The 144,179-nt window shown below is 42.0% G+C and overlaps 1 protein-coding gene across 1 annotated transcript; it reads right to left on the reverse strand.

The window, feature by feature from the left end:
* Positions 1–14,517: 14,517 nt before the first annotated feature.
* On the reverse strand, positions 14,518–105,993 carry NIPAL2 (NIPA like domain containing 2). Its single transcript, XM_036264152.1, has 11 exons — positions 105,868–105,993; positions 74,954–75,022; positions 71,210–71,381; positions 56,383–56,442; positions 39,354–39,475; positions 31,099–31,195; positions 25,261–25,396; positions 22,936–23,024; positions 17,939–18,002; positions 16,544–16,638; positions 14,518–15,181 (listed from the first exon to the last, which is right to left on the reverse strand). The coding sequence occupies exons 1-11, from the start codon at positions 105,961–105,963 to the stop codon at positions 15,069–15,071; spliced, it is 1,113 nt and encodes a 370-aa protein (XP_036120045.1). The 5' UTR covers positions 105,964–105,993; the 3' UTR covers positions 14,518–15,068.
* Positions 105,994–144,179: the final 38,186 nt, after the last annotated feature.

Below are 144,179 nucleotides of genomic sequence, written 5' to 3' on the forward strand. Positions count from 1 at the left end.
TGGACAGGTCGGGAGGGAGGCTGGAGCCAGGCCATGGCCACTCTGCATGCTGCGACATTTGACTTCCTTGGCCATCAGAAGCCCCATGTCAGCACTGGTTTAGGAAGCGTTGCAGCTGGGCCGTGGCCACGGGGAGTGGGGAAGGATGAGGCGAGTCAGCAGCTGAGCGAGGTGGGCGTGGCCTCAGGGGGGGGGGCGTCCTGTGGGGTCTGCCAGGGGCAGCGGCCAGAAATGCCCTTCACTGAGTATCTACTTTGCACCAGGAATCATGCCGGGTGCTTCCACGTGGAGCCTGGAGTCGGAGCCTGATCCAGGCCCAGCTCACCCCTCTGGCAAGTTTCTTGACTTCTTTAGCCTCAGTTTCCTTTTCTGTAAAGTGGAGCAGGTCATGGCGAATACTGGCCAAGCACTCAGTGTATGTCAGGCAGCTGGTTCCTGAGACTGCTGTAAGCCACACAGCTGTCTGCACACGCCACCTGCAGGGGTGTGATGCGGGCAGAGTGAGGTAAGGAGGTATATAAATTAGCATCTGGCCCTGGCCGGTTTGGCTCAGCGGTTAGAGCGTCGGCCCGCGGACCAGAGAGTCCCGGGTTCGGTTTCCACTAAGGGCATGTACCTCGGTTGCAGTTTGCCCCAGGCCCCGGTTGGGGTCGTGTGGGTGGCAACCACTCGATGTGTACCTTTCACATCAATGTTTCTCTCTCATCCTCCTTCTCTCCCTCCTGCTCTATGTGAAGATAAATGCGAAAATGTCCTCGGGTGAGGATAAAAAAATAAAATAAATTAGCGTCTGGCACACAGGGACTCCTTAGTTACTGTTATGAACTGAATGTTGGTGCCCCCCAACCCCAAATTTCTATGTCAAAGCCCTAACACCCAATGTGATGGTGTCTGGAGGTGCAGCCTTTGGGAGTACATAAGGGTCAGATGAGGTCATGAGGGTGGGGCCTTCATGACGGGGTTAGTGTCCTTCAGAGGAGAGACCAGAAGGCTTGCTGGCACTGCTCACGCTCACACAGCGAGGTCAAGTGAGCATGCAGAGGGATGGTGGCCACCTACAAGCTAAGAGAATCACCTCGGAGTAACCCCTGCATCACTGGCACCTCGGTCTTGGACTTCGCAGCCCCCAGCACTGAGAGGAACGAGTGTCTGTTGTGCAGGCCGCCCAGTGCGTGGTGTTCCCTGATGGCGGCTCAGCAGACGAGGCTGGGGCCGAACCTAACCCTGGAACTCCCAGGCGAGCGTCACGAGAGGCAGAGGGGGTCCAGGGGAGGAGCTCTGGAAGACACAGCGACACAAGCCTCACTCCCGGCCCAGGCTGGGACCCAGGGGCCCTCGCGCGCACCCAGGAAAGACATGGTGGTAGCTGGCTTCCAAGAGAGCTCCCCGTGAGCCTCTGCTCTGTGTTTGCACGTGGGTGGCCCCCTCTACATGGACTCAGGGCTGGCCCGGATGAATAGACTGCAGTGCAAGTGATGGTGGGGGACTCCCGAGGGTGGGTGACAGGGGCAGGCCGCCTCTGCGTTGGTCCTTGGATCACGTGCCGTGGAGAACACCAGCTGCCGGGCCTGGAGCCGACTCTGGTGCTGTGGAGGGGCCCCTGTGGGGAGGAATAGAGGCCCCGGCCACAGGCAACACCGCTTTTCCAGTCAGGTGTGGGAGCCACTTTGGGAGTGGATGCTCCAGGCCCAGCCACGCCGTGGGACGCTGCTGCCTTACCGTCACCCAGCCATGACGTCACATGGACTTTGCGCAGGAGCTGCCCGGCCACACCACTCCTGAACTCCTGACCCTCAGGAATGGTGAGAGAATCAATGATTATTTGCGTTTATGTCTCTAAGCTTTAGAGTGCTTTGTTTCCCAGCATTAGCTAATGAACACAGACAGGATTCAAATGGTAGAATTTCAGACATCAAGGCCCGTCCTTGAATTGAGCTGCTCAGTCCTGAAGTAAGGCCAGTGCTGTGTGGCCTGGGAGCATTTGAAAGTCACCTTGCTGCCTTCTCTGCCCTTGGATTCGCTCCGCATCCCCACGCCTGGCACTGCCAGCACCCCCCAGGGCCCGCCCGCCACTCGCCAGCTCTCGGCATCGTGCCTCGGCCCCTAGCCCCGCGGTTGGGTAAGGACCTCAAAGCAACCAATGATTTTCCTCCTGAGTCCTTTTAGAGTCTCGGCCATGGGCCATGGCTGTTGTAGAATAAAGGACATAGATAGATGAGATTGTCTGCTTGGGATCGGAGGGCAGGCCTCCAACGCTGCAACATTTTAACACATCTTACACCAGAGATGAGCTTGTGTTGCTCCTACATTGTTCTGAGCGGTAGGACCTACTCAGCCAGAGGACAAGGGCCTTGGAGGCAGGGACTGTGTGACTTCTCCCTTTCTCTCATTTGTTTGTTCGTTCATTCATTTGTTTGTTCGTTCACTCACTCACTCCCTCCCTCACTCACAAAACGATGCACATGTAAGGACCAGCTTCCAGGCATGGTGAGCACTGGAGACACAGCAGGGATAGAACAGACAATAATCCTACCTTCAGAGAGCTCACTTTCTCCTTGGGGACGTAGACAATAACCACAATAAGTGAAATCTGCTCAACTGGACAGCAAGCTTTACAGAGAGGAGAAAGAAGTGGGAGACCACGTGTCAGGACGCGGCTGCGGTTTTCGTTCGTGATCGGAAGGGCCACGCTGAGCAGGCCACATCTGGGCGAAGGCCTGAGGGAGGGCGGGCTGAGTCCTGGGGCTCCTGGGGGAGGAGGGTTCTAGGCAGAGGAGCAGTCAGAGGCCTGGAGGTGGCAGCACCCAGGAGTTTTCATGAGACAAAGCCGGTGTGTGGAGCGGTTTGAGCAGCACCAGGTAGGGGACCGTGGTCCTGGGCGAGAGGCAGCAGGAAGGGCTCTGCCTTGACTGTGGTGAGCTGAGGAGCAGTGGCATCCTCAGCACCAGAGCCTTTATTGCAGGGTACAGTACCCCTGCCTGTGTCTCCTGCTCCCTCGAGTCCCCTCGCAGATGGGGGCAGGAATCTGAAATCCCAGTCCCCGTCTGCTGACGCAGGCTCTTCAGCCTTTTCTCCCCCAGGGCCTCAGGCTCGGCAGGGCTGCAGGCGGACGGGGCTCTCCAGCTCCAGTCCCAGACGTGCACCGTGAGGAGCCACTTGGAGCTCCCATTGCTTTGCTGCTGGAGCCCCCGTGAGCACTACTGTGGGCCTCCTAGGTCCCCGGTTTTGGGAGCTGGGCAAGTACAGGTGCTGGGCAGGCCCAGGAAGGAGGCCATGTCCCCTGCCCATAAAAATTCTATGCAAGCCACACTGAATGGGACCCAGGTAGCCTGGTCTCTCCACCAAGCAGCACCCCTGGGCTCGGTTCGCACCTGTCTGAGTGCTCACTCAGGACCCTCCTCTGCTCATCTTGTCCTTTTGCCCAGCATGCACTGGTGGGGCTGGGAGGCGATGGAGGGGTGGCAACACCAGCCATGTCTGAGGGCCCGGGCCAGCTGGCACGATGCTCTGGGAGGCTTGCGTGTGGTTCCCGGCATTACTGCCCCTGAGAGCCTGTCCACTCCTCTCTCCTCCTGTCACGTTTTGTGTCCACATGACTGGCTGCAGCTCCTGGACGGTGGGTACTGGGTCCCATTGTCCTCTGTGGGCCCATCTGTTTATTCAGCTTCTACCAGAGTTTTCGCCCGTGGTAGGCCTTCAGTTTAATGTCTGAGTCATGGCAGGAGACAGCCCGAGACAATTCTGTCTGACAATCCTTAGTGTTCTCTGTGCGCCTGTGGTCTGCACATGTACATACGGTGTGCATGCTGACGACAAGTGTCTCCATGGCCTTTCCCGAGCGGTTTGCAAGCTGGGCTGTTATCCTTGCGGCTCTGACATGTCTCCTGGACATTTCTTTATTCTGGGGACCTCATCTGACACACATCTTCAAGCCCTCTGCCCCTCCCGGAGCCAGTCTGTGACTCCCGAAGCCCCAAGCTCAGGAAGGAGCTGGCGGGCCCTCTCCCACCTCCGCCCTCCGTGGCCAGTGCTCTCTCCAGTGATGCCGGATCTTCACTGCGGTGACGGGTCGGGCTAGCCCTGGGCTGGCGACGTTATTAAAAACAGATTTAGTAATGCTCCGAGCAGTGAGCCCACTGTCCAGTAATGGTTCATCGTGGTCATAGAGCTAACCGGGACCATCAGGGGTCAGCTAATCTCTGCTTTTAGCCAGGACCGCACTTACGTCATTCCAGAGAGAGGGAATTTTCTTTGCTCTGTGGTTATATTTTAAAGACCTCCGGAGAGAGCTCAGCCTCCTGGGGAAGCCGGTCTGGTGACGCACCGTTTCCTCGGGAAACCCGCTCTGGTGACGCACTGTTTCCTAAGCCCGTGGGCTGTGTGCACCGCCTGGGCGTGTTGCAGGGTTCCAGGATGGTTCCTGCCCCTGCCCCCCTTCTGCAGACACAGGTCTGAGACCGTCCAGTGGAGTGCAGACGGGGTGGGCAGGGCGGGGTGGAAAGGCTGCACATTTGGTGCCTGGATTCAAGCCCACTGACCACCGGCTTGCTCTGTGAACTGAGGCTGATCTGTCGTCCCGAGCCTCAGCTCCCTCAGCTATGAGAGAGGGAACAACCGTGATTACTTTGCACGTTGTGAGGCTTGGCGATAATGTGTTAAGTGCCTTGTCCATAGTAAGTGCTTCATAAATGCCTGCTGTTATTGGAGACAGAGAAAAAACGATGCCTGGGAAGGCAATGGGAACATTTGGAATTGAGAATCTCCTGAGAACAGAAGTGGTCTGCGTGGGAACAGTCAGTGAGAGGTAAACCCTCCTGGGAGTCTCCCACGCCCTGCAGGAGGTGCCCAGGGCTGCCTGAGTGTGGGGGGTGCTGGTCCCAGGGCCACTGGCAACCTGGATACTTTCAGCTGACTGGCCACTGTATCGGTCCCCAGGCTGTGGAGGGCAGGGGCAATGTCCCTGTGTTCTGTGGGCGAGAATACACATTGCCTGACTAGCTGAGAAGCAACCTGTCCCTGGGTTGTCAGTTTCCATAGCAACGCAGGGAAGAGCAGCTAAGCAACCGAGCCATTATATTAAAAAAAAAAAAAAAAAAAAAGTAGCATGATTTGGGAACTTAGTGATTGTCATAGCTCTGTGTATGCAGAACATAGAATTCACTTAAGTAACAAATACTTACGGATCATCAACCGTGCACCAGGCACAGGGAATACATCAGTGAGCATAACAGACAGATCCCTGTTCTTGAGGAGCTCACATTGTGGTGATTGGGGGTGAAGAGGCAGACAATGAACAATAAGCATCATAAATATGTACATGACACAGCATTTTAGGTGGTGAGCCATCATGGTATGGGGAGAAAGAGGTAGTGGGGACTAAGAGTGCTGGGTGGAGAACAGGTGGGTTGCAATATTAAGTAAAGTGGTGACATTTGAGCAAAGACTTAGAGAAATTTCAGAAATTAGCTTGGCAGAGAGAACAGCATGTGCAAAGGCCCTGAGGCAGGAGTGTGCCTGGTGTGTTTAAAGAACAAGGAGGAGGCAGTGAGGTCTGAAGGGAGTAAGAGAAGGAGGGAGGAGGGGGCCTTCAGGACAGAGAGGTTGTGGAGATCAGATCACATCAGGTCCTTTGACTTGGGCTTTTCTACAGAACCATTGGTTAGAAGGCTACAGGAATAATCCAATGAGAGATGATGTTGGTAGCAGAGGAGATGGAGACAGGTCCAGGGCAAATTCTGTCCAACAAAGTATTGCAGGTGGATACCAGGCATCAGATAAGCATGCAAGTGACTGAAACTCAAGGAGCAATAACCTAAGAGCTGCTCTAAAAAAGAAGTAGAAGGGATTCCAAGGAAGAAGGAACTTGTCTGGCTGATTAAATCACTTAATTTTCAAATATTAGCAATGGGCTTCATTGGAGGATGGATGCCACTTGGGAGCAGTGTTGGGAGGGTGGTTAGGGCAGGAGTTGAAGCCTGGGCAAAGCATGAAGGTGGGAAAGGAGCAAAGTCAGGCCTTTCTCTCTCTATCCTGGCCCTTCAGCCTCCGCCCATGGTGCACATGAGAACCCGAGGGGCAGAGACAATTGGGCAAAGTAGTGAGGAAGCTGGAATAGCATTTCAGGGGGGAGGTGAGGACCTAAAACAAAGGCAGTGGCTCTGGGTCTGGGATGAAGGGAAAGTGTGGGTGAGATGCCAGGGAGACGGGTCATAGCCAGGGGAGGAGTTGGAGATGCCCCAAGGCCCATCCTGGGCACAGGGAGCACAGAGGTGCCACTACCAGCAGTTTGGGGGCAGGGGTGGAGGAGAGGGAGAACAGAGAGGGAGTCAGGAGTCAGGAGAAAGGGAGTGCCTATGGACACACTGACAGGGCGATGTCCGAGGGGCAGTGGTCAAGCCGGGGTTGGGAATGCTGATCAAGGGGTAGTGGCCGTGCTCAGCTCTCTGTGGATCGTACCCATTCGTTTGTTGGGGGGTTCACAGAGCCGGTGGGAAGATGCAGGATTAGGCTTGGAAAAGGGACAGGAACCAAGTGAAACCAGATGGCTGGCCCTATGGCCAAGGTCAGGCATTTGGCGAGAACTGGGTGGTGTCACCGGAGCTGTTAGAACTGGATATTAAATGCTACTATTGCTGGTGGCAAAAGAATAGACTTTAAACTGCCCCCTGCTCCAGGCTCCGTGTTCTGGGAGGGAGCATCCGTTTTCAGGGGTTGGGGACAGGGAGTCTCACCTTTCTGCTTTCCCAGCACAAGTATGGGGAGGGGTTCTGCTTCCCAGCACGGTCTGCACCATGAGGGCTCCCCAACACAGCAGGGGGGCCCCTGCTGGGAGCCTTAAGAGACAAAAGTTCCTTTAGTTTGCTAAGGATGCTGCAAGGAAGTATCACAAACCAGGGGGCAGAAAACCAGAAATGTGTGGTCTCCCAGTTTTGGTGTCGAGTCTGACATCAGGTATGAGCAGAGCTGGCTGCTTCTGAGGCTAGAAGGAGCATCTCCTCCGGCCTCTGCTGGCTTCTGGGAGCCTCCGGCGTTCCTTGGCTGCACCCGGCTGTCCGCTCCCCGTGTCTTCGCCTCGCCTTCCTCTCGTGTGTGTCTCTTCACGTCCAAATTTCCCATTTTTATTACAGCCCCTGTCATATTGCATCAGGGCTCACCCTAGTGACCTCCTTTTTAACTTGACTACCTCTGTAAAGACCCTATTTCCAAATAAAGTCCCATTCGTGGGGGGTAGGACTCCAACCCATCTTCGGGGGACACAACTCGGCCCCTTGCCGTCCTGACAGCAGTGTGTTGGTTTGGCTCTAACTTCGCCCCGTTTCTCTTCCTTTCAACAGTAGAACGGTTTTCATCCTGCTGGTTTTAAAACTGTATTTACAAAATTGTCAATTTTTTAAATATGGAAATTAAATAAATCTGCTTTGCTGTTTCAATTATTCATATAAATCAGTTAACAAGCTTCAGTCTCTCTCAGCGATTTCTGTTGATAGATGGTAGATCCAAGGCCCTGCCTGTGCAGTGTCCCTGGCCACGGGCTAAATGTTTTTTTCATTATTAACTTTATTGTTGTGGTGCAAAAACCAGTCAGGAAAGCGAGGCTGTTCTCGTTGCTCTTGGACGGAGAGAACATGTTCGGCACGTGGACTGTGACGGGGCCAAATACCAATTTGTAGCAAAGACCTGAGCCCCCGGCCCACCCAGGAAGGGCTGGTTCCCCAGTCAGACCTTCCTCCACACGTCCTGCCGTCCCCGGGCTCTCAGACAGGATGGAATCGCTCCTGTGCTGTCTGGCACATCTCAGCTTGCTGGGACGAGCCTTTTCTGTCTTGTCACCTTGGGCCTTTGCCGTGGACCTGTCATGTTCCGAGAGGAGGAGGGTTGGAGGTCTCGGGGCATCTCGGCGCAGTCAGTCGCCTTCCGTCGCCCCCTGCTCTCGCACCTTCCTCTGAGCGCCAGCAGGCCAGACATCACCGGCACAGGCGTCCGCTCCTTCGTCTGTCTCTAGACAGGGCTGGAAAGAGGGGATTCGGAAACGAACCCAGCAGACTCGCTGCAGTCAACCTACACGCGACAAAAGGAAAGGAGGGAGAAGCACGGAGGAAACAGCCGTCCCTTTCCAGGGTCCTCTGGAGGCAGCGCCTGTCCAGGTGTCCGGGGAGCCCCGCCGGCGCGAGAGCAGGGGGCTGCGGAAACGGGAGACGCCAGGCGTCTATTTTTATTTGGTACTGTCCTTCCTTTCCCTGGTTGCGGTGGAAAATGAGTCTGGATTCCACGAAACCGCTTAGTGAACAAGGAACAGGAGCGAGGTGGGGCCAGGGCCGCCGCTCCTCTGCCGGGCTGGGACCTGGTCTGCCCGGCAGGGACCTTGGAAGGCTGGGGCGGCGGGGCAGGAAGCAGGTGGTTTGCTTTAGAGAAAAGCCCCCGGAGGGCCAGGGAGGGAGCGCCGTGCCCAGGGACGATGTCTCTCCTTCGCCACCGCTTTCCCAACGGCAGCTGAGAACTTGGGAGGGGGCGTCTCTACTAATATGCTGAAGACCTCCCGCCAACGGGCAAGGTCGCCATGCGCACGTGGGCTGTAAGGATGCCGCAACCCTCCTGAAGGCAGAGCAAACTTGCTCTAGGATTCCTCGTTTGGCTTGGGGGTGTGGAGAGAGCCTGGGGGGGCACTGCTAGGAGACATTTACCTTCACCCCAGGTCATTTCTCTGGTGTTGCCTGCAGGCCCACCTGCTCAGGTCTGCAGTCCCTGGTGGGCGCACAGCAGAGGGCTGAGGTGCTGAACCGGCTCTGTTGCTCTTGAGCCCCCTGCTTTTCCCCTGCGTGGCTGGGGCGACTGATCTTTCTGTCCACAGTGGGAACGGTTCACATGGTGTCTCCTGTCCCCCTTGGCACCTCTTTCTCGGTCTCCTTTCTCACTCAGCCTTGGCTATCCTTAAATGACCACTTATCAGGATGACTGCACTTCTGAAAAAGAACAAGGTGAGGATGTTCATTAAGATTGAGCTTAGGATCAACCGGTGACTTCCGGTCATTTCCTTGGGCCCACCTTCTCCCGTCTCTGATCTAAAGACTGCCCCCTATCGGTCTGAACAGTTCCGCACTGTAATGTGAATACTCGAAAGAACATTCCTCATCCCCGTTTTCATGAAGCATTTCTCACATGGGCTCATGCTTCCCCTTATGTGCTAGCAGCCCCATCTGATGTCTTTGGAAACGCAATGTCTGTGAAAATGAGGCCCTTTCGGGGACTGGCAACAGACAGTCTCTGCAGCAGCGGGGGGGGGGGGGGGGGGGGGAAGGGGTTTGCTGTTACTGTCGACATGGCCCTGAGCGGAGGGAGCCCAGCGCCCGGCGGTGCTGCCACAGCTCCTGGGCGGCCCTCTGGAGCCCTTGCTTCACGGTGTCTGCCCACTTCCCCTCCTTCAGCCCGAGGCCCTGAGCTTTTTCACTCTCACGATCCCTTCTCCTTTATAACTTCCATTCACTGCTCACGCGGCTTGCGTGTGGCCCTCAGCCGTGCCCTGCTACCTCGGGCGGCCAGCGGCGTTTCCACTCCGGCCCGGCTCTGCGTCTCCCAGTCAGGTTTGGACAGCGTGGCTGAGGCTGGCCCAGCACGGCCTCTGTGCTGGTATTGTTTCCTCTTGTCTCTCATCAGGACACTTGTTGAATCTAAGGGGTCACTCAGATAATCTGAGATACTATCAATCTCAAGACCCTTAACTCAATGACATCTGTAAAGACCCTTTTTTCAAATAAAGTCACATTTATAGGTTCTGGGAGTTAAGCGGTATCTTTGGAGAGGGGCAACAATTAATACACTATATCCCCAATTCCCTCGAAGAAGTCCCTAGCCAAAGGTGCCCTCTCTCCTCTGTGGGCTCCCATGTCCTTTATTCGAGTCTCTTAAGGCCCCTTTGTTGTTCTGTTGTGCAGTGTAGACATGTTGGTACTAGTAGTAAGAGTGTGGGTTGCAGAAGTAGAAGTCCTGGGTTCAAATCCCAGCTCTGCCACTTGTCAGCTGAATGGCACTGGCCAAGTCACTTAACCACGTGCCAGGGGGCCAGGATGCAGGGAGGTGCCACGGAATTTAATTGCAGCTGCAGGACCGGCCTTCTCACCACTGACGCTGAGATTTTTGCAAGCTTCCTGACAGTTTGTGCCCTTCTTACCTGCCCCTAGTCCCCACCCTGCCTCTGCCCTGGGTTTTAAATCTGTAAGGTAGGGCTAGTGACCTCCCTGATGGAGAAATTGTCTGGATTCAGTGAGCAGACGAAGAAACGACTCGGCACGATGCCTGGCACAGAGCTGAGGCCCAGTAAATGAAGCTGCCATTTCTCTGAGCAGACAGTGAGTTCCCGAAGAGCCGGCCTTCATGTCTAATTCATTTTTATATTCCTAATAACTTTAAGCACATTACATTGAAAATAGTATGTGATCAATTATGTTTGAGTGAATTAATGAACATGTGCTAAGTTCGAGGCATATGGTGATGGGGTTAGTGGTCTATAGTCAGGCAAACCACTCAAGCTGCAAGCCCCAAGATCAAGAGTTCTTGAGCTGATTCATTTCCTTGTTCGTGTTTCGTGTTTAGAGGGTTTAGGTGAGGTGCTTTGGATGGAAGGAGTAGAGCCCAAGCCTCAGTAAATTTCTGAGGTTGGTTTTCAAATTAGAAGCATGAAGGAAAATGCTCCCAAAGAGGGATGCGTGCACGCCGGGAGGATTAGCTCGCATCTGGACAGCAGCAGCTCAAATGTGCAAAGTGGCTTTGGTCCACGCACGCTGGTCCCGTCAGGAACAGCTGGGCTCCCTCTCGGTTACGCACTTGCCAGCGCCCTGGGAAGGAGACTCTTTCCCAGAACTCGGAGGCTATCTTACATCTTTCTGGAACTCCACGAAGCTCTTGGCAGCATCTGGCCCAGGTGGGTTGCACCCTGAAACACATTTCTTTGATACTGGGATTGATATTCCTCTTTTACATTGTGGTTGGGTTTCATTAACTCCCAATAAAGATCAACATTGCAGGAGGAGTTTCCTCCCTTTCTAGCAAAAAAAAAAAAAAAAAAAGTTTCCTTGGATGGGCCGCAGATCCTGTAATTGACTTGCTGTCCTGGCATAGGACAGCCTGTTGTGTGGTACCCGAGGCTCGTGAGACAGGGGGCAGACCAAAAACTCCTGGACGGGAAGGCTTCGCCCTGCATTTAGCACAACTGCTAAAACTGTGTTTAATAGCCCAAGGCAGGTCTATATTTGCATGGAAACTGTTAATGTATGGAATTTTATTTTATTTTTTACTTCAAGAGGACCATCATAGCCAGACTATTGATGACTGTAACAATTAGAAGCAGCTTCTAAATTCCCCATACCATCATGTTAGGTTCAGTTTGGAGATCTTGGTTCTGAAAGTTCAAAATGTGTGTTTATCTAGCAACTTCACCGAAGCGATCCTTTCTGCTGGTGCCAGACACATGTACGAGGGCTGCAGCTTGCTGCCCAGTTCAGGGACTGCCTCTATAACCAACCACAGGATTTAAGCAAAGCAGTCTGGAAGGGTGTTGGAAAGTTGAATTTAGTAATGGCTATATTTATGTCCATAATATCACTATTACATTGGCAAGCGTGGAGCGGCTTTTGGCGTGGCTGAGCGTGTATAGTCACCATTCCTGGATGAGCTGTGTGCTTGGAAGCAAGAAGCATAAAGAGGGTTCTTGGCTTCAGGAATTTGGCTCCTTGTTTCCATCCATTGAGTCATGTCCACTGTTGCACCTGCTTCTTTTGGAGCAAAACTTACACATTATCACTATTATTCTTCAATAGCACTAAATTGCACTAATCTATGAAATCTGTTTCTTTCCCTTTCTTTCTCTGCCATGAAATAGGATCTGCAGGAGCTTGTGGGGGGTGGGGAGTGGGGGCTGAAAAATACCTTCTGAGTCACTGCTTGAGAAGCTTTTCTATTGTTGTTTTTTTTCCCCAAGTGATTCAAGGTAGCGAAAGTATTCCTGGGCAAGAAAATGTTTAAACAGAAAACAGTCAGATAGTGAAGACTTCTGCTTTGATCTACCACAGGAGAGGTAACTACTAGTCATTTCTGAAGCTATTACCGAGTTGGAGTGTGGGCTCGGACAGACTCTTCCAGTATAGGTAGCAGTACACACAAAGAACCACAGCCTTTAAGAGACAAGCTTCAGCACCAATAATGAACTCATGGCTACCATTTGTATCTTATATAAGCAAGAAGATCCTGCTGAAATAGCAAGAATATTTAGTTTGTCATGAACCATGAACCGTTGCTGTTTAAGCTGCTGAGTGCCCAAGGAACTAGAAAGAAGCTGAAGGGCACGGGCAGAGGAATCTAGACCAGGTTGGCTGACAACAGCCCAAGGACGGGCCTGCTGCTTTTGTAAATAAGGTCTCACTGGCACACAGCCATGCCTGATTGTTCACGTACTGTCTATGGCTGCTTTCATGTTCCCACAGCAGAGTGGAGCAGTTTCAACACTGTATGGCCAACGAACCCCAAACATTTTCTCTCTGGGTCTTTAAAGGAAAAATTTGCAGACCCTTGGTCTAGACAAATAGTCAGATGAGTCAAGTGTTGGCTAAATGTCCCCAACTCATGATGCCAAAAGAAGGGCTGGGTTGGCTTTGGATGTTGTCATGCACTGTGTAATTTTAAAAAGTCTTTACAAGGCAGCGCAACTGAAATTCCTAGTCATCTTATCTTGGAGCAGCAATATGGAAAGTAAAATTAGGTCTGGATATAGTGTGTATGTTACCTGGACTTCTAAAGGATTGCTAGATTGCTTAAAGTCAATGTCATTTCTCAAAACTTTTAAAAAGATGCAAATGTTGGTGATCCCTAAAGTATTGGTGTTGTTCTTGTCTTCTGTCTGTGCAAAATTCTACAATGCTCAAAACCATGTGCTATAGCTATAAATATCGTCCTACTTCAAGTAAAACTCTTTGGTCTAATTATTTTCCAAATCTTTGAACCAGTTCTGAGAGTCACAGAAATCTGTAGTTTAAGACACCAGACACATTTCTTAGCCGAGCCTTCCAGTGCCAACATGCTGGACCAATTCAGGAAAACATGCCATAAATTATGACTGTGTTATTTGAATTAATGGAACACTTTCCACAGTCACAGGAATTCTTACCCAGAGTTCAAAAAACCAGACATGGGCTCTAGGTTATTATTCATACATTTGGAGATGAATTCGAATCTTGCCTCTGTGGCTAGGTTTGGTTGGTCTGGTCAGGAGTGCAGGATATGATAAAGAACAAAGCTAAAAGACCTGCGACAATGAAGACTGCAGTCTCAATAAGTCTGATTTAAGCAACCTCAGCAACTGCAAGACAATTGGCTGAAACCTCATTGTCCTGACATGTCACAGGTGATCTGAAGGTTTTGCGGTGGTCCTTAAGGATAGGGATTATTATTTGATGTTGGTTACAATGAAGGCTAAGTCTTTTCTCCTCATTTAAATATTAGGTAGATTATAAGTAACACATGATTATGGACTCTACCTGCAAATGTTATCTTAGTAGATTTGTGACTAGTTGCAACAGAAAAGCCATTCAGAGTACAGGGGCCCTGGGTTTCTTCTCTAGACTCAGGTGGCCCACTTGGCTGTGTGCTTTGTCTAATATTTAAATGGCTGGTGTCCACTTCTCTAAACTTATACTAGACAAATTTATAAAGCTTGAAATAATGACTTAGGGGAAAAATGGTGTGTTAGTGAAAATATAACTAAGAATCCAAATATGGTTTTTGAGATGTGTTAAGAGTTACAACATATAAACCCACTTGATAAATTATAACATCTCAACAAATGTAGGCATAGAATATGACTTTTTTTTTCTTCAGTTTCCATTAAAATATAAAAGGATCTCACAGCTGAAGAAAATGTCACCACTCTATATTTTTATTTTAAAAACTGGTCCTAGTTCTTACATTTTTTCTTGCTTAAAAAGTCCACCAGCCAATGTCTTTTAGTTTTGGTATGTCCCACCACAGAATACCACTTATACATTCTAATTTCAAAGACACCCTTAATTTTTTTTTCTTAATCCTCACCCAAAGATATTTTTTTCCATTGATTTTTTTTTTAGCGAGGGTGCAAGAGAGGGCAAGGGGAGAGAGAGACTGGTTGATGTGAGAGACACAGCAATTGGTTGCCTTCCCCACACACCCAATAGGGGCCAGGGATTGACCTGCAACTCAGGTACCTGGCCTTGACCAGGAATCAAACCTGTGACCCTTTGGTGTGTGGGCCGATGCTCTAATCACTAAGCAACATCAGCCAAGGCAGACACCCTTAATTTTTAAACATGTTTTTATTGATTTAGAGAGAGAGGAAGGGAGAGATAAAAACATTGATGTGAGAGAGAACAATTGATTGGCTGCCTCCTGCACGCCCCTTACTGGGGATCAAACCCACAACCCAGGCATGTGCCCTGACCGTGAATTGAACTGGGACCTCTCAGTCCATGAGACGATGCTCAATCCACTGAACCACACCAGCCGGGCCACCCTTAATTTTTAAAGGAGGGTTATAGTAGGACTAGTTTTCAGAAAAGATGACTCACCGTTCTCATTTAGGAACAGAAAAGTGAGTTCTTTATGGGCCGATTAAGAAAATACTTTGAATAAATGAATGCGCTCAAGCCTTTGCTTCAGGAGTAAGGCTGGGAGGTCAAGTGTCTCTAAAGCAGAGTGACGGACATACTGACATCTGGGCGGCCGGAGAAGCAGCGTGCGTACAGCCGGGTGTCTGGGCGTGTTCTCTGCGACATCCCTGCGCGGGCAGCCAGGCTCGGGGAAGACCCAGCTGGCCAGCTGATCACCAGCGAGAGGTCCACGGTGTGGGGGGCACTTCAAGCTACATTCCACGAGAACATTCGACGGCCACAGCTTAGGGAGGCCTGCGCGTCCCCAGGAGCGGGGCGGGGAAGAACTGGCATGAGCGCTCGCACATGTCAGCGACAAATAGCTGCTGACACAAATTGAACATGTGCAGTTTCTAAGAGGCGGTATCGAATAACAGGCCGGCAGCCATCCCTCCGGGCACTTCAGACCTCTTTCTTCCCTCCACTCGGGCTCTTTGTTGGGTCACTTCCATCAGGCAGAGTTCCATAGGATAAGCCGTTTGAATCTGGTTGTATTTTATCCAGCTTTCGTTCCCCTGCGGAGATAATCATCACACACACACACACTCTTTGGAGCTCTCGTAGAAGAATAAGTCCTAACAAGTTCTCCTCTATCTAGGCCACATTTTACTCTCTTTTTTGATACTATGTGGCCAACCTCTAAACAGAAGAGAAAAATGTCAAGGGGGAAAAGGCCCTGGCAACTCCAGGTCCCTGCGTAAGTGACCAGCCCTGCCCAGGTGAGAGGGCGTCTCCCCGCCACGCCGCCGCGCTGTGCGTGGAAATCAGGCGGGGCAGCCGGCAGGTTAACACGAAGCATTCGCTCATCTCCAAAGCTTTCTCCCCAGTGTCCTGTCTCCTTTTCCATGTTGAGTCTAACACACGTAACAACATGGAAAAACAGCTTTTCATAGTGGCTTCTAAGCTGTTCTTAATCCCAGATATGGGGCTTTGTGAAATGAGAAAGAGGGTTAAAAATAAGTACACTTCATTTCCTACCAAAGAACTAACCACACAGGTCACCTATACCGCGTACCCTTGCCACGGATGCCGATTCTGACCCTGGATGCTCTTGGCCTCTCAGCAGCCTCAAACGGGAAAGAGGACACAATTCACACGGCCATATCCTCTCCGTCTAGGGCGCAGGCTTTCATGGTTTTTGCTTCAAAGGCCTGGTCCTAACAGAATGGTGGAGGAACCTGTGAGAACGTCACTACTCCTGTCTAGACACCTATAGGTCACCTCCAATCCCTAGCAAAGCTGGAGACTGTTGAGGGTGGTGGGCGGGGGAGGACACATCGGGGTGTTTCCTGTGTTCTGGACGTTGCCTCCGTTGTCTACATGACCACAGCGAGCGAGAGTGGAGAACCGACTGGAGAGATGATGCGTGTTAAACCGACCAGGATGAGTGAGAGAAGGGGGAGGGAAGAAGCTACTCATGCTCTGGTGTCTGGGAAGAATGTCACTCTTGGCCACAGCGCACAGGCCACCGCAGCCTTCCCAGGAACACTGTTCCTTGGCAGCCTGGCCTCTGTCTGTAGATATTTCCTCAAAGGCTCCCTGAGCATCGGGGCTGCTGCTGGAAGCCCTTCCTGTTCCTTTCTGACTCTTTGCCAATTTAAGGAAACTCACAGAGGAAGTTTGCAACATCACCCAAATCGAGAGAACAGGGCCAGTTCTCTTACATCTCCAGTCCTCTGGGCAAACTCGACATCCAAATAAATGATTATTGACATTTACGGTTAACACATCACCTCTGGTATTATCACTGAGTGTATATTTTTTGGAGATAAGAAGAAGTATGTTTTATATTAATTTAACACCCAAAACAATACCAGCAACTATCAATTTATGAGGATAACATTTTCTATTATAAATGAAAGAATACACAGTTTTACCAGGAATATTTCCAAAATCAATGTAAGACTGTGGCAGATGTTCCTTTTCTCGATTTCTTGTGACCAAAAACACACCAAGGAATGACAGAAAACACCTGTAGAATAATATTAACACAGAATGCTGAAACAACTCACAGTATTAAGTAACTGAGCTCCACATTCTACACGATGGCATAAATTCCACAGGTTTTGTTCTCTCTGTTTCTCATGGTAAGCTGCCTAAAACTTGTCTTAATTGCTGCAGCCAATAATATTTGTCCTCAGAACCAAGCCCTGGAGAGCTTCCAATAAATCTCTGCCCCAGGTTTTTACCATCTGGAGACTAATTCAGGCTCTAAACCCTTTGGGTAGACATTAGGTCTCATTTTCTATCCATGCAGGCCCAGACCCATTACTGGCATGCAACACAAGCAAAAAAATAATTTATTTTTTAATTTTCTAAGAAATTTAGTTGTCCTTGGCCATAAGAATAGTCACAGTTTCCAGATCCCAAAAGTTTAGCCTTGCCCAAATATCTTATGAAATTGAATTTCCAAGATAGATGGTTTTCTATGCTGAAAGTAGTCTGGGCTCAAGTTCGCATAACAACGATCATGCAGAATACCAGATCAACAATCAGCTAAGCATTAATGGACTGCCATTTGGAACCAGCGGAAGATCCTATACAGTGGTGATACTCTGTCCAAGTTCTGTTCTCTGCAAGGAGTCAGCAATGATGCCCAGCAATCAAGGGTTAAAGCTAAGCACCCAGACCCAGAAAAGGGATGTTACCACTCTGGTGTCATTAAGTCCAAAATGAGATCTGCCCATCTTGGTCTTTTATTCTAGGTGACCCTAGAGGTATCCATGGTTCCCTGAATGATCTTTAACCTAGGGGTTCCCAAGGGCAAGGCAGGTCTGATATAGTATGAAAAGGCCATGAAACAGCTTTAGGAGCCAGTGGGTTTATCTTGACTTTGGCTGGAACTGAAAATTCCCAGTGTTTCAGAACCCTCAGATACCTAAGTAACAAAGTCAAAGACACAGCCTTGGGTAGGGAGTTAAATTGGAAAATGTTCCCTTTAGGAGCTCAGGAAATGGTTGTTTCTTATATTATTTTCCAGTTTTCTATGCCCCAGGTACAATGCCAAAAATCCTACATAAAAGTAATAAAATTTTGGCCTTGGCTGGTTCAGCGCAGCAGTTAGAGTGCCAGTCCACAGACCACAGAGTTGCAGGTTCGATTCCTGGTCAAGGGCACATACCTTGGTTGCAGGTTCAATCCCCGAACCTGGTTGGGTCTCCCTCCCTCCCTCCCACTCTATCTGTAAATCAATAGAAAAATATCCTTGGATGAGGATTAAAAAAAAAAAAAAGTAATAGAATTTTGTATACCTTACCACCGCTGAGACTCACCCAAAAAAATATATAAATGTTGTGAGAAAAGCTGCACCAAAGAATTCCTTATAAAACGTGATACCTATAACAGGAACGGAAGACAAAAGTAATTTTAGGGTAAGAATATTTACAATAGCTACACACTGTTTTGCGAATTATGTTAATATAGGAGACCCCCTTTATCCTCGGTTTCACGTTCTGTGGTTTCAGTTACCCACAGTCAACTTTGGTCCAAAAATATTAAATGAAAAATTCCAGAAATAAGCAATTCATAAGTTTTAAATTGCATGCTGTCCTGAGTCGCGTGATGAAACCCCACACCCTCAGGACATGAGTTATCCCTCTGTCCAGAATGTCCATGCGGTATATACTCCCCGCCTGTTACTTAGCAGCTGTTTGGCTATCAGACTGACTATTGTGGTAGTGCCATGCCTGTGTTCAAGTCACCCTTATTTTACTTAATAATGGCCCCAAAGAGCATGAGTTGTAATGCTGGCAATTCAAAAATGCAAAAGAGAAGCCACAAAATGCTTCCTTCTAATTGAAAAGGTATGTATGTATAGGAAAAAATGGTGTATATAGGGTTTGCTACTATCTTCGATTTCAGGCATCCAATAGGGGTCTTGGAAGGTAGCCCTGTGGATAAGGGGGGACTACTGTATACATATTTTTCTAATATAGGTAGCCTTAAAATGCACATTCAGTAGCTTAGTTTAAAAATCTTTGCATACCATAGTTACATTTTCAATGATTTCAAAAAGAACATAGGTTTGTAGACTTTATATAATGTGAGCATCATTATTATAAAATCAACACAATTGAAATAACTTTTGCAAATAGAAATTTCTTACCCAGTCCAGGATATGTCTGAGTGGCATGTGCATGAAAACAAAACTCTAGTGACATTTCCCACCTGCAGTTTTAGGCCAGGGGTCAGCAAGCCTAACCTGACAGTCTGGGAAGACTCGGGGGCCTTGGACATAGCACTCACCTTGGAGGGCAGCTGCTGCCCATTCCGTCACTTTTGGCAGTGTCCCGTGGTCTGTTGGTCTGCACATGCTCACTGAGGCACTGGAGAATACTAGAGCATCGGACATGCTACCCCAACCCCATTGCCCACTGCCAACCCCCTGTCCCATATCCTTTTCCGATATTCCCTTTGGGTAAAGGAACACATCAATGTGTCATTTACTCTAAGGAGCTTTTTTTCTCTCCTTGTTGGTCTCAATGATTTCTTCTTGGTCTAAGATCCCAAAGCCTTCATAGAATTTTTATTAAATAAGACATCTCTAAATTATACATTACCTGAAATTAAATCTTTGTGGTGTGATGTCAGCCTTGCTAGCTGGCTGACAAATATTTATTGAGAGTCTTATGTGCCAGCCACTGTTCTCAGTGCTGCAGACACCATGGAGAACAAGCCAAAGTCCTATACGCAAGGACGCTCAGTCTGAAGCCGGTCCCCTCACCTAGAGAACACACTGCTTACAGGAAGAGACCATGTCCAAGTCTAATGAATATTTTCTGAACAGTTCGACTTCCTTGTAACCATTTTAATGATTTCATGTTATTTAATAAGCTGATGAACAATACTCATTTCTCTAAGGATATTTTAAGTTGTTTCAATTTTTTTTTTCTTTAGTAAAGTATCAATAAACTACTTTGTACACATTTTCCCCCAGAATTTTAGGATTTTTTTTGTTGCTTGAAGTGGAATTTCTGTTTTAAAGAGTGGAGCATTTTCTTTTTTTAGAATTGTAGTAAAATTCACATAACATAGAATTTAGTGTCCTAACCAGTTTTGTTGTTGCTAATCCTTACCCGGGGATATTTTTTCTATTAATTTTTAGATGGAGTGGAAGGGAGGGGGGGGGGGGAGAGAGAGACACACACATCTATTGGTTGCCTCCTGCATGACCCCAATCGGGGCCGGGGATCGAACCTGCAACCCAGATACGTGCCCTTGACCAGGAATCAAACCCTTGATCCCTCAGTCCTTGGGCCAGTGCTCTAACCGCAGAGCCAAACTGGCCAGGGCCATCCTAACCATTTTTAAATTTGCAGTTCAGTTGTGTTAAGTATATTCACATTGCTGTGTAACCAACCTCCAGGATTTCGTCATCATGCAAAACTGAAGTTCTACACGTGTTAAACAATAATAGCTCCCCATTTCCTCTGCCCCCAGCTCCTGGCACTCACCATTCCATTTCCCATTATTATCAGTTTGACTATTCCAGATACCTCGTATAAATGCAATCATATAGGAATCTTTTTATGCTGCCTTATTTCCCTAAGCATAATGTCCTCAAGGTTTATCTATGTTGTAGCATGTGTCAGACTTTCCTTCATTTCTGAGGCTGGTATATACATATTTCTTATCTCATTGTATGTACAGACCGCATTTTCTTTATCCATTCATCTGTAGACAGACACCTGGGTTGCTCCCACCCTTTGGCTACTGTGACTCATGCTGCTATGAACTAGGCATACAAATATCTGTTGGAGTCCCTGCTTTCAGTTCTTTTAAACATACACCCAAATTGCCAGAGGGCTACTCCACTTACATTCCCACCAGCAGCGCACTAGAGTTACAATTTTTCTACATCCTCATCAACACTTGTTATTTTCTGTGTTACGGTTTTTACTAGTAGCCATCTTTTTTTTTTTTTTTTTTTATCCTCACCCGAGGACATTTTTCCATTTTTTGTACAGATAGAGTGGGAGGGAGAGAGAGGAAGAGAGAGAGAGGGAAACATCGATGTGAAAGGGACACATCGAGTGGCTGCCACCAGCACGACCAACCAGGGCCGGGGACAAACTGCAACCGAGGTACATGCCCTTAGCGGGAACCGAACCCGGGTCTCTCCGGACCGCAGGCGGACGCTCCAACCGCTGAGCCAAACCAGCCAGGGCTAGTAGCCATCTTAATGGATATAAATAGATAGTATCTCCTCATGATTTTGATTTGCATTTCTCTAGTGATTAGTGATGTTGAGTATCTTTGCATGTGCTTGTTGTCCATCTGTACATCTTTGGAGAGATGTCTATTCAAGTCCTATGCCCATTTTTTAAATTGGGTTGTTTGCTGTTGTAGAGTAGTAAGAACAAGGAATAGAAACATTTTTAAAGGTTTTTTTGATAAAAACTATGCAACTCGCCCTGGCCAGTTTGGCTCAGCGGTTAGAGCATCGGCCTGCGGTCCGGAGAGACCCGGGTTCGGTTCCCGCTAAGGGCACGTACTTCGGTTGCAGTTTGTCCCCGGCCCTGGTTGGTCGTGCGGGTGGCAGCCACTCGATGTGTCCCTTCACGTCGATGTTTCTCTCTCTCTCTCTCCCTTCCTCTCTCTCCCTCCCACTCTATCTGTACAAAAAAATGGAAAATATATCCTCGGGTGAGGCTTAAAAAAAAAACTATGCAACTCGGTTCTAGGACGGTGGTAGTATGCTCCCCAAAACTCCAGGAAGGTGCCTGTGATACTGCAGCCTTGTCAGCCTGGTTATTGCACACAAAAAACTCTACTAAGTTAGTAGGCAAAATATGGTATCATAATTATATACTTTTCAATGGGGACAAAGAGGAGAAGTTAGTCAAGAAGCTTCACCTCCATTCATCACTTCAGTGACATCAAATAGTTACTCTGTGTGCTCAATATTGAGGTCCACGCCTGTGGGTCCTCCTACAAAAACTTCTTTTGAAGGGAACTACATTTAAAAAAATATATCTTTAGCACATTCATATTAACCATTAGGCTGTGTGTCATATCTATAACTCTTTTTGACCTCGTTTCTTTTTAAATAATTCTAGGGCACACAAATGTGCAAATTTCTCTTCTTTTGTCAATAGGCATGAAATGCTAAAAATAGATGTCCTTGGATATAATATTTCTCTTTAAAAATATGGCTCAATTTTGAAAAACAGAAAATGTATTAGTTACTTTTAAAAGTTGCCCACTGGCAGTCACATTGTTTGCCATGAAACAAAATGATGAGCCAATTAGGAAACAGATAATCCCTAATTACCTCCAAAATACATACATTTTGCAATAGGAAATGAAGTCTCACTATGAGAAGGTGGTGCATTTGTCCAATAAACCAAAGAACTAGGGCACACCAGTACCAAACTTAGGAGTGATACACCTGAATCTACTGTATTTTGGTTTGAAAGAAGTTTCAATTTCATACTCTTTAAAAAAACACTATTGTGTCTGACATATTTAAAAAATTACCCAGAAAATGCCTGGCCATTGTAGCTCAGTGGCTGAGCATCGACTCATGCACCAGGAGGTCACTGGTTTGATTCTTGGTCAGGGCACATGCCTGGGTTGTGGGTCGGATCCCCAGTGGGGGGCATGCAGGAGGCGGCCAATTGATGTTCTCTCTCATTGATGTTTCCATCTCTCTCTCCCCCTCTTCTTTCCTCTCTCAAATCAATAAAGAAAAAAATTAAGAAAATAAAAAATTAAAAAAATTAAAATTGCCCATAAAAATAAAAGAATGTAACAGTAGAAAAATAGAGGCCAGAACAGCAAACGTAGTAGTTTCTGTTCTCCTCTGTCTGGCCTTCCCTGGACCACTGGATTCAGTTTGGGACCCCACTCCCTGGCAAGGTGGTAAAGGCCAGAGAGGGGAGAGCATGGGACTGGGGATGTTTGGCCCAAAGACAAGAGGACCCTTCCGCTGCTCTGACTACCAGAAGGGCTGGCAGGAGAAGACTCCAGAAAGCAGAACTGAGATGAGTGTCTTGAATTCACAGGGAGGCTAATTTCAGTCCAATATAAGGAAACATTTTCTAATAACTAGAACTCTAAATAATTACAGTAATCTAAAATGGGGCTGAGCTGTCTTTCACACAAAGTGGAAAAACCTGTCCTCGAGGATGTGATGGAGGAAATTCAGACACGGGGTGGAGGCTGGCAGGATATGGGCTACACAGATCCCACAACCCAAGGATTCCTTGATTTGCTCCCATGTTAGTGGTGGGGGTAGAACACCTATGCACAGAAAGCCAAGACTCACCTGCAATGATAGCACTGGTTGTAAAGAAAACGTGGTTGACTGGCACCACCACGGCTGTATTGTAGAGTTTCGTGGCTTGATGCAGGAACCTAGAGCAGAAGGCACTTCCTGAAGCCCTGGCTCTAAGAGATGCTCAGCAACAAGTTAACAGTAACATCGAGAAATGCATGTTCTTTAGCTACGACTACAAAGGGAGAGGAAGTGCAGTGAAAGGGCATTTCCAATCAGCAGTCATAGCTTATATGCATCTGATGTATGAGATCAGATGTCAGGTTTTATGGTCTGTTTAAACCAACAACAGTAACAATGAAAAGCAATTAATCATATTCTGAGGCCACAGAAGTTTGAGTTGGAAGCAATTCAAGCTGCTGGACCGGTATCACACTGCGGCTGATTCATTACGGTAGACCCTCGAATCTGTTAAATATCATATCTAGGGAATAGTATAGCTATGCATTGACATGCCACGTGCCAAGAAAGAAGATGGAGAAGTAAAGGAATGTTTAATGTTTCAAAAACAATGCTTAGGACCCCAGCTGCAGAGCACATGTGGGAACTCAGCCTCTCACTTTGGCCACCAACGTAATTCAGGTTCCCACACTGCCGCCTGGCCAGGGACGAGACCGCTTTCTAAAGCATCGCCTTGCGCTGACATCGCCTGGCTGCTTCCAAAGAGCACTAGTGCTGAGGTCCTATTCTCGAGCAACTAAAAAACAATTTTGTGTGGGCAGAGCCCAGGTGTGTCTGTGCATGCATGCATACGTGTATACATATACAGAGTGTGGCAAATAAGGGTTACAGTTGTTTGTATGGAAAATACAATAATTGATAAAGAATAATACAAGAACAAACTGTTTCGTGTACTCACAACTGTAGACTTAGTTTCGCCCCACCCTGTAGGCACATATACATGCATACTCAAACCTCTCCAGGTAGTTGTAATGGCAGCCAGGGCTCAAAGCCACATAGTTCTAGTGTGAGAGATGCAAGGATTGAGACAAGGTGATAAGAAAGCAGTTCACCTTCGATTGTATCTGTCTCTTAAAAGCATAATGCATAGCCCTGGCCAGTTTGGCTCAGCGGTTAGAGCGTCGGCCTGCGGTCCGGAGAGACCCGGGTTCGGTTCCCGCTAAGGGCACGTACTTCGGTTGCAGTTTGTCCCCAGCCCTGGTTGGTTGTGCGGGTGGCAGCCACTCGATGTGTCCCTTCACGTCGATGTTTCTCTCTCTCTCCTTCCTCTCTCTCCCTCCCACTCTATCTGTACAAAAAATGGAAAATATCCTCGGGTGAGGATAAAAAAAAAAAAAAAAAAAGCATAAAGCATAGTTTAAAGAGAATGACTTCTAAAGGGTAGTAGAGCAGCAGTGATTGATTCAGAAGAAGAAAGAGATGAGACAAAAACAGCAAGATTCAAGTATTAGAAACACACTCTGTCTTATAAGGAAATGACTAGTGAAACAGTGACAAAACACTGGGCTTCTCCAGTAACTGTCCACACTCCTTGTTACAGGGCCTGCAGCCAAACCAGGACAATGAAGACTTTACTACTAGGACCTAAGGAAGGAACCAGGCTCTTCCCGTGTTTGAGCTCTGACTTCCTTTCTGGCACTGGGATGGTGGCTCTGCATAGCATTTGGGGGTAAACAGAAAACTTTCTGGTTCACTCAAGAGAGTCTCGCAGGCAAAGGCATATTCAATGTGAAATGGCGAGGAAGCGATCGGAGCAGATGGTGGGGGTGGGTAGAGAAGAGCAGAAATTAAAAATGTTCCATGTCACCACTATTAGGCCCCAAGAGAAACATAAAACAATCACTCCTCAGTCCCTAGGGTATGAAGCAAATTCTGGCCAAAGATGCAAAGTTCTGGGGAAAGGATTTCCCTCCCGGCCAAACGTCTGGTTTTGTCCATCTCTGGGCAATTAATGAGCATGAGCTAAGAAGTGAAGGTGAAGGGTTCATGTATTTCCTATACTTAGAATGAAATCCTGGATGTGGACCTGCCCCTTTGATTTATTGCTAATGACAACCTGTGTACGATGGATATTAATTACAAGCAGAACAGCATCAGGAAAGTATCAAAGTGCACTTAGCTGGATTATGGCTGCACTTTAGAAATCACTAGATGTGAAGGCAATGCTCAGTAAAAACTTCTTATTGGATGTGAAGGCTATTGCAAGGCATGTTAGCTGAGGATAAGCTGTAGACCCTTCACCCTTCCGAATCAGTTGCACCTAATTTTAATTATCATCTGAAGCCAATAAAGATTGATGCCCGGAGAAGCACAAGGGATGTTGAAAGACGGGTGAGGGTATAGAAGCTAACTTACTTGACTTGGAAAACACAAGATGCTATCATGATGATAAACATTATGTAGAAAATGGGATAAGTTAGTTGCATTTTATCCGTCACAGAAAAAGCGATCATGCCTGAGACAGCTTTTACTGAAATAACAGTCAATGAGGCTGAAAAACAAAAAAAAGGAACACAAATAAAATACATACCTGAGGTAGAATTACAAATAAATATCTTATGTTTACATGGTACAGTAGTAAATACCCCAATTATGCTTTAAGCAGGAAGATTCTGAGCAGTAGCCCTGCTGTTCAAGCTGGACTGGACTTCAGAGCTGCTTCTACCAGCTACAGGTCTGCTGTGTGATGTGCTTTTTATCTTTGGAGCAACATGCTTATTTTCCAGCCGTAACTGCTGAAAGGATGCTACCGAGGTCATAATTACTAATAAATGGGAAAGTAGAAAACAATGAAGGGAGGAGATAACAAAAATGAGATTTCCTTGTGACATTAATGGGAAAATAACTGTTAAGCTATATTGAAAAGGTTAAAGCCAAATAGATGAGAAGACTGGGAAGAGAAAAGCAACTCGCTCTGTGAGTATACTAAGAGTTGTACTTAGTTTATGTATGAACCCTTCATTAATACATGCCTAGAAGTTTCATTAAAGATATTTTTTAAAGAAGACACTAATAGGAAGTGGGACCAGAGCTGAGTATTCATTCCCAGAGTCAATCATAAATCTAAGATTTAATGAGCCTGTCTACTCATTTTCTGTGCGAAAGAGGAACCTGCCACATGGGAACATGTTGTTCTTAGGTTCCAAATAGCACTGAAGAAAAAGTGACTTGACAAGGTTATAATAATATGAAAGCATTTTCTGGAAACACCATGTTTCTGTGGGAAGATGACAATGTTCTCTTTTTGTCCTAAGTCCCTTGAAATTGCTGTTACCTATGATTCCATAAATTAGCTGAAACCAGAAACATTAAAAAATAAGGTTTACATAAAACCAAATATAAGTCAAAGGCAACGTGAAGGAGAAAAACTGTTTTTGTTGCTGTTGATATCTCATCAATATATCTGAACTTTATGCCTTTTGGCTTTGAAAAGGTGATTTTATACATATATATTATGTGTTTAAAATAGCAGGTGACGTGTTCCAACCAGGAAACGTGTTCCATAATCTCCTTTTCCAAAAACTGAAAATATACTTTAACTCGAAGGGTACTAGGACACCCTTTCAAATTAGGCATTTTCTTTGTGTTAGAAGTCATAGCTACCAGGGGAGACCCGGTGATAAATTCTAAGAACAAACACCCAATCGGAACAAAGAGGCCCTTACAACTGAGCACTTCTTCATTTTAAAATGTCTTTTGTCCTGATCCTTTTATATATTATCTACAGATTATGACAATAGTCATATCTCAGCAAATCTAAGAATAGTAAGTGTCCATTGAGAGGTGTATCACTTGATGGGTGAAGTTTGTCAGGTTAGTTGTTGAGGGATCTTGATTTCCTCCCAAAGACTTTGCTTGTAATCAGGGCACAGTGTGGGGACGGTCCACAGCCTGGCTTCCCAAAGGGATCACTGACGCAGAAGCAGCTGGACACACTTCCATTAGCCCCAGAACCTCGGGATTGCAAAGGCCCTTCAGGGTCATCTGATTTTACAAATCTTCTAATTCAACCGCCATCTGATGTTAAATGATACTTACACACAAAATAAGAACAAAATTGGAATTCTTTGTTAAACAGCTAAACCAACTATTAGTTGCTAAAATTAATCATGATATTTTCAAACCAGGCACAATCACCAACTGATTAATCACTATTTATTATAACTCTGAAAGTTATGTCTAGACTGGTATCAAGTTCTAAGATTTTTTTGGTGGTGGGGAGGGTGGTTGATGAGGACAGGTGGAAATACAGAATTGCAATGCAGTCTCATTCTAATATATATATATAAATAGTACTTATGTATACACAGAAAAAAGGCTAGGAAAAACTACATCAAGATTTTATCAGTGGTTATTTCTAGGCACTGGGATTATGAATAATTTTTAAAATAGAAAAGTATACATGTTCATTTAAGAAAATTTGGAAAATGCAGAAAAGCCTGGAAAGAAAAATGAAAATCACTTGTAATTTCAACACTCATTTCCAAATTATTTCTAACATTTGGGAAATTTTTTTGTAGTTATTTTTCTATCTCTGACTATGAATATATATTGTAATATGTGAACCATACAGTATGTACAAATTAGGAACATTTTTTCCATTGCCATTAAGTATTTTCTATACCATTAAGTAGAATATGTAAGCAAACATTATTGCAAGTGTTACAAAGGAAAGAACTGGTTTCATTAACACCACTGGTCATGAAGTGTTATTTGCCTGGATCCTACTTGTAAGTTTTTATTTGAGATTTTTACATCAATATTCAGTAGGGACATTAGTTCACAGTATTCTTTATTTGTGATAGTTGGGATCTGTATTTATGTTAAAAAAGAAAGTGAAAGCTTTCTTCTCATGTCCCCAAATCGTTTGAACAACATTAGAATAATATGTTCTTGCTCAGCCGGTGTGGCTCAGTGGTTGAGCATTGACCCCTGCACCAAGAGGTCGCCAGTTTGATTCCCAGGTTGTGGGCCAAATCCCCAGTGGGGGGCCTGCAGGAGGCGGTCAATCGATGTTCTCTCTCATCCATGTTTCTATATATCTCTCTCTCCTTTCCTCGCTCTCTAAAAAAATCAAGAAAAAAAAATATCCTTAAAAATTATATGTTCTTAAAGATTTACAGACATTACCTTCTAAGATGAAAGTCAAAGAAAGTCTAGCTAGGCTTAGTTCTTTTTAGGATATAGCTTTCTTAAAACTCCTCTGTTTCCCCTCCATAGTTATTTTCACTTAAAAATAAAGTTTATTCAAGTTTTTCTATTTATCTTCCACATATATATATATGATTTCTAATCTTAGGTATTTGAGATTTCCCCCTTTTTTTCTTATGGTAGATCTATTTTATTATCTTTTAAGGACTGATTCTTGGATTTATCAACCCGTTCCATTTCTGTTTTCTTCCCTTTATCTTTATTCATCGTTCCTTTCTGCTTGTCTCGGCTTTATTTTAATAAAATAAGTTTGTGAACAGAAACCTGATTTAAAATAAAGTAGGGAGGCCGAGGTGGGAGCTGTCATGGTCATGAAGCATGGAGAACTCTCCGTAAAAGTGGAACATCCTTCCACCTCCTCTTCCCTCCGGAAAAGAGTTTCCTCTCCGCTTTTTTATGGGACTTGAACGTGGCTGCCTGTTCCAGGTTGCAATTCTTTGTTGTTCCTGAATAAACCCATTTTGTTGGGAAAATATTTGGCCGACTTGGTGTTTAAGATTTTCAGTGTTTTCCCCTTCTTAGGTTGAGTGACTGATCGACTTACATTTAAAACAATAAATTTTCTTCTGAATACAGTTTTAGTTATAAACTATAGGTTTAATATTAAATGTTTTCACAATAACTTAAAAAATATACACTGCCATGAAATCTTGGTTTCTACTTTGGCTCAGCTGCAGTTTAATAGTGTTAACATCTCCAGGTCGTATGCTTTTACTGCTTTCTATTTTTGTTATTATTTTCTGTTTTTACTTTGCCGTGATCTGAGAATGTGGTCTGTATTATTTCAATTTCCTGGAATTCATCAAGGATTTCTTTGTGGCCAGTTATATGATCAAATTTGGTATTTCTTGTTTTCAGGATTTAGAGTTCAATATTAGAGCTGCCAGATCAAACTTAGGTATTCAGTTTCTCTATCTTTACATATTTTTCTGTCTACGTATCTCCCACGAGCTAAGCGAAGTCTCCTACGCTTACATTTCTGTTAACACCGTTTTAGAAACAGCTGCTGCCCGGCTCCTGAGCATGTCAGCTGGTGCCTCCTCCTCCCAATCCCCATCCTGCCATGATGAGCAACCAAAGGTGAACGGAAACCTCCGGGATCCTTTGTTGCACGTAAGGCTTCTGCCTTGATTTTACCTTAGATAGTAATATGGTGATCTCCTGCTTTTACTTTCAATCTGAATTATCTTCTTTTAGATGACATGTATGAATGAAGTCGAAATATTTTACCACTAACAAGGGCCCGCCAGAAGAGGTGCTATTTGCTAACTCTCATGGAACCGAACCACAGCGAACTGGATGGACACCGTTTCAGAATCTTTTTAAAAATCCATTTGGGAAATTTTATGAAGTCCATTTGGGGATCTTTCTTTTTTACTGGGTAAACTAACCCCATTCTCATGTATACTCATAACTGATATGTATGCTCTTAATCTGTTATCTTTCCTATTTAGATTTCTCTTTTCCTTCAATATTTTCCTATATAATGTACATCTTTATCTCTTAGTTGTTTGCTTTTGTTTCTCCCTATCTGGTAATTTAGAAGAAAACAAACATAAAGTTCCCTTTCTATTCTTCTGACCAACAGCATACTGAACTATGGTAGAGAGTAAATTTGTTTCTATAAGTATCTATCATAAATACAAATCTTTCTGTTCAAAGGACAGAACTAGCTGGTGAAATGGAAAAACGAAAACTCCAGAACCACAATGACATGGTGGCTGCAACCTGCCCCTGTGATACTGTTACAGAGGATACATGAAATTTTATTCTAGCCGACAAAATAAACTTCTTAATTAAATAACATATAATGAACAATGCTTCTCTCCAAATCAGGGAACAGGATGTAGGCCTTCAAACAAAGGCCTGGTTTGTCATGCCTGCCATAAATCGCTAAGAGCCTTTTGAGCATATTACAGGAACTAGCTTCGGGGAAGGAGGCTGACTCCAGCAACCGGACATTCTGGCTCCGGGAGACTTGCTGATTCGCAACCATAAAAACCAGACCTCCGCTTGACCAGTTTCGAGATAATCATCGAAGTGGATTGTGCTGACTTACATGTAGAGAACTTTCAAATCCCCTCCCCCTGATTTCTTTGTTTTGCTTTCCCTCTCCCTCCCAGTAAAAACCTCTGCCTGCACTGAGATGTTGAAGTGGTTTTTGAGAACAGGAGTCCGCCATCTTCTCAGGTCACAGCACCTGAATAAACTGCTTTCCTTCTCTCTAGCACCCATCTCACAAGTTTGGCTTTTGTTGCATCAGTTACAGTATAAGTACAAGGTACAAAGTCAGCAAATACCACATAATGTATAGTTCATCTTATTGGCAAAGAAGAGGCAAAGACAGAATTGTAAATAAATTTTTTTAAAAAAGGAATTTTCCAAATGATTAGTAAGATTTTCTAGTGTTGAGATATATGAAAGTATGTGTGTGTGTGTGTGTGTGTGTGTGTGTGTGTGTGTGTGAGAGAGAGAGAGAGAGAGAGAGAGAGAGAAATATATAGTGGACTTATCTAAGCATCAGTTTTTAATCTTATAGGGTGCCAGGTGCCTCTGGGGGGAAAAAAAGAAATGAGTAGGTAAACAATGAATGAAAGAAATGTATATAAGAAAACCATATGCTTACATTTATTTTTCATATTAGCCATATTTAAAAGTCTAACAATGTAAACAGGATAGGTCTTGAGAATTTATTTTTATACTTCTCAATTATTAACTAAGAAAAAAATTCTTTGGGTTGTCAGAAAGCAAATAAAATGACCCCAAAGCAAAAATTGCTAAATATATTTTTTACAGAATTGAGTATAAATCAATTGTAGTAACAGACATACAAAGTATAGTTTGCATAATTGAGACTTGGTTGCTTTCTATAGATCAGAGTTGAAAAGTAAAAACAATGAGAAAGGAATAGAATGCTCAAGTATTTTCCTTCAAATCTTTTATGACTGGATTAGAAAATTAGGAAACAAAGTATATCCTTACCTAGAAGTGCCACCAGGGTTAGTAGAATCATAATGTGCTTAATTCCTTTTCTTTTATAGAAATATAGGAGAATGCAGAAAATGAATATTTCTAAAATCTAGAAACAAAAAAAGATAAAAAGAATAAAGTGTAAGTTATTCTATACAGTCTTCAGAATATCACACGTCTTTGATTTTGCAAGTTCTCATATGAGAGTTGAGGGTGAGGTGACGAGAGTTCCTAACGACAATTATAAATACATGGGAACAATATAAGAAACCTCAGCTGCCCAGACCCAAAGCTTTAACATTACCCACATGCCAATGTTGCCAGAATTCAGATCTCCAGACCTGACCTCCCTGCAACTCCAGTCTCATTTACCCAGCTCTCTACTAGACATTTCCACATGCATGTTTGATAGCCACATCACACGGTATTTACCTTCCCTACCTGTTCTTCCTGGAGTCTTCACCTCCTCAGAAGGTGACATCACCACACTCCTTCCTTTCCCTCACTTTCTGCCACGCCCTGACCACTGCAATAGCTTCCCATTCATCTCTGATCTTACTCTTGCCTCTCTACAATCCAGCCATTCAGTAGCCAGAGGAATCATTTAAAAACACAGTCTGGATAATAAAGTATTTTATTCATAGAGAATACATATGATATACATATCAGATATTTACAGTGACAGGACAAGCACTCATGTGCCCCTAACTTAAGAAATAGAACCAACCAATACCTTTGAAGTCTGCTGTGTGCCCCTCCCCGCTTTGCCTCCTCTCTCCTACGACCTCCCCAGGAACCACTGCACTGAACTTTGTGTTTCCCATTCATTTTCTTTACAGTTTATCACATTTCTATGTATCCACAAATAATACCCTGTTCATTTTTGCATATGTTTGGGCTTTATACAAGTGGGGTCATATTGCTTTCACTTGCTTGCTTTTTTTCCACCGTGGATTATGTTTACGAGATTCATCCAGGATGATACATGTAGTAAAAATATAAATTAGATCCAGCCATTCCTTTGCTTACATCTCCCACGGCTTATTATCACATTAAGACTAGAATCCACCTCCCTCCTGGATCATAAAGCCCCAGCAGACTTCTCTGACCTCACCTGTGGTCCAGCCTGCGCCAGCCTCAGGTGGCCTTTCCCCTCCCTCGTCCCTGGCCGTCCTCAGACTGCTCCTGCCTTTGGGCCTTTGCGCTAATGGTGCTGCCTGGGAGCTCTCTCCCTGATCTTCGCACAGCGGCTGCTTCTAGTCACTCAGCTCTCAGCTTAAACGTCACCTCCTGTGAGAGTTCTTCCCAGACCACTCTGATCTGACAAGCCACCCAGTCATCCTCTCTCACCCCGGACTGCAGGTGGCTCCTGTGAGCATCTCATCGTCATCGGTCATGCTTCTCGTCCACATCAGGTGTGCTCCCTGCCTGTCTCCCCCACTAGCGCACCAGCTCCAGGAGAACAGGGACCTTTTCTGCCGTTTGCCACTTTGTTCTGTCACTCGGTAAGTATTTAGGAAATTAATGAGTAAATTATACCTCAAATTTATTATGAACAACATGCCAAAAGACAGACCTAATGTCTAATAAACTGAAGGTTCAATTAATTGACTGAATGTCTAAAAATTTCATACCTTTAAGAAAACTCTAAGTTTGAGTTCTCAATTTTATTTTAACTTTTTTATTTTGGGCGGTCCTTAAGATTACCTGAAGCCACTCTGTTTTTCTTTCAAAGAGACAGTGTCCATGAACTGAGATAATAAATATGAATGTTTACTTTTCTGACACCAGACAAGTAAAAATACCAACACTAGTATTTTTTTTTTCCTTAAAAATGACCCGAGTCACGGCTTCACCGCTTTCGGGGCCGGCTGCACCTGCGGGGCCCTCTCTACGCCGACATAAGTCTCCGCTGTTTGCACTCAAGGTTTTGCTTGTTGGCTTGTTTTTTCCTTTAATCCTCTGTGGGCACGGAAAGCGGCAGGACCAAATCTTCTTCATTTAATAATCTTTCCATCTAATATGGAAAATTAAGCCATTCCTTAGTCTTCTTTTCCTGGTAAACTAAACCAATGATTTTAACTCTTCCTTATCAGACGCATTTGCCTGGCCTTTGGCTCAATCACGCAGCACTGCAGAAGCTATTACACTCCTATCTCTGCCTTCCCGAAAGCTGCCATCAAACCCTGGGTGTCCCAACCTTTGTACGACTCATCCCTGTTCGCAGGAACGTCCCTCTTGGCTTGGTCTTTGCTCAGCCGCAGGTTTCTGCTCCTCACATGACACAGGACCCCAGTATTCACTGACAGATGGCGGCTCTTCCCACGCTAACACGGGGCATATTGATTTTTTGGGGGCAGGGGGTGATGAGGGTAGTTATCAAGTCTAAAAGAATAATGTATGACTTTTTGTAAATTCCACCTCCGAGGCTTCAGGTAAATAGAACAGGAGTTCCTTTTATTCACAGAATGGCTGCAGCTGCCCTGGGTTCTGTCTGGTGGCAAAATATCACAGAGCTCCCAGGAATAAAATAGTCAAGCAGCATGATGAATTCATGTTATTTTTTTCTAGCGGCATTTCTCCCCCTCTCTGAAAATATCAGTATCAAAGAAGCTGTGATTTCTGTGGGTTGCTGCTATCTCAGAGGTCAGACATAGTAACAGCCCTTCCTGCGCGCTCACTAGATGATTTCTGGTGCTAATTCATTGAGTCTTCACAACCACCTTTGGAGTAGGCCCTCTTATTATCCCCATTTTACAGACGGGGAAACCAAGGCTCGGAGGGGTTATGTAGCTCTGGTGGGCAGAATAATGGCTCCCTAAAATGTCCATGTCCTAATCTCTGGAACTTTTGTATATATTATTTTACATGGCAGAGGGGCTTTGCTGATGGAAGGCTATGACTTGAGATGGGGGGAGGCCTGGGTTATCCAGGTGGGCCCAGTGTAATCACAGAGGCTTTAAAAGCAGAGAACCTTCCCAGCTGGTGGCCTTTAGAAGCTGGAGAAGGAGACGGATCCCCCCTAGAGGCACCAGCAAGGAATACAGCCCTGCCGCTAACCTTGATTTCAGTCCAGTGTGACCTGTGCTGGACTTCTGACCTCCGACACTGTGAGTGAATACACGTGTGCTGTTTTCAGCCATTGAGTTTGCAACAGTCTGTTATGGAAGCAATAAGAGATTGATAGGTTTTGGTGCCTGAAGCCTTTCCAGAGCTCCAGAATGTTCAGGATGAGTTTTCGGAATTGCTTCTGGGTTTTCTGGATTGGCTCTCTAATCGGATTAGATTGAAAGACACTGTCGCCCAGTTTTCAGTGGTCAAAAGAGCACTGGCAGGTCATGGGATGCTGGGACAAGAGCGATATACATAATTTCTCCACGGATGCCCCACTTTCAGTATGAAAATCTGAGCCTCCGTTCACCTCATCTTCTCTTGAGTTCTTTCTTTGATATAACTTCCTGGTCCAAAAGACATGAGCTCTGCCCTGGCTGGTGTGACTCAGTTGGCTGATGTCGTGCCATGCACCAAAAGGTCACCAGTTTGATTCTCAATCAGGGCACATGCCCAGGTTGTGGGTTCGATCCCTGGTTGGGATACGTATGGGAGACAACCAATTGATGTATGTTATCTCTCACATTGATATTTCTCTCTCCCTCTCCCTTCCTCTCTCTCTAAAATAATCAATTAAAAAAAAAAAGAGAGAGAGCAATGAGCTCTGCAAAGATTCTCTCTAAGGCCAAGTCTGGACGGAGATCTGATCCTCGAGGTCAGCTTTCATGAGCCTGCTCAGTGAGGTGACGGCAGTGTGCGCGGGGAGTGGACTGCCTGGTGGCTCTGTCTTTGTGTGTATGTGACCTGGGGCCAGTTACTGAACCTCCCTGCCTCAGGTTTCCCATCTGCCGATGTCCAGGGCTGCTGTGCAGGTAAAGGACAGAATGTAGTCGGAGGCAGGGACAGGTCAGCCTGCTCGGTGAGGGCTGGCGACTGCTACTGCAGAAGTGAGCCCAGGGGACCTACGAGCTGACCTGACGGCATTCAGACAGCAGAGCAAACGGACCTCAGGCAATAGATACGAGGTCTTACAAACTCGGTTTTCTCCATTCAGGTTTTTCACACCTGGTGGTGGGTTTTAAAGCAGCTTTGCTAGAAAGGCTGTTTTGCTAATCGCTTTGGGGTAGATAATTACACTAAATGACAAACTCGGCCCCTGCTTCTGCTGATTTAATTTTCGTCTGGCAGCGAGAAAATGAGCACCAAGCAGACTGTTTTGTGAAGGATTCTATGCTTGAAACCGAGGTTTCAGTTTGAATAGTCGGTTGGAAAATATGGGTGGGCAAAGAGACTACAGTCAAGCCTGCCAAGGAGCGTGAAGTAATTGAGGCCTAGGGCTGCATTTCCTCAGGTGGGTCTGCAGACCCAGCTAATAGGTGTTAATCAACTAAAGGTCTTTCCAGAAAAGGGCTCCGAGGTCACAGAGGCTGGGGGCATGCAGGATTAACAAAATTCGGGGTCTCTTTCCTAAAGTACTTCTAGTTTTTTACATGCTAACAGAGGGGGCCGTGTTACACAGCATCTCTCCAGGCTAGTTTGACCTTGAAAATCCACTCAGATTGTTTGCTTTGCTTTTTGGCAAGCACCAGGTAGGACTACTCCTCTATGAATATAGGCGAAGAAAGGCTGTTTCCGTGGGGGAGCAAAGGGCCCTTCATTCTTTACTGGCCAGTGGACCCAGGTTTCTCACATCTCTTCCCACCCCAAAGAGAAGCAGCTCAGAGGACAGGCTCCGGGCCTGTCTGAGGCCGGCCCTTCCTGCAGGCCTCACGGTGAAACAGATATCCACCTGGTGCAGGTGAACCCGCGAGACAGGAGGCGCTATCAGCCAGTCTGTAATGCAAGTTTACAGTCCCATTTGAGAAATATAAAACTTCTTCAGACTTTAAATATTTATATTCATTTTTGTTAGCTTTTTAATCAGGTCTGAAAGGCACTGCAGGCCCTGCTTTCATACTCAGTGTAACACACAATTAGATGGATGACACTCTAAAGAAGAGTTTTTTTACTCCTCACCCAAGGATATGTGTTATTGCTTGTAGAGAGAGAGGAAGGGGGAGAGGGAGAGAAAGAAAGATTGCCTCCCGTACACGCCCCGACTGGGGATCAAACCTGCAATCTAGGTATGTGTCCTGACTGGGAATCGAACCCACAACCTTTTTGTTGTATGGGATGACACTCCAACCGAGTCATCCGGCCAGGGCCAAAGAATAGTTTAATTACTGTACTTATGATTTTTGCAGTCATGGTTTGCAGAAAAAGCACAGAATCTGCCACATCCAAGGATTAAGTATTAATTACTTAGGTGTTTAACAGATTTAAACCAAACCAAACTTTAGTTTAAGATCTTAGTATATAACTGATAACTTCTGATCTTTAGAGATGTAACATATAACAGGTTAAATTTCAAACTAAGATAATATAGATCTATTTCCCTCAGAGTCTAATGCCAATAGAGATATTCAAATGTGACTTTATTAAAGGTTTATTTTAGTCTATCATAAATATCTGGAATTATTTACATATTTTGGTGGCATTTAATTTCAAATATACTTTCATTATTTTATGGGACTATGGGTCTCTCTCAGGACTGTGAAATTCCTGCTACAGAAATTCCTCTCTTTACCCAGGGTGACTAATAAATTGAATGAATCAGTGAATAAATGAATGAATGAATTTAAGAGTTCACTTTGGAAAATGCAATTAATTTTAGAAGTTGTTTTTTTTTGGGGGGGTGGAAATATAAGGTATATCAAAAGTAGTTTTATTTTTTTAAAATGTTTTCTCTGGAGTTAAAACAGTATAAGATACATCACTATCAGACAATGCTGTTTATTCCCCCAAAACAAGTCTTGATGCATCTTTAATCTCCATAGGATTCAATTTAGGCTATTAATTTCTGGTCATAAACTATGTGTCCCTCTTCTCACTGGATGAAGAATTCGTTTTGCCTATAGGCAAAGAATAACAATGTGTTGGTAGGACTCCAAGTCTAGGCTATCAACAAGTCCTTCTAGTTCTCAGATTTGATTGATGACAACGATGATAGTTAACGGAGTGGGTATGAAGAATAAGTAGGAAGTCACAATGAGGTAGGCAGAGACACAAAGTATGGTGGACTGAGGAAGGCTACTCTGAGTCGGGGAGCCCAGTCCTAAAGGCTTATGGAGGGCAGGGGCAAGGGGAGCCTTCCAATATAAGAGAGTAGTGAGTTAGGAGAGAAGATACTGAGTTCAGTTTTTGAGATGTTACATTTGAAGAACCTATGGGACATCCAGGCAGGATAAGTAATCAGTGGGCAGACAGGAACATAGATCTGCAGCTCAGAAGGGGCCTGGGAAGAAAATGTAGGTGTGGATTTGGAAGTCCTTCTAAAGGATGATGGTGGGGTAGGCAATGAGGTCACCCTAGAAAACACTGGAGGAATATTTAGCATGAATAGGTAAGCATGGTTAGCAGAAGATAAGAAGGAACTGTCAAGAGTCTGAGATGAAATAGCCAGAGAGGAAGAGGAGAAACAGGGAAAACAAACCGAGGCAGCAGGGAGGAGAGCAGTTCTTGGAGAAGATGATGGGTCACAAGTAAACACTGCACAAGGTTCAAGAAGAATCAAGACCAAAAAAAAAGCAATTACTTTTTTTATTTTTTTATTCTCACCCGAGGACATCTTTGCATTTATCTTCAGATAGAGTAGGAGGGAGAGAGAAAGAGACATATTGATGTGAGAGAGACACATTAACTAGCTGCCACCCACACGACCCCAACTGGGGCCAGGGACAAACTGCAACCGAGATACATACCCTTAGTGGGAACTGAACCCGGGTCTCTCTGAACCACAGGCCGATGCTCTAAATGCTGAGCCAAACCGGTCAGGGCAAAAAAAAAAGCAATTTCATTTGGCAATTCATGGGGAGGGATCCACTAGATTATAACAAATGGTGAGTGAATAGGATCTGAGAAAATGGAGGGGAATACATTTTGGTGGTGAGTGGAAGGGAAATAAGATAGTTCATTAAAGGGTGTATAGTATATGAAGATAAATTTTTTTTTTTTTTCATCCTCACCCGAGGACATTTTTACATTTTTTGTTCAGATAGAGTGGGAGGGAGAGAGAGGAAGAGAGAGGAAGAGAGAGAGAGAGAGAGAAACATCGATGTGAAAGGGACCCATCGAGTGGCTGCCACCGCACAACCAACCAGTGCTGGAGACAAACTGCTACTGAGGCATGTGCCCCTGGCGGAAACCGAACCCGGATCTTTCTGGACCACAAGCTGACACTCTAACCGCTGAGCCAAACTGGCCAGGGCTAGAGCAGATAGCTTTTTTTTTTAATTAATTTTTGTTACAGATGTTTCTCCTTTTTCCCCCACTGATTCCTCCCTCCCCCCCTGCCCTTTCCCCAGATTGTTGTCCATGTCCACTGTTCATGCATACATGCATATAAGTTCTGTGGTTTTAGAGCAGATAGCTTTTTGAGATCACGTCTAATCCTAAAAATACATGATTCTGTGTGCTTTGATCCTTTTTCCTGAATTCACAACTATTTGACCAATTCAGTTCTTGGTTTAATGCTCAACTATCCCAGGTTTACTCTTATCACCTGCCTTCCTAGAATATTCTTATTCTCCATCTAAACCAACTTCTGTAACAGGTTACATACCAACCATTTCAATCATGTCCTTTCTTTATACCCACTGGATACAGCCACTGCATCAAATAAAACATCCCAATTAGTGGCTCCCAATCCCTGTATCAGCTCGTTCCGTCCTTTCTTTTACACCTCTCTCGGCATTGTCTTACGGCTGTCTGTGTCTCCACAGACCACTGGTGTCAATGAGAACGTTTATGAGAGAATATCTATCTTGAATAAAATTCAATGAAGTAAAATATGTCTGCAGGTACTTTGCGTTGGCCTTGGAAGAGAGGTTTCTTTGTTTTTATTTTGAGTTGTCCTAAAAGATGTTGCTCTGAAATTTGCCAGATTAAATGTTGTGAAAATAGTTCCAGTCACAGGTCACCCCCAAGGACAGGATACCTGGGAAACTGAGGGACTTCTATTGCTGAGTTAGTGTTTCAAATACTTCTATATTAATAAAATATATTTACATTTTAATGTGATATTAATGCTGAGAGAAAAGATTATATTAGTTCTCTAACACCTGAGTTACCAGTGGTCTAGATAACATAGTTTCTGCCATAGTAATTAGAATTCTTACCAAATAGATCAGGAACTGCCAGCTAACGAAGTAATACTGTATTGTTCTTGCAGAGATAGCCTGAGTTATATTTGGAGCAAAGTTCACCAATAAATATGATCCTGCAAATGCCAATGTCATACCTTTAAATAAAATTGAAAAGACAAAATAAGTTGAAAAGGGACATTTCAGTCTTTCTGTTGATGTAAACATTCCCTACAGACTGAGCATTGCTGTAAAAGTGCTGCAGTCCCTCCCTATTAAAATATGACTCATCAAAGCACCCCTAGATAGCATCACACTTTCACCCGACAGCATTACCTTTAAAGAGGGATAAGGGCAAGGAATGGATGGGGCAGGACACAACTTCTGCTTTTTCTCTGTTGTTTAGATGAATCCTGGCCTCTCCTTGGAGAAGCTTTCCCCAAGATGGAGAAGAGCAGAACATGTGCATATGGAGACATGTGGGCCAGTAAGTGCAGGATGGACCTAGATCTAGGTCGAGAGGGTGGGGCCCAGAGGGTGGAGTCCATCACCTGACCATCCACTCTGCACTTACTCATCTTGGGAGCCTTTACACACACACCACACACACACACACACACACACACACACACACACGGGTGATTTTACACTTTGAAACTCTGGTAAATGAGCACCTTAATCATTGCCATTTACTGGAGTCCCTTCAGCAGAAATAACGAAGGTGAACACTGACTTTGCTGCAAGATTTAGTTAGTACAATTTAGAATCTAGAATTCCAGGCACAGCTGAGTAAGATACTGCATAATACACCTATGTAAGGAATGTGCTACCGTCACCATTTTAACATTACTTAAAATACTGGAGGAAGGGCACGTGTGTGGGGCGAGTAGCCATGGAAGGAGGGTAAAGGAAGAATGCTTCCAAATAACACTGAGAGCTACTTATTTATTAATAATGAGCAGCCAGAGAAAGTGATATATGTAGCACTTTTCAGGTAGCACCCGCAAAAACATAATTCAGCTTGCCTCATCACTGAGGTCAGCAATGTTGTGTACGTAATTTACAACCAGCATTGACTCCAGGCTGGAACCATTCGGTTTGTCTATAAAATCTCACAGTTCGAAGACACCAATTTCCTATTCTTCTTAACCAAATGATTTAGGATTTTGAACTCTAGTTTCTGAGAACAAAGAGCATTTGATTTTTCACACAAGCTAAACAATAGCTATTCAGGGTATTGTAGAACTGGTAAAAGAAGTTTCATCTAAGTAACAATTTATTCTGCAATGCTTTGTGAAGACAGAAATTATATACACAATTTTAAAAGCTATTTCTAATGAGATTTAAAAAATAAAAACAACATACATTATTAAGCATTGTAATAAAAGGAAAATAATAAAAACCATATATAAGAACTTGGGAAAAATTATTGGTCTTGTCCTTTCTTCAGGAAAAAAAAGAGATCTTTACAGTTACTCAATATTAGATTCCTAGGAAGAAGATATTAAAAAAAGTTGTGTAAACTTGGTATAGTAAAGTAGAATAAAAGCACTGAATACAATTTAAAAGTCTCAGAGACTTCCAACTTTCTTTTGTGAAATCCAAGATCCTTATTTATATTAAGTTTCTCTGCTAGTTATTTTTTTTTATTTCATCTAACTGTACCTAGTGTCATTGACATTTCTTTTTTAAAATTCACTTTTGAATGGGTCACACATGTATATGGTAAAACACTCTCAAGCACACAAGGGTGATCAGCGAAGAGTTAGATCTCTTAGACCCTGACGGCCTCCCAGTCCCCCCCTCCAGGTTAACTCCTGCAAATAGTTCTGGAGGTTTTCTCTTCTGAGATATTTTATGCATGTGTGTGTGTTGGTATGTATGCGTTTTGTTTTGTTTTTTACACAAAGGATATTATACACACTTTTCTGTGTTGCACTTTATTTCTAATCAACAGAACATCTTGGAGAATGTTTCAGTATATGTACGGCGGCCTCGTTCTCTTCAAGTCTGCATAGTATTCCATTATATGGAGGGAGTGCTACTTACTTAACTTTCTAGTACGTTCCCGTGTGACACCCTGACTCACCCCTCCTCCACTTCACATCTGTCTCTATATTTGCATTCAGTGCCCATTTAGACCAATGCAGATCTTCACTGCATTTCAAAACTCCTTAAAAACAAAGTGACTAATGGTTCTGCAATTATACTTTCAAAATAATTTTTTTAAGGTTGAACTTGCCAGAGTTTTATTGTACAAAACTTTGTAATACTCATTCTTTTTTTTTTTTAAGTTATCTTTATTGTTAATAGTATTACAGGTGTCCCTCCATTTTTTCCCCACTGACACCCTTCACCGCCACCTCCCCCCGACACCTGTCTTCACTGCACTGCTGTCTGTGTCCATTGATTGTGCATATATGTAAATAAGTTCTTTGGTTTATCTCTTCCAGTCCCCCAATCCGTTTCCCTCGGTCTGTTCCCTACTTCCATGTCTCTGAATCTATTTTGTTTGTCAACTTACTTTGTTCATTCTATTCCACAAATACGTGAGATCAAAGTACTTCTTCATATGCATTATTTCATCTGAGCATCACATCACTGTGAGTCCATTAAGTAGTTCTATGGCAGCTCAGGAGACCATACATTCTTTCTTCTTAGTAATTTTAATTTCAGCTACCTCCAGCAATGACAAAGGCAGCCTGGATCGCTGCTACCTGTTATATGCTTGCTTATTTGGTGTCATTGTTTTCTATGTAACTGTCTCCTTTATAAATCATGTGCACACTTTTCATCAGTGTTTAAGTGCTGCAGACAGTCGTTGGCAGTTCCTTAAATAGATTTCCTTAAAATGTATTTGTATCCCACTTCTTTCTAAAAGTGCCATGCGATGTCAGTTCCTGCTGGTTTTATTTCAGTAAAGTCCCTCTTTTGAAAGACACAGATTTCTGGCTTAGAAACTTGCTGTTTACCGTCTGCTGGTCATTGCCCAGGAGTGTCTGGGAGAGAGACGGTAAAGGGAGGAAAGCAGCCCTTGCCCTGACTTTGCTCGTGGAAACGGTCACATTTCAGGTCAAGAACTGATTGTGGGGGTCTAGTCTAAGCCGAAACCGCTCCCACAGAATTCAAATTTCACCATTACTTGCTAGCTGGAAGTTATTTGTCCCTCTGTGACTCAGACTTCTCATCTCTAGGTACAAATTAACTGTCATACCTGCGAGACTCCAGGAATCTGGCTCTGCAAGATAGTTTGAGATACTATGTTTGAGAATCTCGCCTGTAAATAAGTAGGCCTGATATGACAGAGGACCCTGGGACACAGGGACCTCAGGATGCTGACTGCCACCAGTTAAGGGCCATCCGAGTTAAGCTTAAAAATTAGTTCAAAATTGTATCTGTACTATGAGAGTCCAGAAATCATCAGCGACTGTGGCTGGGGCTATCTCTAAGGGGTAGCAATCCAATCTGAGAACAGAAGGGCTGGATGGGAAGGAATCGGCTGGCGCTGAGTGAAGACTTCTCATTAGTCTTAAAAGAAGAAAGAAGCAAAGGAAATGACATAACTAACAGAGAAGAAGAAAACCAGCAGCCCTGCATTTGCTACCCACTGCTATTCTCAGGGAACTGGTGCGCAGAGCACCAACATCTGGATATTGGCGGGGACCAAAGTTGGAGCAAGTGTGGGTAAGCTGCTGGCGAGAGTCAATGACTGGACATGACCGAGATATAGGGATGTGGCCCCACCTGCCACCCTCATGCCTAGACCTGCAGCAAACACATTTTCTCATTAAATACAACTCAAGTCACTTAAGAGTCTACCAAAATCTGGTGAGAGTTTCAGATTTAACTTGACACAATATACAAATATTAATAAAATCTCTTCCTATAAACTTGTCATATGTGAAAAACAGGTAAACAAACTCATCTCTGCTCTTTATAGATGAGGTGTGTTGTGGGAGGGCATATGTCAAGGGAGAGAAATCTTTCTGTGGTTGTTGTTAATCCTCACCCAAGAATGTTTTTTCCATTGATTTTTTTTAGAGAGAGTGGAAGAGAGGGAGAAGTGAGAGGGTGAAAGAGAGAGAGAGAGAAACATCAATGTAAGAGAGACACATTGATTGGCTGCCTCCCACACACAACCAATCAAACTTGCAACCTAGGTATGTGCTCTAGACAAGGATCAAACCTGTGAACCTTCGGTGTGCTGGCTGATGCTCTAATCACTGAGCCACATTGGCCAGGGCAGGAAAATCAATATTTTAAAAGTGATGTTCTTAAAACTGTTGATTTCATAGACAAGTACAGTTGACATGAGTTACATTTTGATTACCATGATACTACAATGTGATAATCATAACTATAATGGTAATAGCTAATACTTATAAGCACAATTCTAAATGTTTTATATATAACTAACTTAATCCTTACAATAAACATGTGAAAAATAATTATACTATTAAGGTATTATAGTATTATAACATACACCATATATATCATATATATATATATGCATAATATATAATATTGTATAAAAATATTACTCTCCATATTGGGCATATGAAGAAATTGAGTCAAGGAGGGAATGACTATTTTGTCTGGAATTTTCTAGCTAAGTGGAGAAGTTGGATGGAAACCCAGGTAGTGACTTTCTTATTGACCACACTCTCCTGCCTCCTGTATGCATGAAGGACCACGCTGACGCATGGACAGCTCCGCCCCGACATTGTAGTCTCAGCAAGTGGCACCCAGGAGCTGTGCAGAGCATAACCTGAGGCCAGACGCAGCATCCCCAGTGGGGACAGGGCACCGACCTCTCCTGGCAGTGGGCCTTGACCAGCCCTGACGTTCTTTCAGGAGAGCGTCTCCAGACTAGAACCAGTTTCATAACGTGGACAATCCACCAAAAAAAGTTCTCAAGTCAAATTTACTTGGGAGGAGGGGAGTTAAACAAGCTTAAATAGTCCTTTTACTGGAAGACCCCTCAGGTCCTCAATGTGTTGGTGTTCATTGTGAATCTTCCAAAAGAGGATATGGTTGTAACATTTTCTAAGCATATTTGACCATGACAGCATTCTGAAGTAGTGCTGCAAGGAGTATTTCATACTTTGGGGAACGTCTGACATTGAACTGGACGCAGCTGGAAGACTGCAGCCTCTGTCTCAGAAGGCTGCGGCCACCCTGTTGAAAAGGCTCCTGCAGAAACGTGTGGACTGAAAATGAAGTATAAAGTGGTTGAAGGGAAAACGGCCTAGAATCAGATTCCTCTGATGCTTCTGTTCACTGCACTTCTAGCCTGCTGAGTTCCTCACATCTGCAAGCCTTGGACCCAAGATCTACGAGCACAGGTCTTCCTCAACTGACATCCGGTTTCCCAGTGCACCCTTCTCCTTAATTAAACCCTGAGATCTCCTTTAATTTTGTCCCCCCTCTCCAGCCCAATGCTAGCTAGTGTTAACTGTCTATTGCCTAGCTTCTGGAATATGACTTGACCTTACTTCTGGTAGCCTTAAGAGTTTTTATAATATTCAGCTAACCAGACTCCAATTAAAATTGATGTGTGATTCTCTTGGTCCTTATGTCTCCTGATTAATGGAGGTCCAGCTACTACTTTAAAAAAAAATTAATTTATTTTTGTTGCAGATGTTTCTCCTTTTTCCCCCACTGATTCACCCCCCCACCCCGCCCAGTCCCCAGCTTTGTTGTCCATGTCCATTGTTCATGCATACATGCATATAAGTTCTGTGGTTTATCTCTCCCCCACCAACCCCTCTTCTGGGGATTGTCAGTCTGTACCCCACTTCCACGTCTTTGGGATTACCCCATTCCTCAGACTGTCATGTTCATGATATTCCACAAATAAGTGAGATCATATGATATTTGTCTTTCTCTGTTTTGCTTGTTTTGCTTAGGATAATACTTTCCAGGTCTCTTCATGTCATCTCAAAGGATAAGAGATCTTTCTTTCTTACAGCTGCATAGTACTCCATTGTGTATATGTACCACTGCTTTTTTTATCCATTCGTCTACTGATGGACCCTTGGACTGTTTCCAGATCTTAGCTATTGTAAATAGTGCTGCTATGAACAAGTGGGTACATATATTCTTTATGATTGGTGTTTCAGGCTTCTTAAGGTATATTCCTAGAAGCGGGATCACTGGGTCAAATGGCAGTTTGTTTTCCACCATATTATTTTCCATAGTGGCTGCACCAGTCTGCATTCCCACCAGCAGTGTATTAGAGTCCCTTTTTCTCCACACCCTCGCCAACATTTGTTGTTTGATGATTTGTTGATGGCGGCCATTCTGACAGGTGTGAGGTGATACCTCGTTATTTTAATTTGCACCTCTCTGATGATTAGTGATGTTGAGCATTTCTTCCTATGTCTCTTAGCCATATGTATGTCCTGTTTGGAGAAGTGTCCATTTAGTTCCTCTGCCCATTTTGTAATTGGGTTCTTTGTCTTCCTTTTGTTGAGTTGTATGAGTACTATATATATTGGAAATTAACCCCTTATCTGGTATATCATTGACAATGATGCTCTCCCATACAGTGAGTTGCCTTTCCATTTTGATGATTGTATCTTTTGCTGTGCAGAAGCTTTTGAGTTTGATGTAGTCCCATGTGTTCATTTTCTCCTTTGTTTCTGTTGCCTTAGGTGATGTATCAGTGAAAATTCTGCTGCATATGATGTCTGAAATTTTGTTGCCTACATTTTCTTCTAGGATTTTTATGGATTCATGAGTCACATTTAAGTCTTTTATCCATTTTGAGTTTATTCTTGTGTAGGGTGTAAGCTGATGGCCTAGTTTCATTTTTTTGCATGTAGCTGTCCAATTTTCCCAACACCATTTATTAAAGAGGCTCTCTTTACTCCACTGTAGGCTCTTGCCACCTTTGTCAAATATTAATTGAGCATATTGCCTTGGGTCCATTTCTGGGTTCTCTATTCTGTTCCATTGATCTATATGCCTGTTCTTGTGTCAGTATCAGGCTGTTTTGATTACAGTGGCTTTATAGTATAACCTGAAATCTGGTAATATGATCCCTCCAACTTTGTTCTCCTTTTTCAAGATTGCTGTGGCTATTCGAGGTCTTTTTTGGTTCCATATTAACTTTTGAAGTATTTCTTCTAGTTCTGTGAAGTATGTTGTTGGTATTTTGATGGGGATTGCATTGAATTGGGTAGTATGGACATTTTAATGATGTTGATTCTTCCAATCCATGAACAAGGTAGGTACTTCCACTTTTTTATATCTTCCTCTATTTCTTTTTTCAATGACCCGTAGTTTTATGCAAATAGGTCCTTTATTTCTTTGGTTAAGTCTATTCCTAGGTATCTTAATTTTTTTTGCCATGATGGTAAATGGGATTGTTTTTTAGTTTCTCTTTCTGTGAATTCATCATTGGTGTATAAGAATGCTGTTGATTTCTTGACGTTAATTTTGTATCCTGCTACTTTGCCAAATGCATTTCTTAAGTCTAGTAAATTTTGATGGAGTCTTTGGGATTTTCTAGGTATAGTATCATGTCATCTGCAAATAATGACAGTTTCACTTCCTCCTTTCCAATTTGGATCCCTTTTATTTTTTTCTTCCTGTCTGATTGCTGTGGCTAAGACTTCTAGTACTATGTTCAATGAGAGTGGCAAAAGTGGGCATCCTTGTCTTGTTCCTGTTCTTAAGGGAAATGCTTTTAATTTTTTCCCATTGAGTATGATGTTGGCTGTTGGTCTTTAATATATGGCCTTTATTATGTCTAAATATGATCCCTCTATTCCCACATTTCTGAGCATTTTTATCAGAAATGGGTGCTGGATTTTGTTTAATGCGTTTTCAGCGTCTATTGATATGATCATATGATTTTAATCTTTCATTTTTGTTTATGTAGTGTATCACATTTATTGATTTGCGAATATTGAGTCTTGCATCCCTGGCATGAATCCCACATGGTCATGGTGAATAACTTTTTGATGTATTGCTGGATTCGATTGGCTAGTATTTTGTTCGGGATTTTGGCATCTATGTTCATCAGTGATATTGGCCTGTAGTTTTCTTTCTTTGTAGTGTCTTTTTCTGGTTTTGGAATTAGAATTATGCTGGCCTCATGAAACGAGTTTGAAAGTCTTCCTTCTTCTTGAATTTTTTGAAATAGTTTGAGGAGAATGGGTATTAGTTCTTCTTTGAATGTTCGGTAAAATTTCCCTGTGAAGCCATCTGGGCCTGGGCTTTTGTTTGCTGGGAGAATCTTGATCACATCTTCAATTACTTTTGTTGTTATTGGTCTGTTCAAGTTTTCTGTCTCTTCCTGGTTCAGTTTTGGGAGACTATATATTTCTAGAAATTTGTCCATTTTGCTTAGATTGTCGAATTTGTTGCCATATAATTGTTCATAAAATTTGTTAACAATCCTTTCTATTTCTGTGGTGTCAGTTATTATTTCTCCTCTTTCATTTCTTATTTTGTGTATTTGGGTTCTCTCTCTTTGTTTCTTGGTGAGTCTGGCTAAGGGTCCATCAATGTTGTTTATCTTTTCAAAGAATCAGGTCTTTGTTTCAGTGATCCTTTGAATAGTTTTTTTGGTCTCCATGTCATTTATTTCTGCTCTGATCTTGACTATTTCCTTCCTTCTACTTGCTCTGGGGTTTTCTTTTTGTTTGCTTTCTAGTTCTTTAAGTTGTGAGGTTAGATAGTCTATTAGAGCTTTTTCTTGTTTCTTGAGGTAGGCCTGTAGTGCTATGAACTACCCTCTCAGAACTGCTTTTGCTGCATCCCATAGATTTTGTGTTGTTGTGTGTTCATTTTCATTGGTTTCCAGGAAGTTCTAATTTCTTCCTTGATCTCCATGGTAACCCATTCATTGTTCAATAGCAAGCTATTTAGCCTCCATGTTTTCAAATGTCTTTGCATGTTCTTTTTGCAGTTGATTTCTAGTTTCATGCCATTGTGATCTGAGAAGATGCTTGATATAATTTCAATCTTCTTGAACTTGTAGAGAGACTTAGTTTGTGCGCTAACATGTGGTCTATCTTTGAGAATGTCCCATGTGCACTTGAGAAGAATGTGAATTCTGTAGTTTTGGGGTGTAATTCTCTGTAGATATCTATTAAATTTATTTGATCTAGCACTTCATTTAGAGTCTGTATTTTCTTGTTAATTTTTTGTCTAGAAGATCTATTCAGTGATGTCAGCAGGGTGTTGAAGCCCCTTGCTATGATTGTATTGCTGTCGATTTCTCCTTGAAGTCCTCCAGAAGATTTTTAATATATGTTGGTGCTGCTATCTTGGATGCCTATATGTTTACCAAGGTTATAGCTTCGTGTTGGATAGATCCTTTCAATATTAGGTAGTGGCCTTCTTTGTCTCTAGTTATGGCCTTCATTTTAAAATCTACTTTATCAGATATGAGTATTGCTACCCCAGCTTTTTTTTCCTTTTAGTTTGCTTGAAATATTTTTTCCCATCCCTTCACTTTCAACCTATGTGAGTCTTTTGTTGTGAGGTGGGTCTCTTGTAAACATCATATATGTGAGTCATGCTTTCTTATCCAGTCAGCTACTCTGTGTCTTTTTATCGGAGCATTCAAACCATTCACATTTAAGGTATGGTTGATATGTACTTATTTATTGCCATTTTTGTTTAGTGTGGTTCTATTTTTCTTCCTATTTGTTCTACTAATTACAGCAGTCTTTTTTAGCATATCTTGCAGTGCTGGTTTGGTGTTAATATATTCCCTTAGCCTTTTTTTTGTCTGGGAAGCTCTTTATTTGACCTTCTATTTTGAATAATAGCCTTGCTGGATAGAGTAGTCTTGGATTCAGGTCCTTGTTTTTCATTACCTTGATTACTTCATGCCACTCCCTTCTGGCCTGTAGTGTTTCTGTCGAGAAGTCAGCGGAGAGCCTTATGGGGTTTCCTTTGTAGGTAACCTGTTGCTTATGTCTTGCTGCCTTTAGGATTCTCTCTTTGTCTTTAATTTTTGGCATTTTAATTACTATGTGTCGTGGTGTGGGCCTGTTTGAGTTCTTCTGACTTGGAGCTCTCTGTGCTTCTTGAACTTAAATGCCTTCTTCCTTCACCAAGTTAAGAAAGTTTTCTGTCACTATTTCTTCAAATATATTCTCCAACCCTTTCTCATTTTGTTCCTCTTTGGGGACTCCTATGATGCAAATGTTATTATGTTTCCAGTTTTCCCACAGTTCTTTTACGCTGTCTTTCTGTTTTTTAATTGTTTTTTTTTTTTCTTTTGGTTTTCTGATTGGTTGATTTTTTTCTACCCTGTCTTCTAATTCACTGATCCGGTCCTCAGCTTCCTCTACTCTGCTGGTTAGTCCTTCCAATGTGTTCTTAATTTCTGCTATGTCATTCTTCATTTCCACTTTGTTGGTTTTCAATGTTTCTATATTTTTACTCATGGTGCTGATGTCCTTTCTCATGCTGTTGAGCTTCCTCAAGATCATGGCTCTCAACTCTACCTCTGATAATTTGCTTAGCTGCATTTCATTGATCTCATCTTCGATAGAATTCTCTTGTTCTTTGATTTGGGATTTGTTTCTTTGTTTCACCATTTTGGCTATCTCAGTGGGTTTTGGAGCCTGCCAAATTTCCCTGTGGGTGTTGGTGTTCTGCTGTTTGTGGCTCCCTCTACTGGGTTTGGATAAGCCTGGGCGGGCCCACATTAAACACCACTGTTAAGTCTTACTTTCCTGGGTAGATTTGCAAGCCCAGGAAAGGTTCACTTATCCTCTAGCTTTTTCCTGGTGGCTAGTAGTCTCAGTTACTCAGTGCCTTGCAATGTAGCCCTGGTGTTCTGCATAAGAAGATTTCCAGAGAGTGGGATAGATGCTGGTTATTAATGAACCTCAATTTGCATTTCTTTTCCTCACCTGGGAAAGGCTGAATCTCCGAGGTGGGGGTGGGGGGGGGGGCTGCTACTTTTTCCCACAGCTCTGGGAAGGAGCACCCTGGCCACTGTCCTTTGTCGCCACAACTCAGCAAAAACTCTGAGTGCCCTCCAAATCCCGGGTGTCTCCACAGAGTTCCAGCCCTGTCTGCCCTCCCTCTGCCGTAGTCCCAGGTGAGTGGCTGTGACTATTTTAGCACTCTACTCTGGCTCTCTGCACTGTGGAGCAGGCTTGGTCTTTATTCCCCAAGGGCACTGCTCACAGCTAAGACTGCCACTGACTGGGGGCTCCCAGCCCGCCACCCTCTCACACCTCCGCAGATCCTACCAGTGTCCCTGGTTATACAGTCCTGTCCTGTTGCTTCACTGTTGCTTTTTTCTGAGGATTTGTCTTTATTTTAGTTGTAATTCCCATTTGGTCCTGGGAAATTGTCTGTGTAGCTTCCATTCACTCCACCTCCATTTTCACATCCTCTACTCTTGTGTGCAGCTGGGTCGCACAGGCCTCTCTGGTCCCCCCGCACCCTGCCGGTCCCACAGGTAATTTGACCACACAGTCCCTCTGGGGACCCGGCTCTATGCCTGTCTTATGGGCTGCTGGGTTGCACAGGCCTCTCTGGTGCTTCAGCACCCCACAGGTCCTGTGGGTAACTGGATGGCACAGTTCCTGCTGGGTCACACAGGCCTGTCTGATGCTTTAGTCCCATGGGTAACTGGATGGCACAGTCCCTGCTGGGTCGCACAGGCCTCTCTGGTGCCCCCGCACCCTGCAGGTCCTGTGGGCAGGCAGCTGGATTGCACCAATCCCTGTTGGGCTCCGGCTTTCCACCACTGTTGTGGGCTTCTGGGTCGCACAGGCTTTTCTGGTGCCCCAGCACCCCACAGGACCCATGAGCAGCTGGATCACACCAGTCCCTCTTGGGCTCCAGCTTCCCACTGCTCTTGTGAGCTGCTGGACTGTACAGGCCTCAGTGGAGCCCCAGGTCCTGCCTCTGGTGGCTGGGGAGTGCTGCTACCCCATGGGGTTCAACTCCTGCTCAGCATTTTGGGAATGGGTCTCAGTTGCTGGTCTGCAATTCTGTTGCTTGGGCATGGATGTGTGCTCCCCAGCCTCTGTTGCTGGGCTTATATCTCGACTCTGATCCAGCTGGTACTATGGGGGATGGTGCTGGGCTCTGGGCTGTCTGTGGCTTCTGGGATGGCACCTTGGGAGCTCCACTAGTGTGCACTGGTCTGTGTTGACACAGAGTGACCACTGGTCCGATGGTGCCAGGTGTGCTGGTGGGCTCAGGTTGCTGGGCTCTAGCTGCTCCCACTGCCTCCTCCCAGGGAAGACCTGGGATCTTCCAAAATGGTGGGACCTCCTGTGGAGCAGGGATAAGGGCCGCTTACTGTGGTAGCCGGCTGCTCCTGTCCACAGCACAGGAACTTTCTGCTCTGTGGCTCTGCACTGCCTGGGTTTGGTCGTCCACCTTCACGTCCACTCACACTCTCTCAGACACTCACCCTCACACCTGTCCTGCCCACTGCCATCTTCCGTCCTGGGCTCTTTATTCTATCCCAGCTACTACTTTTGTGAGATACCAGGACCCAACCACTTGGGACATTAACACTAAGCCATTTGGGACATTCTCTCCCCTCAGTCCAATCTCTCCAGATTCTCAGGTTTATGGCAGTTAAATCCCGAAGCAGCCCTGGATTGAGAAGTCTCAGTGATGTGGCAAATACAAATAGTCCTGAACCTACCATCGGAAAGCCTGCCACTTCTGGGGCAGCGATGGAACCCAAAGAGCACTCTGTCCTCTCACCCAGATACAATGTTTGTTTGGCTAGATTAGTATTCTAGATACTGGCCCCAAACCAAGTTGACCTCTGGTGTGGGAGGAAAAAGGAAGGAGATGGTCTTCATCTCACAATTAATCTCTTGACTTTCTATCTGGAGAAACCATTAATAGGTGACTTGAAGTAATTAAATGACTAGTCTCTGGAGAGTGCTGATGAATTGACTGCAATTTTTATTTTTATAATAATACTATCTGGACTTGAATCAGCTAGGATCTCACAGACTATTAGATTCTGTACTTTTGATGACTAAGGGAGAAGAGAGGGGAACATATTATCATTTTTGGCTGATTAAAGGGGAGAAAAATCTGGTGCTTTTTTCAAAAGGAAAAAAAATCATTAAAATAATTTAAAGTTATTAATCCACTAAGAATCAGAACACAGGCCAAAGCTTGTCATTGAGTTAATAATAGTTGGCGAGTCCTTTCAGACATAGCTTTTGTGAGGTCATTTTTTGAGGCTAGTGGTGAAAAGCTTCATGGTCACAGAGCTACATTTGGCGATAAATTAGCTCAGCTTGTTCCCACATGGTCCAAAGATCTTCATTTGTTCCATCATGCAAAACAAACTTTCATTTGCTTCAAGTAGGGAAAAATAAATGCTTTTCTTTTGCACATTTTGACAATTTAATTTTAAGCATGCTTATATGTTAATCTTTTAAAAAATATCACTTTTCTTTTCCTTGTTTGGTTTTAGTGTCTGCGAAGGAAAAAAAAATATGTTTTTAGCTTTTAGCAGAAATAGCCAGATTTTCTCAAGGCAACAGCAATCCAGGACAAAAGAAAATACATGTAACTTAACACATGGTTGAGGAAAATCCTTTCCCTAAGTATGAAATGGGCGATTACACCTTAGATCACGATAACCTTATGATATTGCTGTTGGAGATGTGGGTATGAATTGGTGACTAAATCCTTCCTTATTCTTATGGTACTAGTTTAAAGTAAAAACTGATCACTTTTAACTATAGTATGCAGCAAATGTGATATCAGTTGCATTCTCAAAATGCCTCAAGTTAGAACGGCAAAAAAACGGATCCCAACCAGAGCTGTGGGAAATGTCACCTGGATTACTAACTTTTGCAAAAATATCCTAGTCAAGGTTTCCTCTGATGAACCAGTAGAGTGCAGTGGTGGCTGACAGTGGTAGCAGTAGCAATGACAATAATATCATGTGATAGGCCCTGTACTAAGAGTTTTACATACATGAACTCATTCAATCCTATGAGATAGGTCATGTTATCTCCATTTTAAAGATGAGGAAATTGAGGCTTAAAGAAATAAAGTAGACGTGGCTGGTGTGGCTCAGCAGTAAGAGCATCGGCCCTTGGAACAAAGGGTCACAGGTTTGATTCCTGGTCAAGGGCATGTACCTGGGTTGCAGGTTCAATCCCCAGCCCTGGCTGGGGTTGTGCAGGAGGCAACTGATCTACGTGTCTCTCTCATATTGATCTTTCTCTTTCTCTCTCCCTCCCTCCCTTTTACTCTCTCTAAAAATCAATAGAAAAATATCCTCAGATAAGGATTAACCTCCCCCCAAAAATAAGTAGATGAGGTAACTTGCAAAGGTCTCACAGCTTTCTGACACGAGAGACACACCCTCAGCCCTTGCACTGTAGTTCTATCAGCCTGCCGGGCTTGGAATACTGGCCTGCCACTTCCTAGCTATATGACCTTGGCAAGTTATTTAACCTAAGTATCAGTTCTGTAAGTGAGTTGTTCCTATATTTAAATAAGATAGTTCATTCAAAACACTTACAGGACCTGGAAAGAATAAATATTTAATAAAGGTTAACTGTTATTAAAATAAGAGAAATTAACAAAAAATAAAAAAATTAATAGAGGTTTTATTTTGTTTGGTATAGTTGTGTATGTGTGCATGTTTTCTAGTCCTCATGACCCCCTTTTTCCCCCCTTATGACCCTTTTTAGTTACCTCTTAGCAATAAAATTAGTCATAGAAATGATGACAATTAATAGGACTTTACATTTCTCAAAGTGCTTATGTGAATTATTCAGTTTGAACCTTAAAACAGTCTCTAATATTTGTCAGCAAACTGAGGCTTGGAGAAGTGAAGGGACACACTGGCCTCAGCTGACAGCAGAAGCTGAGTCCAGATTTGAACCCATGAGAGCGAGTTCAATTCATACACTTCGATGTTGAGTCAATTAATTGCTTTTAGTAATACTTAACTCATCTTGGGTTTTCTAAGTATATGATCAAATCACCTGTACATATTCATGTTACTATTCCTTTCCACAGTTTATGACTTTCATTTGTTCTTTTCCTAACCTTCATTGGCAGCTGTTGTATTAAATAGAAACTTCTCTTCCCTTTTGCACCTTTGCAATGCCCTCTGTATGCCCTCCTCCAAATGCCTGGATGTGGCCCATGCCTGTCCCATCGAGCTGGCAGAGTGGATTCAAATGTTTCCTTTGCTGTAAAAATTCTCTCTGAGCTTCCCAGATAGAGTAATCTCTCTTTACGCTAAACCAGTGGTTCTCAGCTGGGAGTGATTTTACCCCCAAGGAAACATTTGGCAATGTTTGAAGTCATTTTTGGTTGTCATAATTGATGCAGAGGGTTCTACGGGCATCTAATCTGTCAAAGCCAGTAGGGATGCTGCTAAACACCCTCTAGGGCACAGGACAGCTCCCTTTAATGAAGAACTATCCAGCCTAAAATGTCAGTAGTGCAGAGGCTGAGAAATCCTGTTCTAAACTAAAGGCTTAAGGCCTTATGATACATATTACTTTCTGCTTAAAAAAATTTACATATATATATATATATATACACATATATATATATATCATCATCATCAACTGTATCGTTTGAGGGCAGGGATTCTGTCTTAATTAGTCACCTTTTTACCATTAATGTTCACAATAATTAGCAAGTCTCCCTTTACATCCATCTGTATTACTTCATTAAATGCCCTAGATTAATTTAAACATCAATCAACCATTAATAACAAATGATGGCATATTTTATTTTATTTTATTTATTCTCACCCGAGGATATTTTTGCATTTATCTTCAGGTAGAGTGGGAAGGAGAGAGGGAGGAAGAGAGAGAGAGAAACATCAATGTGAGAGACACATCGACTGGTTGCCACCCACACGACCCCAACAGGGGCCGGGGATGAACCGCAACCAATGTACATGCCCTTAGCGGGAACTGAACCCGGGACTCTCTGGTCCACGGGCCAACACTCTAACCACTGAGCAAAACTGGCCAGGGCTGACAGCATATTTTACATAAAACAATTTTAAAAGTTTCCTGAAGACATTAGATAAATTAAAAAAATAATGTAGGACCTAAGTTTTTAAATTTATAAAATGCAGACATTGCTCATTCTTATTTCTGATTCCATACAACTTCCCCAAATGACTGAACAAACCATAATGTATTTTTAAAAAACAGTATGGAAAAATGATATATTTGACAAGATACAGTTCACATGTGAATGCATTTGGAAAAACATTTTAACCATGAAAAATTTGACAATGTTGACCAGAAACTTTACTAGCAGAATCACAAAAGGAGAAAAAGAAAAAGTGAAGCCACGTTCAAGACAATAGGCTCAAGGGAAACATGACCAGAGAAAACCAAGAATCAGCAGAGCACCTGGGGTCACATTTAAAGCTCAAATTTTAAAAATAAATGTGATCTCCTTGGAAGTGAGTTGACATTCCTCTACTTAAAGTACCTAACATGTCACATTCATTATCATATGTCAGCAGCAATGCAGACAGGAGTTTGCCAAGGAAGAGAATACGGATCTCCACAATTCTTCTCCCCAGTGATATGTCCAACAAGAGGTGGAAGATACAATCAATACATGATGGCTTTGCTATAGAACAAATCTTTCTTACAGCCAGGAAGGCTTCTGTTATTTTCCACTAAAAGCTATATTTCTAAATAAAATTTTGAAGAGCAATGTTCTAGGTTACCTTTGGAGGGGGCAAAATACAAATCAGGTAGTTAACTGGTACATCCAATTTTTGTGTGTGGTTTTCCTTTTATGTAATACTTTTATGGAACGGTCTAACAAATACATCCCTTGAAGTGGAATTTACCGGATTTTATTATGCTCATAAAATTTTCATAAAATTCATAATAATGACACTGAAAAATAATAATCTGCTGTGATCAGTAGTCTGCGGAGTGGGCTCGATGAAGATGGACGAGCATATGGCAGCTCCAAGATCAGACCCATTTCAGTAATTTGTTCCCAGTTTTTAAAGCACATAATTTCTATGGATACTACTCTTTATTTCCTGATCAAGCAGTGCTATAATGAGATGAATTAAAGAATTACTTACCTAGTAAGTCTGAAGCTCTCAAATTTTCTTTCAGAAACATAACAGAAATAAAGGCACTACCTAGAATAAAAATGGCCATTAGTGATGTCCCCAATATAAAAACATATATTATGTAATGCCATCGGAAGGAGTTAAGCAGTTTATGTCTTAGGCCTGACTAGCTGTGTCCTGGTCAGAGACATCCAGCTGCTGTGGCTGAAAAAATGACTTCGTTCCCCCTCATGGCTCAGGGTACATGGAAAGTGGCCTAGTTGACAATGGCCCTAGGACAATGATTGGGATAGTGCCCCATATACAGTGACAGCCTAATAATGAAATGAATGAATGGAAAGGAAGGAAGGGAAGGAGGAAGGAGGGATAATAGAAAGAAAGGAAGGGGAGAAAGGCAGAAAAAGCAGGAAGGGATGGGAAGGCAAAAAAGCAGAAAGAGAGAGAAGAGAAGAGAAGAGAAGAGAAGAGAAGAGAAGAGAAGAGAAGAGAAGAGAAGAGAAGAGAAGAGAAGAGAAGAGAAGAGAAGAGAAAAGGGTGGAAAGAAGAAAGTCTTAACTGAATCTCATTATTTTCCATTACCTCCCCCTATAATCCTTATTCCTATGGTACCTCTATCAATCACCAGAATCCTAGTACTCCCCTTAATCGCCCCTCCTTCACACTACACATCCAACAGGCTACTGGTCTGTTAACTCTGAATTTCTCTCTCAGACCCTCCTCCCCCCTTCATTTCCCTGTCACTGTCCCAGCTCAGGCCAGTGTAGCCTCTGGCTCAGGCTGCTATCACAGCTCCCCACTGGGGCCTCCCATTTCATCACCCCTTCCCCTTAGCACCAACAGAGTAATCTTTCTGAAATGCAAATCTAACATCAATCCACAGCTTAAAAACCTCTTAATAGCTTCTTCTCATTTACAGGACAAAGCCTGCCATTCAAAGACAGCCATCTCTGATCTTCCTTGCCACAGGTGCCATTGATCTCTTTTATATTCTATGCTCACTCTTAGTAACATCATCGTAATTGCCAGAACCACCATTTAGTTTCATGCTACAGGACTTTAATTTGTGCCACTGCCTATGCACCTCTGCCTCCATCCTCTGGAGCACCTCTAGACTAAAGCATCACCTCTGGATCCTCCCTGGCCCATTCCCACCACCAGGTTGACCCCTCTGCCCTTATGCATGGTTACCTTTTATAATAATAGCTTTTTCATCACACCTAAGATTTGCTTTTCTCCCCTAGAAGACTATCAGTGCATTTTACTCTGAAATATATCTTATTCTTCTACGATCTCTGGTGTGCAGTTAGTGCCTAGCACATAAATAAAAGAGTGTTTGTGGGATCTCGGTCCTGCATTTGCTGACTCTGGTGCTACTGAATTCTCACCCTCATAACTCAGCCACGGCCTGCTGCTATGCTCAGGTGTGTGGGCAAGCTGGATCCCCTATGCTCTTCCTCTCACGGAGCCATTCCTCTATGAGCAGAGGTGTGGGAAAGGGCAAACTTGCAATAATACAAAGAACAAAAACACAACATAATTTGTATGTTAAATGTTTAACCAAAATTTTTAGCAGAGTTTTTTAAAGTAAAAATACAGGGAAAAAGTCATTATAAAATAATTTCATCATTTGAGAAAACTACAGTTAGTATGTTTAGGTATTTATTTTTCTTTAGTTGAGATCAACTATAATGCAAAATTTCTTTTCTCGGTTTCCTCAGTTACTATCTTACAAACAATTTGCCATGTCATTAAAAATTATTCACAGATATCATTTTAACGAGTCTGTATAATAATCCATTAAATCAGTTAAATTTGAATATAACTAAATCTAGTATTCTGGCAACTGATTTAAAACAAAATAACAAATCTACACCAGAAACTGTCATTTAAGATAAAGTGGGGTCCTCATATATGCCCTCCATCTTTTTCTCAGCCTAGCTCTCTCTCATTCAAGTTGAGCTATGTTCTTGCAAACTTTGCCTGGGCAGGTTAGGAATGAAGGATTCGTACAAAATAAACAGAGCATGAGAAATATCTATCAAACATGAGTTTAATTGTGTGGTATATCTTTAAAACATTAAAACAATATTTTCTGTAGCTAAATTAATCTATAGATACATAGTCTATTACATTAAGAATTGAGTTTGGGACAGATGTAAAAATGTATGAAAATTTTCTCTTTTGAGTTCGGACCAAAATGATTCAGGACAACTAATTTCACATGTTAGAGCATTAGAAAATGTATAACAACCAAGACCTCATTCTCACCGCCATCACTGACTTCCTGTGTAATGAGATAAGAATGTTTCCAGGCAGAGGGAGACAGATTAACAATAAAAAATAGGCAAAGTATTGCTACAGTAACACACACCAAATGCGTTCCATTGTAACAATAGGTGACTGCTTCACAGCAAAGGAGTCCAGTAGGAAGGGAGACAATGCTTACATGGAAGGAGAAACTTTTAGAGCTGGTAGGAGACATAGAGATAGATAATTTACTCCAGGTCCTAAATGTTATAACTGGGAAACTGAGGTCCAAAAAAGTTGTCTATTCATTGATCTGTTCATCTAACAAATATTCATACTATAGCAGACTTGGAACCAGCACCCGTATTTCCTTATTCCAGTCCAGAGCTCTTTCTAGTACACTACACTCCCTTTTCTGCCTTGAAGTAAGAAAGGCATCATATTCCTTCTTTTTGTTGCTAAACCACAGTGTCATAAATAATTTCACTTTCAGAAAGAATAGGGGAAGATGTTATGTAGGAGATGATTTCATTGCTAAAAGCAAAAAGACATAATTGGTAACAATAAGCTTGAACTACACTAATGCATCAAATCATATAAATTGCTGTGAAATAGTTATCAGAGTTTTATGAAACATAAGTATGCTCTTTTTACTTTCTGAAAAATATTATGTCTGATGCACTTATGTACTCAGCTTTCTGTTTTAAGAGAACACGAGATTTTCTATAAATATTTTATATATGAGAATAAGAAGATTTTAAGTTTTATTTATCTAGCAGAGACAGCAATAAAAAAGGACATTCTATCTTAAGGTACATTTACTTCTAACTCATTCATCCTGTAAACATTGTTAAAGTGAGAGCCGCGCTGAGCAAAAACAGTATCTGAGCAAGAGCTAATCACATGAGTAGAGTAGTAAATTTTTAAACATTTTGTCTTTATTGTTGAAAGCATTATGATGTCCCTCCTCTTCCCCCTCATGGACCGCCTTCTCCGCACTTCTGTCTGTATGCAGTGGTTGTGCACATGTGCACATAAGTTCTTTGGTTTATCTTTCTGCCCCCTGCCCCCATTCCCGCTGAGGTTTGTCAGTCTGTTCCCTATAGAGTACTAAAATTTTAAGATGAGAAAAAAATAAACTGGAGTGCTCCCATATACACTGGCAGTCAGAGGTCTGTCTCAACCCTGTCTAGTTGTTGCTATAACCACAACCGTTGTTTAATGAACACTTAGAAAGGGGGAAATCTATTACACTTTTATTCTTCTAGTAAAATTTAAGATTCAACAGCAGAAAAACAATTCAAGATCAATAGCTTAAAAAGTATTAAAACAGAACACACTTGCAAATGAAACAGTTTCGTGCTAGGTATGCTTAACTACAGTTACTAGTGAGCATTCACTGGACTGCAGGCATATTTGGGCAGAGGTTCATGAACCCCTTTCCATGCTGGCCTTCACAGGACATGGGTCTACACAGAGCGTGCCCCCAGTCACTGGTCTACACAGAGTGCTCACAGACACAGGTTTACATGAGTGTTCATGGACACTGGGGTTAAATTCACGACACTGTATCACACAGTGACTCCAGAGGTAGACACTGGCCTATGAATGACTATAACACATTTAAAAAAGGTGAAAAGCAGCATATGAAAGATAATATACCCAAATCCAAACAGTGGTATATGTAGGAATCATGGGAGGAAAAAGTAGCAGAAATATTATTCATAAGGGAAAAGGACAAAAAAACTTCTGGTATTTTCTTTGGTTCAAATAGTACTCCCATGGGGAAGTTTACCAATATGTTCACTTGGCATTGAACATAGTGCTTCGTGGCCACAGAGAGTCTTAGTGACAGTTATAATGGACTGACTCCTATTGGTGAGTCACCTATACTCTTTTCGACCATTAAGCGTCACTAAGGTCGGCAATCAGAATGAAGATGCTTTCTGGCCAGGATTGACATAAGGAAATTTAGATATGGGCATTCTGATTTGGATTTCCAGATGAAAAGAGATAAAGGCCAAGCAAGATTCTGGTGGCTTCAGCTGAATATATAGATATGGGGACTGTGCTAGTCCTAGGCGTAGGTATGTGTCCCAGTGTTGCGCTTCCTAATGCTTCCCGGTTATTTAGGAATAAACCCTGAGTTTGTTCTTCATTTACCTCCTCTCTGACATCACTCAGACGTGGTCTAAAACCTGGTTATTATTATGGAAGAGTTACTTAGCTTAATGTGGTCAAGAGTTGGTTGGTGTTCTAAGATTCATAGCAGGCCACAAGTAAGAGAGAGAGAGAAAAAGCTATTATAAATTAATCTGGTGCATGAGAATTCAGATAGGTTGTAAAAACTCGATTTGGATTTTCTTCTGTAATAGATACTAATGAGAATTAGTAACTCAGAAATTAGGCATCAGTTTTCTCTTAGATAGGACAAGGGTCTCAAGATCTCGGTGGCTCTCAATGCTGTTCTTGCTAGGTGTTAAATAAAATGCACAGTATTCCGCAGCTGCAGCTGCAACAGGATGAGCTTGACCAGAACCACAACTAGGTAGGTTTTGCCAACTGCAAAGAAGAAACTGACAAGTAATGAACCAAAGAGTATATATAAGCAATGGCCATGCCTCCCTTTGGGAAGACAGAGCTTTGGATGTGAGTCTTATTTGCTGCAAGTAAATAAAACTAATGACAACCATGTCTTGTTCTCAAATAAGAACATCCTAAGTGGCAAACTCCTTGAGTTTGGTAACATTTCTATGTGTTAGCAATTAAACACAAGGGTAGATTATTACATATCATTTTAGATTATTTGTCTGTAGAATGATAGGCAAATGGGCATTACCTTTTTTAATTTGTAACATTAAGATACCTAGGTACATTTTATTTAAATTCTCTAACCTTCCTAATAATTTTTCATTAAAGATTTTAATAGCACAGAAGAAAGTTCAATAGCTATTTAAATGTGTTATAGTATGGGTATTTTAAACAGATTTTGTTCACATTTATTTACTTCTCCCATTTTTTACCTTTTTATGGCCACTTCTTTTTTTTTTTTTTTTTTTAATTTTTTTATTAAAAGAATTCCCCCATTGACCCCCTCCTCCCCACTCCCGCCCCCCTCCCACCTTTTCCCATACTATTGTCCGTGTCCATTGGTTATGCATATAAGTTCTTTGGTTTATTTCTTCCCACCCCCCCAACCCCTTTCCCAACTGGCAACCAACAAAATATTCTCTGTATCTATGAGAATGTTCCTGTTCTTCCTGTTCATTTTGTTTGTAGATTCCATTGTTGATAGATATGTATTCATTGCCATTTTGTTTGTTCCTACATTTTATCTTTTTCTTTAAAAAGACCCTTCATCATTTCATATAATAACGGTTTGGTAGTGATGAACTCCTTTAACTTTTTCTTGTCTGGGAAAGTTTTTATATGTCCATCGATTCTAAATGACAGCTTTGCAGGATAGAGTAATTTTGGTTGTAGGTTCTTGGTTTTCATCACTCTGAATATTTCTTGCCACTCCCTTCTGGCCTGCAAAGTTTCTTTTGAGAAATCAGCTGACAGCCTAATGGGAACTCCCTTGTAGGTAACTAGCTGCCTTTCTCTTGCTGCTTTTAGGATTCTCTCTTTGTCTTGAACCTTTTGCATTTTGATGATGATGTGTCTTGGTGTGGGCCTCTTGGGGTTCATCTTGTTTGGGACTCTCTGTGCTTCCTGGACTTGTATGTCTGTTTCCTTCACCAAGTTAGGAAAGTTTTCTGCCATTATTGTTTCAAACAGGTTTTCGATTTCTTGTTCTCTCTCTTCTCCTTCCGGCACCCCCAAGATGCGAATGTTGGCACGCTTGAAGTTGTCCCAGAGGCTCCTTACACTATCCTCATTTTTTTGGATTCTTTTTTCTTTTTGCTGTTCTGGTTGGGCGTTTTTTGCTTCCTTATATTCCAAATCGATGGTTTGCTCCTTGGATTTACGTACTCTATTATTGAAGCTATGTAAATTATTCTTTATTTCAGTTAAAGCCTCCTTCGTTTCTAACTGTGCAGCGATCGTTTCTGACTGGTACTTTTTTATGCTCTTGAGGCCCTCACTGAGTTCATTGAGCATCCTTATAAGCAGTATTTTGAACTCAGCATCTGTTAGGTTGCTTATCTCCATTTCGCTTAGTTCTTTTCTTGGGGTTTTGTTCTGTTCTTTCATTTGGGACCTGTTTCTTTGTATCCTCATTTTGCTGCCTTCCTGTGTTTGTTTCTGTGTATTACTTAATGAGAGGTATGGGGCTCGCTGAGACCCGATGCTGCTCGTTTGAAAGAATTTAGGAAAAACCTGAAGCAGGACCCAAGACAGGCCAATCCTATGGTTAAGCAAGTAGCAACAGCTTGGGTGGGCCTGAAAGTTGGGTGGGGCGGGGCCTCAGGGAGTCAGCAGGGCGGGGCTACCAGTGTGAGCCAGGTTGCTGGAGTCCCAGATATGGCGACTGTCTGCCGCCCCAGGGAAGGGCTCACCAAAGGAACAAAGGCCTCTGACAGCACGTTTGTCCCGGAGAAAGCCCCCTCTCCAGCCCTCGCTCCAGTGCCAAACAGCTCAGTTCCTCCCTGTATTTCTCTGGTGCCCCTGGAGCTGCCTCCCCTCCAAGCTTAGAGGGAGAGAGTCCGACCAGTCTGTGCGCGGGCCCTTTAGGGAGCTGCCTGTGGCTCCAGCCAGGTCAGCTTCCCTGAGCCTCAGTTTCTGCTGGTTTTTCCAGCCAGAAGTTATGGGGACTTCTCTTCCTGGCACTGGAAACCTGAGCGGGGCACCTGGTGTGGGACGGGGACCCCTCAGTCCTCAGGAAGGACCTTCCCAGCCTCGGGAGCCTCCTGATTTTTATCCGCCACACTTGGGTGTGGGACCAGCCCGCCGCGCCGCCGCCGTGCCGCTGCCGCCACCCCTCGCGCCGCCGCCCCTCCTACCAGTCTGGATGTAGCTGCCTTTTTTTTTAATTCCGTAGTTGTAGGACTTCCATTCAGCTTGATTTCAGGCGGTTTTGGATGATGGTTGTTCTGTAGTTTTGTTGTAACTTGGATGTGGTTGTGGGAGAACGCGATACTGCGTTTCCCTACGCCGCCATCTTGACCGGAAGTCTCTGGCCACTTCTTAAAAGACAAATTTAATCCAAAGCTTAAGAAAAAAACAATTACATGTTACTTAAATGTAATTACGAGATGATATTCTTATCTGATCCAACTAGAAAGAAAAAACAAAAAGAACCTTTGGTCCACAGGTCACAAACTCATATACCCACAGTGGCCAGTTAGGCAATCCTTAAAGAGGAAGAAGTCCGGAGGGTGGGCTGCAGCAATGAGGCACAGTGGGACTGTGGTGACTCGGGCTGCACGAGATCAGTGACAGGTGGCAGTCATAATTCAGCCCTCGCACACTGCAAGTCCAGGGCTACCAAATCTGACTCTTTTGGACAAAAATCCAGTTCTTGTGTGTCATGGTCCAGTTTTGAAACATGGGAAAATAATTTGTATTCTTATAAGCGTTGTTTGAGCCAAACAAAACACAGCAGAGGCCAGATCTGGCCGACAGTCCACCAGTTTGTGAACACGGATCTAGTCTTCCACTTTCATTTCCTGGAAGCTTGATTTATTGTTTAGTGTCTAGGATCTGAAGAGAAGTCAGGGTATATGTTTATAATATAGGAAAGTGGAAGACAACGTAGTAAAGAAAACTCCATTTTATAAAAAAAAATAAATAAATAAACCATGACATGAAAGGAACATATTTATATAACAATGCTACAAACAGATCCTCACATGTAAATATCTGGCTTGTGGTTTCTGACCATTTATAATGGCAGCTTTATTGTGCTGCTCAAAAGCAAACCACAACAGCACTTTCATGTCAGTCACAAGCTTCAAGCACATGGACACACCGAGCGAGCTCACAGGCTCATCAACTCTCCGTACTGAGGCACGAACGGGCTGCTCCGTGCTTATCCTTCCGTTAGTGGTAGGATTGTAATGGAAAAGCATGTCAATTACAATGTACTCCATGGGGTTAGGATCTGATGATCGGAGGACGTGACTGTTTGATAAATGTTTCTTTGCAGAGAGAAAAGTTGGCCTACCATCCATAATGGCAGGGATAAAAGTGTGAAGTAATTCGATTTAATAAAAAATTGCTATTGTCATTTATTGAAGATAATGAAAAGGTTGTTCATAGATTATTTGCATAATTTCAAATGAGGAAATTTACCTGAATTAAGAATCCTTTCTTTTCTACAATTTTTTTTTTTTTTGGACACACATTAGTGATTAAACTTGAAAAGCCTCCAAAAAAGTAAAAATGCTATCATTGGAAAGATTAACCTTGTATTATAAATTTAAATGTGCATTACGTCATTAACAGCAATTTCTGTAGAAATACTTTATGGCATTCCCAAGCAGTAAGGAGGGATGGAAAAGGCACTTCGAAAGGAGTTTTTAGGTTTTCCGAATGCTCAGCTGGGTGCCCGAGCAGACAGACCCGGTGAGAACCTCCGGGTTTCATTTCATGCATCTTCTTTAGGCTGGCTTTGGGACAGTGTGCTAAAGCAGACAGCCCAGTAAGTCACTGAGATAAAGGATCTCTTTGCATGTTTCCAACGTGAAAATGAACGTAAATGTGAAGTGCCCCCGTCACAGGCTGCCCGTGAGGCCTGGCGCTCCGGTGAGCTCGTCCAGGCCCTAAGCGCAGGGCTCTGACTGGCTGGGGCACTTCGCAGTATGTAGGTTTGTGGAACATGACCGGTCACTCGCTCATGGGTCTGTGTATGTTTTCTTTCATTTGTTTCTAATAAAAATCTTGGAGACCAAAGTTTCTGCTTGAGATGACTTCTTTGGAATTCCAAGAGGCCTCAGACGGGCTTTCTGGCTGGGCTCTGACCATCATCTAAGGGATTACAGACACGTTTCAGTTTCGGGCTTCCTGACAGCACACCAGAAATACACGGAGCAGCATATATTCCACATCATGAATTTCATTTTGAGCAAAAGCCAACATGTTAGGGAAAATTAGAGATGGAAAAGACTTATTAGTCATATGTCTCATTCTCTTCTCATTTTCTCAGTGCATTAACTCTCAATCTTAATCCAAATTAGCCCATGATGAGGGTGACTACTTCTCTTAGGAAATTATTCCCGGGCCAAGGAGACTTAGCTGCTATTAATTTTATCGTTCCATTTAATATTCCAAGTGTTTGATCTCATATAATTCATCGCAAATATAATCTATTTAATACTCACTTATATTTACCTTGGAAATAATGAAGTAAAATAAGGTCATTGACTCAGATGGTACCTGGTATCCTGGGTGCACATTATCAGTGTCTTACCTTTAGCTAGTTCTAAAGTATTGCCCGAGTTTAATTGGAAAAAGATGATATATTCACCGAACTCTTTTTTAATCCCTTTCAATAAGTATACTTGGAGGCATAAAACTGAAAAATGTCCATCATGTTCTGTTGGTTCCACCCTCCCTGTCCCTGCAGCAATCTCCCTTCGTGTCCCCCTCGCTTGCCACGCCTAGACAAGTTAATTTTATCCTGAGTAGGTCTAGCATGCATCTTCTTAATTCTATGTGGCTTCAACTCTTTGGAGTGTTGATAACTTTATTATTTTAAATAATCTCTCAATGCTTAGGCACAGCACAGATCACAGTCATGGGGATGAACAGAAAAAAGAAAATGTTAAATGAAGGACACCCCCAAAGGACAGACTTATAAACCTTTAGGTATTTACAATGGTGAATAGTCACGAGTCCCTTGCGAAGAAATATTTAACCATTGTATTTCATCAGGAATTGAAATCTTTCAAACAAGTGGTTTTTTTTTTTTCCTATTCGAAAACCCTAGAATGAAACATCCTATCCTCGTTTTATCAAAATTCAGTTTCAAACCAATTCTACGAGGCTGTCCTGTGTGGTTGCCCCATGCCACACTCTCCTGGGAAGAGTAGAGGGCAGGCAACCAGACACACACAGCCCCGTCTCCTGGGTCTCAGCTGAACAGCCAGGATGGACAGTAGACAAGTCACTGAGAACGTGGTGAGAACTGCCCAAGGGGAAGGGGAAGGTCAGGACCACCTGTGCAGCGGAGCAGGTTGGGCAGGGCACAGAAGCACTAAATCCATCTGAGGAGGGACCACCCACGCCTCAGAGTCTGCTGATCTGTATATTTCCCAGGACAGTTTTCTGACAGACGGCACAAGAGTATCCTGTTTTAATAAAGCCAATGTTTTACGATTTGCAGACAGACAGAAATACAGTATCATGAGAAAGGCTGGCTTTTGCTAACTTACGAAAAGGCACCAGACGGGTGAGAGGAGGGCCCCCACGGGGTGAAGGGAGCAGGGACCGGCCTGCTGAATTGAGTGGAGGAGCAGGACGGGCTCCTGAGGACGAGGGTGTCCTGGGGACAGGCAGCAGTAGCAGAAGATTAATATTTTCGTACAAGTTCCACAGACTACCCAACTTCTTTCCTTTGACTAGGTTTCTGGTAGAGTAAATAGTTCTTCAGAAAACACATTCTTACGTTGCAGTTAGGCCCGACAGAACCTGCCCTTCAGCTTCCCTAAAGTGACTCAGAAGTGAACGGAAGTACTCTGAGCCGAGCAGAAGAGACCAAGGTGCACGCACATCTTAGGCTGGTAGCATGTTTCCTCTGGCAAGCTTTGGGGTCTGTTTTCTACATGTATTTTGTCTTGGGAGGTTACTTGGAAATTCCGGTATTTTCCAACGTGTTTCGGTGGGAACTACGGGGAAGAGTCAAAGGGTAATTCGTGCTTCCTGGCTGCGCAGATGAGCTGTGAAGATGCTCTTTCCAGCTCCCTGAAAGCTACCCCTGGCAGGACCAGAGCAATAACAAGCATCTCTTGAATTTGTTTGTTCACTTTAGAACACTTAACCACCAGCCACCCGTGGGGCATGAAAGCAGACTCCATCAGCAGGAATTGTGAAGTTTGCTTATGTAATAACAACGAGGATAAATCACAGCGAGAGCCGCGCTGCCACAGTGTCAGACGCTACTGCAGAGCGCACTGCTCAACGGCCAGGGTTACCCAGTACCTCCCCGTGACAACTTCCGAGGGAAGCACTCTTTTTATCCCCATTTCACAGATTAGCAATGGAGGCGTAAACCAGTTCAAACGACCTGCCTGAGGTCGCAGAGCTGGCCAGGGCAGGGCTGGGATTCGAACACTGCAGTGCGCCCTGGAGCTCGTGCTCTGGACTGTTCTCCTGCCTGGCTACTGGGGAAGTGCCAGCCTTGGCTCCAGATGAAACGGAAAAACCATCCATTAAGCTTTTAATTATGGAAATACAAACGCAAGTCAACATCTGGAATTGACCACACTGCCAGTACAACCCGCCTTTGAGGCGGAATAAGCTTTCAGACCTATTTATTATTCACTGACAGAGGCCTTCAGTGAGAAAAGTCGAGTAAAAGTACAGAGTGACAAGAGGACCTGAGGGCTGACGCTGGCCAGAGCGGGACCCAGGCCTGGCCTCTCAGATCTGCCTACGCACCAGGATTATTTCCCATTATCCAACCCACTGCCAGGCACGGCCAGGCACCTATCGGGCTGCGTCTCTAGATGCTGTGCCTGCCGGTGAGCACTGGCTTAAGAATTACCTAGAGGGTCCCCAGCACAACTGTTGTTTCTAGAGATGCTTCATATAAAAGCATCTTGTGGTCAATAGGTTTGGGAAACCTGGCCTATTGCTTTTGCCTCTGAAAGACTGACCCTGTGCCTGGACCTATCCTGGGGCCCCAGGAACCCCACACTAGCAACGCCTGTGTAACTTTGAAAATCTAGTATTTCAGAAACGTGTTTGTGGAATTCTTTGATCCTCAGGACACCTCTGAAAGCAGCAGAACAACTGCTTGAGAAACTGTCTCAGCAGAGCACGTCAGTGAGGAAGCAGGACACACAGAGGGTACGAAAGGATAGAAACGCAGGCGGTTTGAGGCAGGAATGTGGGGAGAGCGCAAATGGAAATATCCATAATGCTTACCACGGCGCTTCTTACACACTAGTCCTAACTTACACAACGACGACCAAAATCACCTGTTCAGTTGCAGGGTATAAAGGGAGCGGGGATTCGGATCATGAAAGACAAAACAGCAGGACTGTGTAGTGAGACTAGCCTAGCACACAATCACCGCAAAGGTGCTCCTTCCTTCTGGAGAAGAAAGGAACAGAGAGTGTAGTGGTGAGAAGCAGACTGGAGGGAGGACGTGGCAGAAAGTACCCTTTACTTGGACTTAAGAGCTAAACTTTCTGAAGTGTTCTAGATTTTAATTTTTTTTAAAATTTGTAAATCAACATAAGAAAAAGAAGCCAGAAAAAAATATGCAACCTCCATGCAACAATGCAACAGAAATTATCTTTTTTTTTCTTAATTCAAAAGGAGGGTTGATTTTCTGGTTGAAGCTTCCAAGAAATAATAGGGGGGAAAAAGTTCCAGCAAAGAAACGTGTGGACACCCTTCTGCCTGTCATCTGTAAAAACAGTCATAAGGTATGTCTGTTTTAAAAATACATTCCCCTTCACTTCGAATTCTCCAGAGTTTCTATAATCTTTATAAAGAACCTCAGGATGGCAGGGGACTGTTCTGGAGAAAATTCTCAATCACCAGTAGTCCCTAACCCACCTACGGCCTTTCACAACATTTCAACTCAGCTCAGGAGTGTTGTGGGGCTATTATTTCTGAGCCTATATTATTGTTTTCAAAGATTGTAAAGTAGGAAATGATTTGTGTTTGAGGCTATAATTTACTTCTTTGAATCATTTTAAATGGGCAGAGAGGAAGGTTGCTAAAAATGTTCTAAAGTTGAAACATTAATTGGGGCTAAGCTCACCCCCACAAAAATGACGTGAAGCATTAAGCAAAGCTCACTTTTGAGGCAGTGGACGTGGGGTTTGAGTGGGAGGACTTGGGGAGACAGGATGCTGTGAGGGGCAGGTGGGACCCAGGAAGCTTTCCGTGACTGGGGGCTTCGAGCAAGTCATGCCAAAACAAGCACTTACACAGGCAGCTTCACTGAGGGTCTGCGAGGTCAAGGCTGGCCCTAAATTTCTGGCAACTTCTGGATTTTCACTTCAGGTCCCAAGAGGCCCTGGCTGTATTTCATTCCTGTGAAATCTCTGATCTTCACAATACATCCAGCCACATCCCTCTTTCTCTCTAGCTAGAGGAGCTCTCTTTTTCTTGTTCCCAGAAAAATGATTTCCTAGGACTGGGAGTCTTGAGACAAAGAGAGAATTTCAATATAATGTGCTAACACTCAACCCTCCCCCAGGTCACTGTTTGACACTTCTTTTCTGGCGCTATCTCATGGAAACTGAGCAGAAAGCTGAAGATCAGCTCTGAATAGCCAGTCATCACGCAGAACAATAGAACAGTTTCAGAACAACTGGGGAAGTGGGGCCTGTAGAAATCCCAGGTTGGCCATATAACTAGATCTTTTATCTGTTATTTCTCAGATTTTGAAAGTAAAATAAAATCTCAAACATAGTACAAGTACTAAATAGAAGATAAGATATACTCAAATTGCTCACTTTGAATGTTAAAAATGGTGAAGAATTACATAAGTTGTGAGCCTATTCAGAGTAGTAACTGCATGGTGATTTTAAATGAGAAATTTCTAGAAAGCTCAAAAAGTGTCCTTTGCCAAATATTCTATTATTGGATATCATGAGTGCATTTTAAATATTTAAATGATTAAGAAGGGGAAACTACTTGCAAAAACAAAATAAAATTCTCTTTGAATACACATTATTTCAGTTAAAGTGATGTGTTCTTTAAGATCATCTTCTACTTTTTAGGAGAAATATTAAAATTGGGATATGTAAGCACATGTTATGCCTGATCTGGTTGTTACCAGACAATAACCATCAACTTGTTTCTATTTCAATGAAGTTCCCAAATTCACAGTAATTTAGAGACATGCTGTTTCCATAGCAGCAAATAGAGAGTAAAAATAAAAAGATCTTATTGATTTTAACAAGGTTTAGAGAATCTGTTCTCCTTTTTTTGCATTGATTTTTGCTCTTTTTTTTTAGTGTTTTAGCTACATCTTACATTCTCTTTTCTAAATGTCTTTAGTAAATAGTATAAATTTTTAAAGTAACAAATATTTCATTCTTAATGTAAAAAGGATACTAAACTATGGGGTCAAGATCAGGCATCAAAGGGTCTAATCTAAGTACATGTAATGTCAGTTTAACATATGTATAGAATATAAATTGTATTACAAATGCTTTTAGATGATTCATTAATGATTAAAAAGCACAGTATAACATTTGCTTTTACTGCTAATTTATTAAGACTCAGACTTGGAATTAGGCTTTTATACATAGCATTATAGCTACAAAATGCAAGTTTATTCATGGTTAATGTGGCAGCATGACAGTGGATAACTGAAATGAGTAGTATAATTGTTCCAAGTTAACATGCTAAGAAAACAGAAAATTGATCTTTCTTTGTACCTATGTTAAGTTGTGTGTTTTCCACCAACTTTCTGATCTCTTAAAATTTCCATTTGTCAAAACGTAGAAAAATGGCTCACCTGTAACAGACACACAGCCTAACGGAGCGACGAGAGTAATAGGGGCAAATCCATAGGCTGCGAAGTTGCCCGTCTCTCCCATGGCCATCAGTAGAACTCCTCCCCACCACAACACGCTCTTGAAGAATGGCCTTGGGTGTTCTTGGTGTGCCAACTGAAGATGAGAGTATTTCTAGAAGTAAATCAGAATAAGAAAATATTTCTACCCAGTCAAAACTTGTTTTAAATCTTTTTACCCTATAAATTCACATCATGGCTTTAAAATTTATTTTCAGATAATTGTACAGCAATTAGTATGGTTTTGTGTTTGTTCCAAACATACTAACAGCAAAAATGATTCACACTGATAGAGCATTTTATAGTTTAAAGGGACTTCTCATATATGAGTGTTGCTTAGTTCTCATAACAACTCTGTAAAATACGTATCAGTACTATCTAAAGATGAGGTATACGTGAGGGAGTTAAGTGACCTTTAGGTCCACTACCAAAATACTTATTTTATTTTATTTTTCTCATTAAACTTTATTTTAATGGGTCTCAAAATTTTGTGACAGATTTTTGGCCGAGTTGTTTCCATTAAAAAGTATTGATTTTAAAAACAAATAACTTAGCCCTGGCCGGTTTGGCTCAGCGGTTGGAGGGTCAGCCTGCGATCCAGAAAGACGGGTTCGGTTTCCGCTAAGGACATGTACCTCGGTTGCGGTTTGTCCCCAACCCTGGTTGGGTTGTGTGGGAGGCCGCCACTTGATGTGTCCCTTTCACGTTGATGTTTCTCTCTCTCTCTTTTCCTCCCACTCTGTCTGAACAAAAAAATGGAAAAATGTCCTTGGGCGAGGATTAAAAAACCCCAAAAAACTAATAACTTAAAAACTGCCACACACACGAAAAATCCAAATGGCCCACATAACATTCTTCTTTCCTGCTGAAGGTTTTATGATGCACTGTAATCATTAACCAGTCTTTTACTATTAAACTTAAATGGCCAATTGAGACAAACAGTTCTGAGACAGTTCATCCACCACTGATTAAGACTGGGGCAGCAGGTATTGGGGATAATATTCATTTAGCCTTCTGAGCTTTCTGGGCAGACTTGGTGGCTTTGCCAGCTCCAGCTGCCTTCTTGTCCACTGTTTTGATGACACCCACAGCAACTGTCTGTCTCATGTCACAAACAGCAAAATGGCCAGACGAGAATAGTCATAGAAGCTCTCAACATATGTGGACTTGCCAGGAATCATATCGACAACGACACTATGAGCAGATTTCAAAAACTTTAGGCCATCTTCCAGCTTTTTCTTAAAACGATGATCAACTTTCTCCTTCAGCTCAGCAAATCTGCAAGCAATATGAGCTGTGTGACATTCCAGCGCAGAGCTGGCTCTGATTTGGCCTGGACGGCTCAGGATAATCACCTGAGCTGTGAAGCCAGCTGTTTCCATTGGTGGGTCATTTTTGCTGTCACCAGCCACAATGCCACAACTGAACATCTTTGACAGACACGTTCTTGACGTTGGAACCTACATTGTCCCCAGAAGAGCTTCACTCAAAGCTTTGTGGTGCATTTCAACAGACTACTTCAGTCATAGCATTGACTGGAGCAAAGTGACCACCATGCCGGGTTTGAGAACACCAGTCTCCACACGGTCCACAGTGACAGTACCAGTACCACCAATTTTGTAGACATCCTGGTGAAGCAGAATCAAAGGTTTGTCAGCCGGAAGAGTTGGTGGCAGAATGCAGGACTTCAAGCAGTGTGGTTCCACTGGCATCGCCATCTTTATGGGTGACTTTCCATCCCTTGAACCAAAGCGTGTTAGCACTTGGCTTCAGCATGTTGTCACCATTCCAACCAAAAAATGGCACAAATGCAGCTGTGTCAGGGTTGTAGCCAATTTTGTTAATGTAGGTGCTGACTTCTTCAATGATGTCCTCATCTCTTCTGGCTGTAAGGAGGCTCAGTGAAGTCCACTTTGTTAACACCAACAATCAGTTGTTTCATACCCAGTGTATCAGCGAGAAGGGCAAGCTCAGGGTCTGTCCATTCCTGGAGACACCTGCTTCAAATCACCAACACCAGCAGCAACTATCAGGACAGCACGGTCAGCCTGAGACAGGCCTATAATCATGTCCTTTATGAAGTGTCTGTCTCCTGGGGCATCAGCGATGGTCACATAATGCTGATCTCGAATTTTCACAGGAAGATATCAGCGATGATACTACGCTCACATTAACTTTTGGTTTATCCAAGAACCAGGCATGCTTGAAGGAGCCCTTCCCCATCTCAGCAGCCTCCGTCTCCAATTTTTTGATGGTTCTTTTGTCAATCCCACCACGCATGTGGATAGCCCAGATGGCCAGTAGTGGTAGACTTGCCAGAATCTACGTGTCCAATGATGACGATGTTGATAGGAGTCTTTTCCTTTCCCATTTTTGATTTGATTTAGTGGTGGCTTTCATGACACTTGTGTTCTGCAGCAATCTTGTTGCCCCAAAACACTTATTTAAGAATATCAAAAAGTCCAGGTGCCAAAATAAACATTAATAAAATAAACTTAATAAATTACTACAGAAAAATCTTTGAAAAGAGATTCAAATTTGTGAATCCAAGTAGCTACCACAATGAACACAGCAGGGGAGAATGCTTTGGTGGCAGGGAGTTAGGTTGAGGGGAGAATTATTTATATCTGGTTTGAGTATTTCTTTGTATTTTAAACAGATAAATCCCTGAAAAACTGGCCACTGAATAAAGCCCTATCTCCTTATTGATTTTAATGATTACTAAACTTCCTTATAAAAAGTATGTACAACTCTAGATTACTTTTAAGAAAATAATAAAAGTACTAGAAGAAAACAGAACATTAAAGAAAATCTTAGCTTATGCCAAGATTATGAATGTCTGCCCAGCCAGTGTGGCCCAGTGGTTGAGCATCGACCCCTGCACCAAGAGGCCACTGGTTCGATTCCAGGGCACATGCCCAGGTTGTGGGCCTGATCCCCAGTAGGGGGCATGCAGGAGGCAGCCAGTCGATGTCCTCGCTCATTGATGTTTCTCTCTCTCAAATCAATAAATAAAAAATAAAAAAATAAAATAAAAATATTATGAATGTCTAAGGGTGCTACAAATTCGCCCTGGCCGGTTTGGCTCAGCGGTTAGAGCGTTGGCCTGCGGTCCAGAGAGACCTGGGTTTGGTTCCCGCTAAGGGCATGTACCTCGGTTGCAGTTTGTCCCCGGCCCTGGTTGGTCGTGCGGGTGGCAGCCACTTGATGTGTCCCTTTCACATCGATGTTTCTCTCTCTCTCTCTTTCACTCTATCTGAACAACAACAACAAAAAAATGGAAAAATGTCCTCGGGTGAGGAAAAAAAAAAAGATTTAAGGGTGCTACAAATTCATAAGCCACCTAGACACCTTGCCTAGGGTACACGATACTATTAAGAGGGCCACAAAAACATTTAATCTCTTAAAATCAGAAGAAGAAAAAATATGAAGGTAATTCCGCTGGGTTATATTTACGTTTATATTGGTGAGATCATAAAATATAATTTTTATATTTTTAATGGAGAAAGAGCCCAAGAAGGCAAAAGTGCTAGTGGCTTATTAAAGTCATGTGTTTGAAAAGTTCAGTGATTGCGGGGCGGAGAGGTGGAAGAGGGCATAGAGGGGATAAATGGTAATGGAGAAAATAAAATAAAGTAAAAGAAATTAAAAGAAAAATTCAGAGTTAGAAAAGTAAGCTCTTCTTACCTGAATATTTAGGGAAATGCTGATTACCAAGTTTCCTAAAATGGCCAGCAAAACTCCAAAAAGATGCAACTGAAAAAGAAAATGTTTTCTTTAGGTGGTACACTAAATAGCACTTGTAAGATATTTACTGAAGAAAAACCCCCAAAACAAAAATTTTTAAGTTGATACATTCATTCATTCATTCATTCATTCAGCCAATATTTACTTAGCATCCATTTGTGAAGGCTGTCTGGAACATGAAAAATGATTTCATTAGGATTAGTAGCCCATCTTTACTTTCTCAGACTCTAAACAGTGAACAATCCCTTAGTCCTTCTTTTGCACTGTCATGTGTATCATTAGGCTCCACAAATAGATGGCAAACGATCTGAGAGAAGAGAACCATGTCTTAGACTTCTATTGGGTCTTTGACATTATCTTCTGTATAAAATTAGGAGCTTGAAAAATACTTGCCTGGAAATGTGTATAATGGTTTAAAACAAGAAGTATATAGGTTAAAAATTAGTTCTTACACATTGCTCAAGAGGTTTACTATAGGTAGTGCATCTATTGTTTCATGATTTCAAAAGATGCATTAGCAGCTCCTATTTAAATACAAAGCTATAATATCTTCTAGCATCATAAATTAGCAATGATTTAAGGAATCTTTTCCCCTCTTCTTATAGTACATAAAACTTCTAGTTAGCTTCAAATTCCAAGGAGTTATTTGAATTTCAAATGAACATTACAACCATAAGGAATCCTTTTCAAAATGCAAAATGTCTTTGAAGTTTTACAACTTTATTATATGTGCTGAAGTGAAATTTAGTATTTTTAAATAATGAAGCAAGAAAGTTGAAAACCCATTTAATAGTTGATATATAATATCCATAGTCTTTAATCAGTTGAGAATTTTCTTTTCCTAATAAAGGCAGTTGGCAATAATTTTGATCACTATTCCTCATGGGGAACAACTGTATCATAATACAATGTGCTATTTCCATGCTTTTGATTTCCAATTAAATACATTTGTCAGCAATCAGGAAAATAAAAGATTCAGATAAAATTTGGGTTTGGGATTAAATGAACAATTATGAAAATCTTCCATAATCACAAAAGTAAATTGATAAATAGATACAACTTCAAAATTCTTTAAACCATTCACTGAGTAGTTTAAATGCCACCAGAGCAAGTGTTTAGAATTGATAGCAGGGTTTGGCAATGATTTATTTGATATGACACCAAAAGCACAGCAACAAAAGAAGAAAAAAACACAGACAAATTGGAGTTCATTAAGATTAAAATCTTTGTGCATCAAAGGACACTATTAATGGAATAAAAAGGCAACCCATGCAATTGGAGAAATAACTTACAAGTCACATATCTGATAAAGATTGATATACAGAATAAATAAATAACTCCTATAGTTCAACAACAACAAAAATAAATCAATTGGAAAGTGTGCAAAGGACTTGAATAGACATTTCTCCTAAGAAGATATACAAATGGTCAACAGGCACATGAAAAGATACTCAACAGTACTAATTATTAGGGAAATGCCATTCAAAACCATGATGAGCTATCACTTCACACCCATTAGGATGACTATAATAAAGAAAAAGAAAGAAAGAAAATAACAAATGTTGGTAAGGATGTGAAGAAATTGGAACTCTTGTGCTTTGCTGCTGAGGATGTAAAATGGTACAGCTGTTGACCTCACACCATGTACAAAAATTAACTCAAAATCAGTCAAAGACCTAAATGTAAGAGCCAAAACTATATAATTCTCAGACTAAAACATGGGAATAAATCTTCATGATTTTGGATTTGACGATGGATTCTTATAGATAAGACATCAGAAACACAACCAACAAAGGAAAAAAAATATTTGGATCTACTCAATATTTAAAACTTTTTTATTTCAAAAAACACTATAAAGAAAGTAAAAAGACAACCCATAAAATGGTAGAAAATATTTGTATATCATATATATAATAAAGGGCTTGTAACTAGAATATATAAAGAACTCTTATAACTCAATACTAAAAAAACAAATAACCCAAATATAAATGGGCAAAGGATCTCAATATACAGTTCTCCAAAGAAGACAAATGGCTAATAAGCACATGAAAAGATGTTCAAGATCATCAGTTAACAGAGAATGGAAATCAAAACTACAGTGATACACTGCTTGATACCTCATAAGATGGCTAAAATAAAAAGTCAGATAATAACAAGTGTTAGCAAGAATGAAGATAAATCAGAACCCTCATACGCTGCTGATGGCAACACAGAATGGTGAACGCACACTGGAAACGGCAGTGACTCGAAAAGTTAAGCATGGGCTTTCCATTTGACTCAGCAATTCCACTCCTAGAAATATATCCAAGAGAAATGAAAACATGTCCACATAAAACCCTGTACACAAATATTCATAGCAGCATTATTCATAATAGCCCAAAGTGAAAAGGACTCAAATGTCCATCAGCTAGTGAGTATGCACAATGTAATATATTCATACAATGAATACTATTCAGCAATAAAAAGGAATGAAGCATGGACATGCTACAATCTAGATAAGCCTTGAGAAGTTTATGCTAAGTGAAAAAAATCTATGATTCCATTTCTATGAAAGGTCCAGAACAGGTAAATCTATAAAGACAGAAAGCAGATTTGTGGTTGCTTAGGGCTAGAAATGGCTTGGGGATGACAGCTACAGGGTGGAGGGTTTTTATTTGAGGTGATGAAATTGTTCCAAAATTGATTGTGGTGATGGTTGCAAAACTCGGTAAAAATACTAAAACCAGTAAACTGTACACTTTAAATGAGGAATTGTAAGGTATATGAATTATATTTTAATAAAGTTGTTATAAAAAATAAAGTAATTAAAAAAAAACACATAGCAGTTAAATCTTTGTTTTTTGCCCAGAGAAATAAAATGCTACAAATGTAGCTATCTGTATTTCAGTCTCTTCTCCCTCCAGGAGATAAATAACTTTTCTGAAGTTGATATATTTCTTTCTTTTCTAGATTTATTTTCATTATCTTTATTTTGTATACTCAAATTTCCTTTTTTAATCTTCTTTATTTGGACTCTTATGATCTTTTCCTCTTTCTATCTAATAATATATGCAAGTATGGCCATACATTTCCAAGTTTTCTTGCATAGTTTTGGCATGTAGAGTTTTCACTGGCATTTAGTTCTAAATATTTTCTACTTATTTTATTATTTTTATACTTGAGCCTTATACTATCCAGAGGCATGCTTTAAAATATTTTTAAACAAAGGGAGTATTGGTTATCACTTTGGTACTGTTTTCTAATTTTATTGAGTTGGAGGGAGAAAATATGCTGTGTGTAAATTAACATTTGCTTCTTGACCTAGTATGTGGTATAAATTGAAATTTGTTTTGTGACTTCATAGTGTATAGCCAAGTTTTATAAGTGTTCCATGTATGCTGGAAAAGAAAGTATATAATTGTTGGGTTAATCTATTTTATATATTCTATCTATCTATTCATCTCTCTACCTCCATAATTCTTTGCTCAAGTCTTTAATTCTCTTACTAAATCTTGAATTGCTTCATCTATCAATTGCCAAGAGGGGGTATATTAAAAATCTATGGCAAACATGGATTTATTCATTTTTCCTTTTAAATATATCAAGTTTTGCTTTACATATTTTAAGACAATAGCATTGGGTGCATACAAGTTTAGGACTGTTTTATTTTTATTTTTTTTATTTAGTCAATTAATTAATTTATTTTTGTTACAGATGTTTCTCCTTTTCCCCCCACTGATTTTCCCCTCCCCCACCCTCCCTGCCCTGTCCCCAGCTTTGTTGTCCATGTCCATTGTTCATGCACACAGGAATATAAGGTCTGTGGTTTATCTCTCCCCCACCAACCCCTCTTCTGGGGATTGTCAGTCTGTACCCTACTTCCACGTCTCTGGGACTACCCCATTCCTCAGACTGTTATGTTCATTATATTCCACAAATAAGTGAGATCATATTATACTTGTCTTTCTCTGTTTGGCTTGTTTTGCTTAGGATGATACTTTCCAGGTCCCTCCATGTCATCTCAAAGGATAAGAGATCTTTCTTTCTTACAGCTGCATAGTACTCCATTGTGTATATGTACCACTGCTTTTTTATCCATTCGTCTACTGATGGACATTTGGGCTGTTTCGAGATCTTAGCTAATGTAAATAGTGCTGCTATAAACATGGGGGGTACCTATATTCTTTCTGATTGGTGTTTCAGGCTTCTTAGGGTATATTCATAGAAGTGGGATCACTGGGTCAAATGGAAGTTCAATTTTTAATTTTTTGAGGTAACACCATATGTTTTCCATAGTGGCTGCACAAGTCTGCATTCCCACCAGCAGTGTACTAGAGTCCCCTTTTCTCCACACCCTCGCCAACATTTGTTGTTTGATGATTTGTTGATGGCAGCTATTCTGACAGGTGTGAGGTGATACCTCATTGTTGTTTTAATTTGCATCTCTCTGATGATTAGTGATGTTGTCTCCCCAGTTAATTGTTCCTTTTTATCATTATGTATTGACTTTTAGAATCTCGATAATGTTTTAAAGTCTATTTCATTGAATTAATATAATGTGACTGCTTTCTTTTAATATTTGCAACTTTCCACCTCCCTTTACTTTCAACATTTCTGTCATTATGTTTTAGCCAGGCCTCTTATACATACAAAATAAGTGGATAAAAACAAAAAAAAACAACAATGCTGAGACATTCTGTGCACTGGGAATTTTAGTCCATGTTGTTTATTTTGAATACAAATATATTTTTGTGTGTAGGTATCTTTCTTTTTATTTGCTCTCTATTTTCTCTTTTCCTGAATCCTGTTGGATTGAGTTTTCTTTTTCTTTTCTTCCCCCTACTCTTCTGGCTAGGAAGATATACATCTTAGTTATAGCCTTTTACTAATTACTATCAATATATTTTTTTTATTTTTTGTTGACAGTATTACAGATATCTCTCATTTAAATTTTTTATTTTTTAAGAAAATCCTCACCCGAGGATATTTTTCCATTTATCTTCAGATAGAGTGGAAGGGAGGAAGGGAAGAAGAGAGAGAGAGAGAGAGGGAGTGAGAGAGAGAGAGAGAGAGAGAGAGAGAGAGAGAGGGAGGCATTGATGTGAGAGAGATACATCGATTGGTTGCCTCCCACATGACCCCAATCAAGGCCAGGGACAAACTGAAACCGAGATACATGCCCTTGGCCAGAATCAAACTCAGGACTCTTTGGTCTGCGGGCTCTAACCCCTGAGCCAAACTGGCCAGTGCTAATTTTTTTCCTTTTTTATAAATATATATTTTTTATTCTTGACAGTATTACAGATGTCTCCAATTTCCCCCATTTTCCCCTCTCCACCCAGCCCCCCACTCAAGTCCTTCACCACACTATTCACACTATTGTCTCTGCCCACTGGTTAGGCATATGTGCGTATGAATTTTTTGGATTATCTCTTCTCATCCCCACCCCCACCCTGAGATACATCAGTTTGTTCCATGCCTCCATGCCTCGGGACTTATTTTGTTGGTCAATTTATTTTGTTCATCAGATTCTACAAATAAGTGGGATTATGTGATATTTGCCTTTCTCTGAATTGCTTATTTCATTGGATATAATAATCTCCAGGTCCATCCATGTCATCTCAAAGGGTAAGAGATTTTTATTTTTTAAGGCTGCAAGTATTCCATTGTGTAAATGTACCACAGTGTTTTTATCAATTCGTCTATTGATGGGCACTTGGGCTGTTTCCATATCTTAACTATTGTAAATAATGCTGCTGTGAACATAGGGGTGCACATATTCCTTCTGATTGATATTTTAGGGTTTTTAAAATATATTTCCACAAGTGGGGTTGCTGGGTCAAACGGCAGTTGCGTTTTTAATTTTTTGAGGAAATTCCATGCTGTTTTCCACAGTGGCTGCACCAGTCTGCATTCCCACCAGCAATGTACTAGGGTTCCATTTTCTCCAATGCTTGAGAGCACTTGTTGCTTGTTGATTTATTGATGATAAATCAATTCTGACACGTGTGAGGTGATATCTCATTGTGGGTTTAATTTGCATTTCTCTGATGATTAGTGACTTTGAGCATTTTTTTCATATGTCTTTTGACCATCTGTATGTCCTCTTTGGAGAAGTGTCTATTCAGGTCCTTTGCCCATTTTTTAAATTGGATTGTTTGTCTTCCTTTTGTTGAATTGTATGAGTTCTTTATATATTTTGGAAATTAACCCCTTATCTGATATATCATTGGCAAATATGCTCTCCCATACAGTGGGTTCCCTTTTCATTTTGATGGTTTCTTTTGCTGTGAAGAAGCTTTATAGTTTGATGTAGTCCCATGTGTTCATTTTTCTCCTTTGTTTCTCTTGCCCTAGGAGATGTATCAGCAAAAATTCTGCCATGTGAGATGTCTCAGATTTTAGGGTTTTTTCTTCTATGGTTTCTTCTAGGGTTTTTATGGTTTAATGACTTACATTTAAGTCTTTTATCCATTTTGAGTTTATTCATGTGTATGCTGTAAGTTGGTGGTCTAGTTTTATCTTTTTGCTGTGCCTGTCCAGTTTTTTTTTTTTTTTTTTATCCTCACCTGAGGACATTTTTCCATTTTTTGTACAGATAGAGTGGGAGGGAGAGAGAGGAAGAGAGAGAGAGGGAAACATCGATGTGAAAGGGACACATCGAGTGACTGCCACCCGCACGACCAACCAGGGCTGGGGACAAACTGCAACCGAGATACATGCCCTTAGCGGGAACCGAACCTGGGTCTCTCCGGACCGCAGGCGGACGCTCCAACTGCTGAGCCAAACCAGCCAGGACTGCCTGTCCAGTTTTCCCACACCATTTGTTGAATAAATTGTTTTTACTCCATTGTATGCTCTTGCCTTTTTTGTCAAATATTAATGGACTCTAATGGTGTGGGTCTATTTTTGGGGTCTCCATTCTGTTCCATTGATGTATATGCCTGTTCTTGTGTGAACACCATGCTGTTTTGATTACAATGGCTTTGTAGTATAGTTTGATATCCACTATTGTGATCCCTCCAACTTTGTTCTTCTTTCTCAAGATTGCTGCAGCTACTTGGTGGTTTTTTTGGTTCCACATAAATTTTTGGAGTATTTGCTGTAGTTCAGTGAAGTATGTAATTGGTATTTTAATAGGTATTGCGTTGAATCTATAGATTGCTTTGGGTAGTACAGATATTTTAATGATGTTAATTCTACCAATTCATGAACACAGTATATTCTTTCACTTATTTATATCTTCTATCTCTTTTTTCAGTGTCCTGTAGTTTTCTGAGAACAGGTCTTTTGCCTCCTTGGTTAAGTTTATTCCTAGGTATCTTATTTTTTTTATTGTTGCAATGGTAAATGGAATTTTTTAAGTTTCTCTTTCTGATAGTTCATTATTGGTATATAAAAATTCCATCAATTTCTGGATGTTGATTTTGTATCCTGCTATTTTTGCTGAATTCATTTATTAAATCTAATTTCTTGGTGGAGTTTTTAGGGTTTTCTATGTACAATAAAGTGTCATCTGCAAATGATGATAACTTTACTTCCTCCTTTCCAGTTTAGATGCTTATTATCTTATCTTTTTGTCTGATCGCTGTGCCTAGGATTTCCAGTACTATGTTGAATAAGAGTGGTGAAAGCAGACATCCCTGTCTTGTTCTTGTTCTTAAGGGAAACACTTTTGGTTTTTGCCTATTGAGTATGTTGTTGGCTGTAGGCTTGTCATATATGGCTTTTATTATGTAGAGGTGTGATCCCTCCATTCCCACTTTGCTGAGAGTTTTAATAAAATACGGGTGCTGGATTTTGTCAAATGCTTTTTCTGTGATTTTTATCCTTCATTTTATTTATGTGATGTATCACATATATTGATTTGCAAATATTGTACCAGCCTTGAATCCCCGAAATAAATCCCACTTGGTCACTGTGCATGATCTTGTTCATGTATTGCTAGTTCTGATTTGCTAATATTTTGTTGAAGATTTTAGCATCTGTGTTTATCAGGGACACTGGTCTGTAATTTTCTTTCTTTGTAGTGTCTTTATCTGGTTTTGGAATTAGCATAATGCTGGCTTCGTAAAAATACCTTGGAAGTGTTCCTTCCTCTTGAATGTTTTGGAATAGTTTGAGGAGGATATGTGTTAGTTCTTCTTTGAATATTTGGTAAAACTCTCTTGTAAATCCATCTGGTCCAGGACTTTTGTTTGCTGGGAAATTTCTGATTATGGCTTCAATTTCATTAGTTGTATTGGCCTATTCGGGTTTTCTGATTCTTCCTGATTGAGTTTTGGAAGACTGTGTATCTAGGAATTTGTCCATTTCATCCAGGTTGTCCAGTTTGTTGGCATATAGTTGTCCATAGTATTTTCTTACAATTCTTTGCATTTCTGTGGTGTCAGTTTTTATATCACATTTTTCATTTCTGATTTTATTTATTTGGGTTCTCTCTGTTTCTTGATGAGTCTGGCTAATCTTGCTTATCTTTTCAAAGAACTAGCTTCTTGGATTCATTGATCTTTAGTATTTTCCTTTTAGTCTCTATGTCCCCTTTTAAATTTTTATTTTGAAATAATTATAGATTCATCATAGGTAGTAAAGAAATGTACCATTACATCCCATGCATTCTTTCCCCAGCCCTCTTCTCTATGTTCACATCTTATACAAATACAGTAAAATATCAAAACAAAGAAATCAGCATTGGTAAAGATCTTTCAGATATCACTAGTTAAACTTGCATGTGTATGTGTGCATGTGTGTGTGATCAAGACACTCTTCTGTGCCATCACAACATACCATCACCATTGCCTTTAGAGTTATACCCATCTTCCTCCCCTCCCCATCCCTAACCTCTAGCAACCACTAATCTGTTCTCCATATCTATAACTATATTATTTCACAAATGCTACATAAATGGAGTCACGTAGTATGTATCCTTTTGAAGTTGGCTTCAGTCTTGAGGTTAATCCAAGTTGTTGGATGAGTAGTGTGTTCCTTTTAATTGCTGGGCAGTATTCCATGGTACAGATATACCACAATTTGTTTAGCCAGTCACCCACTGAATGACATTTGACAGTCAGTGGGTGCCAGTGAATGTTAAAACAATGACAGCCAGTTTGGGGCTGTATGAATAAAGATACTATGAACATTTGTGTTTAAATTCTGTATGAAAATAAGTTTTTTTCTGGAGTAAATGCACAAAAGTATAATTGCTTGGTCATGTGGTAAGTCCAGTTTTAGTTTTGAAAGGAAGAGCCAAAGTATTTTCCATAGCAGCTGTATCATTTTACATTCCCAACAGCAATGTGTAAGTGATACAGTTTCTCCACTGTTAAATTTATCATGCATTCCTGATATAAATTCTAATGCTAATCAATATTCCCATCCCCTTGAACATTATAAAAACTTTCATTTGCTACAGTCTCTTCTCTCCTATCTTACATATTTAGTATATTAGTTCTACTTTTTTTTATATCCAAATTGGTCATTATTATTGTTTTATACAGCCCATACTTGCCTTATTTATTCATATTTATCTATTTCTTTGTATATCACTGCTCTTTTTATTTAAAAAGTTTTATTGAGATATAATTTACATACCATAATATTCACCTCTTTAAAGTATGCAAATTCAATAGTTTTTTAGTATATTCACAGAGTTGTGCAACCATCCCCACTATCTGATTTCAGAACAGTTTTGTCACCCGCAAAACAAACTCCAAATTCATTAGCAGTCAGTCACTTCCCATTTTCTCTTCCCTTCAGTCCTTGGCAACCACCAGTCTACTTTATGTCTGAATGGATTTGCCTATTCTGGACATATATAAGGGACTCATATGATATGTGACCTTTTGTGTCTGGTTTCCTTCACTTAGCACGATGTTTTTAAGGCTCATTTTGTTGTAGCATGTATTATTCCTTACCATGGCTATTTATAGATATACCACATTTTATTTATATATTCATCAGTTGATGGACATTTGGGTTTTCCTACTTTTGGGATATTATGTTATTGTATCTCAATTTTTACTCTGGGTTCAGTGTTCCTCCTTAAGAAATTTTAGTAGACCTTTCAATGAAATTCTTTGAGTTGAAGTTCTTTGTTGTTCTGCAAATATCTTCATGTCATCTTTCCCCCTGAACACAGAAATACAGGCTACCAGTTATTTCATTCAAAACTTTGATGGTATTATTCCATTGTCTTCTGGCCTTTATTGTTGAGAAGTAGGTTGTCAATCTAATTGTTGCTCCTCTGTAAGGTAATCTGTCATTTTTTTCTGGATTCTTTTAAGATTTTCTTTGTCATTGGTTTTTAGCAGTTTCACTACATTTTTCTACATGTGAATTACTTTCTGCCTAGGACTCATGTTTCCTCAATTTGAGGACTTTTGTTAAGTTCTCAACTATTAGCTCTTTGACTGTCATCTCTCTTTTGTTCTCTCTATACTTTCCATATGGAACTCCTCTTACAAGTATCTGAGACTCTTGCATTATATCCTTCTTGTTTCCTAAATTGTTTCTCATATTTTCTTTTTATCTCTTTGTATTGAATTACGAATAATTTCTTTAGATCTATCTTCTACTTTAGCTTTTCTGACCTCCCTCTTCTGAACTGAGTCTTTATGAACTTCCATTGGTATATATATATTATACTATATTATAATTATTTTTACAAGTTCATTTCCCCTCTAGACTAGAAGCTCCTTGAGAGCAGAGCTATGCTGTGACTTACTCATCAATTCATCTTTGGAATCCTAATGACCAGTAAAGGATCTGACACAAATAAATTATTTATTAAATACTATTTGAACTGAACTACTACCAAAGTGAGGATAAACTGTCTGGAAATAATAGATTTTGACCTTTGGCTCTAGGAAGATCTCAAAGGGAGTATTTCATAATCAACTGGGGTTTGACTATTCCAAACATTCATTTTTTTTGATAGCACAAGCTTGTTTCAGAATTCAGATTTTGACAATTAAGGGTGTGCAATAAAAAGTTGCCTGCTGACTTCTAAAATCTAGTTAATTCATATTATTCTATTTTTTTTTTTATCCTCACCCGAGGACATTTTTCCACTTTTTGTTCAGATAGAGTGGGAGGGAGAGAGAGAGAGAGAGAAACATCGATGTGAAAGGGACACATCGAGTGGTCGCCATCCACATGACCCAACCAAGGCCGGGGACAAACTGCAACCGAGGTACATGCCCTTAGTGAGAACCGAACCCGGGTCTCTAGAGACCATAGGCCAACGCTCTAACCGCTGAGCCAAACCAGCCAGGGCTAATTCATATTATTCAAAAAGAACAAGACATTTATAGGTATAAAGCAGGTATTAATAACAGTTTCCTGATAAACTGGTATATCATAGTCTTTATTTTTCCGAAAAGTTACCTAATTATTCAAGGTTGATTGCATGCTCATTAAATTCATTTAGCACATACTTGTAAATAGTAATGACACAGTAAATCCTCACTAATCCTCACTAACTATTGGGGAGGGAAGCTTCACATCTGCAGTGTTTCTAACAGAAGGTGGTCTAGTTACTTTCAAGGACATACAGTAACTTGAGGAAACCACTCCAAGTGCTGTTTCCAATTAGTGGCTCTGGTATGTGTGCTTTGATGACAACAAAATCCTCATCTGCAATCAGAAGTATCACTGGATACAGTGAGCAGGCCCTTGTAAATTTGCCATTTAAATTAGATTAAAGATGTGTAGTTTACAACATCACTTTATTCAGAGTGTTATCTGTTTCCTAGCATTTCAGAATTAGTGGAAGCTTAGTGCTCCTCTCCTCCCCTACCACCCTTTCTCCCCTCCTTGTTGACCTGGAGACTGCTTAGGGAAGAGAACAGAGGGCCAGAGAAGGAAAATGACTTGTGCAACGTCACACAGCTACATAGCAGGCAAATTCTGGCCCCAGGGCACCCAGCTTATGTCTCAATTACCGTTTTTCATAGACTGCAACAGGTAACCTGTCTAGTTAGTGTCAATTTACCACAATTTAAAAATTAGCAGAATCTGTTTCTTTCCATGAGCAAATAAGATAAAACAAACATAATAGAAGGAAGGGTTGCTCCACAGCTTAATAATGCAGTTAGAAGTCAGGCCAGAAACACAGAAAGATGCCCTTAATTTTTGAGATGCTCACTCTTGTCCCCACTATAGCTTAATTACTGGCTCTCCCAGGGTATCTTGGCAAATAGATGGTGGAACCCACAGCAAACAATTTATCTAAAATGAGGTTCAAAATATCAGCATTGATAACTTTTAAGGCTGCTTCTGTTTTATTTGAAATAACAATCTTTTATCCTACTTTTTTGGTGCCAGAATGTTCTTTAGATATTTTGCATAAAGTTATTGACCTATATAATCCATGGGGTGGGACGGTTTGGCCATATGGAGATGGAATATGATAACAAGGGTGTGTGGGATTGGTAATAGTCTGTCCCAGTTCTGGCTTCAAACTCAAACCACATTCCTGGCTCTACCTTCAAAATATAAACTCAGAATCAGACCCCAATGGAGCTAGGACATGGTTCAGATGAACCATACATTCAGAGTTAGTTTTGAACACTGGAATAGCCATATTGAACTTGCAAATGGAGTAATGTTATCTCCTGTTCTAGGAAGTAAAATATGCTCGGGCATGGAAATGAGAGATCTCGTTTTTAGTATTAGAAATACCACAGGCTGAGAGATTTAGGTCAACTAATCGCTGCAGGAATGACCTGAAGAGCCTGCACCTGTGAGGGGATGATATGTCTAAGAAACAGGTGTTCAGTTCACCCCATCTCACAGGAAACGCTTAGGAATAAGTTGGGGTTGTTTTGAATTGGCACCTACTAAACAGGTAGACACATATATCACTTCCAGAAAGTTAGGAAAGGACAGGACATCCAAATACAACTTTAAGTATTTTGGGGTGAAGACTCATAATGCACTCCACTTACTTTCAAGTGGTATATGCACATACAATAAGAACACAGAGTGAGAACAAACAAGGGTTTCACAGTGTTAACAACTGGTGAATCTCCAGGTGAAGGGCATATAGTACTTACTGTACTATTAATTTTCTATAGGTTGGAAAACTATCAAAGTAAGAAGTTAGAAAATGTGTTTTACAGACTCAGTGAGATTCTAGAGAACAAGTATTGATTTTCAAAGAGTTAAAAGGAGAAGTGATAACGAGAAAAGAAATAAAACTAAGAAATAGAAAGAAGAAAAAAAAGGAAATAGAAAGAAGCTGGCTGATCCAAGGAAAGATAATAAGGAGAAAATAAACCCATTGTACAACTTAAAACCACATCTAGACACTGGGGAAAAAACACACAGTGTGAAAGAAAAGGACTTGAAATGAAAATTATCAAAGAGAAAATGACAGATATGGGAGACAGACAACTTGAAGAAGCTCACATCAGATGCTATATATTCAGTGATGCATCCATTTGGCATTCATTTAGCAATTGCTAAATATTAGGTCCGATGTGAAGAACTGAAGATGCAAAGTACCCTGCAGAAGCTCAGAAGTAGGAAAAGCATCCAATAACAGACTACCATGTGTTAAATCAATAATAGAGGTGTGCTCTATAGAACCCATGGGAACAGAAGGGACAGAGAGTGCAAATCTGCCTAGTGTGGAGACTTTTGTAACAAATTACCACAAACTTGGTGGCTTGAAACAACAGAAATTTATTCTCTCACAGTTCCGAAGGCCAGAAACCCAAAATCAATTTCACTGCTCCAAAATCAATATGGCAGGGTGGCCCTGGCTGGTTTGGCTCAGCAGTTAGTGTTGGCCCACGGACTGGAGAGTCCTGGGTTCAGTTCCTGCTAAGGGCACGTACCTGGGTTGCAGTTTGTCCCCGGCCCCGGTTGGGGTCGTGTGGGAGGCAACCAGTCAATGTGTCTCTTTCACATTGATGTTTCTCTCTCTTCCTCCTTCTCTCCCTCCTGCTCTAAAGATAAATGCCAAAAAAAAATGTCCTCAGGTGAGGATTAAAAAAAGATGGCAGGGTGGCACTCCCTCTGGAGGCTCTAGTGGAGAATCTGTTCCTTGCTTCTCCCGGTTGCTGGTGGTTGCTGGCACATCCTTGGTTTATGGTTCAGTCACTTCCACCTCTGTCTCCATGGTGGCCACCCTGCCTTCTCTTCTTCTGTGTGAAATCTCCCTGTGCCTCCCTCTTATATAAAGATACATGTGATGGAGTTTAGGGTCCATCCAGATAATCCAGAAAAAATTCCCATTTCAAGATGTTTTAACTTAATCACATCATCAGTAAAAGGGGCACACTGAAGGGCCTTGACGCAGAAGATGCTGGGATAGCTGGACTGGAGAGGCAGGCAGTATGCCACTGATCTGTAGGTGGTGCATGAGACGAAGGACTCTAGAGAAGGGTAGGTCCAGAGCTGACTTTTTAGAAGACTCTGCCTGGCTGCAGTATGGAGGGTAGGCAGGTGGAGAGCAAGAACAGGGAACAGGAAGACCAGTTAGGAGACTTCTTCAGGAGTTCAGAGAAGAAGCAGGGACAGTGAGGAGAGTTAATTACGACAGGGCTGTAAAGGAACACTATTCACATCCATAGCAGCACACGTTGGAGACAACCTGAAATATGCAATGCTTTTTAGATTACTGAATGGGCTGGACTATTCTTACCACTGATCTCCTTGCTCTTGTATATAACTGAGTTGTCTGCAACACTCATCCAATTGAGTTAAAACTAAAATCCCATATGTGAAAAAGAAGAAAGAAAAAATTTCAGTCAGGAACAGATTTTTTATTTATCTTGATTATTGTATGCTGTAAGATTATTGTCTTTCTTTTTTAACTTTTAAATCATTTATTTGCTCATTCATCCACCCACCCACCCGTCCATCTAGTCAAGAAATAGTTACTGAGTATCTACTATAACTGAGTTCCAGCTATGGGATGCAGCAGTGAGCAAGTTGGACAGTTTCTGCTCTCATGTAGTTTCCATTCCCTAGAGACAGATCAACAACAAATAAACAAGAAAATGAATCTAGTAAAAAGTGGAAGATAACCATACAGTAATGTCATAGAGGGTGCTAGGTGGGTGGCCCAGGAAGGCCACCGAGAAGGCTGCATGTAAGCTGGGATAGGAGCACAGGGAAGTCCACTGTGGGCAGAGGAGGGAAGAGCATTTCTAGCCCAGGGAACGGCTAGCTTACTGGAGATTCTGGAGTTCGTACCATAGACATTTCTCTGGAGATGTTCACGGGGCTAGAATCTAGCCCTTTCTTTTGAGAAACTCAAAGCAGCATCCGTCTATGAATTCCTATGATGGTGCCATGTGAGATGGTTTGAGTCCATCTATGAATCACTATGATGGTGCCATGTGAGATAGTTCAATCCTTTTTATAGATGGAAGATTCTAATACTTCTGACAGTTGTGCCTCCCCACTTTGCAGTCAAACTCTAAGGCATTTTCTCCTTGATGTTGTCTTCTTTTTGTTGTTGTTTCTGCTGGTTTTTTGGTTTTGTTTTATTTATGTTGTTATTTTTTCATTGTCCTTCCTTTGGTTGGTCCCTTTATTTTTATTGAATTTATTGGGGTGACATTAGTTAATAAAATTGTACAGGTTTCAGGTGTACCATTCTATAATATATCTTCTGTATATTGTATTGTGTGTTCACCATTTATCCCCTGATACCCACCCTCTTCTATCTCCCCCACCTCCTTTCCCTTTGATAATCACCATATTATTGTCTGCATCTATGAGTAAAACAAAACAAAACAAAACACTCACAGACACAGACAACAGTATGATTATTGCCTTTCTATCCTGAGAAAGTCTCATGATATTGAATCCAACTCTGGTGATTTAGAGCCAGCAGAAAAGCTCAGGGTTACATAACACAGTATATCGATGCTACTCTATTCAACAACTGTTCCATGACAATTTTTTACAAGCCTTAAAACAGAGGCAGAAAAGTCCAACATTTTGCCTCCCCATATAATTAAGAACCATTACTTTTTTCTCTTTTACTCTGGAACACATTTACTTACATAATTGTACATTCATTATTTTTATAAACTGAACTCCACTGAGGATAAGCCTTACAAAGCATACTAAGAAGCCACCACGTTTCTGCTCTTGAGAAATCTAAGTTTCAGCAGAACAAATTTATGGGAAAAGTAAAACATTTAATGACACATCCTTTGGGGGCTTTTAACACTTCGTTAAAAGGAGAGCAACAATAGTCAAGAAAGGTGAGCTATCCGTTAAGGAAGTCTTAAACTTGATTCTATTACAAAACAAATCAACCCCACATAATGGAAAGGGAATCTCTGAAACAAGGACAGACATTCTGAACACAAAAAATGCTATTGTTTGCACCCAGATCAATATAAGTTCCCACAACTTCCAAATTTTGTAAGAACATATTCATAGTGATCATTTTAAAAATCTGCAATCTTTTGTTTCCAAAGAAGCAGACTGCAGGCCACCTTTTGTAGGTCGGGCCAGCCCAGGGTTTAGACGAGGCCTTTCTACCCTAAAGCTGGAAACTTGTGAGCTAGCTGAGTGACGAGTCTTTCTCCACACCTGTCCGGGTTTCTGGAGTACATGTCCCTTTTGAAAGCAATGCCTGCCTTGAACTCTAGCTATATTTTGCCAGATCCATGCCCCTGGGACTGAACTCTATTGTCCACATCAGGCCCAGCCACTGGGTGAGTTTCTGCCTCAATATGGGGGACGGGCCATGACATTGCCACTCACTGACAGACCTCTGCCAGAGACTCCTGTGGCCCTCACCACCCACCAGACCAGATCTTTCTGATATCAAGGCAGGAATCAAGTTCAAGTTTTCTACACCTCTTGGGCATTGTGACTTGGACTCTTTATTGCTGCTAAAGGGCCAGTCTTCAGAGCCAAGATAATATCTTCTATCCCCCAAGCCCCCCATTCCTGGCTAAATTCTCACATCCCACTGGTCTAGCAGCCAAGTCACAAAACACCTGATGGTCAACCCACATATGACACCCATAGAACTCATCGATGGTGATTGTGATTTGGATCTGCAAGTGTATTTCATAAGTATAATAAAATGCTTTACATGTAATACAATTTTCTCTACTTTATGACTGTGGCAGCTGCTTGCTACATGAGGCCTGCTTGTACCTTGCTCACAGAGAACCACGCATTTCTCCACTGCTGTGGCTCAGGCTGCCGTATCCAAAGGTATATTACAGTATTTCCTCGTCTTCTTTGGCTCACTTACTTATAATTACATAATTGTACCATGTTAGTCCTGGAAGCTAAATATAAACAGTCCATCAGATAATATAAGAAAGGGCAGCTTCACACCAGTCCTTCAAATGTTGTTTTTAAAGTATTTCTAAAGCATTAATTCTCATTCTCTCTCCCTCTCTCCCCCTACCCTGGCCCACATTTATATATCACATATATATAGCTACATTTTGAGGACACAGTCCATGTTTTCTGATTTCTTTGATATCACTTCCCAACAGTGCTCTGTTGAGAAAGGCTTTCTGCTTATGATTTGTATTGAGTCGAATGTTGGTTGCATTCAGGCCCTTATTGTCAATTAGCTGATGAAGCTTAATGTGGGCTGTGACAAGAGGGAACACAGTGTAGCTATCCTCCAAACAGCCCTGGAACAATCAGAGCTCTGAAAGTCCAGAGCCTAAAGAAATAAAGAACCCCCAGAATTCACAGGTTTCACTTTGAACGTCAATGCCATTGGCATTGCTAAATGGCTTCTAGGACTCTATACAGTGTTGCATTGACATACTATACTTATCTCACCTAAATTCACTAAACTTTTAAGACATTCCTATCTACTAAAGAGGTGGTTGTTGATAATAAAAAAAAAAAATTGCTAGCTCTGGCTGGTTTTGCTCAGGGGTTAGAGCATGGGCCTGCAGACTGAAGGGTTGTGGGTTCAATTCCGGTCAAGATCATGCACCTGGGTTGCAGGTTGTATCCCCAGTCCTGGTTGGGGTTGTGCGGGAGACTGCCAATTGATGTCTCTCTCTCTCTCTCTCTCTCTCTCTCCTTCCCCTCCCTCCCTTCTACTCTATTTAAAAAATCAATGGAAAAGTATCCTGGGTTGAAGGTTAACAACAAAAAATATTGCTAAGCAGGTAGAGGCAAGATAGGGACTGAGCTAGGGACACTGCCTTTGCCAGCTAATTCCCTTTGACTTTTGCATTAGTAGGGAAGACAAGAGGCCTTTGTAGAAGTTCTTTTATGTGTGTGTCGGGGAAGGTGGGGTGGCAATAAGTTTAGAATTTAAACTGCTTAGAGATGATGTCAGTAAAAATATTTCAGAACTAGATCCTATAAGTTTTGAAGGAGATTATGGCTCAGGTGCCACTCACAAAGACAAGAAAGGCTAAATAGAGAGCTGTATTTCAGGGGTTGCTTGTGTGAGTCAGGATACAGGACGGGAAGATCCTGGATGAGTTGGGAGGGGTGTTAGCCTGAGAGATGCCCAAGAAGACATTGCTCTACAGCAGGAGCAATCAAGCCCACCTGGTGTGAATTGCATTAGGGCCACCTAGCATCCCTTTCTTTTGGTTGCAGGACCTTTTTTCGTCCAGCCTTTCCCAAGGGTTCCTATGTTCTTTGGGGACACCAATCCCAGTAACTCTAGCCTTGGTGATTGCCACAGAAAAGGACATGGACCTAATCTCATTAGTCAGACTAAAGCCCAAGTATTTTCATTGGTTGAGAAAGTTGAGCTTTCTCTCCTGGAAATGAAAGGGAAAATGTAGGGTAGAGTAGTGAGCCTACTAAAAGTGGAATCAACCACCCTAAGGAACAAAAGTTGAAGAGGAGAATGAGAAACAGAGTGTTCACCATGTTGTTAGAGCCTCTAAATCAAGGTTTATGTGAACCCAGATTTCTTCTGATCTTTTATGTCATCCAAACGAATTAATTTCTTTTATTATTTAAGCCAGTTAATGTTATATTTTAGGTTTTCTGTGACTTGCAAATTAAGCCTCTTTACTTACAAAGCATTCTTGGTAGAGCAGACAGAGGTCAGAAGAAAGATGGACTCTTACTGCAAGCTAAAGAAGTAAGGCGAGGACTTCCGGTCAAGATGGCGGGTAGGTAAACGCGGTATCGCGTCCTCCCACAACCACATCAAAGTTACAACTAAACTACAGAACAACCATCATTCAAAACCACCTGAAATCAAGCTGAATGGAAGTCCTACAACTACGGAATTAAAGCAGCAGCCACAGCCAGACTGGTAGGAGTGGCGGCGGACAGGCTGTCCCACACCCACGTGTGGCGGATAAAAATCAGGAGGACACCTTGGCTGGGAAGGTCCCCCCTGAGGAGTGAGGGGTCCCCGTCCCACACCACGTGCCCCGCTCAGGGTTCCAGTGCCAGGAAGAGAATCCCCATAACTTCTGGCTGGAAAAACCAGCGGGAACTGAGGCTCAGGGAAGCTGAAGCGTCTGGAGCCCCAGGCAGCTCCTTAAAGGGCCCACACACGAACTTACCAGACTCACTCCCTCTAAGCTTGGAGGGGAGGCAGCTCGAGGGGCACCAGAGACATACAGGGAAGAACTGAGCTGTTTGGCATTGGAGCGAGGGCTGGAGAGGGGGCTTTCTCCAGGACAAACGTGCTGTCAGAGGCCTTTGTTCCTTTGGTGAGCCCTTCCCTGGGGCGGCAGACAGTTGCCATATCTGGGACTCCAGCAGCCTGGCTCACACTGGTTGCCCCATCCTGGTGATTCCCTGAGGCCCCGCCCCACCCAGCTTTCAGGCCCACCCAAGCTGTTGCCAATTGCTTAACCATAGGTTTGGCCTGTCTTGGATCCTGCTTCAGGTTTTCCTAAATTCTTTCAAACAAGCAGCATCTGGTCTCAGATAGCCCCATCCCTCTTGTTAAGTAATACACAGAAACAAACACAGGAAGGCAGCCAAAATGAGGAGACAAAGAAACAGGTCCCAAATGAAAGAACAGAACAAAACCCCAAGAAAAGAACTAAGTGAAATGGAGATAAGCAACCTAACAGATGCTGAGTTAAAAATACTGCTTATAAGGATGCTCAATGAACTTAGTGAGGGCCTCAAGAGCATAAAAAAGGACCAGTCAAATGGATGCACAGTCAGAAATGAAGGAGGCATTAACTGAAATAAAGAATAATTTACACAGATTCAATACTAGAGTACCTAAATCCAAGAAGCAAACCACTGATATGAAATATAAGGAAGCAAAAAACGCCCAATCAGAACAGCAAAAAGAAAAAAGAATCCAAAAAAATGAGGAGAGTGTAAGGAGCTTCTGGGACAACTTCAAGCGTGCCAACATTCGCATCTTGGGGGTGCCAGAAGGAGAAGAGAGAGAACAAGAAATTGAAAACCTGTTTGAAATAGTAATGGCAGAAAACTTTCCTAACTTGGTGAAGGAAACAGACATACAAGTCCAGGAAGCACAGAGAGTCCCAAACAAGATGGACTCCAAGAGGCCCACACCAAGACACAGCACCATCAAAATGCAAAAGGTTCAAGACAAAGAGAGAATCTTAAAAGCAGCAAGAGAAAAGCAGTTACCTACAAGGGAGTTCCCATAAGGCTGTCAGCTGATTTCTCAAAAGAAACTTTGCAGGCCAGAAGGGAGTGGCAAGAAATATTCAGAGTGATGAAAAGCAAGAACCTACAGCCAAGATTACTCTATCCTGCAAAGCTGTCATTTAGAACCGATGGCCATATAAAAACTTTCCCAAACAAGAAAAAGTTAAAGGAGTTCATCACCACCAAACCATTATTATATGAAATGTTGAAGGGTCTTTTTGAAGAAAAAGATAAAATATATGAACAAACTAAATGGCAATGAATACATATCTATCGACAATGGACTCTACAAACAAAATGAACAGGCAGAACAGAAACATTCTCATAGACACAGAGAACATTTTGTTGGTTGCCAGATGGGAGGGGGGCTGGGGGAATGGGTGAAAAAGGTGAAGGGATTAAGAAGTACAAAAGCATTGCTAGATTGACAAACCTTAAAGGGAAGGGGGGTTAGGGGGTGGGAAGAAATAAAACAAAGAACTTATATACATAACCAATGGACACAGACAATAGTGTGGAAAAGGCGGGAGGGGGGCGGGAGTGGGGAGGAAGGGGGTCAATGGGGGGAAAATGAAGAACATCTATAATACATTCAACAATAAAGATTTAAAAAAAAAAAAAAAGAAGAAGAAGAAGAAGTAAGGCCAGTGGTCCAAGGTACTGAAAGTAGAAAACGATTTGAGATGTGCTAAGTAGGTGATTTAGGAAACCAGGGCTGAGTCTGGCAGCAGGCAGCAGGACCTTCATTTTAGGCAGAGCTCTGAGTGACCTGTCAAGACCAGGGTGGGTCTCTGAGGAATCATGCCAGGACAAACACAATCTTCAGTGAGGTGGGGAGCTCATAACTAAACATATGTTAGCCATACTGGGAGTGACCAAAGTTTCAGGCAAGTGACAAGGTGAGGCAAATGTCTAACAGGTGTGCACATGATGAGAGTTATGTGGAGGGGCAATAGGGTGTTATCTGCCAGTCCCCAGGCAATTGTGACACTCTCGTGATTCAGGATAGACTGGGTAAAGGGCTTTTACTTTATGTAAAGTGTAAGTCTGTTAGACGAAACACAGGGCAGTGGGGACAGGCTATCAAGGTATAAACTGGCCTGGCCAGGGTGGCTCAGTGGGTGAGAATCGACCCATGCACCAAGTGGTCGCTGGTTCAATTCTTAGTCAGGGCACATGCCCAGTTTGTGGGCCCAATCCCCAGTGGGAGGCATGCATGAGATGGCCAATTAATGTTCTCTCTCATTGATATTTCTCTCTCTCTCTCCCTCTCCCTTCCTCTCTCTCTCAAAGCAATAAAGAAAAAAATTTTTAAATGAGGTATAAACTGAATAGAGGAATGTTGGACTTTCGGGAACCCCCCCCCCAAAACCCCAAGCTGAAATAAATGGCACCAAAGCCTTAATGTTAACACTGTATGAGTCTTCCCAGGCTAGGAGTGCTGGTCCTGCTGGTGGTTAGACTACAGCTGGTGTCGGAAGATATTATCCCACTACTGCCACCAGAAACTGTCAGCTGTTCCTATATCCCCAACCCAGAGGCCTGGAAAATGGCAGATGACTTGTGAAGAATCCTTACCATAGTACTTCAAGATAACAAGTATTCCAATTGGAAAATTAATGCAGTTGGGAATTGTTCTGAAATGTGAACACATTGAAGAGTGAAGGAGAGGCAAACATCAGAGCAAGTGAGGAAGACATGAGGTATAGAGAAGTCAGTGATTGTAGATTAAAGAAAGCAAAGTCACCCTGGCTGGTTTGGCTCAGCAGTTAGAGCATGGGCCTGCGGTCCAGAGAGACCCGGGTTCGGTTCCCTCTAGGGGGGTGTACCTTGGTTGCAGTTTGTCCCCAGCCCTGGTTGGTCATGTGGGTGGCAGCCACTTGATGTGTCCCTTTCACATTGATGTTTCTCTCTCTCTCTCTCTCTCTCTCTCTATGTCTCTTCCTCTCTCTCCCTCCCACTCTATCTGAACGAAAAATGGAAAAATGTCCTCGGGTGAGGATAAAAAAAAAAAAATTTCCTTCCATCACCATTTATCTCCCATTTACCCTCTCCTAACTTCCCCAGCCCCCTTTCCCTCTGGTAATCATCGTACCATTGTCTGTCTATGAGGTGTTTGTTTTTTTATTTGTTTTCTGCTTAACCCCTTCCCATTTTTCATCACCTCCCTACTCACTCTGCTCTGACAGCTGTTGGTCTGTTCTCTGTATCTATGAATCTGTTTCTAATTTGTTAGTTTATTTTTTTCATTAGATTCCACATGTAAGAGAAATCATATGGTATTTGTCTTTCTCTGACTGGCTTATTTCACTTAGCATGATACTCTCTAGGTCCATCCATGTTGTTGCAAAAGGTAAGAATGCCTTCTTTTTTACAGTCAAGTAGTATTCCCATTTATAAATATACCACAACTTTTTATCCACTTATTTACTGATGGGCATTTGAGCTGCTTCCAAATCTTGGCTATTGTAAATAACACTGCAATAATATAGGGGTGCATATATTCTTTTAAATTAATGCTTTGGGTTTCCTTGGATATAGTTCCAGAAGTGGAATCATTAAGAGAACCTTGTGCAATATTGGTGGGAAGGCACATCGGTGAAGCCACTGTGTAAAGCAGTATGGAGTTACCTCAATTACAGATGGAACTGTTAGATTCTCTCTCCACTCATTCTCTACATTTGTTTTTCTTGTAAAAATAATTTATGAAGAAACAGCCTTGTAAACCCACAAACTGGCAAAGCTGCCCGTAGCCTGAATTTTGCTGATTGCATCAATGCAAATATTCATACTAGTATGAATCAAGCCATAAAGAGGATAACCAGTAGATTTAAATGCAGACACCTGGTCTGCCAAATTAACAAGAGTATTAAGACTCTGTTCCTCTAATAAGAACCATGGGATGACATTATTATTATTATTATTATTATTATTATTATTATTATTATTAAAGTTTGGATATAGTTGCTTTGAGGTAATCTGTTTCTTCCTTTCCTCTTCTTGCTGCCTTGTACATATATATCTCACAGAATATCTGGTAAAGGGCCCTGGCCGGTTTGGCTCAGCGGTTGGAGCGTAGGCCTGTGGACCAGAGAGTGCTGGATTCAGTTCCCTTTAGGGGCATATACAAAAAAAAAAAGAATATCTGGTAAAGGGAATGTGCCACGTTGTATATACAAGGAAGGCCAAAACAAACAAACAAACAAACACAAACAAACAAACAAAAAACCAACAATATGCATAAACAAAACAAAAAAGGGATTTTTCTTGGGAAGGAAATGGAGGGGTTCAGCAACCTCTGTCTGGCCCTTTGATTATTTGCAAGTTTGGCACTTTTCTCTCTTTAAGAGACAGTCTGATGCAGCTACCAGTGGAAAAGAGAAAGATGGAGATAAAGTATAATCAATAAAGGGGCAAAATGAAACTCAGTGCAATTTTTATTTAGAGCAGTGAGACAAGCAGTATTTCCCCTCCCCGCCCCCCCATTTACACCACATTCTTTTCAAGCCTTAGTTTCTAAGCAATGGCCTTCAGGCATGGAATAAAAATGGCTTTGCAGTTAAACCTACTTGCTGTAAGAACTTGGAGCAAATTATTTAACACCAGTTTCCTTACATGAACAGTGAGGATAATATGTACCTTACGAGGTTGTTGGGGGCTCCTATGAGATAATAGCTGTAAAGTGTCACATAGTAAATGCATAACAAATGTCAGCCCCTTCACTTCACCTCTTGCCTGCCAAGTTGTATCAATTTTCCTTTAAATTTGTTGACTTTAAAAATTCAAGCCATTGAAAATCAAAAGTTCAAATAAAGGACATCAAAAATCCTGAATTTTTTTTTTTTATCCTCACCCGAGGACATTTTTCCATTTTTTGTTCAGATAGAGTGGGAAGGAGAGAGAGGAAGAGAGAGAGAGAGAGAAACATCGACGTGAAGGGACACATCGAGTGGCTGCCACCCGCACGACCAACCAGGGCTGGGGACAAACTGCAACCGAGGTACATGCCCTTAGCGGGAACCGAACCCGGGTCTCTCTGTACCGCAGGCTGACACTCTAACCGCTGAGCCAAACCGGCCAGGGCAAAAATCCTGAATTTTCATTCACCCCATGCAGAATAAATCTTTGACAATGTCCTTGTGAATTTACATATTTGTCAATATGCTATGCATAAACTTAAAGAATCAGCAGCACAACCCCTCCTTCACACATTCACCTATTCCCTCTAAAACCTTGTTGGTTTGGCATTTATTTATTCAACCAGATAGCAACAGAGAGCAGCCTGGAGATCTTCCATTTCAAACCTAATTTTACAGGTAAAGAAACTGAAGCTGAGTGACTTGCCCAAGTACACTCAACTAATTAACAGCAAAGAATAGACAACGGCCTTTAACAACTGACTGCAAATTCCCTACAGGAGCCAGTGGGCAAGAGATGAGAGCAAAAAAGAACAGCTTAAGTGGGGAGCACAGCCGTTCTACACTGTGAACTCCAGCTCACAGTTAGCATGTGGGAAAGAGGGCGAGTGTGGCTAGAACATCTACATTTAAAGAGATCATGGAAATTTGAAACTTCATATATAATCCATTCATTTTTGAAGACTGGCAATGCATTAAACATTTTCTAAACCTTTCTATAGGTCTAACAAGACCTCTATGGGTTGGATGTGGTCCACAGCTGTCCAGTTTGAGGCCTCTGCATCCTGCTAATCCTAATTTAATTTATTTTATTTAATTTGCTTTCTCAAACTCCCTGCTCAAAAAACCCTTCAGTGGTTCCCCATTGTCTACAAGATAAAATCCAAACTCCTTGACCAGTCCTTTGAGGCAATCCATGACTATATCTAAGACCCAAACGTTATTTCCACCTTACAGTCAGTCTCCATCTTTTACTGCAACCAGAATGGCCACTCTCTTCTATTCTAGATACACAATGCCCAGGCCATGTGGGATATTCCTTGGTCCCCAGATTTTTCCTTTTCTTTCTTTCTTTTTTTAAAAAAATCCTTATCCAAGGATTTTTTTCCATTTATCTTCAGGTAGAGTGGGAAGGAGGGTGGGAGGAGGGGGGGGGAGAGAGAGAGAAACATAAAAATCAATGTGAGAGAGACACATCAACTGGTTGCCTCCTGCACGACCCCGACCAGGGCCACGACAAACCGAAACTGAGGTATGTGCCCTTGACCAGAATTGAACCCATGACTCTTTGATCCAAGGGTCGACGCTCTAACCACTAAGCAAGACTGGCCAGGACCAGACTTTTCCTTTTTATGAAATGCCAACCATCTGTTTACTCCTATCAGTGAAATTCTGTCCATCATTAAGTGTCCAGCTCAAATACCACCTCCCCACAAAACATCCCTGATGGTCCCTATTTAAAGCCATCTTGCTCTGAATTTCCATAGGACTTTATTTTACTCACGTGACACCAACCACATACTGTCTTATTTTGGAGTTACCTGCACAGCTCACTTCCCCAAGCACATAATAACTCTCCTGGAAAGAAGGGTTTGGGTCTGAAGATAACAATAGTCCTCCCTTATCCTCGGGTTTACCTTTTGTTTGTTTGTTTTGTTCATCCTCACCGGAGAATATTTTTCCATTGATTTTTTTTAGAGAGAGTGAAAGGGAAGGAGGGAGGGAGAGACAGAGAGACGCTGGTGTGAGAGAGACACATAAATTGGTTGCTTCCTGCAACCCCAGCTGGGGCTTGGGATCAAACCTGCAACTCAGGTATGTGTCCTTGATTGGGAATTGAGCCTGAGACCATTCAGTCTGGTCCAATGCTCTAACCACTGAACCAAACCAGCCAGGGGCAAGGTTTTTTTTTTTTTTGTGGTTTCAGTTACTTGCCGTCAACCATGCTCTGAAAATATTCAATGGAAAATTCCAGAAATAAACAATACATAAGTTTTAAATTTCATGCCATTCTGAGTAGCCCAGTGATATCTCTGGCCTTCCCGCTCCATCCCACCTGGGACGTGAATATACCTTTGTCCCACATATCCATGCTGTATATGCTCCCTGCCCAGAAGGCACCTTGTACCATCTTGGTTATCAGATGGACTGTTGCAGTAGAGCAATGCTTGTGTTCAAGTAACCCTTATTGTACCTAACAATGGCCCCAAAGTGCAAGAGTAGTGATGCTGAAAATTTAGATATGCCAAAGAGAAGCCGTAAAATGCTTTCTTAAAATGAAAAGGTGAACATTTTTGACTTAAGGAAAAAAAAACAAAACGTGTAGGCTGAGGTTACTGAGATCTATAATAAGAATGAATCTTCTATTTATGAAATTGTGAAGAAAAAAAAAAGAAACTTGTGCTATTTTGCTGTCACACCTCAAACTGCAAAAGTTATGGCCACAGTGCATTTTAAGTGCTTAGTTAAGATGGAAAGAGTATTAAATTTATGGGTGGAAGACAGAAAAGATGTGTTCCAACTGGCAGCACCATGTTGCACCTGAAAGCACTGAGCCTCTATGTACAGCGGTTCTCAACCTGTGGGTCACGACCCCTTTGGAGGTCGAATGACCCTTTCACAGGTGTCGCCTAAGACATAACAGTAGCACACTGCTGGTGGGAATGCAGACTGGTGCAGCCATTATGGAAAACACTATGGTGTTACCTCAAACAATTAAAAATTGAACTGCCATTTGACCCAGTGATCCCACTTCTAGGAATATACACTAAGAAGCCTGAAACACCAATCAGAAAGAATATATGTACCCCCATGTTCGTAGCAGCACTATTTACAATAGCTAAGATCTGGAAACAGCCCAAATGTTCATCAGTAGATGAATGGATAAAAAGCTGTGGTACATATACAAAATGGAATACTATGTAGCTGTAAGAAAGAAAAATCTCTTATCCTTTGAGATGACATGGAGGGACCTGGAGAATATTAACCTAAGCGAAACAAACCAAGCAGAGAAAGACAAATATAACATGATTGCACTTATTTGTGGAATATAATGAACATAACAGTCTGAGGAACAGGGTAGACCCAGAGACGTGGAAGTAGGGTACAGACTGACAACCCCCAAAAGAGGGGGTGAGGGGGAGGGAAGAGATAAACCACAGAACTTATATGCATGTATACATAACTGATGGACATGGGCAACAAAATTGGGGAAGGGGTGGGGGAAATGGGGAAGAGGGTGTCAATGTGGAAAAAAGGAGAAACATCTGTAACAAAAATAAATTAATGAAAAAATAAAACAAAAAAATCAACCAATGAACATTAAAAAAGACATAACAGTAGCAAAATTAGTTATGAAGTAGCAACGAAAATAATTTTGTGGTTGGGGGTCACCACAACACGAGGAACTGTATTAAAGGGTCGCGGCATTAGGAAGGTTGAGAACCACTGCTCTATGAAGACTGCATGCAGCAAAGGAGCCCCCAGACATGTGACACCAAGCCATTTATTTCAAGTAAGAGATAGTTACAATAAGATATGTTGAGAAAGTAACCACCATCACATAATTTTTAACACAGTATATTGTTACAATTGTTCCATTTTGTTATGTTATTGTTGTTAATCTCTTACTGTGCCTAGTTTATAAGTTAAACTTTATCATAGGCATCAATGTTTAGGGAAAAAACGTAGTATATACAGTGATACCTCGGTTCTCGAACATAATTCGTTCCAGGAGGACGGTCGAGAACCGAATTGTTCGAGAACCGAAGCAATGAAACCCCAATAGGAAAGCGGACTCCACAAAGCGTGACTCTCTCTCTGCACTCACACTGATGACGCAAGCAAGGCGCGCTGGGCCGAATGAACGCCATTCGGCTCAACTCGGAAGTTCGAGTTCCAAATATTTGTTCGGATTTCGAGACAAAAGTTTCTCGAATCCTGATTTGGTCGAAAACCGAGGCGTTCGAGAACCGAGGTATCACTGTATAGGATTCGGTACTATCTGTGGTTTGAGGCATTCAGTGGGGGTCTTGGAACATGTCCCCAGAAAATAAAGGGAGACTACTGTATGTTGAATGTCCTCACAGTGCTTTGCACAAAGCAGGGGGCTCAATAATCATTTTAGAGACATTATTTTTTCATACTGAAAACTTGTGGATCAAACATAAAGAAAATATATTTGTAGAACTCTACTGCATCTGTACTTTTATAGACAGATTCCTGAGTGATGCAAAGGGGCAAAGGCCCCACCTCTCTGGCTCCCCAAAACATTTTCCCCACTACTATCCCCCCCCCCACTTCTTTCTACTTGCTTTAAGATTTCCTCCTTTAAAGTACTCAGATCTCAGCCTTAGACAACACTGATTCTATGAGGCCTCTGTTAAATATTCATCTCTTACATAACATAAAAGTGTTTCGGGAAAGTTGGTGTTTTTCTACGAGTAAGGTTAATTTATCAGATCTGATGGTGATCACTTGGAAAGACACAGAGAGCTGAGCTATCAGTGAATAGACACTGTCCAAATATTTAAGTTGTGATAAAGTTGATTAAACCCTGGTTTTCCAGTAACCAAGGCTAAAGTTTTTTTCTCACATTTCGTTTTTCTTCAGCCTTTCAGTTAGTGTCAAAAAAGAAAAGAAAAATTAAACTCCATTTTACTTTTACTGGCCTGGTCAGAACTAGAGGCATTCAACAAACTCTTTGCTGAATGAATAAAAAAATCAATGTTTATTTTTGCTTAAAAACAAATGCAATTACTGAAAGGGTAAAATATGATAGTCTTATAAGACAGCATATTTGTACAATAATGGGAAAAGTTATTACAGTCTTACCTCAAAGTAGCTATAGTATAAATGTCAGCTGAGTAATTTCAAGTAGCATATTTTGTATAACCTGTATAAATATATTGTGAAAGGCAAGTAAAGCTTTGCAAACCAAGTCCTCACATTTATGTTACATGATAATCTGCTTTCAGGTGTCAGAGCGCCAAGACAGTCTTGAATTCCAGGAAACATTAAAGGAAAACTAGTGACGACAGAGGTTTCCACTGTGAAAACAATGGTTTCTCCTGTTTTGGATGATGCCATGGTAGCTCACATCTACTTCACACTTTGATTTTGTTACCAAAAGAGAAAAATTCATTCTTAAACTTTTACTAGGAGTGCTCTTAGCATAAGCACATTATAACATGCCCATAACACATACCAATATTAGCATAATGTAATATATATTCTCAAAGAACTTCCCATAAAAAGCAATGTTCTTTGTAACTCCTGTGAGTAGAAGAAAGGAGAAATAGAACAGGTTACATACAGTAATCAAGAGGCTCCGGGACCCCACATTTTACCTGTTTTAGTATATTTTGTGGTAAGACTTAAAGCAATATTACCCTCTCTGTTGAAAACGAAGGTGAACGTGTTTACTTTGTCTTGATATAATCGTGTGTTAAGTTTTTGAAAACAATATTTTAACATTTCAGAAAGTGACATTCAAAACACTTTTTAGGCATAAAAGGATTCTAGACATTTGTTTACTGGTTAAAAAGCCCGCTTTAGACCAACAGCAACAGATATTTTATGATTATATTGTGGTAAAATAAAAAGGCCGGTGGATTTGATAAAGAAGCAGAACAAAGTAACACAGGAGGAAGCCTGCAATCCACAATATCAGGATCACTTGACTCCACTAGAAAGATGATAAAAGCAAAGTAGAGGAAGGGCCATCAAATCTCTTTTTGTCATCTTAAACCTAGCTCCAAATCAGAGGGCAGCTCCACTCCCCTTTGGTGGTGGTGAATACCTATTTCCAGCTAAACTGGCGTTATTTAGGCTGTCCATGTTTTTCCAAAGGGCAGGTGAGAGAAAGGGAGAGTCACGCAGGTGTCACCTGAGAGTGTCAGTGCTCCTCACAGGGAAACGGAGAACTTCGCTGGGACCCTGGGACACACACAGGGCATCTGCTCAGGGTGACACCTGGTTGCCCCGAATGAGTCCCCTGCTTCTGAGAAGGGGCTCACTGTTTTTACCCGTGAAATGATCCTGTGGGGAATATGGATGGAGGAAGAGACATCCTTCGGGGGGAAAGGGCCGATTCGGGCTGGAGAGGCGGGGTTGCTGGGGACCCAGAGGCCCAGGTTGACCCCTCAGAGAGCAGAGCCGCGGGCCTGTGCGACCCACTGCGGCGGCTGAGGCCCCGGAGAGGAAGCCAAGGGCACCCCACCCCCGCCCGCTCTCCCAAGTGAGGGGCAGTTAAGTCAGCGGGAGCCAACAGCAGGTCAGCTCGGCCCGGGGCGCCGGGTGTCCGTCTGAGAGTTGGCGGGAGGGCGGCCGCGGAGCAGGTGGCGCCGAGGCCCGCGCTGTGGGCACCGGGCGGCGGGCGGCCCTTACCTGGTTCCTGCGGTACCACGCGCCCGACAGGGAGCCGTTGCCGGCGCCCGGCGCCCCGTACGTGAAATTCCCGGACAGCTCGTCCAGCGCGGCCATTGGGCGTCGCCCCCGGCGCTCGGGCTCGGGCTCGGCCTCTCCCGGCCGGCTGCTCCGCGAGGCTCGGTGCAGGAGGCTCGCCCGCCGAGGCCGCGCCCGGCCGCTGCCACTTCCTGCTCGAGGCCCGCGCCGGGCGGGTGCCCCGGCCACCTGGCTCCCGCCCCCGCGCCGCAGGTGCGCCGCCCGCCCCGCCCCCTCCCGGTGCGCCCTCCCTCCCTCCTCCGCGCCTGGTGCCCTGGGGAGCCCCGCTGGCTTCGGCTCCGGGTTGGCCGGGCTCTCGGCAGCCTCCGGCCGCGGGGCCTCGGGCACAGCGTCCTCGCAGGCCACGCTGTCCGGGGCTGATCACCGCGCCGGCCTGCGCGGGTGTTCGCACCCGTCAGGGCGACACCGAGGTCATTGCCAAGTGCCCTTCCAGCCCTTCTAGCGGGCGTTTAGGGGGTACTGGTTGAGGGGAGCGGGAATGGAAGGGGAGGAGGCTAATCCAAAGCCGCTGTCTTCACCTGTCTGCACCTGGCAGTTCCAGCTCTCCATCGCATATGTCGTGTTTCTCACTTGTATTTTTAAGTTGTTTGAATATGGACAAGTCACGAGTTCTCGAAAATACTGTTAGCAACCCGAGAGTAAAGATGGGGTAGGTTAAATCTCAGTGCCAACACTTGATAGATCCTTCCTGGAATGAAGGAAAGAACCTCCAGAGGTAGCTGGGGGACCCCAACCTGTGCCTGGGACTGGAGGAGGTTTCCTTCGAAAAGAACCAGAAGGACTTCCTGAAAAGTTGCCAGCTACTGATGTAATAATTTCGGATGGGAGATCATTGTTGTTAATGGTCTTAAGGAACTGTGACCTGATGTTCTGGATTTACCTGTATTCCAGTTCTGCTGTGTTACTACAAAGGATCTGCAAGCTTGCTCTCACTTCAGATTTCTGTGGTTCTGGACTGTGGCCCAGAGTGCTGGAACTTGCAATTTTTTGGTTGTTTGCATGAAGCTGAGATTCTTCTTATATAATGTACTTTGATTGTCGTGACTTCATGAAAGAGAGACCTTCAAGAAAAGAGCTTTGCTGTCTAACAGGAAACAGGGAGGGAGTTTCCAATGTTTTTTGGGAGAAATGTGCAAATGAGAGAAGAAAATGAGAAAGTCGTTTCAGATAGAGAGAAAACAAAACATGTCATCTCAGACGTTGTATAGTTTCTTGCTTGAGCACCCAATATGTTTAGTGAGTAGTTCATATGGTAGATATTTCCAATTTTAAAAGGCTAATTTATTTCAAATAAATATCTGAAAGTGTCTATTTTTAATATTTTCTGTACACCACATGAATTTGTGTTGGTGATTTTCTTAATGGTTCTTTCTGTTGAGATGTTTTAGGGGCCCGGTAACAGAATACCCAAATAAAAGTGGCTTACACAAGCATGTTATCTCCTAGGGGAATGTGGCTATTTATGGTTCTATGATGTCATCATTTCCATCTTTTTGCTCTGCCATCCCTGAGGTTTGGGCCTTGTCCCTATTCATGGTGGCAGCTCCAGGTATCACATAAATACATGACGCATTTAGAAAGGAAGCAGGCATTTCTTCTTATGCATCTTTTTATTAGACAGGAAAGCCTTTTTCAGAATCCTCCCCGCAGCCTTCCCTTTGAGGTCCCATTAGCCAGGACTAGGTCACATGTACGTATTTTACCTGCAAGGGAGGCTGGGAAAGTGACTCGGGCATCTTCAGCCCTGGGAGTGGGAAGTGAGCTATGCTGGCAAGGAAGGACCAGGACGTGGTGGGAGGGCAGCCCCAGCAGAGCCTGGCACAGCCACTCTGCAGTCTATTCTATCCGCCAGATTGTAACTAGTTATATAGTCTCTAAGAAGCAAAATAATAACTGGATCAGGTTACTTTCCTGTTTAAAATGCTTCCAAACCTCCCCATTGATGCAATAAAGTTTATACTTTTCTAAGCCTGGTACTTGAAGACCCTTTATGATCTGGCCCCCAGACTCTGCTACACTCAGCTCATTCCCATTTTACTTTTTAATTAAAAAAAGATTATTTTCAGTTTCTTGGTATTTGTTTTAAAACCTCTAATTCTAGAGAAAGATAGCACTTGGTGCAGAATAGGTATGATGTGTAGCCTGTGACGAGCTCTTCTCCGGATTCCCAGAGGCCACTGCTGTTGCTCTGGCTGTCCTAGCGAGCGGGGGTGGTTGAAACAGAGAATTCGTGACCAGTGTTCCTTCCCACACAGTTCACAAGGAAGTAGCAGCGCATGGCATGAGCTATTTTGGTCCCAAGAGTGTAGGCAGAGCTGGAGGCTGTTCAGGACTTTGTGATGGCCTCTACCTCTTGATGGGGTTTCTTCAGGGCTATCACGTTCACTCTGCAGAAGCCCGAAGCCTTTGATCAACATCTTGTCCTCAGTGCTGAAAAGGTAGAGGTCTGTATTCCTCAGTTAACTAAAGAATTCTATTTTGGTGCCACAGCATTTGAAGTTGGGCTTCATGGTGAGCTTAGAGAACAGGTTACAGTTTGCCCATGTTGCCTAGAATGACCTCTTGCAGCAGCCACACAATCGTTTTTTTGTTTTTAAATTCACCTTTAGCACAAATCAGTCAACACTAGTTTCATTAATGATGAGTGTCCAAGGGGAAAGGTTGTTATTACAGTAAAGATTAATTCTTTTTTTTTTTTTTTATCCTCACCAGAGGATATTTTTCCATTTTTTGTACAGATAGAGTGGGAGGGAGAGAGAGAGAGAAACATCGACATGAAGGGACACATCGAGTGGCTGCCACCCGCACAACCAACCAGGGTCGGGGACAAACCACAACCGAAGTACATGCCCTTAGCGGGAACCGAACCTGGGTCTCTCCGGACCGCAGGCCGACGCTCTAACCGCTGAGCCAAACTGGCCAGGGCAAGATTAATTCTTGATCAAGTTGCTTAATTTCTCTGTGCCTTGCAGTTATCATCTATAAATGGGAGACAGTGAATACTGAAATATAGAAAGTACTCAGTAAGTCCTGGCTTTTACCATTATAACCTTAGGATAAGGAAGGATTCCTTAAACAAATAGACAAAAAATACAAACCACAGAAGAAAAGATTGATACTTGCAATTACAATGAAATTAAACACTGTTATACATCAATAGATTATAAAGTATGAACGATAAATCACAAACTGAGAGCATGTATTTGTCACACATATGACTGACAAAGGATTCACATCCAAAATATATACATGACTCCAAGGGGTCTGAAAAAGAGGCATTTCAAAGAGGTGCTCACCTAGACACACAAAAACATTGGATAGGGTTCCTTAAAGCAAAGATCAACCTTTTACTAAAGAAGTTATATGAGTGGGGCACGATTACCACCATGACCTGCACAGTTAAAAATTTATGATCACGTCACCCTGTGAGGTTACTTTATTTAGATTTATTTCAGCACTCCTCTTTCGTCCACACTTAGAGCCTAGGTTCGGAAAGGTAAAGGGAGTGTGGCAGATTGTTCCCAGTCCTTGATGCCCCCCAGTGCAAGGACATCTTCATTACGATTCTGCTCTTCCCAGTGATATTGGGTTTGGCTGTATGGCTTGCTTTGGAAATGTGGACAGAGCAACAATGTGACAGTTTGGGGCCGAGGCCTTAAGGGTTTCACGTTTCTGCTTGGTCTGTGCCCCATCCTGAGAAGAGTATGCCCCGACTGGCCACTGGTCCAGAGAGAATGAAGAAACCTGTGAGGCACACCTGGAGCCAGTCTTTGCACATTTGACCTGTAGGCATGTAGACAAGAAAAGAAATATTGGTTGTTATAAGCCACTGAAATTTTGAGACTATTACACAGCAAAACTGATGGATTAAGGATATTCTCAACCAGCTTCATTTACAAAATCTTGGTGAAAAACTCTGACCTGATTTGGGACGTGTGACCCATTTCTGCATCAGTTACTGAGAACCAAGGTTTGGTACTATAATTGGCCCTCCTGGGTCAGGTGCCCACGGGGTGGGGGGTAGTTGCCAAGGTGAGGAGAAGAAATGCTGAGCAGACAAAAGCAATAGCCAGTACTGTGGTATGCACAGAGCAGTGGCATGAAAACGTAGGCAAGAGAGAGGAACACAGATGAGAGTGTGTTAAATAATGCCATCGACAGCATAAAGGACGACTAGGAAAGAAATCAAATGAATTTATTGGCTTGGCAATAATGACCAATAAAAGTCATAGATGATTTTTTTCCTGAACAGTTCAGTTGAATCTTGGGGTGACTGGCAGATTATAGTTAAAAATAATATATCAATTAATTAAAATTTACTATAGGAATGCTAGTTATTACTAAGAAGGACCTTAGAAGAGGAACAGGTTAGGAGTCTGTTAAGGGAGAGCCAGGAGTTTTATTTATTTGTGCATCACTTTGAAGCCACAGGAGGCTTTGGGGAGGGGAGTGTTGGGATTGTCCACACTAGAGGGAGGTGATTCTGAAGTGGGAGAGATCCCTCCAGGGTGGATCTAGGCTGCAAGGTGGAGCACAGTCCTAGTGTGACCCTCAGGGCCTGCAGCACATTGAGTTGCATCTTTGGGAACCATGTGACCATGAAGGCAGGATCCAAGCAACGTGGAATTTAAAACAGCAGGATTTAGTGACAGATCACAAGGGAAGTGAGAGAGGCCAAGGGAGGAAAGAGCTGATAAGAATGTCTGGTCTCAGGCCTGAAGAAATAAAAACAGAGCCAGCTCTAAACACAAGTATTCAATCGACAACATGTTAATCTAGTGCCCTTTTAGGACGCTGACCTTTTCTTGACATCTGTGGAGACCTCTCTCCTTCCCCTTCCCCATCCCCTGTGCCTCTACACCCTGTCCCTCCGGCCTTTATTGACATCTGGCTGTGTAGGACTTTCCAGGGCAGTGTCCTACCCAGCCAGGTCCTCCCCAAACAGCATACTAACATGTCTCCCTCTGCCTCATCTTTAATTGTACTGTCAATAGGATATATGTATCCCCCCCCCCCTTCTCTCCCTTTCTCTCTTATTCCTTTGTTCTCTACCTTCAAAGAGGCATCTGGGAATGAATCCATGCCAAGGGACTAACATCATAGATCTTCTCCTGTGCTATTTGCTTTCCAAATGGACTTTCCTGGTAACATGACATTTTGCCCAAAGGAGTAATTTTGTCAAAGGACTAAGAATTTGTGCAGATGGAGGCAGGGCATGCAAATTGCCCCTCAGATTTTACCACATAACAGGTTTGTCATGGATGAGGCTGGTCCTGAACTGTAGAAGGTATTGAGGGAAGTTAGATAAGAATCTTACATTTAGGAATAAAACATTGCATTTTAGGTATTGACACTTGTCACAGCTGGCTCTATAAGCCATTCTATCAAAATTAAATGCAAAACAAGATTGACTTCTTCCTTGAGTAGCTCACTGGGATGGTTAATTTTATGTGTCAACAGGGTGCCCAGGTATTTAGTCAAACATTATTCTGGTTATGTCTGTGAGGGTGTTTCTGGGTGAGAGTAACATTTGAATTGGTAGACCCAGTGAAGTAGATTGATCTTCCTAATGTCGGTGGGCCTCATACAAACAGTTGAAGGTCTGAGTAGAACAAAGGACTGAGTAAGAGGGAACTGCCACTGCCTGGCCATTGAGCTAGACATTGACCTTTTTCTTTTTTCAAACTTGAACTAAAAAAATTGACTCTTCTTGGGTCTCAAGCTTGCCAGCTTTCGGACTAGGACTTATACCATCAGCTCTCTGGTTCTCAGGTCTTTGACTCGGACTGGAACTATACCATTAGCTCTCCCGGGTCTGCATGGGACTTCTCGGTCTGAGAGAAAGAGAGAGAGAGAGGAGAGGGCAGGGGGGAGAGGGGAGGGGAGGTGAGGAGAGAATATATATACATCCTAGTGACTCTGTCCCTCTGGAGAACCCCGACCAATATACCCACTTACCCAGCAGCAGTCCTGACTCCACAAACCAGCAGTGAACATTAGATAAGGAATCTAGCTTCTCTAAGTTGAAATTTTTGCTGTTGCTTTTTTAAAAATGCAAATTTTGAAAATACTTTTAAGAAACACAAATGCTTTGCCTACTTGACAAGTTTCTGTGAAGATCAAGTGAAATAACAGATGTGAGAGTGTTTATAACTACAAACTGGAGGGAAATGTGTGGCCATTTATCTAACCCTATATTTCTCACTTCAGGGCATTTTTTATATTTTATTTTTATTTTTTATCCTCACCCGAGGACATTTTTCTATTTTTTATTCAGGTAGAGTGGGAGGGAGAGAGAGGAACAGAGAGAGAGAGAGAGAAACATCAATATGAAAGAAACACATGGAGTGGCTGCCACCTGCATAACCGACCAGGGCCGGGGACAAACTGCAACCGAGGTACGCGCCCTTAGTGGGAACCGAACCCGGGTCTCTCAGGACCGCAGGCCGACGCTCTAAACGCTGAACCAAACTGGCCAAGGCACTTCAGGGCATTTTAAAAATTAATTTATTTATTTTTGTTACAGATGTTTCTCCTTTTCCCCCCATTGACACCCTCCTTCCCCTCCCTCCCCACCTTGTCCTCTGCTTTGTTGTCCATGTCCATTGTTCATGCATACATGCATATATGTTCTGTGGTTTATCTCTCCCCCACCACCCCTTCTGGGGATTGTCAGTCTGTACCCCACTTCCACATCTCTGGGACTACCCTATTCCTCAGACTGTTATGTTCATTAGATTCCACAAATAAGTGAGATCATATGATGCTTGTCTTTCTCTGTTTGACTTGTTTCGCTTAGGATGATACTTTCCAGGTCCCTCCATGTCGTCTCAAAGGATAAGAGATCTTTCTTTCTTACAGCTGCATAGTACTCCATTATGTATATGTACCACCGCTTTTTTATCCATTCTTCTACTGATGGACACTTGGGCTGTTTCCAGATCTTAGCTATTGTAAATAGTGCTGCTATGAACATGGGGGTACGTATATTCTTCCTGATTGGTGTTTTACTTGAATTAAATTTATTTTCTTTCTCCTCCTCTCCTGCTCCCTTTTCTCCACCCTCATTATCATTATCACTGCCATTATGGTCATCAACATCCAAGGGTTACTGACTGCCTGGGGCTCACATAGTTCTGTACCAGGAAGGAATTTGTAGTTCACAGAAGAAACTAGATCTGTCTCTTACTTCAGGTGGCTTCATTCCAGTTTAGGAGACAGAACATGTACATAAAGAAGTATAAACACAGTATGAACTAGGTAACTAAGTGCTGACTGCAGAAGGACATCAATCTTAGATTCCAGAAAAAGGGCCGATTGGCAGGCCGAACATGGTCTTGAAAAGCTCCAAGAAGGTTGTGATCCTTGGGCAGGACCCGAGGGAAGAGTGTGACCAAAACAAGCGTTGGGAAGGAGAGACGACATCAGGAGCAGAGAAAACCCTGAACAAAAGGGAAAGATGCCACGTGTGTGCAGGGACAGGCAGTGAGCCATGGCTGAGTGGTCACCTGTGCCACTGAACAGCTTGATGCCTGAAACAGCATCCAGAAACAGACTCAGGCCCAGATTGCTAATTAAAATGATTTTTAATGTGTGTGAAAATTTCCAGGACCAGTGTGGAGTGTCATTTGCGTCTTCTCCCAAACACGACTTCTTAAACCTGCCTAGCTGGCCACTGCTGTTCTACCAAGTTACACAGCAGTATTCTGAAAAGCCCTCTGGATTTGCACAGATGAAAAGGAAGGAAAGAAGGCTGCCTGTTTTCATGAGCGGAGCTAATGCTGTTTCTGTACTGTCTGCCCTGCTTACCTGGGTGCACAGCACTAGCGTGCCCTGGATTATAAAGAAGGCAGGGGCAGGTCTGTACTTCTCTCGCAGGGCACTGCTCAGTGCTGCACAGGATGTGGGTTTTTCCTGAGTGCTTTGGGGACACATGGAAACTGCATGTGTGAAGATACATTGTAAGCTTTGCCACCTGTCAGCCAATAGTTTTCTTTCTCCCCCTAAGAGAAGAGAGAGAGATTCTAGGAGGCACTAACCCTTCCCTCTAAAGTGTCTGGGGGTATCTGAAAATTTCTAAACATTGAGAGTTGGCTTTTACCTGCCAAACACATTTAAAAATATGTGTTTTAGCCAGGCCTGTGTGGCTTAGTGGTTGAGCACCAAGAGGTCGCCAGTTCAATTCCCAGTCAGGGCACATGCCCAGGTTGTGGGCCCGATTCCTAGTGAGGGGCACGCAGGAGGCGGCCAATCGATGTTCTCTCTCATGGGTGCTTCTATCTCTCTCTCCCACTCCCTTCCTCTCTCTCTCAAATCAATGACGAAAAAAAATATATACATATATGTATTTTATGGGAATTTTAGAGAGAGAGAATAGTTAGAAATTTCAACTGTAGGCTAGGAAAAGAATGCCTCACTTTAGTAGCTGTATGATCTTGCACAGGTTACTTCACTTTTCTGGGATTCAGATCCCTCATTTGTGTACAGACATACTTTGTTTTATTGTACTTTGCAGATCTTGCGTTTTTTATACAAATTGAAGTTTTGTGGCAGCCCTGTGATTTTTAGCATTAGCATTTTGAACAATAAAGTATTTTTAATTAAGGTATGTGTAAGGAATCGGGGGCGCCGCCGAATAAAACAGAGAAGAGACTGGAGAGCCAATCAGCCGAATAAACAGGGATCAGGCTTTATTGGGTGCACTCCGGGCGGGTTCACAGACTCCGGGGGTCGAGTCCTAGAAGCCGCACTCAATGTAGGGGCTTGTGTCTTTTATATCTGCCTGTTGCAGCTGGAATTTGTCTCTTAGAGTTTGGCCCTGCGGGGGGCTATGCATGGAGCCTATGGAATATGAATAGATAAGATGGGAGTTAATCTATAGCCTCGAGGCAGGCCATTCAGGGTGGGAGACAAGGCTGAGCAAGGAGACAATGGTCGAGCACTTTGCCTGGTGCCAGTTCCCCAGGCCATCGGACAGTATGTACATTTGTTTTAGATAAAATGCTGTTGCACATTTACTAGACTACAATATAGGGTAAACATAACTTTATATGCACTGGGAAACCAAAAAATTCATGTGATTCGCTTTATTGCAACATTTGCTTTATTGCAGTGGTCTGGAACCTAACATATACTATCTCTAAAGTCTGCCTATATAACAGGAATAATAAAACAACAGCAAAGACAATACTCCTTAGGGTTATTGTAAGGGTTAAATATGTAAGTATGAAGTCCTTAGGACAGTGGCTATACGTAGTAAATTTCCACAAACTAGAGCCTTAATGTGACTGTTCATCCACATTTGCAAGGAAATGAAGTGCAGAGCATGGAGGTTAGCCATGGGACCCTGGACTGAGGCAGAGCTGTTTCAATCTGGCCTTTGTTCCCAACCAGCTGTGTGGCCTTGAGCAAGATAAGTTACTTCCCCAAGGCTCAGTTTCTTTCTCTTTATGGGAATAATAATAGTTTCTGCTTTGTAGGATTATTAATGAATATTCAGGGAAGCAGGCTCATGTCTGATACAGAGTAAAACAGTCAACAAATTTAATCATAACAACAAACAAAATAATAACAACAATCATTGTGCTTTTTCCCACCATCCTCTTTCCCCCAAAGACGGCATAGTGAAAGGAAAGTCTCCTGATTGGGGAGAGGGGTGAACCATGTCCCCGGATAGCATCCTTGATGAGGACAAGGCCTTCTGCACCTGGCTTGTCCTGTCACTCCAATACCTGCCTAGACAGTGCCCAGCATATGGCAGACCTCTTCTATCTTCTGGGTTAGCACACAGCTCCACCCAGGAGGACATTCAGAGATCTCTTAAGTATAGACTGGCACTGTCCAATAAAAATATAATATGAGCCACATATGGAATTTTACAAGTTTTAGTAGCCACATTAAAAAGAAACAGGTGAGCCCTGGCCAGTTTGGCTCAAGAGTTAGAGCATTGGCCTACAGATGGAAGGGTCTCAGGTTCAATTCCTGACAACCAATCCTTTGATGTATCTCTCTCTCACATCAATGTTTCTCTCTCTCTCTCACTCTTCACCTCAAACTTCAGGTGTTACTGCCCCCTTTAACACACACACACACACACACGCACACACACACACACACACACACACACACATACACTTCTGTGTTAGGTTAGTTGCCTAACTTCCAGAATATGTAGTATTTAGTTCCCCCAATGCACTATGTAATCAATTCTGCTTATTCATCTGCCCACCCATCTCAAGCCCAAGGTTCCCAAGGGCAAGCATTGCATCCTTCCTGCTCATTTTTGTATTTCTAATTCCCTTACACATAGTAGGCACTCAGTAAATTAAATGAACAAATGGATTATCAGACAGGGTTGAATATAAGCAAGATCAGAGTAGTTAATTAAAGCTCTTTGAATACATGTGTGGGACGAGGATGATAGTTGATACTTCAAATGACAAGTTCAGAAGTGCTTTGAAAAATTAATTCCCTGTTGTATATGTGGATATTGTGGAATGGATGCTGAGGTTATGGTGTTGCGTTCTGATGTGGTTTTGGTGTGAGACATGCAAGCACAAAACACATCCATGTGGATGGTGGGTGTGTCTTATAAGAAGCCACCTGAGAAAGAAGTGGGTCCTCATACAGGAAGTGGAACTGGGTGGGGGGTGGGGGGGTTGAGGATGATAGAAGGAGAGGCTTGATCTGGCTTTCTTGAGCTGCTCTTTCCAGAACGGCAGCCACTAGACACATGTCTGTTGAGCACTAGAGTGTGCTGGTCTGAATGGAGGTGTTCTGCCGTGTAAAACACGCACCAGATCCAAAATTAGTACAAAGGTTATTTAATTAATAACTTCTATATTGATTACATATTGAAATGATAATATTTTGGATTAGTGGGTTAACTAAAATACATTGTTAAAATTAATTTCACCTGTTTCTCTCTCTCTCTCTCTTTTTTTTTTTGTTAATCCTCACCCATGGATATTTTTCCATTGATTTTTAGATGGAGTGGAAGGGAGGGAGAGCAATCCCATGTCTCAGAGGGTGCAGGGACTTGCAGGAGCCTGCTAATCACCCCACCCAGCTGGAGTCTAGGAAGAGTACATTCGTGGCTTGGATAGATGTAGGGGAGGCAAGAGTTAACTGTGGCCAATAGTTTGAACTTTACTTACATTCTATATTAAAGATCCTTGAAACTTCAGCTCTGGTTCTGATTTCTCACCTACCTTCTTATTCTGCATTTCCAGCTGCTTACAGGGCATTCTCATTTTTCACTTAAATTCAACCTGCTCAAAAGCACTCGTCACCTTTGCTCCTCTACTAAATATTCCAAACTGGTTCTCTGTCCTAATTTCTTTGTCTGTCATAATGAGATCAGCACAATTCTAGTCTCTTACCACAGCTAAGACATCTTTCATCCCTTCCATATCTTCACTCCCTGTACCCAGGATGACACTAATCTTGCTAATTTTTTAACTGAATATCTGAAGGCTTTTGGTTCAAGCACTTTCTGGCTTCCTTGAAGATAATTCATCACTCATTTTTCTATAATAGCTTTAAATTTTCGCCAAGGCTATCTAAACTCCAAGTGGTATAACTTGTACTCCTTTGAGATATCATTTTGGAACAAAACAGCAGTTTTAAAAATCACATCAGATTATAAAGTAGGAAAATAATTTCAGCAGTCCAGAAAAGCCCCAAGTCATTTTTGTTGGAAAAAAGACAGTCCTTAATGTTTTATTTATTTATTTTTTTGATTCTGTCTTTTTATGTCTTTAAAATAAATTCATCAACCTTCCTCCTGAAATCATCAGGTTTTATTACCTGCCCAGAGAATCCATAAACAGGGAATTTTATTTGTTCAATTGTGTCCCTCCCTTTCTATACAAGCCCTTTCCTGGATACATTACCTGCCTGTTTGCTCACACTAAAAAAATGTTCGACACTGTTTGAACTTGCCCTTGATTACAAAGAATCTTACTTCATATTGGCCTGACAATTCATTATAACCACACCCTGAACACTGGACATGGAAAATTTAAAACACGAGAACCAGATTGCATTTTGTGTCTCAGGAATAAATGAGAAGAACGATGATAATTTCTCCCAGTTGTATTTTGTCATATTTTAAACAAAATGTCCATTGGCTGGAAATTCCATTTCAATCAGTAAGTATTTAGTGAGATTTAAGGACTGTGTTCAGCATGAAACTGCTTACTTATTAGAGGTCTGGTAACCATGTTTTCTACAATTAAAAATCAGGACACACGGTGTGACAATGGGACCACGCATTTGAAATCAGGTCTACCCTAGAAAACGTGGGTTACATGATCACCACAGTTATAGGGCACGCAAGAGAAATATCATCCCTCAACTTTACAATTTTATTGGAAGCACAAGTCCAACACACATTCTTTTACTTGACCACTGAATAAACAGTTACTGAACATCCAGCATAAGAGGTACTTTGTTAGCCAGTAAGATTGCAAAGATGAAACACACAGCCACCTTAAAAGCTTTCTCAAACAAGGTAGGCCTTTGTGAGGCTAATATGTGTTGAGTTGGCTGGGCTATGGTGTGCCGTTGTTTGGTCAAACACCAGTGTAGATGCTGGATATTTTTTAGATGTGATTAGCATTAGATCAGTAGACTTTGAGTACAGTAGATTGCCTTTCATAATGGAGATGGTCCTCATTCAATCAGTTGAAGGCCTTAAGAGCAAAGACTGAGGTTCCCCCCAAGTAGGGGAAATTGTGCTTCTGGAATAAAGATAGCAACAGTGACTCCTACTGGAATTTCCAGCCTACCAGCCTACGCTGCTGATTTTGTACTTATCACTCCCCAAATTATGTGAGTCAATCCCTTAGATTCTCACCTGATTGAATGAGGCCCATCCCCATTAAGAAGGGTAATCTACTGTACTCAAAGTCTACTGATTTAAATGCTAATCACATCTAAAAATAAATCTCTCTCTCTCTCTCTCTCTCTCTCTCTCTCTCTCTATCTATCATCTCTCTCTCTATCTCCTATTGGTTCTGTTTTTCTGGAGAACCCTAATACAGCTCTCATAAGTATTGTAATTTATTTCCCATTCTTGAAATAATCTGTACATTTTACAGCGTCATTGTATAATACCTTCTTTTCCACAAATAGTAACATCCCACTTTACAAACATGTCTTCTAGCAATGTTTTTAAACATGTGGCATTCACTTTTAAGACCCATCTTGCTGCAGAACCATCTGATGGAATGAAGTTGCCTAACTTCAAGTGGAATGAGAAATTCGGGAATGGGGAGAGCTTGAGGAGAGCCAGGAAGTGTTCAAATCCAGGGAGGCAACAGGCACGGAATCACTGAAAAGGCTGTGTTGGCCTTCTGATCCCAATATCTGGAGGAAAGAAACTTCGCACACGGTAGGGCCTGTGTCTGTATCTTTACAGCGGAAACAGATCCTGTGGGAAGAGAAGAGGACAGAAGAGCAAAATTGGTCCAAACAATTGGGATAATAATAAAAATTGCTTGGGAGTAAAAAGGAGTAAATGTTGTCTAAGATCTAGAACTATGAGTTGAGCGCTAGATTAACATTTTGGGGTTTGGGGGTTTCTGTGAGTTGTGCCAGTGAAAAACGGTACAGGTTGATCTGTTCTAAAACAAAGTGTGGGCACATTGTAAGAGGAGAATTCTGGCTGGAATAAGTGATGGTTGATTTTCCACATCTGATTTACGCATGTAGCAGGTCTGCTTCTCCGAACCTGCAATAGAAAACACTAGGAAGGGGGAAATCTTATGAATAATTACACGTAATTAGGTTTTCAGCTCATATATCATTATGTCTTGCCTCTCAGGGATGTTTGAGATTAATTAGTTAATGTTTGTAAAATAAGCTCCAAATGCTATGTATCATTGGCATAGAATTTGATTTGCAGTGTGATGAATGTAATTAAGTCATGTTGATTTCGTGCGGACTTTCATTGCAGGGTAATGTCTGACCTGGGGCATGGATTCTTGGGCTGGCATTTCATCAAGGAGAGCTCTGGATGTTGGGAGCACTGTGGCAGGCATTTTTACATCGTGTGTGATGTGCATCTCAGGTGAGACGAGGCATTTAAACTGTCAGATTAGAATTATGGTTTCTGCTGATGAATAAAGGTTATGTTTATATGTGATAGCCAGCTTGACAGTTTAGTAATTAAAAGTAAACACTTTATTTTTTTTAATTTTAATTTTATTTTTTTTTATCCTCACCCGAGGACATTTTTGCATTTATCTTCAGATAGAGCGGGAGAAACACTGACGTGAGAGAGACACATTGACTGGTTGCCACCCGCACGACCCCAACAAGGGCCGGGACAAACTGTAACCGACGTACGTGCCCTTAGTGGGAACTGAAGCCGGGACTCTCTGGTCCACAAGCTGACGCTCTAACCGCTGAGCCAAACTGGCCAGGGCCGAAAGTAAATACTTTAAAATCAAGACCAGCAGAAGAAAAACATTAAGGGTCTTATTTGGTGTCCTATGTCTTCCTTGCCTATATGACATATTTATTAAATATTATTCAGTTAGAAAAGTCATTTTTAAACTCCAGAATAGCTTCAAATAGCCCAAATTCATACATGTCAGTAATATGTATTTATATTTTGGATTTGGTGATTTTTCACAGTGGAATCAAATAAGGTCTAGGACAGTGGTTTTCAAACATTTTGGTCTCAGAGTCCCTTTAAAAAATTCTTAAAAGTAATTGAGAACCCCAAAGAACTTTTATTGATGTGTTATATCTACTAATGTTTATTGTACTGGAAACTAAAGCTGAGAAAAAAAATTTAAATTAACTTATCATAAATAATAATTCCATCATATAATAACATAGCATAAATAAGATACTTTTAACAAGAAAGGGTGAGAGAGTGGCACTGTCTCACATTTTTATGAGTCTCTTTAATGTCCATCTTAAAAGAAAGCAGCTCTAGCTCCGTGTCTGCTTCTGCATCCAGTCTGATGTGATACATCATTTTTGTTGACATAGATGAAGAAAAGTTGGCTACACACAAATATGTAACTGGAAAAGGAAGGAGTATTTTAACAGCCTTTTCAGATAATTGTGGATGTTCCTTTTTGATTTGACACCCAAACTCAACAAGTAGTCATTTTTTAAAGGCCGCTTTCTTTAAAGTTGGTGGGTTCTGAAAACACGTCAATGACTTTGTACTCCTTTGCTCTGAAATGCATTGGTCTCTCTGGTATTGTGTGCTGGTCATTTGGAAAATATTGATTCACTGAGCTATGCAGATCTTCCAGATGTTGACATATTTCATTATACAATGTCAAACAATCACTTTCATTAACACCACCACGTATTTCATCATAAAATTCTTTAAGTATTGGTATACCGTCAAGTTAAAAAAATTGTTTTTCACTCTAAAGCTGGAATTTTATTACCGGCAATAAATACTTTCAGTTGTTTTCCCTGAAGTGATCATCTCACTTTGTTCATTTCAGAGACAATGTCTGCCAAATACCCACATCTGAATAAGCATCATTTGTTTTCAAGTAAAACTGGTATTCCACTAAAAAGCAGTGAGCTCCGTTCACAACATGTGATTTTTCCTTGAGACAACTATTGTAATTGCTTTGTATTGAGGTCTCCATGAGAACTTTCCGTTTCTTCACACAGAATATTAAAATGATGTGTGCTCAAGGGTCAACATTTAATAAAATGAATACGTTTTACTGCTTTATTAAGGCCATTGTAAATGAAATTGGCACTTTAAGGAAAATCTGCACGTGCATGGCCTTTGCTCCATCAACGCCAGTCAGCACAGTGAAAAGGCAAAGAATGTCCCAGTCCTACAATGAAAGAGTTTTCAATGTGTAGACTCTCTGAAAGGGCCTCAGGGGCCTCAGAGTCCATGGACAATGCTTTGAGAATCTCTGATGTAAGAAATGCACTGCAGATGGAGCACAGGAGCGAGGAGAGGTGTCTTTGTAAAGCAGCTGCTTCAGCAATACTGAGGGCAAGTAAAATTGGATGGAATTTGCTGCTGTTGTTTTTGTTTTTGTGTTCTAAAAAAATTTTTTTTCTCTTTTGATTTTAGAGAGAGAGGAAAGGAGAGGGAGAGAGAAATGGAAACATTGATGAGAGAGAACATCGATTGGCTACCTCCAGCATGCGATCTCTTGGTGAATGGGTCAACACTCAACCATGAGCCACACCGGCCAGGCTTGTTGTTTCTTAAAGGAGCAGGAAGCATACTATATTGCTGTAAATCAGTTTTAATTTTTTTTTTATTGTAACACATATAAAGATATATCTTTTACATTGTAACGTAGTGCACACACATATACAGCTATATTTACTGAAATAAAAGTTGAATGAATTAATACCCTTACAATTGTGATACACTTTAACATCTTTATTTTATCCCTTTTCATTTCTTTTAAAAATGTTGGTCATGACCCACTAAATTGATTTCACAACTCACTAATGGGTTGGAAACCACAGATGGTAAAAATCTGCTCAAATAAAGATGCTTTCATTTTGTAATGTATAAGCCTTCCTAAAGGCTGACCACCTCTGGCTGGAGACTAAATGAGAACCCAGGGGTTTTTAATAGTCGCTTATTCTGCCATTTCTTGATTCAGTTGCAAATAATTTAAAAGTGTGGTTAAATGAGAAAGATTTTGTTCAAGGATGCAATGTATGTATTATTACATAAAGCACCTTTTTAATTTTATTTTCTCTGATAAAGTCTAAATGTTTACCTGGGGTTAAAAAAACCCCAACATTTTGTCTTCAACATTAGTGGCTAAATATACACAATCCAACCTTATAAAGAAGATTGTATTGAGATGGGTATGGTAGTAATTATTGCTCTCAAAAAAAGAACTCTATAGTACATTCCCAGAATCTGGGTTTATGTTCTATTTTACACTGCTCTGACTTCCTATTCTGCCAATGTTTCGAACATCATTGCTCTGACAGATGCAACTAATTGTAAAACCCAAAATAAAGTTATCAATTTTGAGTGTTTTGCTTTAATGCTATATAATATATATTCTTGGTGATATGTTAAGAAGATAGATGGTAACAAAGTGGAATGTATCAGAATGCCCTCTTCAGTGGTTGGCCCCTCCCTGCTTCTTCTAGGCTTTCAGGATATTCCTTTGGGATCTCTCTCTCTCTCTCTCTCTCTCTCTCTCTCTCTCTCTCTCTCTCTCTCCCTCCTTCCCTCCCTCCCTCTTTCTCTTTCCTTTCTCATTCTCTCTCTTCTCTTTTTCCTCCTTTCTCTCTCTCTTTCTCTACCCTGTATCTATATTTTTCAATATTTTAGAAATGTTGATCTATTGATCTATTTTACCTTGCTCCTTAAATATTGGGGTTTCCTCTGTTAAGGTCAAGGACCTATCTAGTCTTGAGTCCTCTGCTTTGGTATTATTTACTTCCCAGCATCAAGCAATGTGTAGGAAAGGTTGGAGACATGAATTAAAAAAAAAGTTAGATATCTATTGTAGTTGTCCAGAAGAGAGGTGAAGAGATCTTGAATTAGAGAGATGCCACCGGGAATGGCAAAGAAGGGAGAGACCCTTAAGATTTGTCTCACAGTGGGGATACAGAAGAAAAGGTGATTTTGAGGTTCTCACTTAGGATAATTTGGTAAGATATAAGGAGGAGCTGATACAGGAGAAATAATTTTAAAATACATGGGAAATGTTAAACAGGTACTAGAAAATATAATAGTGTATCTTGAGAGAGCACAGGGCTAGAGATTTGAGCTAAGTAATCGACACTTGAGCAGTTTTTGAACTCATGGGTAAAAATGAAGTCAGTGATGCAGAGACACCAAAAAAGAATGTGGCTGAAGATCAACTTTAAGACACTTGGAAACTGGAAAGAGTAAAAAGAGGATGAGGCACCCCTCAAGGAGACAGAAGCAGAAATCCAAGGAGCAGAGACCTAGGTAACTTGTAGGGGCCAAGTCATTTGACAGCATGTAAAAGATTAAGTTACAGTCCTTTTGGAAAAGAACAGCCTCTCCCTTCTTCTGAGAAAAGAGTAGCAGAGAACAATGTTCAAGGAAATGCAAGATGTAGAAAGAAAGATTCTAGAATTTGGAGCCAGCAGCCATGGGTTCTCATTCCTCATCGGCATTTGCTGTTTGGGCAAGCTGCAAAACTCAGGCAGGACACCGTGGGAGAACAATTGAAGCTAACCTGCCTGCAAAATATCGTCCGAACGGCATGAAGTCCAAATGAGTGCTGTCTGGTTGCAGGAAGTTAGAGAGCACTATTGAATATGTCAAACTTGAGTAGCGTATCAGAGGATAAGTAGGATTTTGTCAGATACAATAGCGGAGGAAGAATCCATGACTTCAAAAAAAATTATGCTTTGTCTTCTGGAGAGGAGAGAATTGAAGACATAAATTCCTCCAGGAGAGAATGCTTGCGTTCCCCCTATTCTTGTTTTGGAATGCAGACATTAATATTCAATAGTTTGGTATTTGATGGAAGAAGAAAGAGAATGGGAAAGTACACATGTATAGGAAGAACCTTCCATTACGACGAATGGTTTTGTTTTGTTTTGTTATCATTTTACTTTATTCACTTTCATTTTTGCAATATACCCCAAAAGTTTTCAACAAGATGCTCCTTATGTTATTCTTAAGGTGTTTTACATAATAACTTTACATTGACAGTTAAGCAGCCACATGAAGATCCCCCACTCCACAAGCAGGAGGTACAAAGAGGCAGCTGGTTGTTGAACTTAGAGATCAAAATGGAACAGCCCGCAGCGGATGCCTGGGAAGCATGGATTAGCTGTGATATGAATATGCATCTTGGATCACAATATGAGAGAACTGCAGGGGTTGGTTTCAAACTGAAAAGAGACACAGAGGGAATACTATTCAGAGGAATAAATCGTTTAAGTGTATTGTGCCTTTTAAGATAAAATATCAGTTTGGTAGTAAACCAACATTCTTGGGCCATGATGTTGGTTCTTTTGGGGGAAAAAATTAAATCAAGCAAATATAAAGGCAGTTCATTCCACTATCTTTGGGGAAAATACAGTCACAAGTTTGACCTCTAAGAATCAGTTCCAGAATACTATGCACTGGAACAGGGTGAGCAACTATGTGGTGGACACTCAGTCATTGCTGAGAATTGTTACCAAAGGCTTCAGAAACCAGTGAAACCAGTGAGATCACCAGTACTCACTTCAGTGAAGACAAGCTGAGGATTAGCAGCTTTTCAAAATAAAAACCAGAGAGCACTAAATGTGTCATCATTGAGACACACACAGGGATCATTGCTATGTTATTAAGCATTTATAAGTTAGTTTACATTTGCCAAATGCAAATATAAAAATCATTTTTCATCGATACAGAGAAGAGACTGATAGCTATCAGAGGGGAGAGAGTAGGGGGACTGGGTGAATAAGAGATGAAGCAAAACAACAACAACAACAACAAAAACCCTCATAGACAGAAAACAGTATGGTGATTACCAGAGGGAAAAGGGTTGGGAGGAGGTAGAAGAGGGTAAAAGGGGGATAAATTGTGATGAAAGGAGACTTGACTTGGCGTGGTAAATACACAATACAATATACAGATGATGTATTATAGAATTGTACCCCTGAAACTATACAATTTTATTAACCAATGTCCCCATATAAATTCAATTAAAAAATCAATTCTTAATTATACAGGCATTAAAGTCTTTCATCATTAACCACATATTTAAAACAGCTTTGTATCACTTACATAACCGATTTAAAATATCAGATTATTGAATTTTCTCTGTTCTAATGTCCAACTTTCTTACAGCCAAGATTAACCTATTTATTGGGATATAATTGAATACATTAAAAAGTGTTATTCTCTCATTTATCAAAAATGGAGGTGCAGGGAAATGAGACAATTTGTGCCTATATAGTCATCAATCTAGGATTTAAAATTCAAGACTTGAACTCTGACTTTAAAAAAAAATCTGGTCTATATTTGCACAGTATGCCAGGCAGGCAGCATACTGTTAAAAGAAAAGAAGGAAAATAATGAAATAATAATAAAAAAAAATCTATTAGCTTTGAGTTGACTAACAAAGGAGCACCAAGTGGAAATTCATCTACCAGCCAAGAAGGGGTACATTCACTCCCCCATCTATCACCACCAGCTGGCAGATGGGCTCAAGAGCAATGCAGGCCTCCTCCGATGCCAAGTTCTCTGCTTGTGCGGCGGCCTGGCCTTGCCATGCAGGGAGGGGGGCGGGGAGGGGCTCGGGCAGCTCCACGTAGCAGCTCGTCCCACTGCGGAGGAAGCTCTTGGGGTTAGCCAACAAAAATGGAATTCAAATTTGGAACCAGACCTCACCTGATACATTTTAATTGATTGCCATGAGATTGGTCATCTGTTTATAATTTGAGTGTCTTTTCTTTGTATGAGAAATGCTTTTGTACAGGGTGGGACCCATGCTCCCCTCAATTTCTATATGAAAAAAAATATTTTCTATCTTTTCATTGCTTTGCTGAGTAGCTTTCAACAAGCTTTTGGAAAAAGTCTGGATCCAGATTTATAAAGTATCAACTGACGCTGTGCTAAAACAATGAGGTATTTTATGAGCTGTAAAGCTCTTAGTATTGTTATTTTTTTTGGTTGTGATAATTTTAATAATCATAGTAGTAAACTATTTTAGAGGCTGAAAGATGATAAAACTTTTAAAATCAGTCGAGGGTGTTTAAATTCAGTTTACCCCTTAAGGACTAAATCCACAAAATTATTTGGCTATAGCTTTAGTTCTATAATTTATTTGAGTATCACCGTTTAGATGATTCACAGAAACTGATACTGGCTAGGATATGGATCAGAATTATTCGTCCTTAAAATTTCCAGAAATTGTTTTATTTTTTCCAATTTAAAACATGCTAATTTTCACTGGTCCAACTTTGATTCTCCTGTCTTTTTATGAGTCTCTTATCAAAATTTGGGTAGTTAATATATGACTTATATGACTTTGGAGCTGCATTTCTTAAGGAAAAGAGCATAGGTTCCCAAACATTGGTACATCAGAATAATCACAGGAGCCCCAGCCCCAGCCCAAACCCCCAGAATCAGAATCCGGGGTCAGGGCATCTTTTTGTCACAGGTTGCTCAAGTCATTCTGATGCACACCTAAATTTGAGAACAAGTGAACTAGACCAGTCCAAAGGCCAAATCTGCCTACTGCCCATTTTTCTAAATACTATGTTATCGGAATACAGACACACCCATCATTGTCTACTGTGGTCCCTGGTGCTTTCTCATCACCAGGCAGAGTCGAGTAGTTGTGCCAAAGACCTTTCGGCCACAAACCTGAAAATAGGTATTATCTGGCCCTTTAAAGAGAAAGTTTGCTGACTCCTGAATGAGATGAATGATATAAAAGTAAATACACTTTTCCAGATCTAGTTATTTCAGTTTGTTCGTTTGTTCATTCATTCATTCATTCATTCACCTGAACATATAGGATCTAAAAATCATAGAAACATTCATGGGGTTAAAAAGGGACTGTAGATGTTGTCTTTCGATTTTCTCCAAACTTTTCAATGGTTTCAAACAGAGAAAGGAAAAACTAAGTTAAATAATATGTTTTAAAAAATTAATTATATTTGATTAAGATTTTGATATTTAATGATTTTCCAACTTGTTGCTGCAAAATGACTCATTGCTAAATTGAACTCTGTAATATCGTGAATTTTAGCAATGATTGAAGTCACATTTAAATATTTAAAAAAAGTAAACCTACTCACCTCAAAAGGTAGGTAAAATTTAAGAGATTATAGGGGATTAGACGTGTGTTTGGAGTCAGCAAAGCAGTGAAATGGGGAAAAGCGCTAATGATCTGCAGAGCTACCTAGCCAAAGACAGCACATCGTAAACCAAGGATGCTTTCTGGTGATACGGTGCAAGAATGCTCTCTACACAGCATCTTGAAATGTGAATAAATTTGATTAAGTTCCAAAAACAATAGATATGCTCAAGTGAATGGGAGGCCTGAGCTGCAGTAAGGCCTTTGATTTACATAGTATGATTGTTTCAAGGCGTGCACAGCTCTTCCCAAGAGCTGGGATGTAGTTTCCTCCCAGGGCCTGCAGGAGATGTTGAACTGACATCACAGAAAATTGTCAGCGAAGAAGAGAGACTGATTGCCGGGTGGCAGGAGGGAGTTGGAGAAGGGAATTAGGTTCCTTACACCTTGTTCATCATGTCATTCACTTGCTTCTTCAAAGATCTTCAATGACTTTTTATTGCCTAAAGGATTAAAGTCAGACCCTGGCTGGCATTTCTGGCGTTCTCTGATCTGCCCCTCATGCTGGTATCACAAAGCATTTTCATGCCTATTACGTCATTTGATCTTTACAGCACCCTCATACAAGTCAGAGGAGGAGGTACTGTTTGCAGCATGTAGATAAATAAGCTCAATGATAGCTGGCATAACAGACTGGCTAAGGGTCACACAACAGCAAAGGTCTGAGTCAGGACTAGAATTCGTGTCTCCTGCACCATGTGGCACGTTCATGAACCTTTCCCTCTAAGTTAGACTTGTTTCCAAAACACGCCAGTGCTCACCTACCTCTCGTTTGCTCTTGACCCTGGAATTCCACCCCCTTCTCCATGTGGAATGCTAGCTTCTGAGTCCCCGTTCACTTCCTGTCTCTGCCAGTAAACCTTCCCTCAGCTCCAGTAGTTAGTGTTCTCGTTCTCCTCCTCTGAACGCACACTTTCTGTTGACACCATTCCTTTTCCTTAGAATCCTATCAGGCGTTGTGGCACCTCTCACCTCGTTGGGTGCTTGTATTGTGCAGTGAGATTCTTAAATTGCTCCTTAACTTCGCACATGTGTGCCCATGTCTCTTACAGCTGCATGACGGAGCTCCTCTTTAAGGAGCACTTTTCTCTCCTCTTCCATGATGCCTCGAGCAGTGCATGGGGCCCAGTAAATGTTTGTTGGACAGACTCATTCATTCTCATGCTATCTCTAAATATGATTAAAAGAAGTAAGATGAAACTGAAAAGGGAAACCAGGTTGAATGTCATCAATGTGTTTTTAATAGCAAATTCTTTAGTATTGAATCAAAGTATTCCAAGGACAGCAACCGACGCTCCATGTTCAGCCAAAGCCCAGAGTCCTAAGGGCTGAGTGATCTCAAACTGGGCATAACATAAACCAGCCCATAAGAAATTAAGGTTTGGAATATGAACCAATGAGACACTAGGCCAGCAACTCACAGGCAGTTGGCATAATAGGGAGAAAGAAAGAAAGTGTTTTCCTCCCCAGATGCTGGCCTTGCCGTGTCCTTACCTTCCCGAAACCAGGGCTGTGCCACGCTCTCCTGGCCGGGGCTCAGGGCTGCAGCTGCGATGAGGCAGGCTCGTCCTTGGAGCTTTGCCAAGGCTTTCTCATCTCTCTCTCCCTCTCCTTTTTTACTTTTCAATTTTATTTTATTTTTCAATGACAGTTTATGGTCGATATTATTCTGTATTAGTTTCAGGTGTACATCATCATGGTTAGACAATCATATACTTTACAAAGGGTCCCCTCCGATGTTCCCAGTACGCACCTGGCACCATGCAGAGTTATGACAATAATATTGACTATATTCCCCATGCCGTACTTTACATCCTCATGACTATTTTGTAACTACCTTTGGTCGTGGGATTGAAACTCAACAGAGTTGCCTTGGGAAATTCTGATAAACGGGAAGTAAAACTCACAGAAGTATTAGCTCACAGGTTCGGGGCCTCCAGCGGTGCAAGTCTGACCAAGCCCCAGGCCCTTGTTGTGTTGCTGTCACAGGCCGTGCTTCTTCCCCAGGTCGCTGTGTTGGGCAGTCCTCCCGGGTTGCACTGACCCCGTCTCCCTCAGGATCAGTGCATGAAATAATTCAGGGTTACTCCCGCCTCCTGCACTGACCACACCTGTGAGCGGTAGTCTCTGGGTTCAGAGCCCAACCTTCCAGGCAGGGCTGAGGGGTCTATACCATGTTTCCCTGTTTCTGGATGAGTACACTGACCAAGCTAAACCTAAATGCAAGGTTATATTTACGTTGATGACTTGCCTCTCAATTTACTAGGTCTTCTGTCACAGAAAGTGATTAATCTGAGTGCTACCTGGGAAGTTGAGAACGTTCGTGGTTTTTATTACTTCTGCAAGAGCCTTTCAATTACATTCTACGCACATGTTTCTTCACTTAAGAGTAAAACAGAGCTGTGTAAAGTGAGCAGCCTGTTTACAGTAGATCCCTATGGCTTGCTATCAAATTAGTGGCAAATCAGTATTATAGTAAACAGAGGTCAAAGATCAAACCCACAATTTCACATAAAATTCAAAACACGAGACTTAAAATACAAAATAGAAGGCTCGTGTCATGAGACCATCAACTACTCTTAAAAAATAATCAAAACCAGGAAAAGATGAGAGGAAACAAAATTTAAACATGATTTTAGTCTAGAATCTGATGCAAAAGTCAGACCTTACAGAAATCTTTTAAACACCATGACAACTGACTACATGTCACTCATCTTAAATGGAAACACACATCAAAAGGTGGCAAGAACCAAGACTTAGCAACTCCCGGATTCTGTTCATGGACTTGACACTGACTTTGGACCAGTCAAAATCTGTTTTCATTCGTTACTCTGCAAAGCAGGGTGGAAACTATTGTTATACTTCTCTTGATAGACAACTCTGGAGAGAGTCATGCTAATAAGGAGACAGTAATTCTCTCCTAGATTTGATTAGATATATTTTTGAAAGGTCAAATGATTTAGTAGCATGAAATTGTACACACCATAGCCCACTTTTACTGTGGGCAGCTCTCCACTCTTGGCTTCTAAGCAAGAAACTAGAAAAAATCACATTTACTTCATGTTAAGTTATTCCTTGAAACAAATAAAAAAAAAAAAAACCCATAAAAATGAATTACCATTTAGATCTTATTATTAAAATTGGAGTCCTAAATTAGTGGAACAGTTCACACCTATCATTATGAATCTAGGACTAATTAACCTTGAGTTAAAATAATAAGGTTTTACCGAAGGCTTTATTGAATGGACTAGGCCAGATGGCAAGTATTACAGGGAAAAAGCAAAGCCTTTTAAAATAGAGGTTAGGAAAGCTCCAAAGGAATTCTGAAATTTAAAAACAATGCAGTCAATAATTTTAATTACAATGCTGCTTATTAAGTCCTAGGTCTTTGCTTAATCAATGCCACCAGATGTCAGCATATCCTGTGTGATTACCACTGAGTTCTCAACATCACCCAGAGTTTTCATTCCAGTTAATGAAAATGATGTCGTGGCCAAATAATTACGTCTCTCTAGGCTAGAGGATTATAAATCCTATTCCTCAGCACTGGTTACGTTATGGTAAGGGCCCCTCGGTTTAGATGCAAACTTCCAACTTCCCAATAAATCTTGGCACTGAGGTTCTTGAAATTAGGAGTGCCATACTCTGAGAGTGCTGTCTGGTCTTAGAGCTCAAGTAGCACGTGGACGGACATAAACTGAGCACAGCTTCGGCTGGCTCAGCTCTGGACCTCTACTTCTGTGTTTTTCTAGCCTATTGACCTGACTTCCATTAGAGAAATGTCTTGTTGGCATTTGGCTTTTAAACTAAAGAGGCCATCAGTGTTCTAAGGGGAATTTTTATTAGCAAAGAAGATAACTTTTACAGAATGCCTAGATATGTGCTAGGATTTTTCCCTGTGTTATCATATTGAAACAATAAGACATTGAAATAGAAAGTTCAAAATGCCCTCCCTGCAGGCTTAACATTGCATCACTTTTTGACAATGTTAAAGACAAGCTGAGAGTTCAAGCCTTTCAGAACTTTCATTTCAGTTAACAAAAGTGATGTTGTGGCCAAAAGATTAAAAGTCTTAGTCAAACTGATGAAATTTTGCATTTTTATTTTGCATTTTTAGGTTATTATTAAGCAACAACAATTTTTATTTATTTATTTTATTTTTTGTTACTCCTCACCCGAGGATATTTTTCCACTGACTTTTTAAAATTTTTTTTATAGAGAATGGAAGGGAGGGAGGGAGAGAGAGAGACACACACACACACACACACACACACACATAGATTGGTTGCCTCCCACCAGACTCAGACCAGGGTTGGGGATAGAATCCGCAACCCAGGTACATGTTCTTGACCAGGAATCAAACCTGAGGCCCTTGGGTCTGAGGGCTGACACTCTAACCACCAAGCAAACTGGTCAGGGTGCAACAACTTTTTTTTTTAATCCTCACCTGAGGACTTTTTTTTTTTTTTCTTTCTCCATTTTTTTGTTCAGATAGAGTGGGAGGAAGAGAGAGAGAGAGAAAGAAACATCGACGTGAAAGAGACACATCGAGTGGCTGCCACCTGCACATCCAACCAGGGCTGGAGACAAACTGCAACCGAGGCATATGCCCCTAGCGGGATCCGAACCCGGGTCTCTCTGGACCACAGGCCAACGCTCTAACTGCTGAGCCTAACCGGCCAGGGCGCAACAACTATTTTTTAACAAGATAAATCTGAGAGGCTTTTTAAAAAGTAAAAAGATAAAATTTTAAAGGCTACTTAACAATATGCTTTTAATTATTAGATATATATGCATTTTGGTAACTTCAAGTTTTAGACATGTTCAAAGTTCCTTGCACTTCACTATATTTTCAGAAAAAAAAATGAACATACAAATATAAACAAGGTCGTGTTGGAACTTCACATTATAAAGTCTCTGTGGATGGTCCCGGGCATGGTCCCTGGGGACAGCACTGCAAGGCAGCTCCAGGCTTCCGGCTGGGTCATGAGGAACGTGCACTTTATTTTAGGAATAGAAAGGTCCTCTGCTTCTATCCTAGAAGTTGATATTTCATAGGCTTTACCCTTGAAGAGATATCCTTTCAAATATTAATCTTTAGCATGAGAAAAATTGGTATAGTCTTGGTCCTTTAGGACAAGAAGAAGAAAATCCTGACAAATTTTATCAGACTCTACTTACAAAAACATTGATACACTGGCAATTGTGTTTGTGCAAAGATGACTTTGAGGTTTTTTTTTTTATCCTCACCTGAGGACATTTTTCCATTTTTTGTACAGATAGAGCGGGAGGGAGAGAGAAGGAGAGAGAGAGAGAAACATCGACATGAAAGGGACACATCGAGTGGCTGCCACCTGCACGACCAACCAGGGTTGGGGACAAACTGCAACCGAAGTACGTGCCCTTAGCGGGAACCGAACCCAGGTCTCTCCGGACCGCAGGCCAACCCTCTAACTGCTGAGCCAAACCGGCCAGGGCTGACTTTGAGTTTTTTTTTAATAATTTTTATTTAACTGACTTTAAAATGTTTATGATATTCATTATAGAGATCCCTCTTCCCCCCAAATGCACATTCACTCGTATTATTTCTTTGGTGCATAGAAGTGGCTGACCAAATAGTTAAGGACTCTCTATTGGTCAATGTCAAACAGGGAATTTTAACTTGGGAACATACACATTTCATGAAACAGACCGCCAAAGTCATTACATTTAAATATCTACATTGACGTACCATCGCAAAGCCTTAGACATCAGAAAGTTTTAGCTAATAACTGAAAAGATGTTACAAAAGTCATTCTTCAACACGTCTTGGAATGTTCTCCTATAAAAACGCATTCCACAAACAACAGAGTTAGTCATTGATTGAACTGAAGGTCATTCCCCTTAGGGAGGACTTCAGCAGCCACACAGTGGTAGGAAAACCACTGCTCCAGCCCACTGGGCCCTGCTTTGGAGAACACCGATGTTCAGAGGAGTAACTTGCTCTTCTCAGGGTCAGAAGAGCCAAATGAATCCCACTTACTCTCAGGCTCCTGGGCATTTGCTTTACTTAATTCTTAATAATAACAGTTTTATTGTAAGCTAATATATTTTACTCACTAACATTGGTTTCTAGGCATTAACTAATCTTAATAAATTTTCCTAATAGGTCATTTGACAGGTAATAGCAGGTATAATTCATCTTTTTTGCTGTTGTTAATCTTTACCCAGGGATATTCCTTCCATTGATTTTTAGAGAGAGAGAGAGAGAGAGAGAGAGAGAGAGAGGGAGAGAGAAACATCTATGTGAGAGAGACACATCAATTAGTCACATTCTGCACACTCTCCAACTGGGCTGGGGATTGAATCTGTGAGACCCAGGTACATGTCCTTGACTGGGAAATTGAACCTGAGAACCTTTGGTGTGCCAACTGACACTCTAACCACTGAGCAACACCAGCCAGGGCTATAATTCATCTTTAAAGCTGGGAAAAGAAAATAAGAAGAATTAGAAGACAATTTATACATATCATCTCATCTATTCTTCACAAAACCATATGAGGTAGAGATTACCTCTCCAATGGACTGACCGGGAAACTATTTTAGAAAAGGTAACGTGCCCAAGGTCACTCTCTATTTAAATAGCAGAGCCAGGATGGAAACCCAGATTTGTCTGATTCCAGAAACCATGTTCTCTGTTCAGCCCAAGATGTTTCTGTTTAAGTTACTTATCCAAAATTACATGATGAGAGATAAATTACATGACGAAACTCAGTGCCAATGTACTGGATTATGTTTTATCAGAATCTTCTTTACAAAGTCCAGCAGTACAACTTCTAGCACTAACCAACAATGTCCTAACATTTTCTCTCTCTTTTATTGCTGGTCCTGATTCATTCCATATGCTTAGTATCTTAACTAAATGATTGGTTTGCTTTCTCTTGAAACCTGTAACCCCCCCTGAGGACAGTCCATATATCACCAAGGAAATTAAATGTAAAAAATTTCCAGCAAGGAAAGCCATTCAAATGTGCTTTTAAACACAGATACTTGCCATAGGTATGGTCAGCAGGCTTCCGTGTGCTCATGAATTAGTTTGAATGGGGCATAAAAAGAGAACAGGGACTCAGAACCCTCATGTTGGCTCGGTGCTCCAAATGTCCTGTTTCTACTCTGTGGCTCATCTTTCTCCATATCTCATCTCTAATTTAAAACATCATTTCCAAAAGAAAGAGAAAGAAGAAAAATAAGAGTTCATTATACCCTGATGATTTTATTATCAAGTTATGTAAAGTTTATATTGCTTCAACAAGGTTAGGGTCAAAAATTTATATGTATGTTAAAATTCAGTCTTGTTTATTCAACATGAGTCTCAATAGACATAGTGGTACTAAGCGTTCAAGCAGACCTCACTACGGAGTGAGCAAGGGGAAATGAGCCTCCTTCCTAACCAGAGAGCTCTGTTTGTTTTTAACAGGATGATTGAGGCAGTTTCTATTCTGGCATCTAAATGATGATCCTCAGTGTTTTGGAAAAGTAATAAGATCCTCTGTGGGGCCAGTTTGGAAACAGTCCTCAAAAAATCCCAGAATATTGGGTCAGAGAGAATCCTGAAGGATACCAGTACTGGCTGAGTGAACTCTCAGCCTAATGGCCACCAATCTGTTCCCGGGTGCACGGAGAACATGTGAAGCCAGGTGGAGTGGAAAGGAAAATAATTTGACAGGATTGCACAAGTGTTACTTATTACTTTCTGCTGGGGAAATTTACAGAGTATAAGATACCATCATGGTTGGTGTTCACTCACCAACGGATCCTTCAAGGGATATTCAGATCTTCATAAAAATTCCAGCTGTTCTGATACAATGGAAGAGAAGCACTTATTCATGTGTGTGTTTGCATAGTCTGTGCGGGAGATGAGGCCTCACTCTGGCTGGTCCCTTTGCAAGTCCTTTGGTTATGAATGACTCAGGTCTTAGTCTTCGCATCACTCTGGAGGGTGACTTCTATAGGAGGTGGCTGTTCCCAGGTGGCCGCAGCGCTGCTGTCAGAGAGCACCTTGAGCAGAACCGGAGAATTCAGATACTGTCCATCTTAGGCTTTGTTTTGTTTTGGGGGTAAAAACACTCCTGTGGCCCTGGTGGGGTGGCTCAGTTGGTTGGAGCATCGTCATGTACGCCAAAGGGTTTCTAGTTTGATTCCCGGTCAGGGCACATACCGAGGTTGCAGGTTCCGTCCCTGTTTGGGGCACGTACAGGAGGCAACCAATCAATGTTTCTCTCATCTCTCTCTCTCCCCCCCCCCCCATTCCTCTATAAAAATCAATAAAAACATATCTTCAGGCAAGGATTAAAAAACAAAACACGTCTGTGTGCAGGGAAAAAATAATCAACCGATATTTCATTGACCCAAAAAGGCAGGCTCTGTAAGCGCCATGTGAGAAAGTGAATTTAGGCTAAAAAGAAATGACTGACTTTTGCAACAGTTTGCACTGACAATATAGTCTATGCATTGAAAAGAAAAGGAGGATACTCAGTATAGAAGTTTGAAACCTATCAAAGCATTCTCACCATACGCCTATTTTTCTTAATCATATCATATTTCAAAGTAAATTGGCCGGCTTTCTTACCTACAACTGTTGTGATACAATGAAAAAAGAATCTCTTTCTGGTTTTTTTTTTTTTTTGGAAAGTGTTTTTTGTTTTGTTTTTTTCATTGCAGGTTTAATACACACACACACACACACACACACACACACACACACACATCCCCCCCCACACACAGAGTCAGTCTTGTTACATTGAAGTAATGCCTCAGTTTTTGACCAAAGATTAGCATTACCTAAATTGCTGATAGCAGGACCACTAGTTATTCACCTGATGATTTCCTCAAATAGTACATACATGGGCCATTCTACGTGCAGTGCACATTCAACATTTCTTCATTAGCCATTGATTGAAGATCCCTTTACTTAACAGGACTTCAGTCTAAATGACTTATAGCTATTTCCAAAATCCCAAGCCATTTTCAAAGACATAAAGTAGAAGTTATGAGTGGAAGGAACCCTTTACTTTGAGTCAGAAGTTCTGTTTTCTTATTTGCCAGCTTTGTGTTCTTGGCAAGTAACTTTACAGCTCAGGGCCTTGGTTTCTTCGTTCTATGGAAATAATACAAAGTATTGGGGATGTTTGAGGATTAATGGTATAATGTATAAATAGTACAATGGGAAAAGTGTTTTAATCAAAGTTTTTGTTTAGCATGAGATTTCTGATATGAATTCCTCTGATGGCTTTCCACTGTCATTGTACTAGTTCATAATTTCAAAATTAATAATAAAATAATAGAACTAATAGTAATAGCTATTATTTTAGTATGGACCACCACTTTGCTGAGAACTTTATAAACATTATTCATTTGAATTCTACTCACAACAATAAGTAAGCCAATAAGGTTAACAACAAGTGCTTACTATGAGTGATGGTTAATTTTATGTATCAACTTGACTGGGCCAGGAGAGGCCCAGATATATTGCTAAACATTATTTCTTGGTGTATCTCTGAGAGTGTTTGGGGAGAAATTAGCATTTTGTTGTGAGCAGAGTAAAGCAGATGGCTCTCCCTAATATGGGTGGGCAATATCCAATCCACTGAGGGTCTGAATAGAATACAAACACGGAGGAGAGTTGACTTTGTGAAAGTCATTTCTTTCTAGCCTAGATTCTTTTTATTACATGGAATTTTCAAGTTCCTGTTTTTTACATTTGCAATATTGTATTCATTTCTAAAATGATGACCATTGCATCTTCTCAGATACTAGATTTACAATTTTCTTTTCCTTCAATCCATCAGTGGTTTATCATTTCCTCTAGAGCAGTGATTCTCAACCTTCCTAATGCCATGACCCTTTAATACAGTTCCTCATGCTGTGGTGACCCCCAACCATAAAATTATTTTTGTTGCTACTTTATAACTGTAATTTTGCTACTCTTATGTCTTAGGCAACCCCTGTGAAAGGGTCCTTTGACCCCCCAAAGGGGTTGCGACCCACAGGTTGAGAGCCGCTGCTCTAGAGTGAATTCCAAACTTCTTTGCATGAAATTGGAGGTCCACCAACATTTGGGTGGCCTCAGCTCCCATCCATTCCTTCCACTCACTGAGCTGTGACTGGGTAACACAGCATTTCTCAGCTCCACCACGCTCTTCGGTGCCCCCAGAGTGTGCATGTGCTCCTTCGGTCACTTCTCCATCTCTGCCTTGCCAGTGCCGCTCTTTCCTGAACACCCATTTCTCACTTGGACTCCTGCAACCATCCTTCAACTGGTCTTCCTGCCACACCCCCTTTCCCCTCCAATTCATTCTTTACTTACTTGGTAGCAGTAGTCATCTTTGTAAAGTGCAAAGCTGAACATGGCATGCCCATGCTTTAGGCCTCTCAATAACGTCCCCCTTTGCCAAAGGAATCAAGTCCAAATTCCTTCAAAGGGCCCTTCATGACCTCGTCCCAACTTACATCTTCAGTCGTCATCTCTGTGTCCTCCTGAATGGGCCCTTTCACCCCTAGGCCTTTGCCCAGAAAGGCCCTTTGCCCAGAATATTCTGCTTCAGTCCTCACCTGGCCAGGTAATACCTACTCAACCTTCAGGTCTCGGCTGGGATGTCGTCTCCTGGCACAGCATCCTTGACTCTGGCCCCTACCTAACGTCTTCTGGGCTGAAGCTTTGCTGTGCCATAGCGTTCTGTGCTAGCTACTCACTTTTGTCCTTGCCCATGTTAGGTCACAGCCTCGTTCTTGTCAGCTTCCAACACTCAGCTGTGCACTCCCTAACAGCAGGGCTGTCATTTCATTCACTATGCCTGTCACAAAGTAGAAACTCTATAAACGTCCAGCAAAGAAAGCAAACAAATGAATGAATATCTGGAATGCCTGCCTTGTCCTCACTTCTTGTTGAAATACCTGCTTTGCTTCAAAATTTCGCTTTGACCTCCGTTCTTTTCTAAAGCCATCCCTGCCCTGCTCCTTCTGTGGAATGAGCATAACTTTCTTTGTGTTATTCTAGAAATATGGTGTTATTTATGTATACAGTATATTTGGCAAGACTATAAATAGGCTCCTGCTAAATTGTAAGGTCCTGAGGGTAGAGATTATGTTTTGTCCACTGCAAGCTTAGCTCCTGGCACAGGGCCTGACACTTAGTAGACTGTCAATAAACGTTTGTTGACTTGAATACGGTGTTTCCCATCGCTTCTCCATCCACATCCATTGAGATGTTCATTTGGATTGCATCGTCACAAATGAGCAACTGGAGGGTTCGGAGAGAACACAAGGAAAGCAGTAGCATTGTGATGAAACAATGCACCCCTCTTGCCAAATAAGCAGTGCTCTGCTCCTGGGGATTTGTACTCCCCACACCCGGGCACCTGGGGCACCTGGTCTCCAGAGCATTGTCTTCCCCCTTTACCTTCTTTCCACCGACTGCTCCACAATGCTCAGCACATGCTTAGAAAAGCAAATGATATTTTTCCTACCATGTTAACATTCATTGCTGAACAGAAACTAATACGCAAGCAGGTGGCAAGCATTCAGAGGGCTAAACCTTGATGCCATGTGACACATCAGTCTGGGCTCAAACATATATGGAGTCTTCTCCTCAAAAAGAGCCAGGTCACCCATTCACCTTGACTCTGAGGTCAGTCTCCTCTAACCCTTCCATACAGCTGGAAATCCCCATTCTTGGTCACCCAAATGCCAATGTGGCTTCCTCCCCGCTAGGGTCCACCTTCCATTCATTTATCATACCATTTTTGTCTGCTTGAAAAAGTCCCCTCAGTAGATTCGTTTTCTGGTTGCTGTTTCTGGGAGTTTCTCAAGATTCACTTATGAGTCTGGTTTTTCCTCACAATTCAGTTTAAGTAAATTCCTTCTCCTCTTCATTCCTGTGCCCATAAGTCCATCCTTTCAAGTCTTCTACGCGTGGTTCCTCAAGCCTGTCACTCTGTTTCTCCTTCAGTTCACTTCAACAAGCATTTACAGAGGGTTTTCTAGTTGTTAGGCACAGGGGTCAATACAGATGAGTAACAAATAATGCTTTCCCTCAAAGGAACTATCTGAGACAAACAGAAACAAACAAATACAACGCAGAGCAGTTATATGATAATGGAAGTTTGTACAGGACTGTCTCAATTTGGATTCTCCCAAGAACTAGACCTTGTGAAAAGGATGTGGGTGCCATTCACTCATTGGAGAGGTGATCCACAAGCACAGTGAGGAGTGAGAAAGTGAAACAGAGGAGGAGGAAAAGCCAGTCAAGAGTGTATTAATATACAGGTAAAGGCCGTGGGCAGCAGTGGCTCACTTACCAGGAACCCTCTGAAACCAGGTGGACAGCACCCGTCAGAAGGGTCCCACTGTGAAATAAGGAAGCTGGGGTGTTTATCAATGTATTTCTGCCCCTCATTGGTCCTGGGGCATTAACTCCCTGTGGGATGATATGCTCCTGTGGTGAGAGAAAGCTCTCAAATCAAGAGACACAAGTGCTTGAGAAATAAAGCCATTGACGTGTACAGGAATTGTCTACGGAACCTCCAGGTGGCTTCTGGGGTTGTCCCAGGGAATGAGTGAGGTACTGACAACACCTGCTACAGGGACACAGAAATTTATGGGGAGGTGAAGAGAAAGGTATTGCAGATCACAAAATCCTCCAAACAGGGGCTGTCTCAACACAGTCTGGGAAGGGGAAGGTTCTTCAGGTGGACAAGTAGGGAAGATATTGTGTGTGAGGGTTTGGAGATGTGACTTAGCATGCTAATGGGACATCGGGTACAGACAAGTCAGGGGTGGTGGTGGGAAACAAGAGGCAAGGTGAGACTGAAGAGATTTCATAGCATTACATCTTTTCAATGCCAAGAGAAAAACAATCCACAACAAAATGGCAAAGTGGTTTTGTCAGTGTTGGCCATATGACATGGTTGTAGGTTGTAGGGATAATTTGATGGACAGGACAGGAGGTCTGACCATAGATCTAGGATAGCCTCCAGATTGATGGAACATATTTAAACCTTCTGCACGTTTAGCTTCTGGCGTCTTGTTTTCCTTTGGTTTGTTTACTCCCTTTGATGGAGGGGGAGATTTCCTTTTCCTGAACTTCTCAATTTTACTCTAGTCATTAGTCAAGTCATATGGAATAAAGATCTCAAGAAAAATACAGCATTTCATCCCTTATGAGGAAGTGTAATTTGGGGCTCAAGGGGAACCGAGCCTGTGTTATTGACAGAAGAAATATGACCCTCTCAGGGAAAATAGAACAATATGGATAGGAATACTCATACTTCAAACATATACCACCGTGTTTAAACAAATAATCCAGAAATATCTACTGTGGGGAAAGCGCAATGAACAAATTAGGATGATCACATTCCACCCATGCATTTTACCTCCATCAGAGGCGTTTGCTCTGAGTAGGTCCCATAAACAAGGCTTTTGCTGTGTTCCGTGAGCTACCACTAATCTTTAGCAGCAGCCTTTGACGATACTTTCTTTGTCCAATATATTGTGTTTTACTTCATCAGCAAAGAAAAAAGCCAATGACATAAAGGGTGTTTTAGGGATTGTTCTTGTTTAATTTCCTTTTTTTAAAAAAAAGGGCAGTTGGTGTCGGGGAAGGAAAAGGGGGTGAAAGTATTTAAAAACTAATTATAGCACAAAAGTCATGCAAGAGCCTTGTTCTGGCCCCTGTCACATCCCGCTTTGTACTTATGGATGAATCAGAGCCACCCAAAGGTCAAGCTGGTGACTACCACGAACCATTTTGTGTTCTGTTGTTTTTGTGGAATATTGACTGTAGTTAGTGCCAATCCCACCTCATAATATGTAGGGCAGATTTCTCAAGCTCAGTACTATTGACATTTGGGGCCAGAGAATTCTTTGTTGTAGGGTTTTGTCCTCGCATCTGTGGCTCCATCTGATAGACAGATGCCAGTAGACTACCCCTCTCCCAAAATGTGACAACCAAAAATGTCTCCAGACATTGCCAAATGTCCCGAGGGGCAAATGTCTCGTTTGAGAAGCACTGGCATAGGCCACACTGTCACTGCTATGGAACAAACATATTCCACAAAGTCTAAGTGGGTCATTTTGATTTATTTTCCCAGGAGAAGAAAAAAAGAAACAGGTCTTCGCCTTTCTCACCTTCAGTCTATAGTTGTTTTGCTAATGTCTAGAGTCTTTTTATTGCCTGACATACACATTCCGCTATAACACTTTGTCTTTGTTTGATGGTCGCAGTTCTCTCAGGCAGACCATGGCTGCCAAACCAACCCGTAGCCCCGTGGCTTGGGAACCTTAGTTAATAATCGAGCATTTTCAGACACTAAAAAGGGCAAAGAGAATTTTCTGATGTCCTGTCCATTCACAATACTCTATTGTAAATTATATTTTAATTTTCAGAAAAATGGTCAAGGTTGTAATCTCCTTGAAGCCAGCGACGATGTTTTGTTCCTCTGTATATAATTGTATAATTCTACACAACGCTTGGTAGGTGGTAGGTGCCCAATAAATGTATAATAAACTATTTGACTGATTAAGATTGATCAACTAGTAGACTTCTAGCAGCCTCAGTCATTGGGAACCCAGAAACAAGTAAACAGACCTCTAGGCAGGCATCTTTGTGTGGCTCACCAGTGAATCCCATACTCTTCTCAGTTTGGATCTGTTTAGTGAACATTTATTGAGTGCTTGATGCAGTGGGTCTGGGACACAGAGGTGAAAAACATGAAGTCCCTACTTTTGAGTCACTTAAAGTCAGTTAGAGGCACATCAGTGGATGATTTCAATGTAATGTGGTACATTCTTAGATGCAGGGGCTTAACCGGTGCTGTGGGAGACCAGTAGAACGGCATCAACCTGGCCTTTGCTAGGAGGTCGGAGCAAGGTCGGAAGATGTGATTCCTGAGTTGAAAGTCAGAGACAACCAGAAGCTAGCCATGTGAAGGGGGTGGGCAGTGAAGGAGTAAGGTAGCAGCAAGGGTCATCCGGGAAAAGGAACAACATAAACAAACCTACAGCAGCAGGTATTGGCAAGATGTGGGAGGGGAATTACATATGATCTGATGTTGCTGGGAAAGGGAATGATGGGAGGTGAGTCTGAAGAGCTGAAGAGGCCAAGTCATGGGGCGCCAGGCACTCCTACGAAGGAGGATGGATTCTGCATGTGGAGACCCAAGGGCACGGCAGCCTGATTTGTGTCTTGCTGCAGCATAAAGCATACATTTAAAGAACGGAGGCCAAATGAGAGACTGACATCACACTCAAGAAGAGGTGCTCTTGATCATGGAAGTAGGAAAGGTACAAAGTCAAGAAATGGAGCAGAATGTCCCAGAATAGACTGAACTACAATGGAAACCCTCTGAGCAAGGGAGAGCCCATGGATGGTTGGGTGCCTTTAAGAGAGGTGTCTGATCTGTTCAATCTGGAAAGTATTTCTCCATCACCCCTGTGCTACTCTCAGATTTACGTGCTTTTTGTTTGTTTTTTAGGTAGAGAAGATAAGCTATCTTGCAGATATATATATTATAGAGGCCTTTGTGTTTTTAAAGTTCTCTGAGCTCATCAAAGAAGTAAAGTTGGATATCAAAGAGAGAGCAGCTGGTTTGCCCAAATGGTGGTGCTGCAGAAATGGGAAGGAAAGTGGATCCATCGTTTAAAAGGGGCGGAGGCCTGGGTTTTCTAAATTCAGTGCGTCTAAGATGGCAGAGGCCAGGAGGGGAATGGCCTGAGTCAGCAAATTATATCTGATGTGCTTAACACCAGCAGGTCCGGGAGCACTCACGAAGTTCAGGACAATGCCAAGATCTGGAGTGCCGGTGAAGTTACCTAAAATTGAGAAGGCCAAAAGGTGAAGCGGTTAAGCAAAGCACAACAACAGCAACAAGAAAACCCCCCCAAACCCCTCATAGACACAAATAACAGCATAGTGATTACCAGAGGGCAGGGTGGGTGGGGGGAGGTAGAAGAAGGTAAAGGGGGGGATAAATGGCGGTGGCAGGAGACTTGACTTGGGGTGGTGAACACGCAGTACAATGTACAGCTGATACATTATAGAACTGTACGATATAATTTTATTAACTAATGTCACCACAGTCAATTCAAATAAAAATAAATAAATAAATAAATAAATAAATAAATAAATAAAAGGCAAAGAACCCAAAAGGCTAAGAGTGTATTGGATGGACCATCCTTAAAGTCATTGAAATATCCCAGAATAAAGCAGGGATTCCTCCACCCCTAAGATTTGTGCAGCTTTGGCAAGAGAAGGACTGGAGCTGCCTCCCTTCTCTTCCCAACTGGTCCATTCTCAGGTGGGGAAAGGGCTTGCTCTCATGCCTGTGTGACCTCAGCCTGCACATCCGAGCTCCACCGACACCCTCCAGCCAGGAGGAGGAT

This window comes from Molossus molossus, unplaced genomic scaffold (assembly GCF_014108415.1).
Source record: "Molossus molossus isolate mMolMol1 unplaced genomic scaffold, mMolMol1.p scaffold_m16_p_16, whole genome shotgun sequence".
NCBI lineage: Eukaryota > Metazoa > Chordata > Mammalia > Chiroptera > Molossidae > Molossus > Molossus molossus.

Bases quoted from the DNA above. Each gene is read 5' to 3' on its own strand.
- NIPAL2 (XM_036264152.1), bottom strand. From the start codon at position 105,963: ATGGCCGCGCTGGACGAGCTGTCCGGGAATTTCACGTACGGGGCGCCG. The intron at 25,397-31,098 runs GTAAGGATATAC...TTTGTTTTTCAG, and splicing joins AACCCTGGTGGCACTTCTAG to CCTCATTGACTGTTATTTCA. The intron at 16,639-17,938 runs GTGAGTCTCAGC...ATTATTCTACAG, and splicing joins ACATTTATATATTTTTTTGG to GTGTTTTCTGTCATTCCTTG.